The 116,784-nt window shown below is 31.7% G+C and overlaps 17 protein-coding genes across 41 annotated transcripts; 8 read left to right on the forward strand and 9 right to left on the reverse strand.

Annotated features, from left to right (window-relative positions):
• Positions 1-3,426: 3,426 nt before the first annotated feature.
• Positions 3,427-5,657, reverse strand: LOC127250725 (acyl-CoA-binding domain-containing protein 1). The gene is made up of 4 exons (XM_051274145.1): positions 5,505-5,657; positions 4,989-5,106; positions 3,813-3,875; positions 3,427-3,732 (listed from the first exon to the last, which is right to left on the reverse strand). The coding sequence occupies exons 1-4, from the start codon at positions 5,514-5,516 to the stop codon at positions 3,650-3,652; spliced, it is 276 nt and encodes a 91-aa protein (XP_051130102.1). The 5' UTR covers positions 5,517-5,657; the 3' UTR covers positions 3,427-3,649.
• Positions 5,658-7,543: 1,886 nt separating this feature from the next.
• On the reverse strand, positions 7,544-11,522 carry LOC127250592 (anamorsin homolog). Its single transcript, XM_051273955.1, has 8 exons — positions 11,036-11,522; positions 10,259-10,406; positions 9,630-9,787; positions 9,475-9,552; positions 8,920-9,079; positions 8,688-8,821; positions 8,307-8,381; positions 7,544-7,841 (listed from the first exon to the last, which is right to left on the reverse strand). The coding sequence occupies exons 2-8, from the start codon at positions 10,395-10,397 to the stop codon at positions 7,803-7,805; spliced, it is 783 nt and encodes a 260-aa protein (XP_051129912.1). The 5' UTR covers positions 10,398-10,406; positions 11,036-11,522; the 3' UTR covers positions 7,544-7,802.
• Positions 11,523-15,649: 4,127 nt separating this feature from the next.
• On the forward strand, positions 15,650-21,290 carry LOC127250393 (probable methyltransferase PMT20). Of its 2 annotated transcripts, none has more exons than XM_051273670.1 (8): positions 15,650-15,967; positions 17,740-18,035; positions 18,126-18,274; positions 18,376-18,571; positions 18,698-18,908; positions 19,025-19,697; positions 19,787-19,864; positions 20,868-21,290. In XM_051273670.1, exons 2-8 carry the CDS (start codon positions 17,763-17,765, stop codon positions 21,091-21,093), a joined length of 1,806 nt encoding a protein of 601 aa, XP_051129627.1. In that variant the 5' UTR covers positions 15,650-15,967; positions 17,740-17,762; the 3' UTR covers positions 21,094-21,290. The 2 variants fall into 2 exon arrangements, with proteins under 2 accessions (XP_051129627.1, XP_051129628.1); XM_051273671.1 differs by lacking the exon at positions 15,650-15,967 and adding an exon at positions 16,582-16,861.
• A 1,430-nt stretch (positions 21,291-22,720) lies between these two features.
• LOC127250395 (cyclin-dependent kinase F-4-like) lies at positions 22,721-28,946 on the forward strand. Its single transcript, XM_051273673.1, has 19 exons — positions 22,721-23,126; positions 23,678-24,055; positions 24,160-24,211; positions 24,517-24,607; positions 24,700-24,778; positions 24,878-24,946; positions 25,042-25,131; positions 25,214-25,352; positions 25,735-25,837; positions 25,926-25,978; positions 26,056-26,122; positions 26,443-26,551; positions 26,814-26,879; positions 27,001-27,069; positions 27,199-27,262; positions 27,341-27,445; positions 27,604-27,635; positions 27,758-27,842; positions 28,438-28,946. Exons 4-19 carry the CDS (start codon positions 24,600-24,602, stop codon positions 28,662-28,664), a joined length of 1,365 nt encoding a protein of 454 aa, XP_051129630.1. The 5' UTR covers positions 22,721-23,126; positions 23,678-24,055; positions 24,160-24,211; positions 24,517-24,599; the 3' UTR covers positions 28,665-28,946.
• Positions 28,947-29,812: 866 nt separating this feature from the next.
• On the reverse strand, positions 29,813-36,960 carry LOC127250520 (protein Brevis radix-like 1). Of its 2 annotated transcripts, none has more exons than XM_051273849.1 (7): positions 36,709-36,960; positions 36,335-36,405; positions 35,168-35,341; positions 32,440-32,780; positions 31,458-31,590; positions 30,992-31,359; positions 29,813-30,284 (listed from the first exon to the last, which is right to left on the reverse strand). In XM_051273849.1, the coding sequence occupies exons 3-7, from the start codon at positions 35,270-35,272 to the stop codon at positions 30,203-30,205; spliced, it is 1,029 nt and encodes a 342-aa protein (XP_051129806.1). In that variant the 5' UTR covers positions 35,273-35,341; positions 36,335-36,405; positions 36,709-36,960; the 3' UTR covers positions 29,813-30,202. The 2 variants fall into 2 exon arrangements, with proteins under 2 accessions (XP_051129806.1, XP_051129807.1); XM_051273850.1 differs by having other exon boundaries at positions 36,301-36,405.
• A 9,044-nt stretch (positions 36,961-46,004) lies between these two features.
• Positions 46,005-49,587, forward strand: LOC127250107 (cadmium-induced protein AS8-like). Of its 3 annotated transcripts, none has more exons than XM_051273265.1 (4): positions 46,005-46,113; positions 47,393-47,639; positions 48,213-48,491; positions 49,370-49,587. In XM_051273265.1, exons 2-4 carry the CDS (start codon positions 47,399-47,401, stop codon positions 49,378-49,380), a joined length of 531 nt encoding a protein of 176 aa, XP_051129222.1. In that variant the 5' UTR covers positions 46,005-46,113; positions 47,393-47,398; the 3' UTR covers positions 49,381-49,587. The 3 variants fall into 3 exon arrangements, with proteins under 3 accessions (XP_051129222.1, XP_051129223.1, XP_051129221.1); XM_051273266.1 differs by having other exon boundaries at positions 46,017-46,113; positions 47,388-47,639; XM_051273264.1 differs by lacking the exon at positions 46,005-46,113 and adding an exon at positions 46,325-46,462.
• A 138-nt stretch (positions 49,588-49,725) lies between these two features.
• On the forward strand, positions 49,726-53,958 carry LOC127250104 (transcription termination factor MTERF6, chloroplastic/mitochondrial). The gene is made up of 3 exons (XM_051273260.1): positions 49,726-50,334; positions 51,203-52,209; positions 53,593-53,958. The coding sequence occupies exon 2, from the start codon at positions 51,208-51,210 to the stop codon at positions 52,192-52,194; it is 987 nt and encodes a 328-aa protein (XP_051129217.1). The 5' UTR covers positions 49,726-50,334; positions 51,203-51,207; the 3' UTR covers positions 52,195-52,209; positions 53,593-53,958.
• LOC127250106 (MOB kinase activator-like 1A) lies at positions 53,810-57,731 on the forward strand. The gene is made up of 7 exons (XM_051273263.1): positions 53,810-53,957; positions 55,031-55,079; positions 55,256-55,364; positions 55,778-55,871; positions 56,041-56,174; positions 56,343-56,506; positions 57,076-57,731. The coding sequence occupies exons 1-7, from the start codon at positions 53,935-53,937 to the stop codon at positions 57,148-57,150; spliced, it is 648 nt and encodes a 215-aa protein (XP_051129220.1). The 5' UTR covers positions 53,810-53,934; the 3' UTR covers positions 57,151-57,731.
• Positions 57,732-58,288: 557 nt separating this feature from the next.
• LOC127250105 (uncharacterized) lies at positions 58,289-61,632 on the reverse strand. The gene is made up of 3 exons (XM_051273261.1): positions 61,476-61,632; positions 60,314-61,047; positions 58,289-59,276 (listed from the first exon to the last, which is right to left on the reverse strand). The coding sequence occupies exons 2-3, from the start codon at positions 60,658-60,660 to the stop codon at positions 58,802-58,804; spliced, it is 822 nt and encodes a 273-aa protein (XP_051129218.1). The 5' UTR covers positions 60,661-61,047; positions 61,476-61,632; the 3' UTR covers positions 58,289-58,801.
• Positions 61,633-63,618: 1,986 nt separating this feature from the next.
• On the forward strand, positions 63,619-74,443 carry LOC127250231 (protein ENHANCED DISEASE RESISTANCE 2-like). 4 transcript variants are annotated; one of them, XM_051273394.1, is made up of 24 exons: positions 63,619-64,410; positions 64,841-64,915; positions 65,285-65,338; positions 65,972-66,037; positions 66,178-66,284; positions 66,769-66,836; positions 66,919-67,035; positions 67,155-67,195; positions 67,283-67,383; positions 67,937-68,032; positions 68,423-68,487; positions 68,575-68,646; positions 68,792-68,947; positions 69,597-69,826; positions 69,914-69,941; positions 70,048-70,202; positions 70,296-70,397; positions 70,723-70,767; positions 70,849-70,989; positions 72,022-72,117; positions 72,520-72,621; positions 72,870-72,986; positions 73,086-73,231; positions 74,290-74,443. In XM_051273394.1, the coding sequence occupies exons 1-22, from the start codon at positions 64,267-64,269 to the stop codon at positions 72,966-72,968; spliced, it is 2,160 nt and encodes a 719-aa protein (XP_051129351.1). In that variant the 5' UTR covers positions 63,619-64,266; the 3' UTR covers positions 72,969-72,986; positions 73,086-73,231; positions 74,290-74,443. The 4 variants fall into 4 exon arrangements, with proteins under 4 accessions (XP_051129351.1, XP_051129352.1, XP_051129353.1 ...); XM_051273395.1 differs by having other exon boundaries at positions 73,095-73,231; XM_051273396.1 differs by having other exon boundaries at positions 73,123-73,231.
• LOC127250233 (protein LPA3) lies at positions 73,005-78,853 on the reverse strand. Of its 7 annotated transcripts, XR_007838593.1 has the most exons (11): positions 78,634-78,852; positions 78,145-78,315; positions 77,064-77,111; positions 76,894-76,933; positions 76,674-76,774; positions 76,208-76,400; positions 75,370-75,468; positions 75,105-75,222; positions 74,273-74,414; positions 73,278-73,384; positions 73,005-73,143 (listed from the first exon to the last, which is right to left on the reverse strand). XR_007838593.1 is itself a non-coding variant. In XM_051273403.1 (10 exons), the coding sequence occupies exons 1-9, from the start codon at positions 78,754-78,756 to the stop codon at positions 74,282-74,284; spliced, it is 1,026 nt and encodes a 341-aa protein (XP_051129360.1). In that variant the 5' UTR covers positions 78,757-78,852; the 3' UTR covers positions 73,035-73,143; positions 74,273-74,281. The 7 variants fall into 7 exon arrangements, 6 of the variants coding, with proteins under 6 accessions (XP_051129360.1, XP_051129358.1, XP_051129359.1 ...); XM_051273403.1 differs by lacking the exon at positions 73,278-73,384 and having other exon boundaries at positions 73,035-73,143; XM_051273401.1 differs by lacking the exons at positions 73,005-73,143; positions 73,278-73,384 and adding an exon at positions 73,440-73,534.
• A 676-nt stretch (positions 78,854-79,529) lies between these two features.
• Positions 79,530-83,126, reverse strand: LOC127250232 (uncharacterized). Its single transcript, XM_051273398.1, has 10 exons — positions 82,790-83,126; positions 82,566-82,631; positions 82,301-82,481; positions 81,901-82,097; positions 81,745-81,795; positions 81,148-81,239; positions 80,941-81,005; positions 80,361-80,440; positions 80,100-80,204; positions 79,530-80,023 (listed from the first exon to the last, which is right to left on the reverse strand). Exons 1-10 carry the CDS (start codon positions 83,063-83,065, stop codon positions 79,886-79,888), a joined length of 1,251 nt encoding a protein of 416 aa, XP_051129355.1. The 5' UTR covers positions 83,066-83,126; the 3' UTR covers positions 79,530-79,885.
• Positions 83,127-84,248: 1,122 nt separating this feature from the next.
• LOC127250346 (uncharacterized) lies at positions 84,249-87,290 on the forward strand. Of its 2 annotated transcripts, XM_051273584.1 has the most exons (5): positions 84,250-84,612; positions 84,803-84,921; positions 85,403-85,654; positions 86,611-86,835; positions 87,033-87,290. In XM_051273584.1, exons 1-5 carry the CDS (start codon positions 84,437-84,439, stop codon positions 87,071-87,073), a joined length of 813 nt encoding a protein of 270 aa, XP_051129541.1. In that variant the 5' UTR covers positions 84,250-84,436; the 3' UTR covers positions 87,074-87,290. The 2 variants fall into 2 exon arrangements, with proteins under 2 accessions (XP_051129540.1, XP_051129541.1); XM_051273583.1 differs by having other exon boundaries at positions 84,249-84,612; positions 86,611-87,290.
• LOC127250345 (DEAD-box ATP-dependent RNA helicase 5) lies at positions 86,435-93,758 on the reverse strand. 7 transcript variants are annotated; one of them, XM_051273580.1, is made up of 16 exons: positions 93,118-93,758; positions 92,700-92,824; positions 92,137-92,244; positions 91,872-91,952; positions 91,683-91,761; positions 91,347-91,432; positions 91,210-91,266; positions 91,046-91,113; positions 90,729-90,797; positions 90,526-90,619; positions 90,057-90,221; positions 89,868-89,960; positions 88,939-88,993; positions 88,796-88,830; positions 86,733-86,816; positions 86,435-86,643 (listed from the first exon to the last, which is right to left on the reverse strand). In XM_051273580.1, exons 1-15 carry the CDS (start codon positions 93,662-93,664, stop codon positions 86,769-86,771), a joined length of 1,710 nt encoding a protein of 569 aa, XP_051129537.1. In that variant the 5' UTR covers positions 93,665-93,758; the 3' UTR covers positions 86,435-86,643; positions 86,733-86,768. The 7 variants fall into 7 exon arrangements, 5 of the variants coding, with proteins under 5 accessions (XP_051129537.1, XP_051129538.1, XP_051129536.1 ...); XM_051273581.1 differs by lacking the exon at positions 86,435-86,643 and having other exon boundaries at positions 86,680-86,816; positions 88,811-88,830; XM_051273579.1 differs by lacking the exon at positions 86,435-86,643 and having other exon boundaries at positions 86,693-86,816.
• A 1,286-nt stretch (positions 93,759-95,044) lies between these two features.
• On the reverse strand, positions 95,045-98,052 carry LOC127250112 (uncharacterized). Its single transcript, XM_051273271.1, has 4 exons — positions 97,779-98,052; positions 97,002-97,114; positions 96,833-96,917; positions 95,045-95,455 (listed from the first exon to the last, which is right to left on the reverse strand). The coding sequence occupies exons 1-4, from the start codon at positions 98,007-98,009 to the stop codon at positions 95,366-95,368; spliced, it is 519 nt and encodes a 172-aa protein (XP_051129228.1). The 5' UTR covers positions 98,010-98,052; the 3' UTR covers positions 95,045-95,365.
• A 3,543-nt stretch (positions 98,053-101,595) lies between these two features.
• LOC127250367 (U-box domain-containing protein 4) lies at positions 101,596-106,720 on the forward strand. 4 transcript variants are annotated; one of them, XM_051273616.1, is made up of 6 exons: positions 101,596-101,737; positions 101,933-102,020; positions 102,499-102,777; positions 102,941-103,057; positions 103,181-105,190; positions 106,502-106,720. In XM_051273616.1, exons 3-6 carry the CDS (start codon positions 102,502-102,504, stop codon positions 106,559-106,561), a joined length of 2,463 nt encoding a protein of 820 aa, XP_051129573.1. In that variant the 5' UTR covers positions 101,596-101,737; positions 101,933-102,020; positions 102,499-102,501; the 3' UTR covers positions 106,562-106,720. The 4 variants fall into 4 exon arrangements, with proteins under 4 accessions (XP_051129573.1, XP_051129575.1, XP_051129577.1 ...); XM_051273618.1 differs by having other exon boundaries at positions 101,933-102,015; XM_051273617.1 differs by having other exon boundaries at positions 101,640-101,737; positions 101,826-102,020.
• Positions 106,721-109,103: 2,383 nt separating this feature from the next.
• On the reverse strand, positions 109,104-114,141 carry LOC127250612 (phosphatidylinositol/phosphatidylcholine transfer protein SFH9). 2 transcript variants are annotated; one of them, XM_051273979.1, is made up of 8 exons: positions 113,974-114,124; positions 113,119-113,163; positions 112,241-112,818; positions 111,402-111,574; positions 111,149-111,238; positions 110,567-110,820; positions 109,849-110,069; positions 109,104-109,768 (listed from the first exon to the last, which is right to left on the reverse strand). In XM_051273979.1, the coding sequence occupies exons 3-8, from the start codon at positions 112,550-112,552 to the stop codon at positions 109,388-109,390; spliced, it is 1,431 nt and encodes a 476-aa protein (XP_051129936.1). In that variant the 5' UTR covers positions 112,553-112,818; positions 113,119-113,163; positions 113,974-114,124; the 3' UTR covers positions 109,104-109,387. The 2 variants fall into 2 exon arrangements, with proteins under 2 accessions (XP_051129936.1, XP_051129935.1); XM_051273978.1 differs by lacking the exon at positions 113,119-113,163 and having other exon boundaries at positions 113,974-114,141.
• Between the last annotated feature and the right edge of the window lie 2,643 nt (positions 114,142-116,784).

Genomic DNA, 116,784 nt, shown 5'->3' on the forward strand with positions numbered 1-116,784 from the left:
TTTTTAAAAGAACAAAGAAAATCAGTATTTGATATATAGAGTATTTGGTAAATAGCATTTTAAACCGTTTTTAACTTATATCGAATTCATTAAACAATTAATTTAAATGTTTAATAATTTTTTTTCAAATAGCTTATTTAACCAAAAAAAAAAAAAAAGTAATTTGTGAAAAATTATACGTTTTATATTAGAATTTTGATTTTTTTTTCTTTTCTTATTTGTCTTTACACCTTACTATATTATGCAATTTCTTAAATATATATATATATATATTATAATTCACATAACATAAAAATAATATTGTTCGAAACTTCCGTCTGTGGATAAAATTTAATAGTGTTTTTTTTCAAACAGTTTGAGCTTTTACGTAAAACTGTCATTTTGCGCATCCGACATAATATTAGAGCTTGAGATCTCGAGTTCGAGTCTAATAAAAATTAAGTTAATTGAATAAACTATTTATATCAATATATTCATATTCCTTTTCGGATTTTATTTTTTTTAAAAAAAAAAAACCTCTGAAATTAAAAGTGTTTGTCTTAAGTAATTTTAGGATGGGTAATTGGGGAAATCTCCCAATATATGCGCCTAAGTGAGAACAAAACAATTTGTGTCTACGTGATTTATAGGCCGAAATATTACAATTGGTATCAGAGTCGAACCGTGACAACGATTCGAAATGTTAGACTAGTATTGTTAAGTTATACTAATATTTAATTAAAATGTGTCACATTCCACTTCAACTGAACAATATTATATATGTTAGCTAGCCTACATTGAATCTCTTAAAACTGAGCACACGGAAGCTAAAGATTAGTAAATCTAGGAAAGATTCGTGCCATTTTTGCAATATCAATAAATAAATCTTGCTTCAATAAGCATCTTATTGCTTATTTTATATACATAGGCTTTACAACCTATAGTTATATTATATAAAAATTGGGTGTGTTTAGTTGTAAGATTTTAGATTTGAGTTTTTGGTTTTGAATAATAATATTTTGAATTGAAAAAATTATTTGATGCGATATAAATATATATTGATGTGATATTTTGAACGTAAAAGTTAATTTTAATGTAATATAATAAATAAATAATAGATAATTGATTTGATATTTGGAGGAAGTTGGAATAGTAAAATCGAAAATCAAATCTCACAAGTAAACACACCCATAATTTGTTTACATCTTCTATTATACTGTATAAATATGTATACTAAGATTAAACCGGAAATACAATATATTGTATGATATTATATTATGTGCTATCAGAATATATATTGTATTTTATCATGTACTGTCGAAAATATGATATCTTCCTTTTATATGTATATATATACATGCATATGTACATTTCTTGCATATATATACATATACATGTAAAATGAAACTATTTCTAACATAACTAATGTGAACTAATTGTAGCAACCAAACCAACTAAGTTAGTTAAACCAAAATAGCAACTCAAAATCAAACCATTCTAATACTAATAATAATAATAATACACACAAACACAAACATATGCATACCTATATATATACACACAACTTAACTTTTAGAGTATGTTCTTGATACAAAATTCTTCAAAGCTTTTTTTCGACACTTTCGTCCCAAAATGGCGAAAGGGCCGTCGCCCGTAATCCCACTAATCCTCTTGGTAGCATTAAGCCTCGCCCTCCGCGGATACTCTTTTTCCATCGAATTTTCAATGGAAGAAGCAGAAAATGCGATCTTTCTATGTATTTTGTTTGTCCCAATTTTGATACTCATTGCAATGTACTCTACACAACGACAAATTGTTCTACCGGTAGGGTTAGTCCTTGCAATGTATGCGGTCACTACTACGCTTCTCGGCCCGTTAATGGTGATTTTGATGATGTACTTAGGTTGTGTTTGGTTGCCGTCTTTTAAGTGCAACGGGGAAGAGCTATGGTGGGCGGGTGTGCTTGTGTTCGTATTTTTTTTGGGACAGTGGATGTTGTCTGAACAACCGTGGACGGTGTTGGTGGCTTTTGCCGTATTCATTTGCTATAGATGGATAGCGAAAGAGGTTTTCTAATCGATGTTTTGTTTTGTGTTGTTTAAAAGAAATTGTATATTTTGTATTCAATTATCGATTTGTCTTATCACTTTTATCTTTAATCATATTTCTATGATTTATTATAGATATATGTTTTTATTATTATTATGTGTTATTTATTGAATAAAATAGTTGTTGAATATTATTTTTTATGTAAAAGAAAAAATATACTCTCCTTTATTTTCTATTGGATTATTTCAAAATTATTTTATTTTTTCGTTATTATTACAAAAATTTCACTAATTTTTACGGCAAAAAAATCTTTTATTCATACTTTTTACCAACTATACTATAATATTAATATTTCTTAATTTAGTCCTCAACCAAATAAGACCATAATTTTGAAACGGAGTATGAAATTTGTTAAATAATTTGACAAAAAAATAGTAAAGTTAAAAAAAAAAAAAATGGAAATTAATTATTATTTGTTAATATAAGAATAATAAAAATTTTAATGAATAAAATTTTCTGTTATAAATGCATAAGTTGACAGCCAAAAATAGAACAGTGATATAATTATTGGTGTGAGAAAGTGAAAAATGAAAAAGAATGCGATAAGTTCTATTCCACGTAAGAAAATCAAAGAATTCTTACCCTCCTTAACTGATCCCATTTACTATTAAAGAATCAATAGGATTAGATTTGGCTCAAGTAGACTTATATATAATCAAGATTGGAAAAACTCTCAAAAAACAATTCTCCCTTAGTTAATTCAATTTTTGTTCTTCAATTCTTTCGAAACTTCCAAATTTTTTAGTTTGGATTGCCGTTAAATCTTTGATTCTAATCCATTCCTTTTTATCCTAGGAAAAAATAGGTAGCATGTCGAATTACTGCAAGGAGATTGCATGCAACCCAAAACTTGAAATCCAGGCTTATTTAAAATCCGTTATTTGATTTTGATATGAACATCTCGATTTCAATCCATATTCCCCAAACAATAATTTTGACAGACAAGAACATATTTCTTTTTACAAGATATCATATCACATTCAAATTATTATTCAAACCAAACCAAATTTAAATAAATAATAAAAAATAAAATAAAAGATTGCCAAATTAAACCATCAACAATCTTTCTCTCGACATAACCACTCCATTAAAACCATCTTTTAGTTAATTGGTTGTCTCTTCCTAATCAATTCACCCTCTTTCTTTCGATGGGTTCACTTGTACCAAATATATATCACTCTCATTTTCTATAATTCTATTTTTTAGTATTATTTTTCTGCAATTATATTTCACTCTCATTTTCTATAATTTTATTTCTTACCATTATTTTTCTGCAATTTTATTCTCTATATCAAAAGAAACCTAAAAATATATACGTATAATCACAGCATGAAAAAAGGTCCAAAACGAAGGATACCTTAAAAAGCAGTCATCAGCAGAGTTGGATTTGCAAACAGACTGACAGGAAAAGGGTTGCCTGTTGTCACCACAGGCCACACAAAAACACCATAAGCATAAATATAAAACATAGTACAAATTATTGAAGCATTTCAGAAATGCAATTTTGATTCAATCATGGTAACACATTCCTGTATTTTCTCGATCTCAATAAAAATTAGCTCTAAGCCGCAGCTGAAGAAGCTTCTTCCAGCAACTGCTTCACCTTGGTGATGTAATCACCCATGGCTTCCTCCTTTGACTTTCCTGTGATTATATAAGAACGCCTTTGATTATGTAAACCGTATGGATAAAGGGAAAGCAAGAGTGGATGTAGAAGAGAAGACCTTCAACAGCCTTCCAAGCATCCCACTTTGCTCTGTCCCTCATGTTGAAGATACCGGGACGGCCTGCAATTGCCCAAAGAGTTAATATAATACGAATTTCAGCTAAAGATCACTTGTTTTTTGTTTCCTTTTGTGTTAGATTTGTGTCAAGAATCCGAAGAGGCAATTGAAGTTAGGCCCTTAGGGGTGGCGACAAAATGAGTTGGGAGATCAATTGAAACTCGATTAAGACAGCCCATATTTCTTTATTTCAAATTTTAGTCACTCAACATGTTTTCATTAAGCTAAAAGTATATGGCCTTATAGAGAATCGATCATCATGGAACTAAGTACTATATCAACATTCATACAAATAAATTGTGACAGGATGTGAACAAAAGTTTCCAAATTTTATTCAAGAAATGGGGGAATGATAGATCATAATCAAATTTTATTCAAATTAGTCAAAATTACATGTCTTAGCCGCATCAGTTAGGAACAGTAACTCTACACTAACATAATATTGTCTACTTTGGTCAAACTAACACGGGTTTGCTTTTGAACTTTTCTAAAATAGGCATACTATATGGAGTTTGATGTTAACTTATAACCAATAATTCCTCCCAACATATTCTCCTCTCAAACCAAGGACCCTCTAGCGATACTAATGCCTAACCATAACATCTGTCGGGACATATCGTCCATCTGACCACCACAATGTCAAGAAGACTTACAAAACACCAATTGTAGATTCCCAATCATAAGATCAAGTTTAGTGCTTCCTACAACAAACCCGATTCACCAAACTTTGACTCAGACATCAGTTTGATAGGACTTATTAATTACACACTATACTGTCCGATTTGGATTAAATTCGCACGAATTTGCTTTTGCATTTTTTCATAATGCCTCGTACTATGTGTAGAGTTAGATGTTAAGTTATAACCTATGTTTTTGTACTTTATTTTTTTCGGATGTGAAACTTATAGTTTGTTTTCCCCAACAACAGCCTTCAGAATAAGTTATCTTTAATTACTAGTTTTATTTCATATCATTCAAATTAAGTGTCCTAATTAATCTCTTAGCATTCAAAATCCAACACAGATCTCCCAAAACATTTTACAAGGCAGACATGTATGTATGTATTCAATTGTATTGACATAAATACTGAGTTATAGACAATGAAACTGTACTCACTTGTGTTGCAATCTCCAACTGTGGCTTGCTTGTAAAGTCCATACAGGATGAGTTTGTTCTCGTTGGTGGTCGACTCAGGCAAGGTCTTCGCCTTCTCAGCGTGCTCCTCAAAGTCCTCCTGAACACCCAAATCAAATCCACCGATCCAAATATTAACAACACAATCAATGTTCTTATCACACAAATCTGCAAACAGAGTGAAGGCACAGATCTCAAATCTTACTTCGCGAATCGCACCAATACTGATTCATAAATTTCAACCGATCAGATTATACAATCAGAATTAAGCACGGAAACAGCAAGTAATACGGATCCGAGCAATTTCACTATTCATTCAGCGAACTAGCAAAGAGTTCTGCGCAGATCTAGCGACACAATTTAAACCAAAATCGCTACTAGTAACTCAAAAAATCGGACACAGAGGAAGAATAAAAGCTTCAAGATGTTCAACTAGTAGTAGTGAACAGCGGGAACGGCGAAATGTTAACTCGATTACAGTGGATTGAGGAAGAATACCTTCAAACCCATGGCGAATTGAGAAATCCCTTTTGCAAGTGCAGATGCAGCAGTGAACTGTGAGGAGTATTATCAGTCTGTAACTCCCAAATGCATATAAATATGAAATTGCTTGGCGGAGATTTCAATGCTGATTCGACTTTGCAGTATTGTTATTATTATTATTAATTTATTATTATTATTATTTCGAAATAAAATATCAATATAATTCTTTAGATAGATAAATGATGTTTTGATCGTGTTTACTATGTGATTTATTTATTTATATTTTTTATTATAAAAATTATTATCTCATGATTAATAAAATATACTTCTATATTAAAAAATATTAATATGTTATTGTTAGAAGTATTATAATTTATATATATATATGAATTTATTTTAGTATAGTATAAATTTTTTAATAGTATGGACGAAAAAAATTAAAAAAAAAAATACATTAAGTTAAAATAGAAAAGTATAAAATTATAAAATAAAAAGAAATTTTAATAATATATAAATAATATCCCTTTTGTGTTCAAAATATGAGATTTTTTTTATTATTTTGATTTGAAATTTTTTTTATGAGTATAAAAAATTTTGTTGGTAATATAAAAAATAATATTTTATATTAATATTAACTTGTGTTGAATATATATTTTAAAATTACATAAAAATACAATTATTAAAAGGAAAATAGATTGATTGACAAAGTGAATAAATTGATTTTGATTAAAAAAAGTATTAAATTTCAAATAAAATTGAATATTAATTTAATGATCTCGAGTAAAGATAAATAAGGATAAATAAAAATCTCTCTTAGTTTAATAATTTTTGATAGAGGGCTTAAAAGTGTGGTGGCATAATATAAGTGGAGTTAGGTTAGTTAAGTAGGCCGGCCCGTCACGCTAACCACGTGCATTTATTATCCACGATGTCGTGTATATATTATTGCTATCGCTTCGGATAACGTGGATTGATTATTTATTACTTATAAATTATTCATTTTTTTTCGATTGGTAGTAGCTATTTTATTTTTTAAGAATAATTATATTTTTAAACTTTTAAAATTTAATAAATTAATTATCTTAATTTTAATTTAAAATTATTTACATTATACTCCCTCTATCCCACATAAAATACACTTTACTTATTTTATATTATACAATAATTTACCTAAATTTTTATTTATATACTTCCTCCCTCTATCCTACATAAAATTAGAGCCCCAATACGACAACTCGATACGAAATAATTGAATTTTGGTCAAATATTTAACTTGATTATGTATACGGATTGACACGAACCCTATAATATATTAATATTGATTAATATATTCATTATATATGTAAAATAATCATAATTTAATAATTTTTTCATAAATTAAGTTAAACTAAGTTCAATTTTAAATAATTCAAACCTAATTTACATGCAAACCAATATTAACTAACATAACAACACAACAAATAATTATTTAATTTAAATCAAAAAATTCGACTTAATTATGTATACAGATCAACAAGAGTTAACCCGAACTCGATACGATAATAAACGAGTCAGGTTAAAATTGAGTAATTTAACCCGTTTAAAATATTCAACCCGACACAAATAAACCCATTGCTAGCTCTACATAAAATACTCTCTGTTTTTACACTTTTTTTTTTTAATATTATACAATAATTTACCTAAATTTATGTAAACTAATAAAATATAATAATTATTTTTACTAATATACTTTTTAGTTATTTATTAATATCAACTAAGTGAGCTCAGACAAAGTGCGCTCAGACGTAAGGCAAATACATAACTCCTTGTGCCTACACAAAAACCCCAAAAGGCTAAAACAAAGATAAATGTTTTTTTATTAATAATTATTTTTATTAATATTTTTTTTTAACGTCATAAAAAAAGATAAAAAAAATGGATAAATGCTGGATTATTATCAGTCCACACTTTCGGATTTTCGAATAACGACGACATGTTCCCACATTATTGAAAAAATAAAAAGAATAAAAAAGATAAATGCTAGATTAGCATTCAACTCAAATATAATGCAATCATATGTTCTAAATGTAAAAGCTGAATACCAAATTGGTACCACATGTTATACAAACTATTAAATTTAAATTAAATAGAAGTTATATATATAATATAACAAAGAAGAAACTGATCTGAGATTAAAGATAGCTAGAAGTCTGGGACATAAATTAAGCAATATGGGTAGAAAACTCGAGCCGTGATTATTTATCACCGGATAATTTGGGTACCGAATACACTTCCAAGACTATGATCAGATGGATTTCTTGAAGACGGGCCTGATTATATGTCAGCAGTAAGAAAATTCCCAGATAATGCCACCTGCACAATCAAACCGCAGTTAAAATTACATTACACACTATTTAACGCGAAATAAGTATTGTATCACTATCCACAAATCTTATTTTTCGTTCAAAATATCAAGTTCAAACACATATTTTTTTATTTAAAATACCACAGCCAAAATATATTGTCCATCAAAAAGAATTCCGATTCCAAAATACCAAAAGACACCGTAGAATACAAATAAATTATCCAAAACAAACATGAAATTCAGTTGAAACTCTGGATTTTGAGTGGCTCGAAGGTCAAGCAGCTATTTTGAAATTACAGAAAGAACAGCAGCAAAGATGACATATGGATATATATATATATATAAATATATATGTACACACAAAGCATGTGTATATTCAAGTCAGGAGAAATAAGAAAAACACCCAAGCACACAAGGTGCAGTCGACATGTAACAAGCAAAAGAATAAAAAAGTGCAGAATTGCGGTATATACCTTCTCACCCAACTTAAATGGAGGAAGACCCTTATAAGGGCATGTACCGCATCGAAAAGCATCACCAAGGCCGCACTGCCACACAGCATCAAAGAGTAAGGACTTGTTTACCGTAAAAGATTAGAGTCGGTACAATGATTGCAAAATTAAGCATAATTGATCCTTTTTAGTTTGGTGGGATAAAATTACCTAAAATCAAGATTTGTGACAAAAATCCATTTATGCCTTCTACTAATAATTAATTCAAAATTAATTATATTCAGAAAAAGATTATGATCATTTTCCTAATACATGCAATTCAGGGTATGGTCATAAACTAAACCTGCAATCCCCTCTAGTTCAGACACGTGTTTTAAAACCAAATAGAGTGATTAGACGTACATTTCCACAAGCTGATTGAGGATTATCCAGCTGGTCCATAGTGAGTCCAAGTTTCTCGACTTTCGCCTCGGCTTCTGCTCTCCCACAGACGCAGTTTTTGCAGGCTTTCCTTGTGCTACTGATTTCACAATCACCTGCAGCAGAAGTAAATTTTTATATTTTACCTTGGGAAGACTACCAGCCACCAAGCGTTAACAGTAATTTGATTCAAAATAAAATAGTGAATATAAACCTGTTGGAAGCTGGGGCTTCTTCAAATCTTCCTCGCTCAAAAGGCTGTCCTCATCAATTAGATCCATGTCATCATCTATCTGAACTTTGGGAAGAACTTGTGAGGGTTTTTTAATGGAAAATGAGGACCCAATCTTCCATGAGGGTTTCTTTCCGACTATCTGTCCACATAAGTCCAAAATTCAATGTTCAGATTCCAAGATTACAAAATTAGCATATAATGGCAAAGCATGAAAGCAACCAGCTCAAGCGCCAAATAAATAAACAATAATATCGTGTTAGTTAACTAGATCAAAGCAATCACCCAAAAGCATAACAACAGAGGAAATGTTTTTATGTTTCCGACAAAAGCCTCATCCCCATATTAAAACAGTTTCTGCAGCCTATTTTCATGAAAGGATTTTGATACTAAGAAGAAGCATGTTAAGACATACAGGAGATAGGAATAAGAATACATAATTGATATAATAGGATACTCAAATGTCAAAATAGTTAAACCATTCGTTTTGGTTCTAATGAATAACAAAACAGCCATATATATTGAGAGGAGACATACCCCTAGAGGTGAGCTGCCAGAAGATTGTACATCCAGAAATCCAGTAAGTAACAGCTTACGCTCAAAAGAAGTGTTTTCCTGCAAGAGAATGCACTTACAGATTTGAAACCAAAAGATAATTCACAATTTAAAATATTACACCGATAGTAGATTACCTTTTGCCCCAATGCAGACTGAGAAGTATAGAGAATGATGGTTCCACCAGGCGTTAAAACTCTCGAGACATTTGCCAGTAATTGATCACTTGGAAATTCCGATGAGTTACATATTGTGACAACAACATCTATAGATGAAGGCTCCACAGACAAAAGACCTGCCATAGGATATAGATGAGTGAAAAACACATAAACAAGTATTGCTACATATCACTTCATTGAAAAACAACAAAGAAAGATTAATTTCAAGAGAATAATCTATGGTATAGACAACAATTGCTACATACAACCATTATTAGAAACTTAAATAGCAATAATAAAAGCAAATCCTACAAAAGTACAACATATATAATAAGAGTTATTCACCATTAGGAACACTTACAAATTCCAACTTGTATTATAACTAATAATATGAATAGTTACATCAAATACACCATCAAGAAACATCAACGGTTATAACGATTTCACAAGCTGCTCTAGAATAAGGCAAAACAAAAGGCAATTTATCAAAAGAATTGCAATAAAAACCAACAAGAAAACTGCTATAAATCAGCTCAACAAAACAACAATAGAATAATTCCCAATGCAAACTAAACTGCTCGGATCATAATAGAGAGCCAAGAGCTTACTATCTGATGAAGCTTGAGTGATGATCAGTGGGTCGATCTGCTCAGCACCTTCTTGCCTAACCACCTTAAATGCATCAACAATGGCACTAAGAGACACGGCTACTCGATCCGTGATTGCCAATATTTTATCCTGCCCCATTTCAGCTACCTACACAGTCGATCGGGTAGTGAAAAGTAGTTAAAAGATACCTAATTCCTCAAGAAGCCATGTTAAAAATATTAGGAAAAAAGCATTAAACCTCTCAGACATTCAAAATTGGTTTTCACAAATCAAGTATAAGCAATCAAATAAAATTACAAAACTAATAAATAAATTTGTGAGCCTACTGCAAATCATATCCAAAATAAACCCCAAATTCCCTATTAACACAGCCAAATTGAAAACCCTAAAAAGCATGTTCTGATAAAAACTCTTTGAAAAAAACAAGTTAGAAAATTACTGCCTAGACTCAAAAAGCAATCAAGAATCCACAAGGTATTGGATGAATCAAAGATTCAAAGCTATTGAATCTTCGCGTGTTGGAGTATAGGACGCAGAATCTTCCTCGCAGACTCCGATGTGATGTTTCCTTAAATCTCACTTTCTAGGTTTATCCTAATTAACATATATTACAATCGAAAATCCAAACCTACGACTCTAAACAGAAAATCACGAATAGTGTACGAATCGATGAGGTTCGGCCGAAATCAAACCGTTCACAACGCAAAACATGCCGGTATCGAATTGAAAATAACAAAACTAACAGCAAAGAGGCCAAATTAGAAAGATCCTTAAACCTGAAAACTTATCAAATTCTCTGGCGGTTGGTCTGAAGGAGACGACGATGAACTATTTAGCGGTGCTTGTAGTAGAAGAAACCCTTGTCGTGTAAAAAAAGGATTAAACAGAGGATTGTTTGGCTTTGGTTTCTATATATAATGATTTTATTTTATATATAAAATTAGAATAATTTGTTTTTTTAGCAACGACTTGAATGGTAAATTCAAAACCAAAAACAAGCAAACCCACAGACTAGAGACTAGAGTTGCCCATTCGTCTGGAACCGCCGGTTCGAACCGCCTGTTAGCCGATTTTTGAACCGGATGTACGGTTCGACTCGAACCGGAATCAACCGAACCAAAACCGTCGTGCCGACCGGTCGGGGTTTCGGTTTGTGATTTTTCAAATCGCCGGCGGTTCGACCATTAGAGGTTAGGTGAAGTGAGGAAGAAGAAGAAGCGGGAGGAGAAAGATGGGGGAAAAAAGAAAGAAAGGAAAGAAAAGATCTGGTGCGGGCTGCGGCGGCTGTGGTTTGTGGAGTCTCTGGTAGATTATTGATTTAGGTATCTGTCACCCATGGATTCTATTTATTTAATTTTAATTCTATGTATGCAATTGCTACATTAATTTTATTTTAATCATAATTCAATTTTTTACTATTATTTTTCGGGTGTGTTTGTTTGGAGGTTTAGATTTTGAGTTGAAATTTGAATAATAAAAATTTTGAATTTGAATAGTTGTATGATGTGATATAAATAGGTGTTATGTTTTGAATGTAAATTTGATTTTTAGTATAATATAAAAAATAAAAAATAGGTGTTTGAGTTGATATTTTTGGGGGGAAAAAATAGGATGAATAGTATAAATCCAATCCAATCCCCCAAACAAACACACCCTTCAAATATTCAATTTTTCTCATTATTTTAAAATACTTTTATTTTTATAATTTAAAATATTTTTTGAAAAAAAATTGTAAATTTAATTTTGTAATATAATATAAAAAATAAAAAATAGGTATTTTAATTAGATATTTTTAAAAAAAAATAAAAATTGATAAATAGTTAAAGTCTGTACAAAACCTTCAAACAAACACATTATTTATAGATTAATAATAATAATATATTTAAGGGTGTGTTTATTTGGGGGATTTGATGGGATTTATATTATTCATCCAATTTTTTCCTCCGAAAATATCAAATCAAACACCTATTTTTTATATTATACTAAAAATCAATTTTACGTTCAAAACATCACATCCACACTTATTTATATCACATCATACAACTATTCAAATTCAAAATTTTTACTATTCAAATTCCAACTTAAACTCCAAACTCTCAAACAAACACACCACTTAAATGTATTATATATGATTGGATTTTTATAAAATAAAAATAAATAATTATTAATGATATTGAAAAAATAATAATATCATATTATTTTTATATTTATATTTTAAATTTTATAATTTTTATTATATAATTATATTTAATTTAAATTATTTTTATTTAATATATCAATATTTTACAATTTATTTTTAGTTAATTAATTTAAAATTTAATTTAATTATTTATTAAATTTAATTTTGTTATGCAGTAATAATCTAATTAATTATTATTTATATAATTTTTACCTAATAAATAAATATCTAGATAAAATTAAAATTAATTATCGGTAAATAAAACTAAATTTAAAAAAACTAAAAATAAAAAGGAAAATATAAAAATAATATATACATATAAATCGGAGTTTATAAACCATAACTAAAATTGTCAAATTATTATCAAAACCATTATTCGAAAGTTTCAATTTCAATTTAAAATTTTGACAAATCGTAACCAACAATTTAAATTGTTTAGACAATTCTACCAACTATGAAAAAATGATTAATAAAACCGACATTGTAATAAAATATTGATAATTATATTATAAAAAGGCATGTGGTTAGTCTATTTTATTATTTGAATGATATATTTTGTATATCATATTTACAGAATTAGTGTAATATAAAAACTAAAATTTAAATATTAAATTACTGACTTCTGTACGAGTAAATAAAATCTATTATATATATTTTTTTATATTTTTTTTATTTGTCGGATATAATTTGTTTATTTTTTAACTATTTATATATAATTTTTTTTATTTATATATTTTTTAATTATTTATTAATTATACATTTGTTTACATTCTTTACGGGACTACTCAGATGAGACCGACATGATATTAGTATATTGTAGTATTAATATATATATATTTTTTATATTGTAAATAATATTTATATAAAGTTGTTTCATTCAAAAATCACAAGTAAACAAACTTATTGAATATGATATTACCTCCGTTCAATTTCTATTGTTTTAAAATATATTTGCACGATTTTTTAGTTGATTGTCTTTTTGTTATGAATAGATAAATTTGTCCTTAATTGTATGGTAGAGATTTAAAGTAATAAATGAATTAAGGGTAAAAATGTAAAATTTGTGTTTAAAAAAGAAAATAGGACGATAGTTGTTGAACGTTCAAAATAGGAAAGTAGGATGTTAGTTTGTGGACCGACGGAGTACATTTTATCACCATGGCCCATTGGGCCAATGTGGTTTGTTACGGGCTAAGCCCACTGATTTGTTGTTGGGCCTCAGCCTTATCGAATACTCTACCATGTGACTCTTGCTGTATAAACCATTAAACCCTGGTACGGTGTATTTATTTTATAAAATAGTACGAACAGAAATTTTTTTTAGATAAAATATATTTTCTCCGTCCCACATAATTTGTACTTATTTTTTATTTTCGTTCGTCCCACATAATTTGTCATTTTCTTTTTTGGAAAAATAATTATACGCTTTAATCATATTTTAAAATTTTAAATTTAATTTTTTTAATCTTAATTAAACTATTTAGTTATCTTAATTTTAATTTATAATTATTTTTACTAAATAATAATTATTTTTACTAATACATTTCTTAATTATTTACTAATTATACCTTACTTAAATTCTCGTGTCTACATTATACACCCATATTATATGAGACGGAGGGAGTAAGAAATTGTGTATGTAATATAAAAATATCATAGTGTCTAATATATATATATATATGAAAAAATATATTCCTTCAATACCATAACTAGGTATTCATTTATTTTTTGCATGTAGTTTTAGAAATGACTAAAATAACCTTATTAATATGATGTGATATAAAGGTAATGTCATTTGTGTAATATATTGTAAGTTATAATGGTATTTAATGTTATATAGATAGTATAGTTACTAAAAAAGAAAATAAATAATTTGTATGGATACTTTATTATGGTACGAAGGGAGTATTGACTTAGAAAAAGGGGAATAACAAACTAACTTTTAGGTTGTGTTATTTTGTGAGTTTTACAGCATATTTTTACTATTTAGATTTTTTTTTTCAAAAATATCACATCAAATAATTATTTTTTTTTATATTATACTACAAATTTATTTACATTCAAAATATCACATCAGTCTCTATTTAAATCATATCAAATAACTATTCAAATTCAACAATTATTATTTAGAAATCTAAACTCAAAAATTAAAACCCACAAAACAAACACACCCTTCATTCTCATAAGAGACAGTATATGAATCAAATAAATAAGAATACCATTATGTAAAGGGATGACTTATTTACTTATGATTCATTTAGAGTGTGTTTGTCCGGGGATTGGATTAGATTTTCATTATTCATCCCATTTTTTTTCCTCAAAAATATTAAATTAAATACCTATTTTTTTATTTTTTATATTATACTAAAAATCAATTTTACATTCAAAATATTACATCAACACCTATTTATATCACATCATACAACTATTCAAATTCAAAATTTTTACTATTCAAATCTTAACTCAAAATCCAAATCCCCAACAAACACACCCTAAGTGTGATTTGTTTAATTTTTAAAAAGTTATTTACTTGTCACAATTGAAAATATTTTTTTTTTATTTTTCGTTTATCCTACTGAATAAATAAATAAATAATGGAAACAAATTGTTATACGATATTTATTATTCAATTATTTATTATTTATAATTTATTTTATTTAAAATAATATTTAAAATATTTTTTATTTTTTATTTATATAAAATTTGTATAATTTAGATTTTTTTTAAAAAAAATAATATTTTATGCAAATTTTATATTACACAAACGAATTTTAATCGATAAATAAAATGCATAATATTTTATGCATTTTTTCTACGGAAGAGAGTTATAATTTACAGAATTGAAATTCTAACAATAGACCCTAAAATTATTTAAAATAAAACTCATCATCATTCATGAGTGCCTTTGGGAGCACTTTTCTCGACACAGTCTACACTACCCGACCCGATCCGGTTCCTCGCCGTTGAGCAGAGAGTGTGACGGCTGCAGTCAAAAAGCTCCCTGGACCACGAACACCAGATAAATCCAATCCGTTCATTATCCGGGTCGGCATCAACAACGGCGTAGATCCGTCCGGTGCTGGGAGCTCCAAATTCTTCAAACTATCTCACGATTCTGCGCTATCTCCTCTCCATCTTCATGTCGGCTGACCATCGTTTCCGATAATGCACCGCCGCAAAAATTCTCCCAAATCCGATTTAACATTTCGTGATTCTGCAGCGAAATGGTGATGAATCCATGGAGGAGGAGAGGAGAAGAGAGGAAAAGCGATAAAGAGATATTGATTCATATTCCGTAAAGAAAAGGGAAAAGGAATCCGCACCTGAAAAGCACACGCAAGCTTCTGTATGCGTTTGTGGGGCTGTGATTGGCATTCAATTTCTCCCCTATCGAGAAGGATCGATTTACTTCGATCCTCTTCTGTTTTTGCTGTGTATTGTGTGTTGTTAATCGGCATAGAAGCAGGCAACCAGCTGAATTTCTCCCGATTTTGCGTGCATAGTTACGTACCTGAATTCAGATACTGAGGTACTTCCGATTATTTTAGGTTTTCTCGATTGTTTGATGTCCGCGTGCATTTGGTTGTGGCTACACTTCATGTTCGTCAATTTGTTGTGTTTTTATCAAATTGTGAACTGCATCATCTCGGAATAATGAAACCTTGCTAATTAGGGTTTTCCTTTTCCCCTTTTGGTTTGTAACAATTTAGATTTGGTTCTTCATGTTGGACTGTAAAATGTTCAGAATCATTAATTTGCCACTAAGATGAAACGTGCCAAATTGCAAATCCCAAAGTCTCCCTGTTTTCATTTACACTGTTTTGTTTAATTATGGTTGACGTGTGGATCTTCTTTAGGTCGATTTTCAGCTGACTGCTCATCAATGGCAGCCTACAAGTATTTCTGAATTTATTAATTATTACGCTTTATCTTTTCTGCAACTTTTGGTTGCTTTACTAGCCAGTGTGGGTGAAATCGATTAAGTTGCTTCAATTACCTCTGTCGTTTTCTGCTGAATTAGTGGGGAAAAAAGAGGCCCCTCATCTGAATTTCGCAAAGGTTTGGGGCCCAATGTCGTGTTGATTTCCATTGCCTGATTGATGGGTTTCTATAGCTACATGATTTTGTATATAGACTTTTTATCATTGAAGACGTCCATAGTCGGTTCATAAAAGCTTCACCTGTGATGGTGCTTGTTGAATTTTCTAAACTTCCTATATTTATGATTCTATCTGCCTCTGTAAATTAATAGCATACCTGGCACTGTTTCCTGACGTCTCCATTTACTACTGAATCTGGTTTCTAATGTGAAATAATTTTCGAGATGGCCTGTTTAATCAATTTAAAGTTGCTGTTGGTTGAATACTTTGTATCAAGTGGCTGTTGATATTGCTTCTCCTTTCGGAGTGCTTGTTGTAATCTGGTGAGTTAGATGTTGGATCAGAGTAGAATCATTCCTTTAGATTTTTCAAGTTCTCTCTTTGATTCTCAGTTATGTTGTGGCAATTTGAATTTCTTGTGGTTTGTCTCTGGATTTCGTTTCATCTTGTTTTGATGTTTTGAGTAATAAGCAACAGTTTACATGTTTTCCCCTTGATTTTTAGTGATTAAAATATGGGATACAGTAAGGTTTGATAAGTGTTGTGTGATTACAATTTTGTTGTGGCATTTTGAATTTTTTGTTCTCTCTGGATTTCATTTTATCTTGTTTCGATGTTTCAAGTAATAATCAACATATTTAAGAGTTCTGCCCTTGATTTTTAGTGATTGGGTTATGGAAAATAGTAAGGTTCGATAAGTGTTGTATGATTACAGTTCTGCTGCGGCACTTTGAATTTTTTGTTTTTATCTCTTCTGAATTTCCTTCGATTTTGTTTTGATGTTTCAAGTAATAATCAAGAGATTAAGAGTTTTTGCCTTTGATTTTTAGTGATCGGGTTATGGGATACAGTGAGGTTTGATAAGTGTTGTATGATTACAGTTCTGTTGTGGCAATTTGAATTTTTTGTTCTCTCTAGATTTCATTTGATCTTGTTTCGATGTTTCAAGTAATATTCAACAGATTATGAGTTTTACCCTTGATTTTTAGTGATTGAATTATATGGGATACAGTAAGGCTTGATAACTCTTGTATGATTACATTTCTATTTTGGCAATTTGAATTTTTTGTTCTCTCTAGATTTCATTTAATCTTGTTTCGATGTTTCAAGTAATATTCAACAGATTATGAGTTTTGCCCTTGATTTTTAGTGATCGGGGTATGGGATACAATAAGGTTTGATAAGTGTTGTATGTTTGCAGATTGTAGGGATATTACAGACACCATGAATCCAAAAGATGGAAGATCAAATTCATCACAGCAAGAGAGAAATTTTAGGGCAGCTCCTATGGCAGTGATGTTTATTCTGCTCTGCAGTCTTTCATTCTATCTTGGGGGGATGTTTTGCTCGGAAAAGGATATACTTGTAGCTCGAGACATTAGTAAAGGAATCGGAACTTCCAAGGGAATAACCACGTCGCCTCTCCAAATTAGGGAAGTGACCTTTCCTGAATGTGGTCCAGAATTTCATGACTACACACCGTGCACTGATCCGAAGGTGATTCTTTTTGCTACTTTAGTTGTTCCCGTGATTCTTCGTTTGTTGTTTCAAAAAGTTTACCAAGATGATGTTGTGCTACCTGCTTAGAGGTGGAAGAAATACAGTACCCGTCGACTTTATTTTCTGGAGCGGCATTGCCCTCCCATGTTTGAAAGGAACGAATGCATAATTCCCCCACCTGATGGTTATAAAGAACCAATTAGATGGCCGAAAAGCTGGGATGAATGTTGGTATAGGTATGAACACTTATGTCGATGAACACTACATTGTTGTTAAAGTAGATGAGGGTATTTGCCGGAAATCGTAATGCTTTGATGGTTGGATTGGATTGTCTCAGGAATGTACCATATGATTGGATTAATAAACAAAAATCGAATCAACATTGGCTGAAGAAAGAAGGCGAAAAGTTTCTATTCCCCGGGGGCGGCACAATGTTCCCTAACGGCGTCACACACTACGTCGATTTGATGCAAGATTTGATCCCTGAAATGAAAGACGGCACTGTTCGTACTGCAATCGATACCGGATGTGGGGTGAGTTTGTGACGTTGTATAGACAATAGTATAATATTACACGCATCCTTTATAAGCATCAAAGGTTTGCTGTTCCCGATCTCTTTTCGAAACACGTTGAATATTTTGTTTTCTTGATTTGTCTAGGTTGCTAGCTGGGGAGGTGATTTGCTAGATCGAGGGATTCTTACAGTGTCTCTTGCCCCTAGAGATAACCACCAGGCCCAAGTTCAATTCGCTCTTGAACGCGGGATTCCCGCCATTCTCGGCATCATCTCTGTTCATCGACTACCTTTTCCTTCAAATTCTTTCGATATGGCGCATTGCTCAAGATGCCTTATTCCATGGACTGAACACGGTAAATAAAGTTACATTTGTAATGCCAAAATATTCTTCTTACCGAAAATCTAGCTCCTATGTAAGATTTCGTATTCTATTATCTTGTCTGACTGCTTCTATACTCGTCGTTGCCAGGTGGCGTTTACCTTCTAGAAATACATCGCATTCTCCGGCCGGAGGGTTTCTGGGTACTTTCCGGGCCCCCGATAAACTACAAGAGGCGTTGGAAGGGATGGAACACAACAATAGAAGAGCAGAGATCGAATTACGAAAAGCTGCAAGACTTGCTCACTTCCATGTGCTTCAAATTATACAACAGCAAAGGCGACATCGCCGTATGGCAGAAATTATCCGACAACGACTGCTACAAAAAGCTCGAGGCCCCCGACCATTACCCGTCGCCGTGCAACGACGGTACCGAACCCGATTCTGCGTGGTACACTCCAATGAGGCCTTGTGTCGTTGTCCCAAACAAGTTCTACAAGCGAGTGGCGCTGAACTCCCTGCCTAAATGGCCCGAAAGATTGAATACCGTCCCCGAGCGCGTCTCGGAAATCCGTGGCAAGAACTCGGCTTTCAAGCGCGAGGATAAGAAATGGAAGAAACGATTGATCCATTACAAGAAGGTGCTGCCCGCGTTGGGAACCGACGAGATACGCAACGTCATGGACATGAACACTTTGTTCGGAGGTTTTGCTGCTTCGATGATCGACTATCCGTTGTGGGTCATGAACGTGGTTTCATCCTACTCGACTAATACACTTGCTATTATATATGACAGGGGCCTTGTCGGGACGTATCACGATTGGTAAAGCCGAACTTAAACATGAACTATTGCTTCTATTTTAACATTAATTTGCTAAAACATTTCTTCTTTTTTTTTGTCGATCTTGTTAGGTGTGAGGCCTTCTCTACATATCCTCGGACTTACGACCTTCTTCATCTTGACGGGCTTTTTACTGCTGAAAGTCACCGGTAAGGCAATAGTAGCTTTGTTATGCAAGCAATTATATCCGTACATAAAGGTCGAACTCAAGTGAAAAAATAGTAGGCAAAATTACTCATGATCCACATATAGTTTGAAAAAATAGTGTGACTTTTCCGTCGGGCCTGGTTTGCAGGTTATTAGGTTCGATCGGGGGTTTACCCAGTGCGCACTTTCGAGTAGCGGCTGCGAATTTCCACATTATAAAAAAAATAAAAAATATGCATCATTACATAACTCTTTCTTGTGTTTTAAAATTCATTATACAAATTAAAAAATGCTAGGAAGTCTTGTGCAATTTTTAAGGGATTACAGAATAGACTTTCTAAAGCACAAGTGGGCTATTTGGGTTTACTGGGTGTTAGATTTGAAATTGAGATTTTTTTTATTTTGTTTAAATATTAGTATTTTTTTTAATAACGGATAAATATTACTCTCTCTGTCTATTTTGAAATAGACTTTTGGAATTTTGTAATAGATTTAAAAAAAAAAGCAATATTTTATTGGTTGGCGAAAGTGTATAAGTTATGACATTTTTGCCTAATGTGTTTGTAATTTGAATAAAAGTTAAGGTATTTTAGTATTAGTATATGATTATTTTTATTAAAAAAAAAAAAGAAATAGATACTTTGGAACGAGACGAACGAAGATGATAAAAATGGTATTTTGAATTGGGACAGAGGTAGTAGTATTTTGATAGGATGTTTTGTGACAGAAAATAGTATGATTTTATGGAACCGTGTTAGTTGAAGATTATTGATTAGGGTTTGAAGTAAAAACCTAACACTGTTTTGTCAAAAATAATGAGATTTAGGGTGTGTTTGTATTTTGTATTTAAATAGTGTCGTATGATATAATATTTTGTAAGATTAAATAGTGTGTTTTGTGAAGAATTGGCTGGTAGAAAGAAATTGAAAAAAAATAAAAAATAACATAGCTCTGTTCTTGACATTAATCGTGACTAAGGTAATGGTTTCATATTCGATCGAACAGGTGTGAGATGAAGTATGTTCTATTAGAGATGGACCGGATTCTCCGCCCAAAGGGGTACGCGTTCATCCGGGAATCAAGCTATTTTGCAGACACGATCATTACAATGGCGAAAGGAGTGAGATGGGAATGTCGCCGGGAGAAGACAGAAGAGGGTAGCAGCAAAGATGAAACCATACTAATTTGCCAGAAGAAGCTCTGGTACTCTTCGAACAAAAGTTCGAGATGACACTGCAAGAAAAAGGCCCGATGATTTGTCCGAGGACAAGTTTTTTGTGTGTAAGAAAGAGTCGACGATACAGGACGGAGTTGTATTACGATGACTAGTTTTAGCGCATTGTTCGAATCTAGCACGGCGAACCTATTATTATGTTGCATTGTCGGATTGCTGTATAATATTAAGGACATTTTGCATGTTATCGAGCTTGAGCTCCCCCGTCGTGCGCCGAGTGCCGTCGTTTTCGAGTTTTGTTGATGGGTGTTTTTGGGGAATATGATTTTATCGAATTTTTTTGTAGGAGTAAAGAATATTAGATCAAATTTAAATTTGACGTTTAGTTAAATGATTTGAAGAGATATTTTGTTTCGGAAGACAGAGGAATAATGTAAGTAATATAAACAATAATAACTATCTATAATATATAACCTTTTTATTTTAGAAATGTATTTCTAAGAATTGTTGAAGAAATGAAGAATGCTCTATATATATATTATTAATTAGATTTTATAATCCAACATTGAAAATATGTCAATAATATTATAATCTTACCCCTACGATTTGGATTTTAAACAATATTTTCAATCACGATAATTGGGAGGTAGAAAGTGACTATATTTTAACTAATCTTGGATCTTAACATATTAAAATAAAGTAAGGAAGTTAAAAAAAAAACAATGACATTATTATCGTTAAAATAGAAATGCTCCTTTCCTCCCATAAGAAATGTGGCTTTTGTTTTTTGCACGTAGATTTTAGTATTATATTGGATTGTAGTAAAAAAATAAAAATACCCCTATTAGTACGGTGTAATATAAAAGTAATGACATTTGTGTAATATATTGTAAGTTGAAAGGATATTTATTATGTGAAGTAGGTAGTACAATTATTAAATTATGAAATGGTAACCTTATTTTAGGATAGACGAAAATGAAAAATAGTAACCATGCAATGGGACAGAGGGAATAATAAATTTGTGGTGAATATAAATATTATAAAAAAAATAATATTCATTTATATTAACACTATATATATACATACGACCGTGTTTCAACGCTATTTTTCAATTACAATTCTTTAAAAGAAATAATACAAATATTCTAACATATCTTATACAAAAAAATTAAAAAAATTTAAATACTCGGTAGAAAAGGTTAAATATTTTACCTAAAATAATATATATTATATTTTTGACACAATTAATCATAAAAAAAAAGAAGTATTTTGTCCAATAAAGATGACCGGATAATGTGGAAAGTAAACTTGTGATTGTGAAGATCAAATCCCACGCCTCCAAGTCCACTTGTTACACATGGTTCGTTTTATGTGACTTTTGCCTTATCAGGCTGAATAATTCGACTAGATATTTACCCAATTAACACTCTCGGATAACGATTGCGGATCCCACATTATAAATAATACAATTAAAAAGAATTATACAAATTAAATTAGTCCAACCATGCATTCATTCAATGAATCGTGTCGAAATATTTGATAAATATGAGTGTGAATTGTATTTATATATATAAGGTAAAATTATATATAGTATATATATATAAATAAGGAAATAAAATATTCTAACAAATCCAATTTCAAACGGCAGGCCTGACCGCACTCAAATATCAATATCAATATCAATATCCAAATCAAAATCAAACTGCTCCGAAAATTTCTCTCTCTACTTTCTTAGGGCTTCCCAATTTCTTCCTTCAAAATCGACCCTCCCTCTCTCTCTCTCCTTCTCCCTCCACAACACCGGAAGAACGACAACAGGCATTCCGAAATCCCTTCCCCGCGTGTCGTGGGGGCTAAATCTCCTGATTTCCCAACCTTTTTCTTGCAATCCAATCCAAGATTCGCACACAATTATGCTTCCTTCTAGTTTGCCCTTCGCCACTCGCATATATGCGCCGTTGGTCCCTCACAATTGCCGTCAATTTCATCGCAGTAACGCAAGGGAGGCGCTGGATTCGAGGCCCATAAAGATTTTGATTGTGAATTAGGGTATAGAAATCGAGCGGCGTAATCGGGATTCTTCCCCGCTGGTAATGCGGTTTTCTGTTCATGTAGGAGTCGCGTGCGTTTATTTTCTGTTGATTTCGCACGCTGTTTTTGCTTTTGATTTGTTAATTTCTTGCGTAGTAACCTTGCGGTGCGGTTTGGTTCGATAGTGTTTGAATTTATCGTTAGTTTTTGAATTATTAGGGTTTTTCGGCTTAATTCATATTAGTCTGTGATTTGTTTTTTATTCTTGTTGGATATAATTGAATAATTAGAATTTAATGGATCTTCTAAATTTCTTGGCGAGCAGAATGATTAAACTGGAAATTCTTGTGAAATATTAATCTACTCCTTGAAATTGTTGTCATGCATATTGATTCAGCTCGAAATTCTTTGAAAACCTGTATTGATTATGTTATTTATGATTCTATTGTAATTTGGAAAAAATGTTGAGGAATTGTGTGAGTTTGGTTATTTAAGATTCAATTGGAAATTGGAAAGAATATCAAATAATTTCGTATTTTCTGTTGTTTCCAATTCAATTAGAAAGAATCATACGAACTTTGTTATTGAAGATCTCTGTCTTTGTTGCCAGGTGGCATCGACTTTCGAAGTAAGGAGGTTATTATTGTCTAGGATATGGAGCATCTTTTCATCTGTTCACATTCCTGCCATAGCCAGTTTTTTACATTCCGTGGACTTATCAATCGCCGATTCATCGTTCTTGGAGATTTTCTTCTTGTGTCCTTTGTCAATTATACTTGAGAGCGAATTAATCACCTCAGGAGGCCGAATGCATACATTTCACAGATAGAGTATGGGTCTTCTTTTTGTGCACTTGTGCAAGTGAGTTGCATAGATTATAATATAGTGGACGCTGGTCTTGCTGTCGATCCAGTTACACTGTCGATCATCTTTTGCAATACCATTGTGCTTACGGCCTTTTGTTGTCTTTTCGCGGCACGCATATAAGGTACGAATCATTTCTTCTGTTAATATACTTTGATTTGCATATTTTTACGCTTCTATGATTAGTATACCATATAATGTACTTTTATCTATCCAATTTAACTCCAGGTCTCAAGTTTGCGGGTATTGGAAGATAATTGTTTGCATTACTGAGTACTAGGTAGCTTTCTTGATGACCTCTTGACAGCAGCAATTTTGGACGGATTTAGATCTCCCCATGGATATAGTTTCCTTGAAGCCGATGTCGCTATTTGGTGTCAGTTGCTTTTGACTAGCACCAAAATGCTATACATCTTGTTTTGTCCTCTTCTATGCTTCCAGATTTTTTATTCGTTGAACTTTCTAAATAAGGCTGTGAAGCTCATTGACCATACTCGTAGCAAGTTTTTCAAACTGGGTTCAGCTGAAAAATCTATTCAGTAGTTGCTGAATTAGCCTGGCCTTTTGGTTGTTCTTTTTCACCAGTTGTCGCTACAGTAGCTTTACTGGCTACTTGTCTATTCCCCACCAATAAACAGTTTATCTCACGTGCGGTTGAACTCACTGCAATGGAGAGGTACTTTTATTATTTCATATTTCTATTAGATATTTCTGCTCTTCCTCACCTAAAACTTCAATATTTTTATTTTTTAACAATGGTCCTTGTAGGTACACTGTTCTTGAGGAAGTTGGTCATGGTACATTTGGAAATGTCTGGAAAGCTTTAGTGAAGCATTCTGGTGAAGTGGTATGCGGATTATATTTCTGATAGCTATGTTAATTCTGCTTTTGCGAGTAGAGCTTAATGAATTCGAAACGTATTCATACCTACCTTATTCTTTTGCAGGTTGCTATAAAGAAAATGAAGAAAAAATATTCTTCATGGGAGGAATGTTTAAATCTGAGGGAAGTAAAGGTAAGGTTTTACTGCCTTTTAATTGATTTTAAGCATTACTTTTTGTGGGAGATGTAAAACTGATTATTTTATTATTATTATTATTTTTTTTGCAGTCTCTGACAAAAATAAACCATCCAAACATAATCAAGCTCAGGGAAGTCATCAAGGAAAAGGATGTCCTGTACTTTGTCTTTGATTACATGGTAAAGAGTGATTTTCTGGCCTTATTTGCCCTGGATTTTTTCTTTTTCGTTGATGTAGTCATAATTTTTGTCAAACATTCAGGAATGCAATATGTTTGAGCTTATAATGAGAAGAATAAATGGTTTCTCTGAAGTTGAAGTGAAAAATTGGTGCTTTCAAGTTTTTCAAGGTCTTGCATGCATGCACCAACGGGGATATTTCCACCGTGACCTCAAGCCAGGTACTTAATTCAGTGGTGATTCTTGATATGATTGTATGTCACAAGCCTTAGATTGTTACGAATTCCAACTGTACATGTGTATAACATCAGGTTATTTCTTGGCTAATATACTTCCGATTAACCAAGTAGTTCAAATACTTAAATCTTTTGACTAACAAACCTTATTTGAGTAACTATCACTTTTCGTTTTTGATCGGAAACTATCACTTTCTTTTCTTATATCACATGTTGCAAACTTGGTTGTTCGTATATGTTACACACACACACTAACAATTTTCACAAGCTACTTTTTTTTCATTATGTCTAGATACCATTGGCTAATGATCATGACTATTTTGATTCTTAATGTTTCATGAGTTGATTATTTTGATGTGTTTAACAGAGAACCTGCTGGTATCGAAGGATCACCTAAAAATTGGTGATTTTGGCCTTGCCCGGGAGATCAATTCTCAACCCCCATATACTGATTATGTTTCAACTCGCTGGTCTGTAGTTATCTTTCTGCCGTCTGCAGCCTTTTGGTTTTAGAGTTTTTATTGTTTTGGAGGGTTAAGTTAATTCTTTTAATTTCAGGTACCGAGCCCCTGAAGTTATGCTCCAATCTGTAATATATGGTCCTCCTGTTGGTGAGTGGTGTAATGAGATTGTTGCATTTATTGATTTAATTTTTTTCCTGGAGATTTAAAATATTTTCTTATTTCAGATATGTGGGCAATGGGTGCAATTATGGCTGAATTACTCACTCTTCGCCCGCTATTTCCTGGTACAAGGTATGACTGTTCTCCATTACAATCCCTGCTTGTTTTTCTTACCTTAGGGGGCAATAATATTGATACTTGAACTGGTACCCGTGTGATGTAATGTAAGGATACTTGCTTGAGCTTTTTGTATTCATTTTTTGGATATTTATTTTCAACAATCATATCTATTGTGCATCTATGTAATACAATAATTTTATATTTGGGATGTTGATGATACATTACTAATTATCAGAGGTGAGAAGAAATGCATATAGTTTTTTTTTTTTTTCCGCAAATGTTTCTTGTTTAAACTCCGAACGATTTAACCTATTCTTTATAAATTTGTATAGTGAGGCGGATGAGATATATAAGATATGCTGCATCATTGGAAGTCCAACCAGAGATAATTGGGCTGAAGGGCTTGATCTTGCCAGTGCTATAAATTACCAGTTTCCTCAGGTTATTACATTATCTTTATCTTGCTTCCATTTATGTCTATTGCGAGTTCTAAGGGTACTAATTTGGTTTGTTCTATTGATGGTTCTTCTGATCTACATTTTACGATACCTGGAAATCAATAAAATATCAAGATAATGTCAATGCCTCTTTTTCTTGCTATCATATTGTCATGAACTACGATTTTTGACTACCGCATTTTCATTTTGTGAATTTATCTTTTGAATGAGTTTTTTGAAATAATCTGTGTGTAATGACATTACAGGCTAAAGGAGTGCATCTTTCTCTGCTGATGCCTGGTGTTAGCAAGGATGCGGTTAATCTTATTTCTGTAAGTATGATGGTCTAATATTTTTTATGCTCAACACTCCATTTAAACGATTTCCAAGACATATAGCTCTTAAGATTGACTCCTAGTTTTATGTTCCTTTTCGTATATGCATGATCTATAGTCACTCTGCTCGTGGGATCCGCACAAGAGACCAACTGCAACTGAGGCCCTTCAACATCCTTTCTTCCAGGTTAGAACATCTGCTCATGTTTATTATTGAAACATTTGAAGTTAAATAACTATTAGAAAAGAACCATTGAAAAGTCGATTAAGTCAAAGATATTTGTCCGAGAAAATAATGTCTTCTATAATGCTGCAGAGCTGCTACTACATATCGCCGTCCCTGCACTCTAAACCTGTTCTCGCTAGAACTCCACCTTCTGGTACGTGTTTCATTTTTTCTGGTCCTTCAAATAACTGGTCGATGCTGTGGACGTTCAATAGAATTGTGTACCGTGCAGTTGGATCTATGGAGGAGCTAGAAAGTGGTAGGAAGTATCCGGCAACTGTATTGAACCCAAAGCTAGTGAACAGTTATTCTTCTGCCAAGCTATATGCAACTTCAGGTGTAGTGTTTTTACGTGCCTGTTTTCACCGTCTACTATTTTAATGTGAACCGAGCAACAAGTTCACTTTGTGCATTACTGTGTAAATGTGTTTGTGTGAGTTGTTCGATGTTCGTAGCAGTTAGCTCCTGTGTTAATAATCTTGTTCTGTTCTCCAGGCGCACAAAGAAAGTTGGACATGAATAATCAAGTGAGTTAAATTTCCCGTGTAGCTATTATTACTTTAGTATTGTTTCCACAAATCCAATAATACTTTATACATATATATATTTTCCATACCTGTTTATTTACTCTCAGTCAATCCTATTTAAGGTGCGGAATGTCCCTAAAAATGACAAAAACCAGAACTATGTGAAACAACACTGGAAGTCTCAGCCACCGGGACTAAATGTCTACGGTAAGTATCAATAATTTAATTACTGTTCTCTGCTTGCTTTCTAGTATGTAACTTTTGGACGGTGCTCTGTTAAAAATTACTTCCAGACTAATTATGCCACAATATCTGGGTACAAATTAAAAAATACTAGTATTTTAATGTAAAAGTAAGGTAAGTAAAAAGTAAATGGAGATATTATAGGTAAGTTATTAAGGAGTTAATAATATTAATGTAGTGTGATAAGTAAAAAAAAGGTCATAACAAATTTATTACTATTTGCTTAAGTAGGGGTAATGAAATTATGGGCGAATAAAGTAAGTTTAGCGGACAGTCAAAAAAGAAAATTTAGTCTGTATTTAGTGATTTTGGCTTACATTTCTCTGATTAAATTTACAGAGTACTCACTCCGTCCAAATCTATGTTGTTTTTTTTTTTTTTTTTTTTTTTTTTCTGTGTTGTCATAAACAAATGTTCTCATTTTCTTATTTAGTAAACTAAAATCTCTCAATTAAAACACATTCATAGTATTGTGCATGATGAAAACTTAAAAAAAGAACAAAACCTTATTGGTTGGAAAATTAATCGTAATTTTTTTTTTTTAATGTAATCTTATCAGGTGGGTACATGGGAATAGGAAAGCCGCGGGAGATGTCTGATACTATAGAGCAATTGCAGAAAATGACGGTGGGAGCAGGCAGGCCATCGGCAAAGCCATCACCTTCACCTTCACCTTCACCTTCACCTATGAAGGCCGGAGGATGGAATCAGCAACCTGATTTATTTATGCGGCAACGACAAGAACTTCAGCCGGGAAGATCTTATGTCAAGAAGGCGGTCAGATAAAAATATGAGATCAAGATATGCTTACGCTGTCTATCTCTCTCTATATGTTAGTTATATAGATGATGATGGTGATATAAAAGGGTGTTTTTGTCCGGGACTTGGAGATTTTATGTTTGGGAGGGAGTGTGGTGTGTGGATACATGTTCGTTCTAGCTTTGTGTCTTTTTGAATGTTTGGAGATCAGACTGTTATTTGCTGTTTGGAGACAAATTATTAGACTTCTTTTGATTTGCGTATTGAATTCTGGAAATATAATGGACATGAGTTTTCTTTGATTTTTAATTTTTTTGTTTGAATGGTAGTTTGAATTTTATTTTATTTTTTATTGTAAAAAATAATGTTCTATTCGTCGTCGTTCGAATCTATTTTTATTTTATTTTATTTTTTTTCTGGTTGTCATTTGTTTCATTTTTAGGTAAAAAATATATTCCTTCCGTTTATTTTCATTTTTGTCTGTTTTCGTAATAATTGATATATTTTTATTTTTGATAAAAATTATTAAATCTAAATATATTTAATAAATGATGTAGGATCCACTCAAACTCATTTATTTTTCTCTTTCTAAAAAAATAAATATTTTTATCTATATTTAAAATTAATCATATTTTATAAAATTGATTTATGTTAATTATAAATAAACAAAAATATTTTTTTATTTATTTTGTATTATATATTTTCTACGCAATGATATCCATATTACATATATTTTTTAATTGCTATATAATTTTTAAATATTTAAACATATATTTTGATTTTTTTAATCATATATATTAAATTTACTTTTATCATAACTAATTATTATTAACTAATTAAACATCCTTACTTTTTAATACCCTATAACTATTAGATGAGATAAATGGTATAAAAAATAGTCAGTGTTGATTGGGGCAAGTAATGTATTGTATTTAAAAAAGAAAAAAGAACTCTTATAGAAAATGAGGGTTTTTAAAAAAAGTTAAACTTGAATGTTAGGTTTTAAAAGTAAAAGAATAAAAATAATTTACGGAACATTTAAATAAAAAAGTGTTTATATTTATGATACTTTTTATTGGTTATTTGAAAATTATAAAAGTATCTATTGTTATTATTTTTAGATACTTAGTAAAAAAATGTTAAAAAATGTATTGAAAATCATAAAAGTTGAAAGCAAACCAACCTTCAAATTCTACCAGTGATACTATAAAATCCCAAAATAAATCACTAACTACATTAGCATTTAAAAACATATATGACTCATTTTCCCTGAAAGAACAACATAAAAACCACATTAAAATGCCAACAAATTAACCATCCCTAAAAATATCTCAGAGAAATCATAGTTTCCAAAAGGTATAGTAATAATAATAATCTGTCTCTCTAATAAAAACAAAGCTACACATATTGTCAAACATTCAAACCCACTCCTCTCTCTCTCTCTCTAAAAATCTTATTTATATCATACTACTTTCAAGTTGAGGAATGGAAAGGAGAGAAAATGTACCTTGCCTCAAACATCAGATTTTGTCTGAATGTATAAATATGTATCTTGTCTTAATTAGCTAAGACAGATACTGAGACTGGATCCTGTCCCTGTTTGCTTCCCACCACTGCTTTGCATCCACTTCTCCAAATTTCTCCCGACTAATCAAATAAATAATATTTTTATTGAAAAATAAGTACAATGTAAAAATAACGTAAAGGTACGCAAGTTAGATTTAAAATTGTTAACTAGCGGAATCAATTAAGGGTGTCTACATTTATAAAACTACATCAAGTTTTTATTATTCATTAAAGTTTTTTCTTTATAAAGTATCAAATCAAATATCTATTTTATACATTTTATATTATATTAAAAATTAATTTTACATTCAAAACATCATATCAATACCTATTTATACAATATTATATAACTTTCAAATTCAAAATTTTTACTATTTAAATCCCAGATTAAAATCCAATCTCCAAACAAATACACCCTTACTGCTTATGTTTATTCCTTAAGTTTAACAAACAAATATAGTGTTTGCTCTTAAGCATTCAAGCTCATTTGTAGTATTTGAGCTCAATTCATTAAACAATTTTATTGTTCGACTTCGTGTTTTGATTAAATTCGACCAAACTCATTTATATATGTATTTTTTATTTTATTTTATTTTTTTAATTCATCATTTTATATGTATATATATATTTTGCGAACAAGGTTCGCGCTCATTCATTAATAGAATGAGTCTATTTATGTTGTTCGATTCAGCTGGTTTACGTTTACAAACAAACTCAAACCAAGCCGAAACGAGTTCACAAACAGCTTAATTTATTTAACAGCTTTAGTTAGATCAATGAAACAGTACCTGAAGCGGACGCGGCGGAGCTCCCGAGTTCCATCAGCAAACTGTCGGATAGTAATGAAGACGCCAGGCTGGTCTTCTTCGATCCACTCTACCTCGACCTCGCTCGCATTGCTTATAGAAACCGAGCCCGTCTCGTCGCGAGATGAGGTGGTCGTCCTCGACGCCTCCATCGACGACATTCGGTTGGGGTACCCATTGTAGGGGTAGTGGTAGGGGTAGTTGCTAGGCCCTGCCCCCGCCCCCACCCCGGCCCCGGCCCCCGGATTATTGCAGTAGTACTGGCTGCTGCTGTATCGAGGAGTCATTGCCGGCGCCGCCATCCGGGGACTTCCGAGCGTCGATCCTACCCGAGAATAGCTCGAATCCCTCTGCAAGAAATTGCATTATAAAGAGAGTTATATATATATATATATGTGTGTGTGTGTGGAGAATTGAAAAGGAGAGGATGTAATGGAAGTGTGGTTACTCCTCCATCCTCGGATCTGCCAGGAGTGTTCATGACTTGCTGGTGGAATTTCTGCACGTTGTAGAGCTCCATTATTCGGTCGAAATTCTCTCCCCACCACCTCTGTGCTTGCCATTTGTTGAACATCTCCCGGCTTTGATAAATAGCAGATTAAGAATGTCAAACTATAACTCTCAATTTATAACAAGGTTCAATAGAAATAGTATTCTTGTTTACACCCTATATATTAAGGAGAGAATACAATGCTCTATTCAACTATCTATTATACATACATATCAAATTTATTCGGAACACAATGAGCATGTTTAAATAACTTTAATCTATTTATTGATCATTCACTTAAAAGAACCTATGACATCATGTTCCTATTTTAATAAAAATATTTTATATATATATATATATTTATAAAATATACTTCCTTTTGTCAGTCAATTTACAAAGAAAACGGGCATAAAATTCACGAGACCGAAGAGTACAATATCAAATGCTTATCTATTCTTCAATTTTTTACAACTTTATTCTCTTTTTTTTTTTTTTGTTAACTATTGTGTAAAGAGGTTCAGTTACCTTAATCCAATGTATTGTGTCATCCTATATCAACTAATTACTTTTTGCTACGTGTATTTAATTTTTTTTATTTTATTAATTTTTTTATTTTAAAAATACACATGACAAAAAGTGATTGATCGATATACACAATACATTAGAGCATGTAACTTAACCCTGTTTAAACCATAAAAAAATATATATGTATATATCAACTAAACACAGTTACTATTCCCAAAATTCTTCCAAACTTAAAGACTTGTAAAATTAATCTAAATGCAAGCTATTAATCTCTTAATTAATTAGGTCTAGAATGGTACTAATTATCCTTTAAACATGACTATAATCAAAGTTTATAGAGATAAATAAATATCTATATATATATTTATATACGTATGACTAATTAATAGATGAGTGTAGGCATTAAATTAATTACCTGAAACGGATGCGTTTGAGATCGTTGCCACCGCGAGGGAGGGATATGAACGTAATTTGAACGCCGGGCTCCACCTGTGCCATCCACTCTCTAGGCTCGTCCTCATCATGTATCGTTATTTCTCCGAACTGAGCAGAAACCGACTCAAGCCCGGGCCCGGGCCCGGCCCGGGGGGTTCGGGCCCAAACAGGGGTGGAGCTGGAGCTCCCGCCTTGCAGATAAGGGTGCGGGACTCGCTCCGAAATCGTGTCGAATTCCGGGTATGCTCTTTGTCCTATCTTGAAGTTATCACTCTTCGATTTGGATGCTGATCCTGACACCTTCAATGCAATGTCCTTAATCTGTCCACCGCAACACCATATATATTATTACATCTCCATAAAATAAATTTAATGTATGAATGCCAAAAGTCAACTTCCACGATTAGTTTAAAGCTTCATTTCATTATAATGTCCTTCAGGAACAAATAGTGCTTTGTTCAGTGTTTATCATATATTCTCTACTGCTAATTTAAAATACATTTTTTTTTTACTATTTTTATATTATAAATAATCATTAATTAATAACAAAATACATTTAATTTCTATTTTTTTATATTCTCCCATACTATTTTTGTATATTGTCCCGTAAGGATGACCCGGTGGTTTAGAGGTTGTACTTATGACCGTGAGGTCATGGATTCAAACCTCCGACGACTCAGGTAGCTGCCACACATGATTCGCCTAGTGTTTATTACCCATTGCATTACTGTAGCAATTCTATTTTTAGAGTTATAACAATATACCACATTTATTTCAAGGCCATAAGTTTTTTCTATGGAAATCCTATGTTGAAATAATGTTATATACTACTGGCTTCTGATCAAGAATTATGTTAAAGGTATCCCAGAAAGCAATATGCTTCCTTTTAACCACAAGGCCCTCTTGCAACCCAACCTGGTATATTTAGCAGATGCTGTCTAAGGACCGATGGTCAATGTCTGAATTTAATAAAATAAAAAACTGCCTAGAGTAATGTGTCATATCAATTATCTCTAGTTAAAATCCTGATTGATTCAGAGAGCCTCCACAGCTCCAAATAATGAGAGCTTTGCATTAAAGAAAAGGCTGCCATAGTGGGCATTCAATGTTGTAAAAAACAGAACAACCTATCTAGCATATCTGATAAGGTATATTTGGTTTTGAAGATGCAATAATGTATCTAACTAAGCTATTTTCAGAATCAGAGAGGAGGAAACACATTGGAAGGCAGGAATTCAATGGTGGGCCATTTCTAGTATTAATATTGAATGCATGACAACTATTCTTTTTCTCAAAGCACATAATCTTACTTTTATTGCAAGATCTCCACAAAACAAACATTGCCCAAAGGGCTTTCTTTCTCATATAGTCATAATGCAATAATAAATGAATGTTAGACAGATATTTTTAAAAGTTTCCATATATATATATAACATCTCATAAAATATGTACAGCCTCTATCCCGCAACAAGAACATCATTTGTTTTTTATTTTTTAAGTATTAGTATTATATTGGTTTATAGTAAAAAAGATTAATATTATGTAATATAAAAATAATGATATTTGTATTATATATTGTAAATTATAAAGATATTTATTATGTTTGGTAAATATTACAATTACTAAATTAAAACATAGTACACTTTTATATACGGACAAACAAAAATAGAAAATAATACCGTACTCAAAGAATATATTTTTTCAAATAAAATATCAAATAAAATATTAATTTCAAAACTCAACAAGGAAATCTTGATCCTTTGATTACTGATTCTAATAAATAAGTAGCCACTAGCTTGGAAAAGCTACCAAGTCTATATAGACTGCTGCTGGTTGGTTAATTGGTTTAGTGACTGCATGTAATAACGATGGAAGAGGAGAAAGAAGAGTGAATTATTTCTCCTAAAAAGACTTGAAAGGAAGGTCTAAATAAGAGGTTCTGTCGCTAGAGAATTTTGGCATCATAAGATAGGGCATTCATTACACACACCATAGGTGCAATGTCCTATAAAAAAATAAAAAATAAAAATAGTCAACTCACACAATGAGGGCTTCTTTTAACAAAATCAGACTGATATGGAAATTTGGATGGGAGAGGGACCAGAGTTGTCAATTGGGACCAGAGGTGTCCATTTGGACACATGATCCAAATTGAGACTAGGCAATGAATGTCTTCTTACAAAGTGTGATAGGCTCTAAAGAAGGGAGGATAGGAAATAGAATGGACCAAGAAAAGTCTTTTCCATAGTTGACAAGAAAAGACTATTCGGCCCAAACATTATTATCCTCTGCAACCGAACGAACAAAAAAGCAAATCGAAATCCACATTCTTGAAGTGGACCCCACCATCGGTTGTCGGAAAAGGAACAGAACCGTCAGCAGTGAGTCGAGAGATGCTTTTAATTTTTTGTTCAAGAAGAAGGCAAAAGAGAAAACTGACAGATAAAAAGCAAAGGGAGAATTACCATATACCACACTGCGCATTCAGGCTGCAATTAATATATATATATATATATGTAGATGGTAATAATAAATGCTGAATATGAATTATGATTCTTTGGGAGCTCCATGGACTATGATTCCAGACGGATCCATACCTAAGGGAGCAGCGGTATGGAGCCATGGAGGTCAGAAGGTCCAAAGAGCTCCCAAGAATCACTCAGACAAATGCAAAAGAAAGAATTGCTAGGGTATGACAGGAGAAGAACCTGAGAAGTCAGGCTTTTGACGGCGTCTTTTGTATTAGAAGCCCCACGCGGGGCATCTTCTCCATCTTCGATTCTTTGCTTTGAGCAAGTAATACATGTCAACATCTTTGTCTACGTCTCTTACACACTTGTCTTTTTCTTCTTTCTGAATGCAAACACTTGTGTTTAATTCACCTGCAAAGCAAAAAGGCACACTTAAATGGACGATCTGAGCTGAGCTGCAAGCCTTTGAACGAGGCGGCAAGCTATCCCTTCATTAATATGGGATCATCATCATTTCCACAACTTTGAATTTTGCATTTCCACATTAAGGTTTACAACAGACATAAAATATCAGAAACAAAGGGGCTATGACAAACTTTGCTTTATAGGTACTTTGGATTGCTTTTGTTGCCATTTTCTAATAAGAAGAGCAGTTTCAGAAACTATACAACCAAGATGGAAATATCTTTCAGATTTATCACCAAAATAATAGTAAGAGAGAGAAGCATTCGTTATTCTTTTCACATATCGTCCTAATTTTGGATGGCATGTGAAGAAATTAATTTATGTATACTGGCTGCAATTGCATAATCTCCAGCAGTCTCTCTTAAATTTTAAAAATCTTGTAAAGAAGGAATGTCAAATTTCAAAAACACAGGCAGAAAATTAAAATGATTTGCCAACCTAAGAAAGGAAAGACATAACAGGAAAGAAGCAATCAGTAAAGAAGAAAAGGAGAGAAGAAAATAGAACCGTATTGAAAGAATAAAAGCGCCATGATAGACGTAGCATATAGCAAAGGAGTCTGGCCCTGGTTAAGCAATCTGCTTTAATCCAGACAAAGAATAAAGAAATGGGGATTTTGTGCCTATTTTTCTGAAAACATTTTCAAAACCCTTCGGTCGTAACCGAAACACTTTAAATTTTTGAAGAAATATTATATAATCTGTCGTGTGTGTATCTATATACATATATACATATTTATGCATAAATGTATATTCCATTTCTATGCGTACGTATTAATGGTGGAGGAGAAAAAGCTGGGATTCAAGGAGAGAAAATGTATGTGAACGAGTACAGGATTTTGTCCATTTGTGTAAACGTTGGCTGAGTGCACATTCAAACAAAATAGTGGAAAAGGGAATCCTTACTGTTCCATAACCATAACCACTGACTCTGACTCACCTAAGCCTCCACCACCACCGTCGTTAACTTCTCCTCTATTTCTCTCTCTCTCACAATCTCTTCGCCAAAACCTGAACGACGAAACAAAATCCAGAAAAAAAAAAAAAAAAAAAAAAAGGCAAAGTTCACAGTCAGAAAAAAAAAAAGCAACAGAAAATCTAAAACGAAAAACACTGAACAGTCAATCGATCTTCTATGCATTAATCGATATAAATCAGTAACCGTCGATTACAGATTCCATACCTGAACAAGCAACCGAACGTAAAACCCTAGCGATGATTTAGGATCTTTGTTTTTTTTTACAAAATCAAAGCTCGCGCGTGGATCCAGAGAAAAAACAAAAATAAAAAACCACAGCAACAGTACTACTATACCTGACGAAAACGATCAAAACCAAACAGCTCTGAAAATGAGCAGTTCGCACGCATTCACTGCATGCAGCTTTGAACAAATCTGAATATTCTCCGCCGCGGCGCCGGCGGCTGCCTCGGAACTGAAATCTCTCTCTTCCAAACAGGGAAAGCTTCTGATCCTTCGGCTGCTGCTTCGATTAACTTCGCATCTATATATAGAATTGCTGTATGTATAAAGCCATTTTCGATGTCTGAGAGGAAGAAAGAGAGAAAAAAAAATATACAGTGAGGAATGGCGACAAGGAAAGGGGTGTCGTCTGAGGCAGTGCTGTGGTATTTATAGAAGGATGTGACGCCGTCATCTCACGTCGTTATCTAACGGAAATTATACACGTTGTACTACCGCATTGTGGGTTGTACTCTGTGTTTTGGAGGATTGTACCTTGCTGCAACAGGTATTCTTTTGGTGAGGACAGTCACAGTTAAGGGTCAATTTTTTATTGCAAATATGAGGAACAAGTAGGCCCCAGCTGTCTTCGTTTATACGGGCAGGTGCATGGTAAGTGACACGTGTAATATTTTGATTGGATTGTATCTGAAACGTATAGGGATTCACAGATTTGAAGTTTATTTTATTTTGTTTGTTTGTTTATTTTATTTTATTGTAGTTTGAATGGTTTCATTTTATTTTTTTTTATATGGTATATTTTGTGTTGTGAAATAGTTTGAAGGTATATTTATATATTTTTATATGGGATATAAAAAAACTATGTAGATAATATAATAAATAAAAAGTAATGAATATATATAATATATTAATTTTTTTGACAAAATTTATGTAAAAAGAAAAAACACATTAATAATACTACCTCCGTTGTCTGTTACACTGTAGACACTGTATTTTAGTAGGGGTGTAATTAATAGATAATTAAGAATGTATTAGTGAAATAATTATCCTATAATATAAATAATTATAAATTAAGATTAAGATAAGTAATTAGTTTAATTAAAAAATTTTAAAAAAATAAAATTAAAAATTTTAAAATGAGATTAAAGTGTATAATCATTTTCCAAAAAAAGAAAGTGACATGTACGTGACGGACAGAACTGGACATGATATGTGGAATGGAGGAAGTAAAATTTTAACCTCAATGCTACATATGATTAAAATAATAAATATAATTTATATTAAAACTTATATTCAACAAATTTTGCTTTTAAATCAATAATGTATTCACTTGATTTTTGCAATGCATTTTTAGATGATATAATTTTGATACATTTAATGAACAACTAAATTTGTTCGGAATCGATTAGAATTATATTTTGTCGGTATTAATGAGCGAATGAATATTTAACTAAATTTGTCGACTTCAAGGAAATTACATCATCCATAATCAAACTAAACTTGATCAACAACCGCTATTCGTTATAACATCTTATTAGTTAAAACTTTCAATTTTATTTAGATTCGACATGATTAAAATTCTAAGTTTTCATGGCACGTGTAGATATCGCTTTTGTTATATTTATTATGCCGTCAACATTAATTTCATATGGTAATTAAATAAATTGTACCAATGCCGTTTAAGTTATCACATTTTCGCTTTATCCTAAAAAATTTCGTAAGTTTTACTTGTTTTAATTTATATATATATATATAAAAAGGTAATAATAATAATACTAATGAAAGTTTTTCTATAATTAAATAAATCGAATATAACATAAAATTTAATTCACTCTTTCTCTCTCTCTCTTTTTTTTTTCTCAAATGAATATTAAATGTTTTTTTAATTTTAAATAAAGTTAATCAATTTATTATTATTATTTTGTAATATCTAATTTAATATTCCCTTGTCCATTTCTATTTGGAACGTCCAATACTATTGCTCTATTTTTTTTTAAATACAAATTTTATATTTTTACCGTTCATTCATTTATTATTTTTAATCTCTACCATACAATTAAGGACAAATTTGTCAATTCATAACAAAAAGACAATCACCTAAAAACCCTTGCAAATATACTTTAGGACAATAGAAATTGGACGGAAGGAGTAAGATATTTCATTTATATTATATCATAACGTGTATATATAATAACATGTAGAGTATTGATTTTTATAGCTTCAAATTCTACAACAAATATTAGTAAGTTTATGTATGAATGTATTAACATTTAACTTACTATATATAATTATAATTAATAAATGCATATAATTAATTATTAAAATTTAAATTAAAAAACTTGTATACAAGGTATTAAAAAAAGTCATATTTTAAATTAACATTTTTTTTCTATTCAAATATTTCATTGTTCCATCAAATGTATTCTCAATTTTCTTTTTAATAAATTTAATTAATTATTAATTTTGACAAAATTATTTTTTTAATATTTAATTATTACATTTTATTTAATATTTATTTACTACAATTTTCACTGTATTTACTGTATTATCTTTCTTCACAATAATTAATTACTAATTAAATTTTCAAATACACTATTTTATCGAGGAGTACAATTTTTGCCTCTATTTTTATTTTAAATAAATTGTTTTACTTTTTTTTTTTTTAACTATGTAACGTTGATAATTTTCTGTAAAAATGTATAATATTTCCAACCCAAAATTTCACATTTAAATAAAAAATATATATAACAAAAATCAAAATCAAAATCAAACCCAAAACACACACTTTTTATTTTTTTTTATATTACCATTTACCAAAATTTTCCTTAAATATACTATATATAATATTTATTTTCTATAAACTTAAATAAAAACAAATATATTTTTTATTTCAAATATTGAATTATACTTTCTTTTATATTACATCATCTAATATATATATATATATACACATATGTTTATCTATATTGTTATTATTTTCAAAGAATATCAAAGATATATGCACACCTGAAAGGATAGGCAAAGTAATTTTTTAATAAAATAATCAAATAAAAATTAATGCAGGGTCGGAGGTTGTTTGTCTCCCAACAGTAGAGCACTATTATTGCATAAAAATTAATTTTTATTTAACAAATAAAAAATATACAGACAATCTTTGTTCTCTCCTCATAGTATTTGTACTTTTTTTTATATATATAATAATAATAATAATTTAATATGGTATTTCATTAAAAAAAAAAAAATATTAAAATTACAGATAATAAACCAATAATAAAAAATATATAAAACAGTTGTCAAAGATTAAACCTATAAATTACCAAAGAAAGTAGTATATATATTTAGTTACTTAAGCTGTAAGACCTTCATAGCTAAGTAAAGCATAGTTAAGGTTCAAGCCATCTCCCTATTATGAGTTTGTTTAATTAATTTATTATACTCCTCCATGCTTAAAAAGCTTTTGACACAGAATTTTTTATAAAATTTATTTTAATAGTCCCTCCTCCTATATCTATATATATCTATTTACTTTTTGTACGGAGTTTTAAAAATATTAGTATTATATTGGGGTAAAATAAAAATAAAGGTAAAATGACTAAATTAATCATATTAGTATTGTATGATAAATACGTAATAACATTTGTGTAATATATTTTAAATTAAAAGGGTATTTGTAATGTTAGGTAGATAGTACAGTAAAAAAAAAAAAAAAAAAAAAAAAAAAAAAAAATAGATACTTTGTTATCAACAGACCAAAATAAAAAAAATAGATAGATTGTTAAGGTACAGATGGAGTATTATGTTTGTATTTTTCATAAGAATAAAATTACAATTTTTATAGAGTTAGTAATACTTTCTTTGGCCAACCTATATGGTTCACATCTCATATATTTTATCCATCATATTGAAAAGTTGTCATTTTTTATTTTCATCCCTTCCAAAATAAAGGTAATTATTTTTTAATTTAGTAATTGTATTACCTACTTAAAATAATAAATATCCTTCCAACTTACACTATATTACACAAATGTCGTTACTTTTATATTATACAATACTAATAAAGGTATTTTTGTCTTTTTCACTACCATTCAATATAATACTAATATACAAAATCTATGTACAAAATGTAAACGACAATCTTTCTACGGGACGGACATAGTATATTTTTTTTTTTTGCAAAAGTAATTATATGCTTTAATTTATTTTTTATTTTTATTTTTATTTTAACTATATAAGTTAATTATCTTAATTTTAATATATAAATATCTATATTATAAGATAATTACTTTACTAATATATTACTCTTATTAATTATTTACTAATTTTTATAGGCTCGGTTCACCCAACATGTTTAATGAAATAATTTTTGTTGTGTGGTATAAAAAATTGTGTTAAAAATATAAAATATATTATTTTAAATTAAATATTTAATTTTTTGTAATGACTTTTTTAGAATAAATATTTGAAATTTTTTTATTTTTATTTTATTTGTTGACTTTTATATAAAATATTTTGTATTATTAATATTATTTATTAGGAATCCTAATTGAAAAATGATATTAGAAGAATATAGCAATAGTCAAATTAAATTTTGAAGTATCATCACTCAGGAAAGAATGATATTGTTGCATATAATGAGATTATAAGTGCGTAATATCTTCAAATAAAATTAAAAAAATAATTAAGATGAAATATATGTAAATTTACATATAATATTAGCTTGTGGTCAAACCGTGAAACAAAAACAATTTTATTATATTCATAAAATATATATATGTGTTTGTGTGTGAGTAATTAATAAATGTGATTAAGTACATAAATGGGGCCATAGTGCAGCCTTCACCAGAGGCAACCTTTAATTCAAATCCCATTCGTAATTACTGAATTTATTATTATTATTATTATTATTATTATTATTTAAAATGAAACGAGAGACACAATTATCAAAATAAATACAATTTGATTTTTTTTATTTGATTTTTTATTTAAATTTTGATTTAAATATTTTCTTGTCTACTCGAAAGATATATATTTCTTTTTGGCACAAAATTTAAAATAATTACATTTAAGAAAAAAATTATTTTTGGTCCAAATATAATCAAAATTCATCAATTTTGATCTAAATATAAAAATCTTATCAATTTTGGTCTCAATATAACAAAAACTCATCATTTTTTGTCCCAATATAACAAAAACTCATCATTTTTTGTCTCAAAATAACCAAAACTCATTATTTTTTGTCCAAATATAATTAAATTTTATCTTTTTTTGTCCCACCGTTACAAACCAACGGAAAATGCTGACGTGGACTTGCAAGATTGTACAATTTATTCGAATATAAATATAATGTTTGATTTCTTTTCACGTCAATATTTTCCGTCGGTTTGTTGACGGTGGGACAAAAAAAGATACGGTTTGATTATATTAAGACAAAAAAAATGATGAGTTTTAGTTATATTGAGACTAAAATTGATAAAAATTTTATATTGGGATCAAGAAGGATAAGTTTTGGTTATATTGTGACAAAAAATGATGAGTTTTGGTTATATTGAGACCAAAATTGATAAGATTTTTATATTAGGACTACAATTAATGAATTTTGGTTATATTTAGACTAAAAATGATTTTTTCCGTTATATTTAAATAGTCGTGTATCAAGACTTTTTTTTATAATTTAATTTGATATAATAATATTAATATAATAAGTGTAAAATTGAAAGTATTTATAATATGTATCACCATATTTAATAAGAAAAGAACTATAAATAACTGTGTTTTGACAGATTAAATGACAAATTATATGCTCCTTAGTGAATAGATAAAAAAGTAGTATTCGAACATGATATTTTGTAATAAAAATACATTATTTTATTAAAGATAATAAAAAATACTCCCTCCATCCCACCTATTATGTTTACATTGTTGTTTCTGTCCGTTCCACGTCTCATATCACTTTCTTTTTTTTAAATGATTATACACTTTAATCTCATTTTAAATTTTCTATTTTAATTTTTTTTAGTTTTAATTAAACTAATTAGTTATCTTAACCTTAATTTATAATTATTTATATTACAAGATAATTATTTTCACTAATACATTATTAATTATCTTCTAATTATACTTATCCTAAATTTTTGTATCTACCGTCACCCAGACATACAACGTGAGACAGATAAAATAATAAATATTTGAAATTAAAACCAACCAAACAAACATACACACACGCACAAAAAAAAAGTCCCACAAAATCTAATCAAAGTGTACAAATTAAGGGCATGTAACGTAAGTAAAGATCAAATAATAATAATAATAATAATAATAAAAAAGAAGAAAGTGATGACATCACTTAATGTTAGGCTTTATTCCAACGTTTGGAATATTGCTCGATTAAATATTCATCGAGGGGATTATGTATTTATATATTGTGTATTATTTCATGTTTTTATTTTTATTTTTGTAAATTTAAAAATAAAATAATAATTTAATATAATATCTTATACGAAAAATAAAATTAAATATGATATAAAAATATATATAATATTTTCTACGAAAAAGATATATATCTTTTTAATGCAAATAAAATAATTTATTTTTATGACTACAATTAAGGTGCTTAGCATGTTAACTTTCAACGTCAAGCCAATATAATATTTTTACAATATGATTATTTACGTAGGAAAGTTAATAGTTTAGATTTCATAATAGTAATTTAATAATTTTCATATAATCATTTTTTTTTTTTCGATACATATAATCACTTTTTAGTTTGCTTAATTATGATGTCGTTATAAATATTGTTTGTTAAATATTTATGAATGTGTTGCATATATATATATATATATACAGATGTATAAATTTATCTAAATATTCAAGTTATTTATCAAATACTGTCAGAATTAAGTTAATAATGTGTCGTGTGTATTTATATTTATATATATATATATACACACACATTTTTTACTATAATGTTTGTATCTAGATTTTATTTGTTATTTGATCAAATAATGCTGAATGGATGTTAATTGTATATTGTTAATTATATATTAACGATTTGTTTATATATATATATATGTATAGGAATGACTGATAGCAGGAGAAGGGTGAGCAACTACTTAGAGCTTTAATTAATAGAAGGCTTATATTTTAAATATTATCTATTATTATTATTAAAATTAAATTTTAACTTTTAATTTATATTTTTTTCTCTTTATAATTATCCTATTTAATTTTAAAATTAAATTTTGATTTCTAATCATATATATATATATTTTTATTTATTTCTAATCGTCTACACTTTTTTACCTTACAATCTATCGCATTGTCCCCAGCAACTCGATCAAACCTGCCTCACATTTTCTCTTGTATCTTTCACCCTCCTTCAGTCCTTCTTACTCTTCAAACTTTTAGACATACCGTTTTTTATCTTCTTTTCTCAAATTGATATTGTCTAGACGGTCACGTTCAACTTCTTGTCCGATCAACGCCAATCAGTAATATTATTAGAAATACATTTTAATCATGTATTTGTAGGGCCTATAATTTATTTTCGCTCAGAGCCTTAAAAAAAGTCTGAGACGACCCTGTGTATATATATATATATATAACTATGTGAATTTAGTATTATATTTGTCATTATAAGTACAAATGAAAGAAATATTTTTGTAAAAATTAAAAATATTTTGATATATATACATGAATTATTTTATTCTAATAAAAAATGAATATTTTTTAATGCATAAAAACAACAAAAACAATAAAAATAGTACATTGAATTATGACATAGTAATATCTAATATTTTTATATATTTTTTACTATAAAGATAAAAAAAAAATATCAATTATTAATTATTTATATTAAAATCGGTAGAGAATGAGTTTTTTTTTTTTTTCCATATATTTTTCTATAAACCAAACTTGAAAGGTGGAATAGCAAAAAGAGAAACATTTAGTGAAGATGATCAATGTGTAAAGTTGTATAATAATAATTAGTTTATTATTGTGCTTTTCTCATTCCCAATGAGTTTTGAGTCCCAATTTATTCATTGCTTTGATTATATGTTTCCCTTTGCCCTTTTCATCTCAATTCTTTTCCCTTTTCCTCCCAACTAAGACTCCTTAATTGCTCGAATCCAATCGATTTGAATCTTTTATGGGTAAAATAGTCTATAATTCTATTGTAGTTTCGAAATTTTTATGTATTTTAAAAATTTCATACTAGTGGAGTTCACCTGGGACTTAGGGGTGGGACCCATAAGACACATTCGCAGGTCAACTTCCGCTTCACCATCTGGGCTCTGATACCACTGTTGTGATATTGTCCGCTTTGAGCTAGCCCACACGGATTTGTTTTTGGATATTCTCTAAAATGTCTCGTACTACTGGAGTTCACTTGAGACTTATAAAGTATGAAATTTTCTTCATAACTTCCGACGTGGGACTTAGGTTTGCGCTCCAACAGGACGTTATGTTAATTTTAAAGTACAAAAAAAATTTACGTTATATTTTGAAACTTAGTGCTGATTAATAGAATCAGTATAATGTTATTTAATCTTAATCATGGATTGTGTATTACTATTAATGGTTGAGATTTGATATAGAAATTAAAGTATAATTAGAAATAATTTAGTATTTATGACAATAATTAATTTAAGCAATTTCCCCGATTATGCAGATTTAGTAGTAATTTTATATCAATTTATATATGGAATTTTAAATAAGTATATACATTTCAAATTAATTATATCGATTATATGTAATAAATTTTTTAGAAAATTTATATATTACATTTCAAATAGTACATTACTATATTTTATGTAACATATTATTAAATATCCTAAAGCATATATAAAGTCTATCCAAAGTACAATCTAAAAAATGGTTTTTTAAGTTGGATTTATTGTGAAATTTTAGTTTTTATGTAGTTATGATCTTTAAAATTGCATTTCAATAGATATATATTTTCTTGACGATAAAAAATTATATATGTTTCTTTTATTTAATTTTATATCACAATCAATTAATATAATATTATATTCATTAAACTTATATTCAATTCAACTGTCTATACATTTGATGGACAAATGTAGTAAAAAATATATCTATTCTGGTGTGACAAATAAAATATACAATTTTCTTTTCTTTATATATATAGTTTTCTTTTACTTTAATGTTTTTTTTTTTTTTTTTGAAAAAAATATTTATCTCTGTATACTTTAAATATAGATATTTATAGGCTTGAAATGATATAATAGTCATTCATATGGGCCTCGTGCTATGTATTTGGGCCCACAGAATAGGTTCATTTGAGGCTCAAACAGTGTGACCATTAATATTTTATTTTATTATTTTATTTTAATTTTATGATTTAATTTTGTTTTTTTAAAGAAATAAAAAAGAGATAAAAGGAAGCAGAGAGAGTTATCCATTTCCAAAGGAAGATTTCTGCAGTGACATTTGAAAACTTTCGCTTTACGAGGTTCGGATCAAGCGCCACGCCAGAATGCCTGCTCCTTAATTGCAAGGTTTTCCTCAGATAATTTTTGTTTTTCTTGCTGTATTTTCTCTGGTTTTAAATATGTTTCCTGCATGCGCAGATATTGCTGCGAGATCTGTTTGTTTTTTGCGTTTTTTTTTTATGCGGAAGGGGAACATTTTTATATTTTTTTGGGGGGGGGGGGGGGCGGGGCGGGGGGTGTCGAATTTTGGATTGAATTTGATTAAGTTTTCGCCAGGAGGTGATATTTGATTGTTCAATCAATTTATGTTCTTTGATGAAGTCTGCCTGCATGTGTGCCTGAAATTGTGTATTAGCTTTATTTGCAATGGATGGATAACTGCTATTCGAGACTAAAATGGCGTGCTGTGCTTGAGGTAACTTTGTCCATTAACGAGTGATGTTTTTCGAAGTTATCGAATTTTATCATAGTTATAACCGAAAAACCGAAGTCATGTTTGATTTTTATGCGTAAGGTAAGGGTTTAAACATTTCAGCTGAAGAGTTCTAACATGTTAATGAACAATGATGAATAATTGTTTTGTAATTGTATCTGAATTGTAGTATTGACCTTTTAATTATTATTTGATAGAGTTTTTAATCTTTGGAATGGAGATTGGTTGCAGTATTTCAATCATGAATCTGGAGTTGTGTTTGATAGTGAAGAGATTTTAACTTTCTAATAATGGGGAAAATTTGCAGCAACTATTTTGAGATGTGTCCTTTTTTTGGTTCATCATAAAAAATGGAAATTTCACTTTAGAACTCTGTTGAAAAGCTTCATCATAATGCACATGCTTAAAGTTTAATGTGTATAACAAACTTGCGATGAGTGCTAAATTATTATGAAATTTAGATTCATATATTTGTTCATGTGTTCTCTGTAGATTCTCAATTTATTGGTTCGATTCTTTTTCTATCTGCGTTTCTAGAGTTTTCACAATGTCTTGTCCTATTACAAACTTGCCGTTGCCATATTATGTACTGTGCTAAATTCTATGAAGGTAATTTTTATAAGAATCTTAAGGATGGATTTAAAAAATTCATTGATATGGATCGAATTTATATTTTGGATGATTATGCTTAGCAATGGATTCAAATCAACCTTACTCTTAACATTGAATCATATATCTTAATCAGTTTAGTTGGGTAGTGGGGAATATCCCTACTCTCATGTAAGACAACAAGTCAGCTTGAAATGATTCATTCGATCCATCACTTAAGGTCAAAAGATGAAATCTATACTAAGTTCAACTCTCTTGTTCTTCCATATCTCATTCAACCAAGCTATTCTTTTTGAAGTTCAGGCACAAATGATTATAAAGACTATTTTCAGAAGATATGAGAGGTGGAATCCAGTACATCCCACGTATGGTGCCTTTTGGGGCATGGGACTAGGCATCGGTTGTGGCATAGGATGGGGCCCCGGCTTTGGCCCTGAAGTAATCAGTTATGTTGGTGCAGGCTGCGGTGTTGGATTTAGCGTCGGGATTACTTTTCTTGGTGTTGGAATTGGCCTCCCTTGTAATTACCTTTGGCAAGTCCCTCACAACGGTATACTCTCAAATTTTATGTCCATTTCCTTTTTTTTTTTCCCAATTTATAGGTAAATATTATTTTTAGTGTGGAGTTTAAAAAATAATAGTATTTTAATTGTAGTGGATAGTTAAAAACAATATAAAGACAATTTTACTCATGCTTTTTAGGGTGTGTTTGTTTGGGAGTTTGGATTTTGAGTTGGAATTTGAATAGTAAAAATTTTGAATTAGAATAGTCGTATGATGTGATATAAATATGTGATTATGCGATGTTTGAATATAAAATTAATTCTTAATAAAATACAAAAATTAAAAAATAGGTATTTGATTTGATGTTTTTCAAGAAAAAAATTTGGTGAATAGTTAAAATCTTTTAAAATCTTATAAACAAACACACCCTTAGTGTAAAAGTAATTGCGGACAAAATGGGGCATTTAATGAAATAATTATTCTGTAATTCGACAATCCAAAATAGAAATATATATACTTTGTGAGTGGACGGATGAAAGTATAAAAAATGAAATTTAGGAGTTATTTTTGGTTCGGAATTGTTGGAACAAATGGCTTATATGCAATATTTTTGTGTTAGCATTGACAAAGACAAGCAGAGGTGTATTAGACATTGCTCGGGCTAAAGATATGATTGGGAAAGGAAGTCTTGTCGAAGATCACTGGGCTGACCTTAGGACTCACTTCCCTGATGTTGTAAGAAATCCCTCTGCATCATTTTCTGGCTTTAACATTGACAATATTACAGGAAACCTAATAGATTGTTCCGGCACCAAAAGAATGTTGGCTGACAATGCCAAACATATTGCGGATCGTTTACATAGGGTCAGCCGGCGTTGCTTTCCTTGGGGCGACAAAGGTATGCCATGTGCCTGAATAATTGTGTATTTATTTTTTGCACTTAGAAAAGAACATCAACAATCATTTCATTGTTATCTACATGCTCTTTTATTATGTGGCATTGTTTGATAAATTTGTGTGCACGTTTGTGTGTATATATATATAACAATTCATTGCTCGTGTTTGTTTGGTTTTAATTTGAAATCGATTTAAATAAGATGTTGATTTGAAATTTTGCTTAAATATAATATCTTGATGTGATGTTTTGTGAGAAAAAATAATGTATTTTATTGAAAACTGTTCAGATTGAATATTGATTTTGATTTAAAATCACAACCAAACATTACTCTACACCATTTGAATGAAATTTTGAAAAAATTTTATTTCTTATAGTGGAAGGCATTCTGCGTTCCATGTATCTTCTTTCTTTCTTTCTTCTTTTTTTTTTTTTCTTGAATTCAAATAGTGATTTTATTGTTATTGCCTCTATATAGGGTGTATTTACTTTGAATTATTAAAGTGGATACTATTATTTTATTAGACTTATTATTTGTTTAGGATAATTTTTTAGATGAAGTACAGAAATAATATAAAAATAAGGAATGTATGTGTATAATATATTGATTTTTTTTTTAAAAAAAATATGTATTGGGTTTTTATTACAAAAAGAACATGTTCTTATTCTTTCATATGACAATTTTTATTAATTTATCCTAAATAATATTTGTAACGAAAATTCATGTTATCCTTTATTTTAGTAAATACGATATTAGTTAATTTTATGATTATAATACTAGAGATTATAATCATTTTTACAACGTTAAATACATTTGTAGTGTATTTTTTTTTCTAAAAAAAATCAATAGACAAACTTGCATTGTAAATTGTCTCTTATAGGTTCAAATTGAAAAGAATCCGAAGCGGAAGCCGGTGCCAGAGCCTGAGTGACCTTTCTTACGTAGAGGAGGCTCTTGATGTTGTATTTTGTTTAACTCATGAAAAAATATACATTTTTTTTTTAAAATTTATTTTATTTTTTATTTTGTAAGCAGATTATGTTACTGTTATATATGCATGTAGTGCAATAAAGAGATTAATGTAGGGTATTAGGTTCAGTCGGGTTTATTCAGTATGCACTTTCGAATAACTAGGAGAAGAAAATTAGGAAGAACAAAGCTAATATTGATGACATTATTGTAATAATTGATCAAATATAACTATTTTTAAAAATATTAGTGGAGACTACACTTATTTAAAAAACTAAATAGATTAATTTTGGACAAATTATAAATTGAATATAGCAGTGACGATTGTCTGTATTTTTTTTGAGGGATTCAAACTTGTATATATCTGGCTGGATACAATGACCTTCATTTCGACTTGATGAAAAAAATAATAATTTCTAGACTACTTTGTATTTTTCATTTTTATTTTTGAGTGAGTCATTGCTAAAGATTTGAGATTCAAGAGTATTATTAGAATTTTTTTTTTAACCCGACCGTTGTCTTTGCTCTAAAAAAAAATAACAATTTTTTTTAACCCGACCGTGACTATGTAAAATTTAGTCCTGCATTTTTGCTGCTTAAAATGACCGTGTTCAGTCAAAATTTCAACTATCAAAATTAATTAATTTTAGTTTACACGAAAATTTTGATAAGTATATTTTAATAATAGCATTATTTACCCTAATTTTTATTTTTATATTTTGTATTTTCATTGTTGCTAGTTTATTTCTTATCTCTTAAATCTTACGTCAATTCAAGAGTGACGAAGAACAGCACTCAGCTCTGGGTCTGATCCTGCCGGCAACTCATCTCCGCCGTCCGCCATCCACAATCGCCGGCCTCCTTCCTCCACTACAGGTCAGCCATTTCCTCTCTATTTTCTTCTTCCCAACTGTATTTCACGGAACTGTTGTCAAGCTTTGAAAATCTTAGGGTAATGTGGCAGTGCGAAGTGGCGTAATCCAATCGGATAATGTTTTCTAAATTAACCGAAGAAATCACGCTATTTTCCACAGTTCGTTTTGATAATCTGATGGAAATTGCTTTTAATCCGCCTACAGTTCGTGAGAGGCGCTGGATTTGGCGAGAACATATCTTAATTTTCATCTATCGTGTTTGTTTCGTTTCCAATTTTCATTCTCTGCGTTTCCGATATCAGTCTAGGGTTTAGGTGAATTAATTTGAAATTCATTGTTAGAGATGCCGAAATGCAAAACCCTAGAAAAGTGGATTGACACTCACAAATTCACGACGCACTATTTTGACATCCCTTTCACTGCAAAATTTTCTTCACCAGAATTCCATAACCAATTTTTGCGCACTAAGAGTACATCTTGTTTATTTTATCTGTATAAGATACTCTGCTGCCATAGAACTTCCCATTCATTAATTTGTTTATGAAATAATTTCCAGCATTAGTTACCAAAATTACACTAATTTTGTCTTTGTAGAGTATGATTACACCATTTTTTCACAATTCCAACTTTTTTCGCACCAAATTTCGACAATTGGACTAAAATGGTATCTTGCATTCAATTGGACATGCTCTGAAAGTAGTAGATGTGTATATGTATGTCCTTCGAATGTAAGGTAGCAAGAAAACTAATGCTCGAGTCGCTTGTCCCTAGGGCTCATTCTACGTATTGATTTGCAGTATGTAATTTTTCAGCGTTCGATTAGTCTCATTACTAATGCCAATTTTAAAATTCTCACCACAATCTTTCAGGAGGCATGGAAACGACGAGCATCCAGGGGAGTAGTAGCATCATGTGGTTCTTCAAAGACAGAGGTTTCAATGACAGAAACATTCAAGAAATGTCTCAAAAGTGCAAGCACCTTGAGAGCTTGCACCGCGAGAAAGCCTCTGAAACTTGGGATTACCTGAAAAGCATCGGCATCCACGAGCGTAAGCTCCCTTACATCATCGGAAAGTGTCCCAAAATCCTCACCCTCGACTTGCAAGGCAAACTTATTCCCATGGTTCAGTGCCTCGGATCCTTAGGAACGAAACCAAACGAGGTAGCTTCCGCCATAACCAAATTCCCGCACATTCTCCTGCATAGATTGGAAGAGAAGCTTTGCCCGCTACTCGCCTTTTTCGAATCCCTCGGAGCCCCCGAAAAACTCCTAGGAAAGATGATTCTACTGAACCCCAGAATCGTGAGCTACAGCATCGAGTTCAAACTTTCCCGGACAGTCGATTTTCTCGCCAGCCTCGGCCTGTCCAAAGACGGGGTGATCGGAAAAGTCCTGGTCAAGCATCCCTTCATTATGGGCTATAATGTCGACAAACGCCTCTACCCGACTTCCCAATTTCTCAAATCTCTAGGCCTAACCGAGCCGCAACTCCAGAAGGTAGCCATGAATTTTCCGGAAGTTCTTTGCCGGGACGCGGACAAGTCCCTAAGACCTAACGTTATGTACCTAAGATCTTGCGGATTGGATTCGGGACAGATTGCGGAAATAGTTTCGGGTTTTCCTCCGGTTTTGATCAAGAGCGTGGGGAATTCGTTGAAACCGAGAGTCAAGTTCTTGGAGGAGGTGATGGGGAGACGAATCGACGAGGTTGTCGAGTATCCGGAGTTCTTCAGACATGGGCTGAAGAAGAGGTTGGAGTTGAGGCAGAAATTGTTGGGACAGAAGAGCATTCGATGTGGTCTGAGTGAAATGTTGGAGTGTAATCACAACAAGTTTCTATTGAAATTTGGACTTCACTGAGAAACTTCTTTTCAGGTAATTTTTTATCATGAGTTTTTGGTGATTCTTTCATGCAATGTTTTCTGGAAATTTTAGGGTTGTTTAGATATGGTCTTTAGATGTCTTGGAAATTTTGTGGAATAGTTAAGATTATTTTATATGATATTTAGGAAATAAATATTCGATGTGATTTTTTTTTATTTTTTTATTTTTTTATTATTTTTTTATATTTTTATAATAGAACGGTAATGTTGCTGACCTAATCCGCACATATAAAACAATGAGATAGCACTTGCTTTTATTTAACATAGCACAATAACTCTAGTTAAAAAAAGATTGCATTTTTCTTGTGTCTCTAGATCGTGCGTTATTTTTCTCTATTATTATGTATTGTGTGACAATATATTGATTTTACTATAGTCTTTACATTGTGTGTTGTCAATGCTATGTTATATGTCAGCACACTAATGGCCTATATTTTTTAAAAAAATTTAATTACTCTCCCAGTGCCAGTGGTATTTAAGGTAACGAGGCTTTATGGTCATAAATCAAAATTATTTTATACATTGAATAGAAATACATATAATTTTTTAACAAAACATTATATAAAAAGAAAACTTAAAAATTAAATCGAAATTAAGGATGACAATGTGTAGGGTATAAATGGATCTGAAACTCTACTATATGTATATTATTGGACTCAAGACTTATCCAGACCTTAATATGTATTCGGATCCTATCTATAATGTGCTTGCCAGACCACTAAACTCGTCAAATTCAAAAAATTTCTAACATAAGTTTGATTCGACTCGACTTATCTAAAAAAAATTATTTATTTCTTAAAAAAAGGATATATATATATACTACAAATATAATAATATATATCGATATATTATGTAGTCATACAGCTTTAAAAAAAATAGTATTTTTGTTCTTTTATTCAAAATTTTTCAATACATTTTTTAAAAAAAATAATATATATTATTTATACCTATTTTTATATTATCTAATAAATTAAATAAAAAATATTCTTCGAATAAAAAACACAAAACAAACACACTCCTCAAAGAAATATTTAATTTAGGCTCTTCCCAACTTTTTGGGAATTAAAAGTTTGAAATTATTTTAAAAATAAAAAAAAATAGTATTTTTAATGTGAATTCTGTAAAATAAAATAAAATTTATTATAATAATTTTAAAAATAATACTAAAATTACAAAAATATTGTATAAATAAAATTTTAATATTCTCTCCATCAACTGAACTTATCTGTATTTCCTTATTCCTATTTCCTTTTGTAGGTTATAAAGAAAATATCCCATAAATTTTGCCATATAGAAAATATTTTAAAAATATTTAAATTAGATAATAAACAGAAAAAAAAAAAAAACCCACGCTGTCACTGTCATTTTGTTCCAGCTATAACTTTCTGGCGGAGGGTATAAATGTCATTTCAGGGCAGCCATGCCCACCAACAGAGCACAAATACAATACGAAGAAAGTCAAATACAGAGTTAGTCGGCCATTTGTCATGGAATCGCGTCAACTTCGTACGCTCCCCATCAACGGAATCGCCCAATTTTTCTGATTTTCAATCCTCCGTTCCACCCAGGAGATAATTCGAGGACGAATTGTTCGTTGTTGGATGCCAATTCAGTGATTGGCAGCCGTTCCCGACGATCTGAATCATCTTATTTATGCATTTTTCACCGACCAGGATCGTCTTCCTCTTCCCGAAGAATTGATTACTAATAAAGCGCCATGAGTCTCTTCGGCCTCGGAAGGTAATTTTTAAAACTCAATTTCGATTTGTTCGCGATTCCTTGTTTCTGTGATTGCGGTGTTTAGATCTGCCCTATACCTGGTTTTGATTTTAGTCTCTGGATTAATCTGTCACCGCTGTTATTCTCGTTGATTATTGCCGTCTTATTTATGTGAATTTTGGTTGGGATGTCGAAATGTGTGTACGATTCAATGGGAAATAAGCTATAGCAGGAAACAAGTTTCGATGGAGATCACGAAGAAAGGTGAAAGTGTAATACCTACATGGATTGTTGTATATATGTGCAAATCTGAAATCTGTGAGGAGTAGCATTGAAGCCTTTGGTTTGGATGAATTTGGGATTATCTGATATATGTTTGAACAGTGAAGAGAGGAATTGAAATATTCTTAGTTACTGGAATTAGCAACTTAGGGCAGTGATTCATTGAAACTTTCGTTAACATCCTGATTGAAATTGATTATTATCCAATAAAACTAACTATCTGTATGCAGTTCTTTAAGTTCTTGCATTGGTTTCATTATGAATTTGACATTGATGTGGAACTTTTTCTCACTGATGGGGCGTAGCATGACTTGATACGAGGTGAGGTTAACGTCGTGGCTTGAATAATGTGAAAATTATTTGAGATTGAAGATTCGATTACGACATTAGGAACTTAGGGCAGTGATTCAATGAATCTTTCATTAACATCCTGATTGAAATGGATTCTTTACCAATAAAACTTAATATCTGTATGTAGTTATTTAAGTTCTTGCATTGGTTTCATTATTTTTGGCATTGATGTAGCTGTTACACAACTTTTTCTCACTGTTGGGGCATAGCATGACTTGATATGAGGCATGGGTTAATGTCGTGGTTGAATAATGTGAAAAGTATTTGAGATTGAAGATTTAATTACACTAATAAGCTAAGGACGAATTGTTCATATTAGAGAACTGTTAGTTTGTTGTTCTAAATGTGATTACAAGTCTATACTTAATCAATCAGACGTTTCTGTATAGTAGAAGCTATAGGTTGGCCAGAATTGTTTAGAGTTTATCTGCTTATTTCGTGATGTTTGTATTCTCGTGCAGGAACCAAAAAACTTTCCGCCCCAAGAAAAGTGCTCCATCAGGGAGTAAGGTAGATTTATTTGTTCGACAAACATGTGTGGCTCTGTATGTCATCTATTTTGGTTTTACAAAATATCATAAATGATATACGGAGCCACACGTGTAGCTTTATCCTTTTCAATTTTATTTATTTCTGTTTTGTAAGACTTCCTAACATTGTTGAATTGCTCATGATGACTTCATCAGGGGGCTCAGCTGAAAAAGCATATCGATGCCACTTTAGGGAGTGGAAACCTGAGAGAGGCCGTAAGGTTACCTCCTGGGGAAGATATGAATGAATGGCTTGCTGTCAATAGTACATCTATCTCTCTCTCTCTCTCTCTCTCTCTATATATATATATATATATATACACATATCTCTGTGCTTATTTGCAGCGCGATGAAGAAAAGTTTCCTTATTTATGTTTTCGGCAAGGCTTCGTGATTAGATACACAAGATGATAAACAGCATTTATTGCATGACGTAGTGAATAATATTGACAACATAACAAACTATTAGACAACTCATGCTCTTCTCATTGAAAAACCTCGACTGTACAGTTTCCTTGCTATATATATGATATTAACTTTTTAACTATTTTATTTCTTTACATATGTTTATATGACATTAACATTTGCTCGCTTTGCACTATTCGCATACCACCCACTACTATAAAAATCACTCGGAGGATCTAACTCAACAAAATTGCTCGTTTTTTAAATTTCCAGCTGTAGATTTCTTCAACCAAGTGAACCTGCTTTATGGCACCCTCACAGAGTTCTGCACACCTGAGACATGCCCCATGATGTCAGCTGGCCCCAAGTATGTCGACTTTATCATTCGGAAGCAGTGTCGTATATAATTATTTTTTTAAAACATAAATAAATGTAACAACTAACAAGCAAATGAGATGATATCACCAACTGTTCATTATCATCAAGGATTCTCTTATCTTTGATACATGCATCTGACTTGCATAACTATTTTACAGGTACGAATACAGATGGGCGGACGGTGTGCAGATTAAAAAGCCGATAGAAGTCTCAGCTCCTAAATATGTTGAATATTTAATGGACTGGATTGAATCACAGTTAGACGACGAGTCCATATTTCCGCAAAAGCTAGGTAATAAATAAATTTATCCATACATACATATATACATATATGTATGTATAGATATATTCTACTCTCTCTCTCAAATTTATCTTATGCTAACTTATTCTCCGTTTACAATGTTCCGCGCCTTATATAAGCAAGATTTGTTTTATTTTATTTTATTTTATGTCTTTTTAGGTGCACCATTTCCTCCAAATTTCAAGGATGTTGTGAAAACCATATTCAAACGTCTCTTCCGTGTCTATGCACATATATATCACTCCCATTTTCAGAAAATCGTGAGCCTTCAATCGGAAGCCCATCTCAACACCTGTTTCAAGCATTTTATACTGTTTACTCATGTAAGTTTTCTAATTGTCTGGATGCATTTTTACATACATACATACATACACACTAGGCTGCTATTAGTATGCCGAATGAATATTATTCACCATAGTGCTGATAACACTTCAAATACAAATAAACAACACATGAAATACAAATTGACTACACATACGGGTGTGTTTGTTTGGGGGTTTGGATTTTGAGTTGGGATTTGAATGTAAAAAATTTGAATTTAAATAGTTGTATGATGCGATATAAATAGGTGTTGATGTGATGTTTTGAAGGTAAAATTAATTTTTAGTACATTATAAAAAATAAAAATAGGTGTTTGATTTAATGTTTTTGGAGAAAAAAAAATTTGATGAATAGTAATTTTTGGGGAAAATCCCCCAAACAAACACATCCGTAACGTATAAACTTAAAGCACATGACTATTACACACAACATATACTACCATTGATTTAAACCATGTATTGTTAATCTATTTTTCATGTATTGATTTAATTATTACTCTAATCATTCCCTGTGCATTACTTACAAAATATGCTTCTTACGCCGCTAACATTCATTCACATTGATCGTACAGGAATTCAACTTGATCGACAAAAAGGAACTTGCCCCACTTCAAGAGCTCATAGAATCGATCATCCCTTCTTACTAAACAAAGCACCTTTCTTGGTAACGCCATATTTGATCAACTGACCGTATATGTAGAGTAGACAGAATAAATTCGTGCTTTTCGATTTTATTTTTTTTTGTGCCTGCCCGGTTACAGTTTCCTTTTGCTATTAGAATTCCTGCCATTATCCTCCTCCACCTATATTGTGCTTTAATTGTTTTTACATGAGCTTTTAATGATGAGAGGTTTCTTGAGTTAATATTTTCGCCGAGGATGAATAGAAAAAAAAAGCTCTGCCTGGTTTGCCTTTGAGTCGAACAATCGATTCTGGGCAGTAAGAGTCGATCGATGGACGAGGGGTTTCGGGTGTTTCAGGATTGAAGGTAATCCTTGCAATGCCTGTGTGTTTGTTTTGGCCTGATTTCTGCTGAGATGAGATGTTTGCCAATCTTTTAGGATTTGTATGTTGTCTAGTATTTAAACGATGTTTTTTTCTGAATTTGTGCACCTTCTATTCTCTTCCTTTTGGTGATTCTTATGTCTTTTTAAAAATGTAATTTATTTTTAGTGTATATTTAATTATTATCTTTATTACAGTATATATTATTTATTTTAGATTTGAATTTTCCGGAATAGAATCTGGTGATTGGATGTTATGGTATGGTAGATGAGGGTGTATTTATTTGGTAAATTTTGTTTGAGTTTTGGTTTTGATTTAACTAATAGGATATGTTAAATGTTTTGTAAAAGAATATTTAGCCGGTTCAAATCTTTATAGTAAATAATTTTATTATTTCTACTTTAACAAATAATAATTAATTTATTTTTATTTTCTGCAAATATTAAAACGAAAGTAATTAGTGTTATTATTTTTCAAATATTAAAATACGAGTATTATTTTTAATTCGGATGAAAAGAATAATATATTTATTTATAAAAATCATGGCTCTATTTATTAAATACTTTTAAAAAATTTAGCATTATTTTAAGATACTGTTTTTTACATCAAGCATTTAATTTTTTATTATATATATTTTTTAAAATTTCTAAAATTTCTATTCAAATGAAGCTGTAAGAATGGTATAGTAACAAATTAGTGTATTCTCCCCACCAGATGGTTACATACTATAAACAAAAATTATGTGAAATTTAAGCAATAAAATCTTAAAGTGCACTAAAATGAAGTGATCAAAATTTGATTATTTGGTGCGACATTACAAAAATCCAATCACCATAGTGATACACACATTAACAGCTTTTTGTGTAGTCATAGTATTGACTCTGATTCTTACCTATGGAAAACTACATAAAGCTCTCTTAACACTGCAAAAATGGAGATTTTACCTTCACCTCTTCACTTTCTACTTCATCGCCTCAGCACATTATGTTCTCAATCTTCAATATATTTATATCTATATATATATATATATATGTATATATCCAAAAAATTGCAAAAAATATTCCCTATGTATACCCCATTATCACTTTTGTCATGTATTTATCTCGTTGACAAAATATATTCTATTTGCAAAAGTCATTATTTCTGTCATTTAGGCACGTTCAACGAGATAAATACAAGATAAAAATATAATGAGGTATACATATATGAGATAATTTTTGCAATTTTCCATATATATATATATATCTAGAGAGAGAGAGAGCGCATAGTCATGGCAGTCGAGCCTCGTCTCGGCTAACCATCCAGCTCGCGCGAACTCACACGATCAAATCGACCAAACTTACCATCCGCAAGAACATACAAACCGGCAACAGCACCAAGAACGCCGAACACCAAACCAAACAGCTGGAGATTCGCCAGAAGTTCGCCCCGAACTTCATGCTGATTCGAGCTACACGCGATTTCATTCTCATGGAGCCGGCAGCCATCGGGCATCATCCCGCCATACAAAGTGAATGCAGTTTGCCAGAACCAAAGCCCCTGAAGAGTTATAGCAATCCCGCTGCACAAATCGATCGGGAAACTCGTCGGCACCACAGCTCCGGCTATGGCTGATAATATGCATAGGCCTATGAGGAGGACGAGGATGTAATGGTAGTAGCCCTCGAGCCCTGTGTGCGTCGTTGAGTGGAATTCGAATAAGAGATACTCGGCGGTGAATGCTGCCGAGGCGATGCAGCATAGAGCGCCTTCTGGTAAGGGAAGGAAGCTGAGAAAGAGCAACAGCTTTGTTAGTGTTTTTAATAAGAAAATTGTATGAGAGACTGATATATAGAGTGCAAGGTTTTATTTTGGAAAATCACATTTGTTACTTATCTCCGCCTTATAAGTTTTGGAAATATAAAATAAATCAAGATATTGAAATGAAATCAAAACATAAAGTATGTTCGCTTTAGATTATTATGATCTACGACTAAATTAGACTATATGTAAACCAATGCAATTTGCTACGATAAATTACCCTTAAAAAACCAATTTTTTTTAAAGAAAGAGACTAGTAAATATATTTATGTATTGTTTGTTTATTTTATCAAACATTATTTTAATACCGAACCAAATCAATTTCTCCCTTACTCACCCAAAAGAAGCACAGCGAATTAAAATCCATCGTTTGATTGCTATAAGTATTTGAAATGAGATGATATAAAACATTATTCGAAATAGTGAAGGGAATAGATTTGAAATTAATAAATTTGATAGGAGTATTTGAAATACTATTAATCCGAATCCCTCAAAGCCTAAATGTTAGCCTAAAGTCTTCTTAGTCATTCTTTCCTAAATAGAAGTTCAAGTTAGAGCACAATCTATACCTTATCCTAATCATGGTGGCAATTCAAATAAATAGGGGAAAACTTACTAACATATAAGGTATATTGACGATATTATTAACACAATTTTTCCATAAACTAGAAAAGGACCTATTGCAAGTGATGCAATTCTTCTGAAATCTTTCATGGACTAATTCAACTGTTTAAGAACACATTAATCAGACAAAGGAGACAAAACAAAGCCATGAAATTTCAATAAATAGATACTGCAAAAGTTGCAACAAGTTTATTTCGATTAATCAAATGATAATAAAGAATTCGAAGTAGACTCAGCTTAGGATATAGAATAATGAAACTAACAATTATCACTTTTTGAACCAGAATACTTCACCATCAATGGAGTTTTAATGCCATAATCACATTAAAATACGAAATGAAAATGTCGCATTCTTTAAATGAACCGACGCGAAAAACTGACCGTGTCTTTTCTGAGAGCAGCGCAATAAGACCAAAAAGGAAGAACATAAGCAGCATTCCAGAGTGCTCGAAGTTGTTCATGTGTGATGGATTCAATTCTCCATTAACAATAAACTTGAGATGTGTTGAATACAGAAACTCTATGCATAAATCAATGAAACCGCCTACCACAATCACATAGAGCTCCAAGTACCTAAGCCTCCCATCAAAACCAGGAACTGGATTCCATATCCGCACACGAAAAGATTTTGGATCCGATACATACCTCATTATCGAGCACCAAACATGCCATATTCCTACCACAAGAAACAATGTCCCTGGCAAAACATGCCCTTTGAATGAACCCATATTCTTCTTTAACCACAGCCCACCCCTGCCCAAGGTTTCTAACTTTCGATACTTAGTATTAATACAAGGTATTCAATTTTCACCAGATCACTACTCTATCTAACTAATGAACTTAGAAATACCAATCATGGCGAGGAACTACCTTTTTCTCACAATCAATAGATATCTTGAGAATTAGTTTTGAAAAAACTAGTCTAACTCAATTTCTTTCTCTACTTTACACCCAATTGCACTTTCCAAATAGGAATTCCAAAAAGCGAGAACTGACAATAATCAATAAAAATTCACCGACATAGCTAACCCTTTAGCTTTTTCCCTGAAAGAAAATCAAACTTTTCATACCACAGGTCTCACCGGAAAAACGCCTTAACGCCGCCGCCGTGAAATCTGAAGAAATAGAAACATGAAAAAACAATGAACAAGAGGCTGAGCTCCGATGAATCGACAATTGAATTACCAAAATCGAAGTCAAAATTGAACAAACTTCGAGAAAAGTAAGCCTCGAGAAACACTGTCAATAACGCACGCCATTGAAAAAAAACTTATACACAGCTCATCAGAAAAGAAGCGGTCAAAACCACAAACCCTCGAATTCACACCATTGCTGTTTCATCCTAACCTCGAGCAGCTAAGAAACAATTCCATAACCACAACTACTGAAGAAATAAAAATTACATTAACCGAATCAAAACAACACAAATAACTCAAAGCTCTTCGCATACATACATACGCATTTGTTCCAAACAGCAACTGTGCTATTGCGTTATTCCACTAAATTTTCAAGCAAAACGAAAGAAATGATGAGAGAACAATACCGACGGCAGACGATTCTTTCTCCAATCTCTTCTCGTCGGAAAAAAATCGAAACCGATCGGAAGAAGAACACAGTATAGATTGAGATCGGAGTAGGTCAGGGCGCCGGCGGTGGGTCAACTGAGGCGGCAATTATATAGTCATGATTGTGTGAATAGATTATCGCCTTTTATACGGTTGCATCAACGTGATGTTCTTTCCGGAGTCCAGCACTGGGCGAATCTAGACCGTCCGTAGTGAAATCGACATTATGGACGGTTTTGGATTGATTGAGGAGCTCGAGTCCAGGAACTTGCTATAAATACCACTACTGCTACGGCCTTATTCGCTCGTTGCATGGAAATGATTCGATCGTTCATTTATTGTGATTTTCCAAATTCCAGCTGTCTTTTGTTTCATTTGCCTATTTTTTTAAATTTTTTTAGTAAATTATAGTAGTATAATATTTGTATTTTAATAAAAAAAAGCCTTGGGATCAAGTGCTGATGTTGTATAAAATTCAGCACAAATTGAAATAAATCTCTACCCTTAATTTAAATTTAATTATTTTAATTAAATAAGTAATCTAATTAATCAATGATGTAGATAAAATTCAGCACACCTGAATTCATTAATTCAGCAGCTAATTCAACCTGATAAAAAAATATACAAAATATTTTATATTTAGTTTATTACTTGTATTAAACTAAAGTTTACATAAAATACTTTGATATTATTTGAACATAAATACAAACTTTATTATAAAAATTTTATACTAATAAAATAGGTAAAAATATTAAATAATCTTTTTAATAAATAAATAAATAATTGAGATATTTGTTTTATAGTGGTAGTTTTTTAAAATATGATTTTTATAAAAACTATAAAAAAAATAAATTATTTATTTATTTTATTAAAAAATATTATTTAATATATTTTCTTTTGTTTGTATAAATATGTATAATGGAAGTCTATATTCATAGTCAAACATCATCTTTGGATGAGAAGAGAGTATTTTGCGTCTATATATTTTTTTTTATGACATGAAAATTCGCAGCCGCTTATTTTCACTAAAACACAATAAAATATATTTTTTCTTTTTTTTTGAATAAATTGTATAATACCTATATATATTTAATTTTTAAGATTTTATTTATGTATATAATTATTCAAGTATTATGCAAACTAAAGAGATGAAAAGTCTTAAGTAGACTTATTCGAAGAAAATAATTAATTAAAAAATTAATCAATAGTTGATTCTACCTCTCGAAAAAAATTAATATAAACTATGAAACAAATGATTAATAAACTTTTTTATTTATTTAATTTATTTTTAAAAAATATGTATGACGTTTCAGCAATTTTTTTCATAATATTTATATAATTATATATAAATTTTTACAAGCAATGCCAAATTTATTGCCGTAAATAAAATCAATAATATTTTATACGTTTATAATAAAATACAATAAATTATTATGCCATTTATCCTATTTCTTAAAGGGCGATTACCCTACAATAGTGATTTATCTTAATTAGTATCAAATACATGGATCGTATATTAGTACTGTTATTATTACTATTATTAATTAATTAAATATTATTATATTTTTTAAAATATTATATTTTAAATTAAATGTATCTTTTAAAAGAAAATGAAGAAAATATATACTCTTTTTGGTTTGAAATCTCCTTTACCTTTTAAATATTATATTTAACATTAAAATATTTATATATTTTTTTATTATTTTATTTTAATTTGTACTATATTTTTATATAATAATTAATATTAAAAATTCAAACAAAAAATAAACAAAAATAGCTCATTTGACTTCAATATGAAAATAAAATTGTAGTTGAAAATATTTTAAAAATTAAATTAATAATGAATAATAACAATAATATGTAATAAATATAGTGTCAATCATAATAGATAAATATTGAACGAAAATTAATTGTTAAATATTAGAATTTTAATTTTTCTAAAATAAATAGCAAGCTATATTTAATGGAAAAAATAATAATAATAAATTTATAAAAAGGAAAGAGTGATAAAAAAAAACAAAACAAAACAAAATCTTGAAAGAAAGGTCGGTTGATGGCGTCCACAAAATAATAAAAGAAAATTTGTGATCATATGCTTTCAAATTTATTAAAAGAATTCACTTCCGCAACGGACAATTCTGATCCTATGCTTTCAAATTCGCAGTGAACTCGCCGGCGTCTCTTCCACGCACGCGACAGCGGCCGCGCGTTCACTGCACGCGCATACAGTTATAAAAATAAATTAAAAGATTTTTGCTCTCTAGTACGCGCGGCTCCGTGAAAGGTTGTGAGTCATTCTAGTCAACGGATATCGTTGATGGACTACTGTACAAACGCTACACGTCTGCATATGCAGGTGGATAGTTCCGAGAATTGATGAAATTTCGCTACAAAGGATTCCGAGGAAGAAGAAGATCGCTGGTGTTGGAATCGATCTTTGATCGCGCTGCGATACGCGGAAGGTTTTGGCGGAGTTTGTGATTGTGTGGGTGTGATTTGATTTTTTTAGTTTTTGAGAGGTTTTTGATATTCAGGAGCTTCTTCCGTTTCTTTTATGTGGATTTTGAAAATTTTGCTTTAATTAGATTTTCGAATTCAAGTGGAATAAGTTCCGTTGAATTCAAAGTAGAGAAGAACTCTTTTCTTGAGGTTTTTGCGATTTTCTTTTGGGATATTTCGCGTAGTAACGTGTAGCAAGATATATTGCTTTAAAGGCTGCGGTACTACGCGCGGCAATTCATTGAATATTGCGGAATTAGAGCAGTGGAGATGTCGAGTTCGAAGGTGGTGTGCGAGGGATGGATGGTTAGGTATGGGCGTAGAAAGATTGGGAGATCATTCATTCATAAACGGTATTTTGTGCTGGATTCTCGACTGTTAGCCTACTACAAGAAAAAGCCTACAGACAACGTGGTAATATTCAGTGGATACATATATATATATATATATATTTCATTTGTTGTATGTTTTCCGATCTATATTTCACCTAAAAATTAAGTGATGAAGTTCAATATGTAAACTGGTTTTGTAGAAGAAAAAACATCAATGTTTTACATGATCAATTATTCTCTCTGTGTTCATCATAATGGTGTGTATGGTGTTAAGTGTTGAATATAAGTTTAAGCTGTTACGGCTTCAAATGCAAAAAGGAGTTTAAGATTCTGCTTGGTATGCAAATTTTAATGAAATAAAGCAGAAATTGTTACCACTTGAAATGCAAAAGTAGGTTATATTTTCTGCATATTGTGCTCAAAAGTTGTATTGATGCATGCTGTCATGATTAATTACAATTCACAGTTACATCTTACTCACAAGTTTATCTTGTAATTTCTTCTGTGGTAAGGTGCCAATCAAGAGTCTAGCAATAGATGGAAACTGTAGGCTGGAGGATCGGGGGCTGAAGACTCACCATGGACATGTGAGCTATATTGACGTTCTTTTACTTTAGTTCTAAACCCTGAATTATAACTTATGGGATAGGAATTTGGGTGGAGAAGTACCCTAATCTCTTTATGAAAATAGAGCTCTTGTATACCTTTTTTTTGAGTTCTTGTATAAGTATGGTGTGAAACTTTCATTCCTGCTGCTCTGGTTTATCCTCGAGATTTTTCTGTATGAGTATGCATAGGCTATGTTTTGTTGTAGGATGAAGACTCCTTTTAACTGAACTAGACTTTTGTAGCTTTATTGTTGTTATCTTTTGCCCCAAAAACTTCTTTCTCAGATCCAAACTGTTTCAGCAAGTTTCCTCTTAACCAATCAAAATTTCTCTGTTTTGATTTTGCAGATGATTTATGTTCTGTCGGTTTATAACAAGAAAGAGAAGTACAATCGGATGACGGTATGTAGCTCTTGAACTTTGATGGTATTGCTTCTGCAGATGAGAGCTTGGTTATGATTTATTTCAATCCAGGCTAGCATGCAAATGAGAGTTAATTTTTGGATTTTACTTTTAAGATGAGCTTATATTTAGTATCAGGAAAATGAGATCTCATTTGGGGTATATTCTCAGCTGTTTACACTGTTTGTTACATGTTCCTTGCCTGTTAGGGATGCTTAACATGTACATTTGGAGGATGGCATTGAAATTAATAAACTTATGGACATTCTGTATACTGAAATGTTTTGCATTAGTGCACTGGGTATACTTGAATGGGTTTATGCTTAAGCTTAAAATTGATATGGCCCCGTGTGGGGTAGGGTAACTTGTGACCGTAAGGTCACAGGTTCAAACCAAACTCTGCCGATGCCTTCTTGATTGAGCCTATCACATAGAGCTTGCTAGCATCGCTTATCCGACAAGCATAGTTTGTAGGCTACTATTGCACTCAGTTTGCCAAATCATTTGCAGTTCTTTTGTATGCAAAAATAGCAGTTTTTTATTCAAGTGTCCCATATCATTACAGAAGATCTTTGGTTTCACAACTTTAATTATAGAACTCATACCTGTTGAAAATTCATATTCCTTCTTCAGATGGCAGCCTTCAATATTCAGGACGCACTCATGTGGAAAGAAAAGATTGAATCTGTTATTGATCAGGTTTATAATCTTGTAGACACCTCTTCCACGTTTTACTATTTTGGTGGTTGACATTCATCTTGTCTTCCATGAAAAATTCTTTTGCTTAATTTTTTGTGTTTAAGTGAGACAAATAACTAACAACTATTGATGGTGTGTAGCAGCACCAAGAATCTCGAGCTACTGATGGTAATAAGTATCATTCTTTTGAGTACAAATCTGGCATGGATAATGAAAGAAGTGCTGAATCATCAGATCATGAAAGCCTGTAAGTTTCTTATTTGGCACAATGAATAAAGATTGTATGTGTTTTTTGTAAGATTCTTAAAATGTTTCAACAAATGTCATTATAATAATTTCTTCAAGGTAGATTGAAGCATTGCCTTGCAGCATAAAGTGTATGGTACTTAAATGGCTTTGCTAACACAATATGCTACAAATATGTGTGTATGTAAAATAAGAGAATGTTGTAAATTCTAAATATGTGTCATGTTTAATTGCTTCTTCAGTGTTGTTTTCCCTTTTGCTATAATCATACTTCACCTGTTATTTTAGTTCTTTCTCAAGATGGAATTATTTTTTCTTTTAAAATCAGTTTACAAGGAGTACAAGCATTTCTAATCACTTCAACATGCTTTCAAGTGTAGTTATCCTGGTATTTAACCAACCAAATTCACTGTTGAACACTTCGTGCATGCGGTCATCAATGAAGTTAAATCTGATTGACTTTTCTCGGACTAATATTACTGCAGATTTAGTGCTGAAGAGGATGAAGACAGTTCTCGTCCAAGTTTGCAACGAAGAATGACAATGGGGAGAGGTCCGTCAAGATTACTTCTCTGTATTGACTTAAGTAGATTTTTAAAAACTACTCAATTCTGTTGCTTATGTTAATGCGGCAGGTCCTCCTGAGTCTGTTGTTGATTGGACAAAGGAATTGGATTCTGACTTGGCTCATCAGAGTTCTAGTAATCATGCATTTTCTAGAAAGTATTGGCGCCTTCTTCAGTGCCAAAATGGTATGTTGAACGTTCCTGTTTAGTTTAATCAATGAATAGAGCATATTTTCACAAACATTTCAGCATTAACTAGGGGCTTGTACAATTAGTCTTGATTAATCCTTGGTGCAAATCTTTAGGGCTTCGGATTTTTGAGGAGCTTCTTGAAGTGGATTTTCTTGTGAGAAATTTTTAAGCTTTCTCCATCACATATATACCTACATACAGAGTTTGTTTAGGTTTTACTCCCCACATTTTCTTGATGTAGCCTAAGAGCTGCAGTAGAGCAATGAAAGCTGTGGGTGTAGTGGAGGCTACCTGCGAAGAAATATTTGAGCTTGTGATGAGCATGGATGCAACTCGATTTGAGTAAGTTTTCTTAAGTATACTCTCTTAACATTTATTTTGAAGATTCACCTTTATGCGTTTTTATAAGGTTGAGGACAATTATAAGAGGTGGATCTTATATATAGCCCATGTCTTAAATCAACTATATTGCCACATTGTGTATTAAAAACACATTAAATAGCAACAGATAGCTGCTTATTGATAGAATGACACACACTGCAATCCATAATTACTGCGGAGGGCTCGCAGATAGCGACACAATAGAAGTAATAATTTGAGGTTACTAGTTATAGGCATTACATTGATTTACTGAGGTCATTTCATAGCTGTGTCCCTTTGATGAGGATTGCATTTCCTCTGTTTGTATGTCTTTGTTAATTGATCCAAGAATTCCTTACCTTTTTCTAACGTATATATGAAAACTGATTGTTGCTCGGTTCCTCCTGAGAGTTGAATCATAATTGGCTTGGTATTAAACAGACAAAAAAAATAAAATAAAGTAAAAAATTCACGCTTGTTATATTCAGGGCGCATTAATTTTCAGCCTTTTTTATACTAAGCCTTAACTGTGCAGGTGGGATTGCAGTTTCCAGTATGGTAGCTTAGTTGAAGAAGTAGACGGACATACTGCTATATTATATCATGCTCTTCAGTTAGACTGGTTTCCTACGTATGTATCATTTACATCATGAATCTATCATCTGACCCTTTTCGTTAATTTCCTTTGTTCAGAAACATTTTTATATATGCTTTAGTTACAAGTATGTTAGCTGCAAAAAGTCAAGTATGATGCAACCATTTCTTGCACTGAGTTCAAACTGAAACTATCATTGAAGATGCCACTAACTATATTTAACTTTGTTTTCTGATGTACTGATTTCTCTATGGGTTCCCTTTTATTGTTGCCAAGAACTCGTGCATTAGTGAACTTAAGTAGATTCAGAATGGTTTAATTTTAATTGAATTGTGCAGAATCAAAATGAAACAGAAAGTGCATTATCTGTTTAGCTGCCAAATTAGTGATACATAAGTTTTTTTTTCTTTTTTTCTAACATTACAGGTTTGTTTGGCCTCGTGATCTCTGCTATGTACGCTACTGGCGTCGAAATGATGATGGGAGTTATGGTATTTTTTTTGGGATTCTGCAAGTTGGTTTCATTCTTGGTTTCTGACATAAGACTTCCTCATTTTTCACCACATGATATGGTGCAGTTGTTCTGTTTCGTTCGAGGGAGCATGAGAATTGTGGCCCGCAACCTGGATATGTGCGAGCTCATATTGAGAGTAAACTAACTGGCTATTGAATAATTTCTTGACTAGTATATTATAAGTTCTGCTGTGGAGATGCGTGCTTTCATTATTATCTTTTTTTTGTTTTTTTTTTACCCTTGTCCTCTCAATTTAAAAAAATAAAGATACTGTCTTTCAGGTGGAGGGTTTAATATATCTCCTCTAAAACCTCGTAATGGAAGGCCCAGAACACAGGTCCAACATCTTATGCAGATTGATCTGAAGGGATGGGGAGCTGGTTATGTTTCATCTTTTCAGCAACACTGTCTTCTTCAGATGCTAAATTGTGTTTCTGGTGAGATCTTCTAGTTTGTTTTATATTTCCTACAGTAGTTTGCAGTTATAGGTTTCATTTTTGGATTTATTCAGTTGTTAATATCATATTCAGATTGATATGGTTTATTGCTTCCCTAGTTTTCTCCCACACCCAGCTTTAGTTTAATAGTTATAACAAAATGGTGTTTACCTGAATTATAATGTTTGGTTTTCCAGTCTTAAGACTATCGATTTGGCTACTAGGGTTACTACATCCATCATAGTTGTACAGTCCATTTTCTTTTGAACACGCCTGCAAAAGTATCTTAGAAAGTTTTTCTGATTTTATGTTTATTGACAAAGAGTCATGTTATTATTTTCAATAATATATCATTTCTATTAATTGATTGTTCCTCTTCTATTTGTAATTTTTTATCCTATACAAAACATAGTATAGTCATTATTCTTGCTTAATGAAATAAATATAATATCAAAATACTATTTATTTTTTCATTCATTCATATGTTTGAGATTTGAGTGTACCTTTTGTCTCTATTTATACAGGTGGGCACAGATAGAAAATTGTTTTCACCTCTATTAAATATTATCTATTCTTTTATGCAACAATTACCCTCTTTTGTTTCGTGTTGATGCCGGGGAATGATGTTTTTAGGTATATATTACTGCAGGATTGCGGGAATATTTTTCTCAAACTGATGAAAGGACTGCTGCCCCTAGAATACCTGTTATGGTTAATATGACATCAATGTCCAGTTCCTCAAAAAGGAGTCAGAAACTCAAGTTAACTTCTATTTCTCACCGGAGTCCTTCTCTTGATCAAATACATGCAGCAAATCAGCATGCTGTTTTGATGGATGAATACTCTGATGAGGATGAGGATTTTCAGACTGATCAGGAGGTTTGTTATACTTTATATATATGTGTGTATATATATATATATTTGACGTTTATATTGAGGATTGCTTTCTGTTTCTGTAAATTACAGGCCACAGATGTAGAGGAGAAAAGAATTGGTGAGTACTAACTATCATGATATTCCTGATTATCTATGTAGATGTTTTTATTGACTTAAAATAAAATAAAATTAATCTACTTGAATTTGTCTGGGGGCATTTTCAGCCTCTGAAGAAGATCCTCAAGACCAAATAGATTTGTCCATTTTCTCGGGTAACCTCCGCCGTGATGACCATGATAAGGCTCGTGACTGTTGGACAGTGTCTGACGGGAGCAACTTCAGAGTTCGTAGCAAGAGTTTCTGTTATGATAAATCGAAGGTATGGCTTCTATAGACCAAATATTTAGTTGCATACCTTTAATAATCTGCCTGCATATGTTTAACTCATAGTTGAAAATGCTTGCATATGAAGTCTCCTGCTGGTAAACATCTTATGGATCTTGTTGCTGTTGACTGGTTTAAAGACACAAAACGGATGGATCATGTTGCCAAGCGCAGCGGTTGTGCAGCACAAGTACGTTTGGCTACCGATCATTGCATTTCCTTAATTTCCCTTGCTTGTGCAATCTTGCTAGATTATGCTGTTTCTTCATTATCCCCCGTTTGTTTGGTTGGGTTTGGCTTAAAGATATTTAAATGACTCCATAAAATCCATTAGTTTCGTTTGGCAACGAGTTGTGAATTTGAAATCCATCCCTTTTAATATTATCAAGTATTTTAAAGTCCACTCTCAAATCCGAATCCATCAAAACAAACGGGGCCTTATGCCCCCTTCCCCCCCCCCCCCCCCCCCCCCTTTGTGTAGCATACAAATGACCTTTTATGTGATCTTTTTGTAGGTTGCATCAGCTAAAGGATATTTCTCAATTGTCTTTAATCTGCAAGTGAGTTGGCTATGTCTTACTCTGAATTTTATTTTTATTATGTGTTTGACTTTAACGATTTACTAATTAAGATTCGTTTAGGTACCTGGATCGACGCACTATAGCATGGTATTTTACTTTGTCACAAAGAAATTAGCACCACGATCGCTCTTGCATCGGTTTGTTGATGGGGATGATGAGTTTCGTAATAGTAGACTGAAGCTTATTCCATCTGTACCGAAGGTACCTTTCCTCTAGCTCATTATTATCAATTTTTGTATCTTATATTAATAAATTGAGTGCATAATATCCATCTGTGGTAAGATGCCAGTCCGATTGCAATAAATTGAATGTTTTTCTCCTGTAGTTCAAGGTTTGATAAATTTACCAATCAAAGTTATGGTGTATTTGTTTTGTGAAATAGTTTAAAGGGATATATATATTTACGTGAGGTATAAAGAATTATTTAGGTAATATAAAAATAATAAATGTGTAATATATTAATTTTTTGGAAACATGTTGGGTTTTTTTCACAAAAAAAAAAAAAAAAGAACACACCATTAGTGTTTTTCATTCAAATGATGACTGAGCTGATCTCTTTTAAGTATCAAAGCCTATGGGAAAGAAAGTTATCTCCACACTCCATTGATGTGCGTTTCCAATTTTCACGTCGAGTATATTAATCCACTTCCTTTAATGTACCCGGTATGGTGCAATTTGTGTAAATTTGTCTTTTTGCATCTTTGATCGAAATTGGAAGAAATTTATATGACTTATCTGAAACGGTCCAATGAACAAATCCATCGCACCTTTAGTGCAATTATTTCTGACACTTTTGGTCATTCATGGTTGTTTATGGTCTTATAATAGCACTTTTTTACTTCAATTTTTTCGAGCTTTTTTTGCAAATCTTCTTATTTTAGGTTTATTTCTTGTGGGCTTTAGAGTTTGTGAACTTATTTAGTATTTAGTTGTTTTTTCTTCATATTCATTTTTGGTTTTTATTAATAAAATTACATTCAACATTTGATTGGAAAATTCTTTTTGTTCGACCATCTCAACTTGTGCAATCGGCCTCACAGTAGTTGTTGTTCAGTCATAATGTTTATTTCAGTGTATTTGACTATTTCTACTATAAGTCTATAATATAATGTCAAAATTATGATCCGCTTGATTTGCCTCTAGACATGAACGTGCTTTTTCTCATGTCATTTTCACCTTCTCCTAATTATCATTCGTAAGTTGATTGTGGATTACATGCGATGAATCAAATAGGGCTCTTGGATTGTGCGTCAGAGCGTTGGGAGCACCCCTTGTTTGCTAGGAAAAGCAGTTGATTGCAACTATTTCCGCGGCGCTAACTACTTGGAAGTAAGACTTGTGCTTTATTTTATAAAATAAATTTGATGAATCAATTAAGTTGTGTTTAGATATGTTTTTTTAAGTGTTTTGGAGTTTTGGTTGTTTGGTGATAGTTAAAACAATAAATAGAAAATAGGTTTTTAATATCATAGTTTAAATGAAAATAGTTATTTAATGTGATAGTTTTTTTGAAATATTACTGTATGAATAGTGCAAAAGCAAATATGAAAACGGAAATAAAGAAGGTGATTTTGGTACTTAGACGAAAACAACTATTTAATCTGATCGTCTTTTTAAGATCGTGTAAACAAGTTTGAAAACATAAATAAATAAAATGATTTTTCTCTAGTAGTTTAAAAGCCATGTTAGATTTTCTCTCCTCTCCGGTCTTGTTTTGATTGTATTCCATAGGTTGATGTCGACATTGGTTCTTCAACCGTGGCCAACGGTGTTTTGGGGCTTGTAATCGGCGTGATCACTACACTCGTTGTTGATATGGCTTTTCTAGTACAGGTATTGATTGCACCTTAACTGCTGATACTTTCCCCTAAAATCCTTCTCAAAGTTCTATTTATAAATAGGAGTTTTGAAGTTTTGAAAAATTGTTTTGTGAGAAAAAAAAAAGTATTTTTTGATGTTATATTTTTGTAAATAAAGTTACCGTGGATGAATAGTATCGAAAATTCCTAAAATGACTACGCAAATCGAGCCTCGATTATAGAAAGTAGTAGTTGATCTTGAATTTTTTTTTAACTTCACAGGCCAATACCCCGGAAGAGTTGCCGGAACGGCTAATCGGCGCTGTCCGAATCTCCCATCTACAGCTCTCATCAGCAGTAGTCCCTGCACTGGACTCATGACCACATCCAACCACACAGGCAAAATATAGTATACATATATCTGTATATACATATACATAAATATATTTTGTATTTGTGTGAAAAATCAATCATATGCTGCATTTCATTCTTCATAAGGGTCCACAGGCCTGTGAAACTTCATGTTTCGACGCAGGCCGATAAAAAGGCCTGAAACCTACGAAGAGGGAAGATTTCAATGAGTTCGAGCTAGGCGGTCAGAGTAAGAAATAAGAGTTAGGATATCGATCCAAGCGGGAGTTCAGGTTAGTTAAGTTTATGAAAGCTTTAAATACATAGAGGATAGGATACCATGGCTGTCGACCACGAACCTCCTCGTTCTCCATCACCTTCTCGATTCCTCCCATTACTGTCGCCCTTCTTCACCATCTCATCTCAGTCAAAACTATTCATCCTGCCTACAAATACTAACTTGGCATTGTAATCCTGAACCAATCTCCTTATAGGCCTCTCTTCTTCTTCCTATCTCTTAGGGTGATAGTATTAGGCCTGTCAACGGGTCGAATTCGGTCCGGATCCTGGAGTTCAGATCCGTATCTGACCTCTCACTATAGTTTTCGGATCCAGAACCGGATCCCCCGGAATTTAAAAGTTATTTATCGGATCTGCTGGATTGGATTCAGTTTCTGTTTCTGGTCAAATATCCTGATACCTATTAGGTTCAGATCTTAGTTAATACATACTAGAAATACCGGATCTGGATACATTTCTGGTATCCATATAAGATTCCAGATCCTGGAAAAATACATCAGATCCAGTCCGGAACAGGTCCAATTGACATGCCTAGATAGTATTATTCTCTATCTATTCAAAAGTTCAAAAGTTGTCTGGCGGGCCGGTCTTACGTTGCCCCCGGCAGGATCATTCATACAAACGATACAGTCGACTCATTGCCAAACGACACAGTGCGAGCTTCTATAATAATGTATTTTGAAATAACTACTAATTTTTTTCGTTGATAACCAAACCTCAACGTGTCAACAGAACCTGCTTTATGCGTATTATATGTAAACAGTTTAAGAAACGGATGAGGAGTAAAATCATAAACATGTCTTAAGCACGAATTACCAATTGCTATTATATATTATGATATTGTTATATTCAACGCAACAGTTTTTATATAGTAGGGTATGAGAGTGAGAGTTTGCCTAAATCTTTACAATTAATTACCTCTATCAACATTAGTTATTGTGCAAAAGCAAAATTGGATTGATCAATTATCACTTAGCATACAAGATAATTAAATAAATACATGCAAACAGCAGATATGGGATGCCATTTTTTACCTGAATAATTTATTTAGGGGATGCAGATGGAAGAATTTCCAGTGCAACTTCCTTGAGGGATGGCATTGTCTGTTGCTCGTGCACACGTACATATTCGTTGCTTCTAACTTTCCTCAGCACTTTCCACGCCCCCGGGTAGCACCTGTTTTAATTATTTCCCATATTCGTTGATTCTGTTCTTAAAGTTTATTTTCTCTACATATATTACCCATCAAATTAAAAGAATTAAAATGTGCAGCACAATCATAACAAGAATTAAAAGAAATAAATTTGTCACACCTAATCATATATGAATGTAAAAAATCAAGGGTAAGTATCTTATCAAATATTTATTAATTTAATGTATATATCATTTTACTGATCAAATATTTTTCACTCTGAATATTATCAAAAATCTTCTACTTTTAATTGAAAATTAATTTAACATCCACTCTATTCGTCTCTTAACAAATGTCATTGCATTTATATTATATAGCATTAATATAAATATTTTTATTTTTTTTTCTCTTAATTTATAGTATGTATGAATATAATACTAATATTCAAAGTTTATACATCAAAAAACAAATGAATAATTAGTTAAATGATGAAAATAATTTTTTATTAAAAACATTAGATCTAAAAATTAATTTTCATTTAAAACATTAAATCCAACACAATTTTCATTAAAAACCATTATGTTTATGATCCAGTGCATATTTTATTTTTTTATTCAAAATATGATAGTAACTTTTAATTTTTAATCATAACTTCAGCCCTCCATTTCTCCAAATGTAATACGAGGATCAAGTTTAAAAAAGCTTTAAGTTAATTAAGACAATAACATTATTACCTGAAGAGGACTCCTGCATTTCTCCCCTTGAAGTTGTGTATGTAATATATAGTCTCGATCTTAGGCAAAAATGTCTCAGAAAGTGCAGCCAATTTTGGATAGAAAAATGGAGGGTAATCTGACAGCAGTCACCGGAAAACCTCAATAAGATCGATTTAAACACACACATAAAAATTCTACAACAAACAACACTATAGTCTATAAGCAAGAAAAAAACAAAGTCAGTGAAATAAAATTGATAGATTGTGAAAGGAAAAAAGGATACATCCGGATCTTATTCTGTCGAGTTCCCCGTTGAAAATGATCAGTTTGCGCAAAGTATTTTCCACGGCTTCTTTGTAAAGTTCTTCTACCACGAGCATTTCTGGTTGCCGAAAAAGAGTCAAGCCTTTTATTTGGAAGCATAATTACTACTTACGATCCGAACTTAGTTAGAACGGTATCAGAGTTTCGTACAAACACTATAAAGAAATGAAATTCACTTCAAGTCATTGCGAGTATAGAGCTGAAAAGGAAGTATAATTTCTTCTTGCTAAATGAAGAATAAATGCACCATTTCTTACGTAGTATTAGAGTTATTAATCAAATTCAGTAGTTTGTAAGTAAACCAAGTTCGACTCGACTCATTAACAACGACTCAGTCGTTTATAGAAATAATGAATCAAGCTTGAGCTCGGCTCGTGAATAGCTCGATTGAGCTCATTAGTAATGATACATTTATATCATTTTATATATTAATAAAATATATATTTTATATGTCAAAATTTATATTTAATTATGCAAGTTGAATATTTTATTATAATAAATTGTAAATAAAACTATTTATTTAATTTTTATATTAAAAATATATACAATATGTATGTAATCCAAGCTCGAGTTCAAGCTTTGCAAGCCAAGCTTAATCTTGAAATTGATCTTAATGAACCAAGCTTAAACTACCATTTCAGCTCGAATCTTAAACGAACCGAGTCGAGACTATACAGATAGTATACTCGAGCTCACTCGGCTCATTTAACAACTATATGCAATTTAGAAAGAAAAGAAGTATGAAATTAAGTAATCATCAAGTCTATTAAATTGAAAGTTTAAGAGGGAGACAGTACCGTTGACGTTGAAATACGGATAGCCAACGAGGAATAATTCGTCCCCAGGCTTCACTCTTTCAGCCATTTTAACTTTGGTTCCAAAACCAAAATCTTCGAACAATGATGGCTTTGTTAAGTAATCTAGTTTCAAGGAAGATCCCACAAAAGCTGATCTTCTCGCAAACTCCACTTCATTGGCCTCCGGCAAAAACTGAGACAATGACAGAAAATCAATCGAACAAAGATATATTTACTTATAGAATGTCGTAATAATTCTTCAAGACAATTATAACGAACGGGTATATCTTTGTAGTTTCTTGTCCCGATAATTTTGAACTAAAGGAGAATTGCATAGATTACTAATTCATTAATGACAGGAGTAAAGTCAATCAAACATTCTACACTAAAACATGCCCTTAGAATCTTGATCCTGTCAAGTATAATAAAAATGGTTTAATAGTTTATAGAAGCTCAGAAAACGTACTATTCTAGTCTTTGTAGCTTTTTCTTGGGTTATGGCAAGATCACAGAATTCACGAAGCATTTGCATGCTTCCCGTCATTTCTATACCACCTTCACCATCCCCTGTTTTGCATGGATAAATATATACACGTCAAAGAATGCAACAAACAAAAATATAGAAACTGGTTTTTCCATCTAGATATAAGGCGAACATAGCAGCTACCGATGACTGTAAGGATCACCTGGAACAGATTCCAAACCAGCAGTGGGGAATTCAATTTCCTGTGGCAGAAACTTGTTGTGCTCACAAATTCTGAGGATATTTTGGATGTGATATGCATCGAATGTTCATTTCATCTGTCCATAACCAGAATGTAATCTATGAAGTAGAAAAAGAAGAAATAAGATTTACCATTAGCTGCTTGTTGTCCTTGAGTGCTGATTGAGTTGCTTCTCTAGCCTGTTCATGATTTACATGCCGAGCATTAATTTTTTATATATGGTGTGGTAGTAGATGACAATGAACAGGTTTTGTAAAAATTGATAGTGTAATATTTGGCGTCTGCATTCAAAAATTCCAATTTTTCAATTAAATCCAAGGGTTTGTTCTTTTGTAATTTCAAACCACAATCTACGCTATTTATTTTGTACAGTTTTCAATAAAAATACACTTTAATCTCACAAAATATTACATTAAAATATTATTTGAACCAAATATCAAATCAAAATTCCAATTTCAAACCACCACCAGACAAATCTTTGCCATAAACAACCAAAGACATAAACATAAACATAATCATGATCTGGTTTCATGAGATTAAGCATTTTTGAATCGGGATATAATAATAATCATACAAAATGGATTTGATTTCTTTTTTCATAGAGAACTTTCATGATGAAAGTAGGGCTGAATTGAGCAGCTAGTGAGCAAATTTGTGTCAAAGCTCGGTTCAAGCATGGGCAAACTTCAATGCAGTCTAAAAAACAGTTGACAAAAAACAGTTGACATGCTAGCTTGTGAGTCTGGTTTTATTTTGTATATATTTGTAATTAACTTCAATTAGAAAGATAATATAATAAATAATTACAAATTATTTTGAATCATGAGCAGTAGAAGATAATAATAAACCTGAGTTCAACTTTGTATTATGAGCACATAAAACAGGACGTGCTTGAGCTTTAAGATCACCCAATTATTATTCGAGTCTGACTAAATTCAAACAGTTAGGACTTTGTACAATGGATAAACTTATCACTTTTTACTTATTATTGTGAATTTTGTTGTGTTCAATATAACCTTGATAAGTCTCAAACCTCGAACTCAATTTGATGAAGGGTTGAGTCAGATTCATAAATTCAAAATTCAACTGCACTCTCACAAATCTAATATCTAATCCTTTTATTGAGAATAATTAAAGTACTGTATATATATATAATTAGATTCTAAAGTTAATATAACTAAAGGTAAGAAATCAAAACAAACACAGCCTTACCTGCTGAAGAAGTTGAGTATAATCAGTTGGAAATGGCACATCAACTGATCCCCTATTTGCAGCAGCACTAATCACAGGGTTAGGTTTTTTCGAAAACCTTCCAGGAATAGTGCCTTTTTGACTAAAAATACTTTTCTCTTTCACAATCCGAAAGCTTCCATTAGTAAATCCCTACGCATCGTTCAGCCGAAAGTATTAACAAAATCGAACAACAGACCCGAACAAAACAACTCATTCAGCAGTCAAGTTTGCATAATCGTACACAATCAGAAGACATATATATACATACATATCAAGATTTACGAAATCGAACACACATTGTTGTTTTGTTTCCAGAAAAACACCGAACAAAACAAAAATTTAGGGAGAAGCAATGGAGAACTAAATCCACGAATCGAATGCGCTTAATCGAACAATATCAAACGCTATAAATATATAAGAACAGATGATAGCAAAAGCGACGAAATCGAAACACCGAAATAAACAAACCTTGTGGGGAAAAGCAACCAAATCTGGATAAATGTAGAACGGAATTGAGCGCTGCACCAGATGCGATGGAGAGCAGATTTGAGGTGGAAATCTAGAAAGGGATGGAGGATTCAATAACCGCATTTTGAAAATTGAAACCCAACGGAAAAGTTTGTTAGGTGCTTTTGCTTCGGTCGCTGCGCTCCTATTCTATTCTGAAGGATTATTAAAGGGATAAATAAATAAATAAATATATAAACAAATAAAAACTGACTGATGCAAGACCGACTCGGAATGTGTGGTTGTCCCTCACCCCCTTCCATTAATTTATTTTATTTTTTCAATTTATTTATTATTATTTCTTCCGCCAGGAAAAAATTAAAAAAAAAAAATAAAAAATTGCGATCATTTTCTTTGTGTTTTTACTAAAGATATTGGTGCAAATCATCCATTGGTCTATGCAGGTGAGTTTCAGTATTTTAAATAAAATAAAAGAAAACAGGGCCGATGAGCAGAGCAATCCAACAGAAATCAAATTTCCCTTTCTATAAAAATATCTGATCTAATTATATTTATCTTGAAATTTTAATGTTATATAAACTTTAATTTCCTAATAACAAAACAATATGCATATTAATATATTTTTATTTGAATTTACTTATAAAATATATTAAAGTGATATAAATATATACTGGGTTTGAAGAAAGCTATGGAAAGAAGTCAAGAACAAAAAGGCAAATTCTCATGTAAGCAAATTACAAAGGTCCACCTGGTGGTGTAAAGGTTAGACTTGTGACCGTGAGGTCATTGATTCAAACCCAGACACCTCAGGTCCACCTACCACATATGGTTAAGTTCAGTTGATTTATATAGCATCTATTGGCCACCTGTTGATTTTAATTCATGACAAACTGTAATTATAAATAAACAACAAATATCTTTATTACAAAGAGCATGTGCAATATATAATAAAGATTATATGTGTTTCTGTATTTTATCAGTGCTGTGACCTTCCCCATCCATCTATACAATATTGGCAGTATATTAGTATTACTGATATATATATATATATATATGAAATGTTCAAACACTCGAGCAAGTTCGTACAACAATTACTTGTCAGAAACAAGAACCAAATATACCATGACAAGAAAGATGTCAAAATACCTGAGAGGAAGTAGAAACAACTAACCCGATTCCGAAAACCCGGCACCGTTCATTCTCGTAAATAATTCGGAATTTTCCATATAACAACAATGAAGATTCTTTTCGATCATACTAAACAGCCTTTAAAGCCTTTCCTCAGCGCGGTTTCATCCAAGTTCTTTCCGATAAAGACAAGCCTGTTTACCCTCTTCTCGTCTGTCCCCCATTCCTTGCCCGGGCACCCATCGAAGATAGCATGTACAGCCTGAATATGAAGTGGATGAGTTATTGTCTTCAGAAATGGTTCGATTTGTCAGAATACTAAGTGGGAGGATTGTCACCTGGAAGACATAGCGCTGCTCGGAGTCGCTGACCGACAATATTCCCTTGATCCTGTAAAGATCGTCGCCCTTTTCTTCTACGAGCCGTTCAAGCCAATCGTCAAACTAAATTGCCAGAAATAAAAAATGTAGAATTAGAATCCAGTGTTATTTACCCTTCAGTAATACGAAATATAATATCTATTACCAATATTGTAGCATGTCATTGGTTTAAGATATTGAACATCGTTAGACACTAGTGATGTAGAGAAGCAGACTTACGTAATCGAGATCTAAGGTTCCTTCAGAAACAATGCTGACGCTGGAGACAGCGGAATCGTGTTTGTGGTCGTGATGATGACCTTTGTGATGAAAAAGAACATACGGTATGAGAACAGAACTTTTAATGGTATATAGCAAATAGCATAAAATCAAGTTGAGTCGAGCTAGTTTTTTGTCGTAGGTTAATGTAATAATCTCAGCAATTTTAAGATAGCTACATTAATATCGTTCTTCAAACATAAGTCCCGATCTTAGTCGCAGCCAAGCGTTTATTTTTTAGCAATCTCAACTCTAAGGTCGTAACTTAGGTATTGAGATATTCCTAGGAGAGAACTTGGTTTTCCAGACAAAAAATCATAATTAATTTTCCATGTGGATTCACTGACTTGAGTGTTGCTTTTGCAACAAACTATCATCGTCATGGGTCGGCTATATAATCCCAAGTACGGAATTCAGCTACAAATGCCCCTCATTTACTAAACTTTATTTTTTCCTTTAACGTGTTACTACTTGGGAAAAGAAAATAGAAAGGTGAATGGGGATATCAAGAAATGAAATAGCTTAGTTGTAGCATACACACCATGTCTAGTTTCATGATGAGAATGAGAACAATGAGAATCGTCCGAGTTCACTTCGGACTCAACTCTGCAAATTATAATACATAAACATCAGAGAAGTGTACCCAAGAATTAAAAAAACCAAGTTGGGGTCTCATTTATTTTTCACAAAAGTCGATGTTTGAACAAAAGAAATATTTGACAGAGAAGTAAAGACAAATGTAAAATACCTGTCAAGATCGTAACCTCCCACTCCCAAAACAAAGTCCATATCAACCACCCCATACTTAGCTAGTCTTATTTGTGCCATCCCATTGATATGCTAAAGTGAAATCAGAAGAAAAGCATATTAATTGTACAAAATATGTATAAATCACAGCAACAGTATTGTTGGACTTGGAAAACAATATATAAAATAAATTTCATTTTACATACACATATATTATCTCCTCCAACAAAATCAATCACCATTTGCACTTTCACAACTTAAGAACCCAACTAAAGAGAAAGCCAAGGCAAAGAAAATACATCGGCAGACCACACATTGCTTCTTCAAGTGTATAAAACATGATTTTTATCAGGCATATAGAAAGACAATTAAATGGAATGTGTATACAGTTATAATATCATCTAAATATAAAGAATTCACCAAATTTCTTGCTTGTAAACAAACCACCAATCATAACGTCGCCCCATGTCCATGCAGACAATTGATAGTAAACCGATCACAGGTTTTGCGAAAGACATTGATGGTGCATACTGAATTTTAGACAAACAGGTTTGCAAGGAAAAACTGCTTTCGTTCTTTTTGCAGCAAAAGTCCTTACCTTAATCCGTTCGGTTAATGTCTTCACTTCAGGCTCACCAACCAAATCTATCTGCCAAAATTAAATTAAAAAAAAAGCACAAGGTCTTAATTCCTCCATGGCCATTTAAAAATTTCATATAGCAGAATAGTTTAATTAACAGAGGAACCTCCGTACTTTGTTCAATATAATTCGGTCAGCATAAGCAATTTGTTCCACAGCCTCATTCACAACAAACCTTGGTTTTACTTCATCCAAATGTTTTGTAGCATTCACAGAATCTACTAAAGTAACAACTCCGTCAAGTTTCACATGACGTGAAAGTAGTTCATCGCTACAAAATGTTTCAATCACTGGACCAGGCTTCGCAAGACCTGAATAAGAAGACTCATCAATCATCTTGTCAATTGGTCAAATCGAAATAGAACTCAAGTAATGGCTGCCATTTGTGTTGAAACAGTATAATTGCAACAAACAAGCACATGGTATTACACATTGAAATATGAATCAAGAAATTCTTCTAGAGGAAATTTTGTGAAATTTAATCCATGGAAACAAACATGTATGGAGGCCGTACCCGTTGTTTCAATAACAATATGGTCAAATTTGTCTCGCTTCTCCTTCACCAACTCCAAAAGCATTTTGACTAGATCTCCTCGAACAGTACAGCATAGACAGCCATTATTTACCATGATAATTTCCTCATTAGATGAGGCATGACTAGCAACTAACGAACTATCAATATCCACTTCACCAAACTGCATCAATAAACACCAAAAACTGCTAATGCTCGACTTTTAATTGTGCGGCAAAGATATAATTTAATTGTAACCTAACCATACCTCATTTTCGATAACAGCAATTCGCTTGCCATGGTTTGATGTCAGAATATGATTCAGAAGGGTAGTCTGTGATACAGAATCGAACAAGATGGCATATAGAAATGTACAAATAAATTAGCAGAGGCAACAAACAATATTATCGCACTACCTTTGAACGAAGACTAACATAAACTAATCTATTCCGATGAAGCTAATAAAACTCGTGATCGAGAGATCATTCGCACCTTTCCGGAGCCGAGAAATCCTGTGATGACGGTGGCTGGGACACGTTTATCGAGGTTGAGAGCGGCGGAAACAGATGAATTCAGGTCTTGGGTGACGACTTCCGAAGCCTCGGTAGCGAAGCTTCGGGCATGAAAATCCCTTCCGCTGTACGAAAACGATTCCTGACACTGCCAGAGAAATGACTGCAGAGTTCCGAAACGACTGTTGATGGAAGAGGCAAACAGGTTTCTGGACGACGTCGTTTTGGAGTAGAGCAATCGAAGTGCAGTAGCCATTGCAGGGACAAAAGGAACTCTTCGTCACTGGAGCACTTGAGCTTAAACCCTAGACGATGGTTTAGACCCTAATTTAAATATATTTATATATAATCGAAATGTTTTGAATAATTCACATTTAAGTTTCTTTAAATAAATAAAAAAAGAATTATAAAATTATTTTCTTAGTAGATTAAAATGATATATTTATAATTTAAATAACAAATAAAAAAAATTGATATTATTATAAGTTATTTTTATTTAAAAAATTGATACTTTTCGTTATGATACAAAATTAGTTTAAATTACGACTCAAGGAGTATTATTAATGCTCTATTCAACCTATAAAAAGCTTTATTTTTTGTAACGTAGTTTTAGAAATATTAGTATTATATTGGGATATAGCTTATTAGTATGCGTGATATAAAGATAATGATATTTGTGTAATATATTGTAAGTTGTAAGGGTATTTGTAATATTAAGTAGACAATACAGTTACTAAAAATAAAATGGATACTTTTTTTATAGTACGGACTAAAATAGAAAAATAGATACTTTGTTATGGGACGGAGGGAATATTTTTTTTGTAACTTCAAAACATAAAATAACAAAGTTAGTATATATTAATATATACAAATACAACATACAACAATAGTTTCTATAATGTATATTACAATAGAAGACATGCTATATTAATTAGTTATGTATTATCTCATTATGTTACTAAATTTCATATGATATTAGGACAACACATTTTTTTCAAATTTTCAGTTAGTTTTACATATGAATGTTCTTAAATTTTTAATAAGTATAAATTAGTCATACTAGTCGAATTATGTGACATATAAAATAAATTCATTCTATAATCTCATGGTCATAAATTCATTCTATATTACAAATAATTTTTATTTCAATATTTTATTAGCGGACGGATGAAATATTATTTTTAAGTCAATTCTAAGGTTTTGATTTATTTTTTTTAGTTACATATATAGAAGTTTTCTTTTTTATCACTCTAACAATTGATAAAATTATATGGAACAAAACAATTTAAAAAACATATGTGTGAAATGTAAATTAAGCGGAGGGAATGGACGGAACTTGTATAATATTTTAAATAAATAAAAACTAAATAAATCAATATATATATATATATATATATACCAATATTTTAAGTTAAACTTGTACAAATATATGCCAATTTATTTTAGCTAGAGTCACTGAGAGAAGGAAATGGAAAATCTATACATAGAAAAAGAGTAATGTAAAGCGTGAAAGGATAAAGACAAAAAACCGTTCGTACATCAGAAGGAGACAGGTAGCAATCCGCCATTGGAGAGGGTTCTTAACGGATTCTGAATCACCCAAATCCTCTCACTCAATGCGTTCTGCATGTTCGTAAGAGCTGGAGGAGGAAAGAAGGAAGGAAGGAAGGAGCACACAGATATGGCAGAGTGTGGGGAAGAAACATTGGTTTATATGCCGGACAGAACTGTTGCAACAGCTCCTCTTTCAGCTTCCCTAACCTCCAGCTTGAAACGACCTCGTTCCAGAGAGGATTCCTCCGAGTATGCAATATACATACATACATTGCGTGTTCCTTATTTTTGTGTCGATTTAATCTCTGTTGCTGCTGTTGCCACTAGGATTTGATTTTGTTTTTTTGTTTCTAATTCATTTGGAATCTATTATTTCTAGGGATTTTGCAGCCTAATTGAATCTGAATTTGCTTGTATTTGTGAACTTTTTGGTTTACAGATTGTGTAAATCCGATTGTTATCCTACGGAAATCTTAAAGCATAGACAAGAGGAAAACGGAATCAGTAATTCCTTCGAGTTTGAAATACCACTGCAAAATGGAGAAATTCAGAATTCAGGTATATTCATATCCTGCTTCTTTATGTATTTACTCACTTTAGTCTTCAACTGTCCAATTATTAGGAGACGCACAGAATTGATATTATTCTGTCAAAGACTCTGATGTAAAATTATGCGTATTTTGTGGAATCAAAGAAAGAATCATGAAGAAAATTCAACATATTCGCATGATTTCTCAGTTTCTGCATCTTACATAAATGAAATATGACAATAAATAACTGCAGAGATCTGTATAAGAAAAACAAAAGTTTAGATTAGATACTGTGTTCATGTGAGAAGTACTACGAGTTATTTTCATCCTGAAGTTGTTTTCAGGCAATTTTTGGGGCAGAAAACAACAATTTGAAGCATTTTCAGTATATGATTAACAACCATTAGCATCATGCATCAATCTGTTTCTAGAGTTCATAAATGTAGATATGATTATATGCATAGATCTTCATTTCCAGCAAATGAAAATGCTCCTGTATTTGCTATTAGATGTACCAAAAAGAACTCCTGGAAGAGCAAAGAGAACCAAATGTGTATACGTACTGGGAAATGCATGTAACTCCATGAATTCATCTGCGGATCTAAGATCATTGGATATCCCGTTGTTCCCATCTACAGTGGATGAAGATTCTTTGAATGTCGCAATGCCGGTTTCTTCGAAATCGATCGAATATGGTGCTGCTTCTTCTTCTGATTCTCATTTAGAGGATTCAGAGGCTGATGGAGTGTCCAAGCCTTCAGGTAAACAGATTCAACTCTTCTTCTTGTCGTTGTGCTTCACATATTAATATCTGCTGCTGGTTTATGACTTATATCATGTGGTTGTATATTAATGAGTTAATTAGGATATGTGTGTTTCTTTCTGAATTTCTTTTCCTAACCGTTGTTATAATTTTGATAGTTTTATTATGTTGTCCTAACTTTTTGTTTAAATTTTTTATAAATTATATTTTGAAGGATTAAATGAGAAAGACCGTATGTAAAAATTTTTGAAAGTTTCGGACATCCTAATTTAGAAATAATGATAGAAGAAAATGAGTATAAAACAAATATGAACTTAATGTTCTCAATGAAAAATAATAGTAGACTATAGTAAAGTATTGATTGTAAAATTAACTTTATAGGGAACATTATGATTCTAATTAGAGCTAATTATCATCATGTTGATAAGTCATTATCATCACATGAATTATAGTTTGTTGCATATTATTTGAATTAATATAGCATTTGTCATAGTAGATTGCTAGTAAGTGCTATCAGTTTTATTTTATATATATATTTTGCGTGTTAGTAATAAATTGTAATATGTATTGTGTGAAATATTATTATGTACTATTAATTTTTATATTGTATTTGCATATGTTGATATATATATATATGTCTTCTATTGTCGATTTATATCTCGTGTACTATTAGCATTGTATTTGTACTGACTAATTAGAGTCAACACGGTAACTAACTTCAAATTTGTATGCTTGAAGATTGAAGATACCAAAACAAAGTGATTGCATAACTAAAAATGTACGGTAACATTCGGATCTTCTCCTTGGAAGAGAAGCATTTAGTATAAGATGTTGGGAATATGTGTAAACATACATATTTTTTGGGTGGATCGAAGTTTGTAGTACATTCATTTTTTCAAAGAGACTCCTAACAATCGACACGCCATGATGCGTTCGCTCTCTCGACATTTGCAGGTGTTTCCAAGCAAAAACCATCGAAGCGAAAACCTCATACATTCGAACAATCTTCGATTCAGACAACAACTCGGAACGGAGACGAAACAGTTAACAAAAAAAAGGTCGAATCGCTGGATTACAATGGTTCACAGGAAGCGACGCTTGTGGATGTCCAGTTAACCGTCGAAGCAAATAACCGAGCAGAGGATGTCCCATTCGTCTCTCTGAAAAGTAAATTAACAGGTAAAACAATACTGGGATACCCTCTAGAAATTGGAGTATTGCACGATCATGTCGCGGACATGACTCCGAGAAATGAAAACATTCGACGCAACAACGAAGGAGGAAGTAGTGGATACCATCGACGACTTGTTTGGAGAACTTCTAGAAGAACCCCTGTGTGCTATGTTACTAACTCACTGTTTTTTAAGAATCCACAGGGCGGGAAAAGAATAGGAAGTGTCGAAGACTCGGTTTCTAAATTTAGAAAGATCGGAGGTGGTGGTTCGGAGGGAACTTGTGTCCCCGTCGAACTTGTGTTCAGAAAAGTGCTGGCGGCCATAGGTAAGGTAAGATCTTGAAACTTATGAATGTTTAAATCTCATTTTTGGATAAAAGCTAGGAAAGCATGAGTTTTAAGGGTTGCACAAAATTATGGTATAGTTTTACGTGAATTGCTTGTGTTTTCTGCCCTTGCTTTTTTGCAGCTATTCAATCTTATACCCAATATTTCTTTTAGAATATATTACTTCTGCTCACCCAAATATATACTACATTTATTCATTTTATTTGATTATAAAATAACATTCTATCTGTCCCGGATAAATAATTGTTTTGTTTTGTGATATAAAGATAAATTTATTTTCCTTATTTTTTCTTAAGAAAATAAAAAAAATAAGCTTTTTTTTTTAAAGTAAAAAATCATACCATTGTACATTTTTAATCACTTTATTTTCTTGTTTATATAAAAAAAATTACGCATTACATTTAAACTTGTTATTTCAAACAAAGAAAGTTATATTTTATTAAAACAATTTGGTATTTTAAGATGGAGACTTAATTTAATAATAGAAAATATATTTTATTTGTGCTAGATAAACAAAAATAGCAAATGCGCATAAGTTAAAAGAGTATAATAATCTGTTTATTTTCATTTAAAATATCATATTTTGATTCAATAATTTGTGTTTAATTACATTTTAATCCAGGGGTGCATCGATGTTAATCCTATTTGTCAAATAGACCTGATGCCCAATAATACTATTTTGTCTAAATAAACAAATTCACTATTTAAACAAAAATTTAAATTTAATACTTAATTTTAGGCATGCTTCCAACAGGAATCCCAACTAATATAATAACTGTACACACATTTTTGTTGCTACAGTCCTATGCGTTTTTATTTTCCTTATAAAATTATTAAAGAATTGATGTAATATTTTAAATGTAAAATTAATTTTTAATATAATATAAAAAATAAAAAATAAATATTTGATTTGATATTTTTGGAAAAAAAAATTGTGAGAATAGTAAAAATCCCACCCTCAGAACAAAACTAGTTCAAGTAAAAAAACAAAAGAAAAAGTAACAAAAGTTACATTATGTACATATGCTAACAATTTAATTACTTACTATATATATTACTATCTCATCTCAAATCACAAGTTGTCTGCAACTTTCTTTTATACCAAGTTAGTTTCCTTTTACTTGTTTAAATACAATTTATAAAATAATTCATAATAATAATAATAATAGCAAAAAATATAATTGTTTGATCACCCAACAAATTTTAAATGGGACAATTCACTATGAATATTACTATAAACACATTACCACTATATATATAATATACATACACAAGAAGTAACACTTCAAAACAAAATATTAATTTTTATATTACGGATTAATTATCATAGCTAACATATAAAACAGATCCATCGTACACACGCTAGAATATACAAGCTAAAAACCCATGACACAAAAATATTGGAACAGAGAGAGTATTGTTTAATACAGTGCCAACACTGTCCAATTTTCTAACGGAAAATTTTCAATAATTTCACGTAATTAATTAAAAATGCTGCTTATAAATATGAAAAGAGAAGAAATTTTGGAAATTTCCGTAGCTAACACAAATTTGGCAGAATTCTTAAAAGAATGTCAATAACATATATATATATATATATCCATGAAAATAGATTACCAGAAAAGTGAATACCCGATGCTTTCCCGATGCCTCTGGCAAATGTTTTCAACATTGGGAAAAAAATTGTCCTCAGAACCGTTCCTACTCAAAATCGGAGAATCAATCCTCATCATCAGAGTTGTCAAATGTTATTTTTGTACCTTTAGGAGCGTTGGCACCGATTTCTCTGAAATGGGCACCGTATAATTTAGATTCCTGCAAGGATTTGACAACCAAAGGCGTTTCGGATCAGTACAGACCACATTAAACTTGATAACTATCGAAGGAAATTTCATGTGTATATATATATATATGCATTGCAGTGATTACAATTACCAGTAACTAAAATTCATACATGCACAATAGATATGTTTTTCAAAAGCAAAATTACATAGAAGCTCCGTTTCCATGGCGACTTTTTTGAGTTTCTTTGCAGTGTAATCCTTACAATTCACTATGAAAATAGCCTATTTTTTTCTCTCACTAAACATAGTATCAAACATACTATTGGAATAAAAACTAAAACCAAAACCCAAAATTAATCACTAAGTAAAATAAACCCTTTCATACTCTTAATGCTTTTTACACATTGTTCTAATTTCTAACTGTAAAGAAATCCTGGGCTAACATTTAGATGTGAATAGGAGATTAACAAATATATAAAAGATTACATTAAAGGTCTATTTTGAGATTAGTTCCATTGCAATACTTGTTTTCTTACAAAATTTGATAACTCTAATGACAAAATAAATCAACTTGGCATAAAATTGTGACATTTTCAGCCCTACAAATTCACGAGCTCTGACAAAAACCTTACGTGACTAAAATTACGCGCGAAACCAAATATAGATGTGTTATAGTGGGAGTAAAATTAAGGGTGGGTTTGTTTGTCGGTTTGAGTTTTTGGATTTGGATTTTTTAATAGTAAAAATTTGAATTTGAATAGTTGTTTGATGTGATATAAATAGAGGTTGATTGATATTTTGAATGTAAAATAAATTTGTAGTATAATATATATAAAAAAGGTAAACATCAAAGAACCTTGAAACAAATTTCACCAGAGAAAAAAAAAAAAACTGGTACGGCTAACCTTTTTCTTGACGTGAGTCCCAAATTTTAGCAGGGATTCGGGAACGACCTGCTTGGCTTCCCTGAGAACATTTATCAACTCCCCGGAAAGTGCCTAAAAAGAATTCATCAAGAGTATGGTCAGGTACAATGACTAAAATAAATAATGAGAAACACAAATGTATAAGCTAAGCATAAGATCGAATTATACCTTGTTTTCCTTCATAAAGAATGTGTGAGCCACCCCCTTTTTACCTGCTCTTCCAGTTCGACCAATTCGGTGAACATAATCCTCCGTAGTCAGAGGGAAACTGTAATTTATTACAACCTCAACATCAGGAATATCCAATCCTCGGGCAGCAACATCAGTTGCTATCTGTGGAAAATAAACAAGAACAGAGGCTTTATGAAATTGCCTAAAGATCACATTAGCTATCGAGATGCCAATTGCAGAACTAAGAAATCCTCTAATGAATATCCTACCGAAAACTTTCACTAACTTTATTGTTACTAGAAAATTAATGGTGTGGCCAATCATTATATAGGATGGAATAAGAAACAGTGACGTCGGTGGTAATCTTATCTGGATATCTCCAGAAAAGATTCAGTAGGGACAAGTGGAGTATTTTATTGTTTTTGGTCATAATATACAGCTTAAAAAAAAAATAGAAGAAACCTACCAATAGAGGACTTTTTCCATCCTTAAATTGAGACAATGCTTGTGTTCTTGCGTTCTGTGCTTTATCACCGCTAATAGAAACAGCTTTCCAACCCCTAGTGACGAAAGTGGAACATAAAGGATCAAAATTTTATCCATCAAATAGATCGCAGCGTGTGACGAAAGTAACCCAAACAATCAAATGAAAGGGTAAACAGAAAGGACCTTTTCTGAAGCATATTCTCCACCCGAGATGCTTCTTTCTTGTATAGTACAAAAACTAGCACTCTATTTCTGCAGAGATTACAACCGCTTATCACAAAACCTTCGAGGAAAATTTAACATATAATTTCACATATGCTTAGCGGGCTACAAAAATACAAAGGTTTGCGATCAAATTTACAAGAACCACAAGCAATTCCATATAGAGCAAAGAAAATATTTTGCCAGCTAAAGGTTAGTATGTTGGACAGAGAAAACTCGAGGCTTAATTTCTACAACTCTCAAAGTCTGTGTACACAACTTACACCAGCTACACTTACTTTCTTGACTTGTGGTACTTTTCCAACAATTCCTGCAATCGCTGATCACGTGCTCGATCATCCAATACCTTCAACGCCCAGAGAATAATAATAAAAAAAAAAGAATATTCACAAATATTTAGGAACAAGAACACATGCATAAACAGCTAAAAGTAAAAACATACCTCAACTATTTGCAGAACATCGTGATTGGCAGCTAAATCTTCAGAGCCAACAACTACCTGAGACGCATTTTAATTCCAAATAAACAGTGACAAAAAGCAACCAGTAATTAGAAGTGGTTATCACAGAGAACACGCACCTTGACAGGGTTGGGATCCATGAATTCTTGAGCTAATTGGTGTACTGGCAGTGGCCATGTTGCACTAAACATCACCATTTGCCGAACTGATACATAATAATTCATGTCAACAGATCACATTTAAACAAATAGAATATAATAATAGTAATAATAATAACAATAATAATTATTATACTATTTGCTATGAAAAACGAAGGATTCAGATATCTTCCATATGTGCCATGTCAAAGCAAACATACTGAGTAGAGAGAGATTTCCAAGATTTATACAAACATTTCCATGAGACAACAAACTAAACATCTTTAAATTAATATATAATCAAGTTGCAAGTCATACCAGGGCATGTTTGACGTAAGATAGATCGGACCTCAGGTTCAAATCCCATGTCAAGCATTCTATCAGCTTCATCTAGAACCTAAAGCATCAATTGCAATCGGAATCGTTCATCAGACAAAGCCGAAATATATTGAGATGCATGCTATCAGTCCCAAAAAAAACCAGTCACACACTACTTATACTACTTACCACAAAAGATACATCCTTTAGTTGGCACACACCCATTTCAATCAGGTCCTTAAGGCGGCCCGGAGTCCCAATAACAATATCCTGCAAAATGCAACAACAAATAAGGCATGTGTCATACATGCAAATCTATGGAATCTGATGGAGGATCAGATTGCTTACGTCCTTTCATCATCCAGGCCGTTGATGGAATATTTTCTTACCATCATATCACATACGAAAATACAACGAAACCATGTTTATACTGTTAAGACAATGGAGAACTCACCACACCAGACTTTAAAGAAGATATCTGCGGTCCTTTAGAGGTCCCTCCATAGACGCAAACTGAACTCACTCCGCTAGGCTTCCCAGCATCGCAGAGAACATCTGAAATCTAAGATAATTACATATTACTCCCTCCGTCCACCAAATATAAGATTGTTTTACTTTTTTATTTGTCTATAAATATATACACTTTCCACTTATAGCAATAAAAAAGAAAGATCTTAAACACTCTTTAATTTATACCTTTCAATATTACAACAATTTACAAATATACAACAATCATTTGCACACTCAATTTATTCAAAGTTTTCTCTAACCTAGTCAGGCCACTCTTATATTTTCCAAAATGCCCTACTCTATGTCACAATGAATCAATATAATATTATATTCATTAATTTCCAAAGTACACTTACTCTATGTAACAATCAACCAATATAACAATATAATATTATAGTATTTATTAAAACTCATGTCCAGCTCAAACCAGCATGAGATAGTTCCGAATATTTTCAAATTAGAAATATGAAATTGATGAATCTTCAACCAATAAATGGACTAACATACTTGCTGAGCCAGCTCCCTCGTGGGCGAAAGAACAAGACAACTTGGATTCATTTTCTTAGTAGCCTTGCTTTTCCGCTTGTTCAAAACGTGCACAATGGCAGGCACTCCAAATGCAATTGTTTTACCTGAGAAACATACAAATTGGAAATTATCACAGATTATTTACACACAGTTGTCAGGATGAAAAACAAATAGTGACAAAAATCCGCGGTAAGGATGGTGCGAGTATACCAAAAACGCTGGACCATAACGTATATTGTATCAAACTTTTAAACATACTGACCAGGGTATACAGAAAAAGCGATATACTCAGAATCCATGTTTTCAGTATTTTTTTCAGTACCATATGTAATTTGGTATTTTTTCCATCTATAATCCATGGTGTAGCAACAAATACGTAGAAACAAGGAATACTCACCGGATCCAGTGGCTGCAATTCCGATAAAATCGCGACCGTCGAGGAGATAGGGCCAGGAATTCGACTGAATAGGCGATGGCTTGTCGAAGGTCTTACAGCAATCCAATATCTCGCCAGGAAGCGCAGACTCAGAAAACGAATCCAACGCTCTGTACTTCGAATCATTCACATTCTTCCCGGATACGACGACGCCGTTTCCTTCTCGCACTTGATCGGCGCCTTCAACACCGTTCGCTTCCTTCTGAGTCACAGCTTCTTCCTCGTCTTTTTTGGTCTTCTTCTTCTTCTTTCGAGGTGTTTCTTCCGATGCATCGTCGTTTGAGATCGCGTCGTTCTTCTGTTTGTTCTTCTTCTTCTTCTTAGCGGAAAGCTCGGGTGGAGCGTCGATAATTGGATTCCCGTTTTCCTCTACATTCCGGCCCTTGCCTTGCTCCGAATCGAATTCAGAATCGGTCGCTCCTCCGTGCTTTCTTTTCTGCTTGTTCTTGTGCTTCTTCTGGAGCTTGGCATCGCCGTTTTCCATGGCGGTTATCGTTTGGCCGGCCATGATAATGAATAGGGATTTTGGGAGAAACGCAAACCCCCCAAAAAAACCCTAGAAAGAAAGAATGCTGCAGTGTGGCGACAGTCGCGCAACTCCCCCGATAACTGCTTATATAGTTTTTTCTTTTTCTTTTTTTTTTAATATATTATTCGAGTTATAATTTTGATTTCTAATTTCTTTTCAATTTTAGTATTATATATTTTTCTTTATTTTAAATATAGAGATAGTTTGTTTATCATTTCAAGATAGTTTTTTTTTTTTTTTTTTGGTAAATATATCTGATCAATTTAATATAATATTAATATCTTATATCGAATTAATAATTTTTTTTAAGACAATATAATATAAATATTACTTTTTAAGTCATCAAAATTTATAATTATTTGATTGGAGACAGAAATTTGGTAAAATATGTATCAATTTATTAGAAATGTATATCATTTAAATATCTATTATAGTCAATTAAATATATTCTGCCTGATGATTGAAATATGTATTATATAAATTTTTTATATAAAAATAAAATAATTCATAAAACTCAATAGCTTTTTTTCAACTAAAGAACTTGGAAAATTAAAAAAGACAGGCATTAAATCCAATTAAATTTAGATTTTTTTTTTAAAAAAAAATCATGTAACTGTACATTCATATTTTAACAAATTATGATAATATTCATATACGTAATATTTATGAATTATTAATAGAGTTTTAATAGACCATAAATTTATTAAGGAATTTTTCAAAAAATTATTATTTTATTATCTTATTAAATTAGATGATTTTTTAACAAATGCCAAAATCCGGACTGAAAAATTTTATTATTTCAAAGAATTTATTAATTTATAGAAATTTAACCATACTCTATATTGTACTTTTTTTAATAATACGAGAACTTGTGCCCCCAACAAACCATATATTTTGCTTAGGCACGGTCCAAAACATATAATAAAAAAATTATATTGTTTAAATATAAAAGATAAAAAATATATATTATTTTCATTAATCAGGCACAAATCCTTTAAAAAGTGGGTAAAAATATAAAAAACCAAAATACTTTTTTTATTACAACAAAAAAAAAATTGAATATAAATTTAAATAGTGAAAAGAGTGTCTCCAGGACCGGGTCCAGGGCGAGGATCCCACACGGTGCCAAGTTTGTTTGTTTGTGAGCTCTTGTCCCTATTAAGGGACCATATTCTTGGTCCAAAATATAACATCAAGTCTCTGTTTATATCACATCAAGAACTTATTTAAATTCAAATTTATAATATTTCCATAACCGCCAAACGAAGTTCAAATAAAAGATTCGTAGGGCTTAACATCAGGATAAATCCCGGCCAAGATCCAAGCTTTCGTAACACTATTCTAGCACAAGGAAGAAAATGCCCAAAATCACAGCATATTATAGAAACCACCTTAACAAGTCTCATAGATGATTTATTCAGAGCCTATTCAGGGCTCAGAAATTAGGAGAGTACAATCATATTTTGTAGCCCAATTAGACTAACAAGAACAAGAAAATGAAATAAATTGCAAGAAGTGTTGTGTTTTTACCTGGAGTGCCGATGCAGGATCTTGCAAGATGCCTACAAGAGCATCTGCAAGAGAATCTACAGCGATTCGACCGGAAATTTTGGACCAAATGAACAGGTAACATGATGTCCTAAAGTGAACTGCATTCTGCTGCCAATTTCAAGTTCGGATTCAGTTACAAAAGTTGAGCTTCTTCATTACTTTTGCGTACGCCAATGGGACAACACTGGGTTGTCTAAGACGTCGCTTTGACTTCTTAGACTGAGAATAGACAATCATTTTAGTTAATATTAATTCAGGAGTGTTCGATAGATTAGAAACATCAAATTTACAAGGTGACGTTGCGATAATGAAAAACAAAATATGGATGAAATGGTGCGCTCAAAAGTGACAAGCATCATGGAAGAGCCAGATTTTCTTGATTTTTTGGCTAAGATCGTTGTTGGTTTATAACTATCATAGTTCCCAAGACATATTGTTCTAATAAAAATACATTATTTTATTTCACAAAACATCTAAAATACAATAAAACAAAAATTTTAATAACACTTTTACAGTTTCAAATAATTAACAAGAACCCCCAAATTCCTAATAAAGTGTGTGTTTGGTTGGGGTTCAGTGAGGTTTTTACTATTAGCTTTTTTTTTTCCCAAAAAAATCAAAGCAAACACTTATCTTTTATTTTTTATATTACACTAAAAATCAAATTTACATTCATAACACCAATATCCATTAAAATCACATCAAATAATTGTTCAAATTAAAAAAATTTATTGTTCTAAACTCACAACAAAGAACTTTTTAAGCTAAAGAGAATTTCAGTGATGGGATTCAATTCCATCAAAACACCTTTTTCAGCCAAATTATTTCATTTTTAACCCCTAGATCTTTTTCCATCAGAATTACTATAATCAATTTTCACATAATGTTGAATTATTTGGCGTGGAACAACACATTTTTATGACATTATTCAACACCCATGAAACTAAATTCTAACTTATGATGGGAAAAAATGGTGGGAATAAAATTGCTACAATTTGATGAAAATTTGAAATATATATAAGCAGTGGGATCCGTATTAAACAATATCTTATAGTGGGACTAACATAGAAATGATTTGGTCTAATAGAACCATTTACGTTATTTTCCTTCACCTTGGTAGTGTTCAAAATATATGACTAAAATACAGTTAAAAGAGTTAAGATGTGTAAGGCAATAAAAGCCAATCTTGGCGAAGTGAATATCAAGTGATCTTTTCATGAAAGTCAGCAAGAACTTCGGGTGTGTTCTTACAAACAAAAATACCCAACACATTTTTCCATAAAAATTAATATATTAGACACTCATTAATTTTATAATAACTACACAATTCTCTATATCTCACGTCAAAAAAAATTCCTTCAAATAAAAACACAAAACAAACAAACCCTTACATTCGTTTTATTATTTAAACAAAGAAAATCCGCAGGTCAAACATGTATACAGCAGTTAATGTAAGGCATCAAAACAATGCAACAAATCATTACCACAGCATTCCGATTTGCAAGTATAAAAACTTTGCATAAACCTGCTCTGTTGCACAGGGTCTTGTCACAATATAGTAGTATAAATTAATATAGCATGAGACAGATGGCTAACCTTTGAATGTGCATTATGTCTCTTGCCCTCCTTCCATCGTCTGATTTGCCCGTTGCTCATTACCCTAAACCTGCCCTTATAAGACCTGTCAAGTACAATTATAATAAAATCATGAGGCCCGAAAATCTTAGGTACTCAAATGTAGATTTATAACGCGTCATATTCATACGAATAGTATTTCATCTTGATTTTTTTGACTTTGGAAGTTATTGGTGTCATTGGCTTCCTACTCTTCAACTTCCTTTCCTTCTGCTTCGCAGTGATGTGCCGCACTTGTGTCAACTAAAAGAATCATTTCAAAATGAAAAATGAATTTCAACAACCGACAACATTTGTGAAAAACCCTGAATTAACTTCAATTAGGAGTGATGTGCTCCGGAAAATCATACCAGCAATAAAGAAAACAAGCAACAAGAGATTAAAAAATATATATATTCATGGATTCAATATAAACAAATTCTTTGCATATGACTAGAGGTCACGAATTGAACTTTAACAAGTGGTCTTGTGTTAATTGATAAACAAATTATGCAGATATATGCAAGCTGGATTGAATAAGGAATCATTAGGTTTGTGATAGCAAAGCCTCGTGAGATGAATGAAACCAGACATGGCTGTCCATGGAATGGGCCAAATGACCCTAAATTTTTAGGAATTTCATTTCCCAATAATTGATGCTAAGAATAAACCTACAGAGAATTCCCCCAATCAATAAGCTAAAACTAAGATAGAAGAAATTCAATTCGCATCCAAACCTCAAAGCATATATATTTTCCAATTTATATCCAATTTCTACAACATTCATCGGAAGAGATTGCAGGTCGCACGCAGAATCAAATAATTTACGATTCAAAATGCCATTGATTCACTATAGAAAGCTTAACATACAAGATCAACACAACTTTGCCAAAAAAATTGTCACAGGAAGGTGAAATTTCATACTTACTTGGAGCGGAGAGTATGAGATGGGAGGAAAAGGAGCGCCGAGGGGTGAATCAAAATTGGGGGAAAAAAAGGAACGACTGATAGTTTGGGTATTGTGGGTAAAATGCGGACGAATGTGAAGGAAGTGACTGGAGATAGATGAGTGGCGGCGGAGGAGGAGGAGGTAGGTTTCCGGCATAGAGCGGCGCGCCGCCGCCAACGGCCGGAGCTTCGAGCACCATCTCTGCAGCATCTCTCCGCGCCTCGCTAACACAGCGATTATGAATTTTAGGGCGCAGAAACTATAAACTAACAACAAGGGTTCGAAAATAAATAAATAAATATATAGGGGTTTGTTTGTAGTTTTCATAATCCAAAAAATAAAATAAAAATACTGCTTTATCTTCATTTATATGAAGTATTTTTTATTTTTTTTCATTATTTATTTATAATGTTTTTTAATATGAATAAAATATACTTTTTTTTTCGTTTCATTTTATATGTTCAATTTTTTTTTGTAGATATGAAAGGTAGATAAAATCTAATTAGTTAATAATTAAAATAATATACTGATAAAATTAATTATTATGTAAAATAAATCATCATAAATTAAAATTTAAAAAATTAATTAATTTAACTAAAATAAAAAAACTTTAATGATTATATAATTTAAAATATATAACTATTTCTTCTAAAAATAAAATAAAAAGACAAATAAGGTGGTAAAAAAAACTAATTTTTTTATAAAATATTATATCACATAATAATTCTCTCCCGATTGCACGATTAGGTTACTTACTGTATCCAATGTAGAGCTTAATAAATTTATGATTATATGATATGATACTACATTTGTTTTTTCATGGGATTTTAAAAATATTAGTATTATATTATAATATAGTAGGAATAAAATAGAAATAATTAAAATAATTTTATTATTAGTATTATATGATATAAATGTAATGATTAAAATGTAATATATTATAAGTTGTAAGGGTATTTGTAATGTTAGGTAAACAATATAATTACGATTTACATAAAAATGAAAAAATTGATATTTTATTATAAAACAAATTAAAATGAAAAAATAAATATTTTGTTATAGGACGGGGGAATATTATTTTTTTTATTATGAAAAATTTTGTTGGTATTTTTAAAATAAAAATTAATATTTATTATTATTTTTAATGTATATTTAAAAATTTAAATATTATATTATAATATAATAGTACAATAAATGAAAAATATGAATTTAATTTAATATTTTATGAACAATATATATATTGAAATAGTAGATCAAAATTGAAATCTCACAGAATAAATATATTAAGTATTTTAATATATATTCTAATTTTTTAATTATATATATTCAATTTATTTTAAAATTATAAATATTATTAATTATATTAAAAAAAATAATAATAATAACATAATTTATTATTATTAATTAATTAAATATGAAATAAGTCATTTATCTTCAACATATAAAATATTATGTACTCATTTTGTCACCTATAAAAAAATAAAATACTCCCCTACTTATTTGACATACTTTTTTGGACTTGTATTTATATTTAAAATTTATATAATACATAATTAAATAAATATTTATAGTATTTATGATATAATACTAACAAATAATATTTGGTATTTTAGTTTAAGTATATTTTTCATATGAGATATAAAAAAAGAATACTCCCCCCGTCAGCTTATAATATCATATTTATCTTTTGCGTTGTCATTGTACTTAATATTAAAAATATTTATATATTTGTATAGATTTTTTATGCAAATATTTTTTAATTAGTATTATAATACACTAATTGAAATATGTTTGCAATTTTTTCTTAATAAGTATTATATTTTAATATAATAATTAATATTAAAATATCAACCCAAAAAAAGTAAATGAGACTGTTAAACGAAAGAAAAGTAATGTTTTATTTTAAATATTGATTTTTCGTAAGAAATGATAGAATATAAGTATATTATATATATAGAAATAGTACGACTTACATAAAAATCGGGGGAGTTTATATTTTTCAAGGAAGTGAGTATGAATTTATTTATTTACTTTTCATAAAGACCGAATAAAGTCAAATGGCGTTCAACCCAATTAATAAAGGCATATATATACAAGTCTTTGCCATTACAATATATTCCATTTTCTTAAAAACAGGTTCCAAAATTGACCAATCAGAAAATACGTTCAACTTCATTAAATACATATTTAAGCAGAAAAGGGTAAGAAAAAAAAAAAAAAAAAAAAACTTCCTATAACCCCAAAAAAGTGTTTGTATTTTTATTTATCTTGTTTGTTTCAATCAGAAAAATAGAACTTGATAAATAAATTATTTTTATTTTTAATTATATTTATTTTATTATTTAAATATTTAATTTTTACTATTATTAAAATATAATCTTACAAACACATCGCATTTAATTTATAATTTTTTAAAAAATCAACAAAGATATTTCTTTATAAATTCTTATTCGATAAAACTTTTTTTATATGATTAATAATTTTTTTTGTTCGATCCATTCAAATAGCTGCATATTTTTTTTAATATAAATTTCTCAATTGAATTATATATTTTACGGAACAGAATAATTAATTCATATTTCTTACTCAGTTTCTTTTCTCTGCAATTCAATTTTTTACTATCATTTCTCTATAATTTTATTCTCAGTAGCAAACTCCTCATAAAAGTTGATTAAACTAAAGTCATAATAGAAATTGGTTAACAATTGTTTTTTTTCACAACTTATTCACCTGATTTGAGCTACCTTGTTAATGAGTAATTAGTATTATATCTATTTTTTTTTTGTTAATTTTTGCATGAATTAGTCTCAATTGAATAATAACCTTTAAAGTAAATACTAATGATCTAATAGTTAATGAATATTGTGTCTAAACCAAGAGTCCGATTACCAATTGAATTGAGAAATAAACATCATTCTGATTTTTCCATTCATGCGAACAAATTTATGTATTATGATTTTCTTATTCAGTACATTTGAAATAAAAAAATTGACACAAAATTATATTTGTTAAATAAAAAGGAAATAATTTGGTCGTATTCAGTACATTTGAAATAAAAAAAATTGACATAAAATTATATTTGTTAAATAAAAAGGAAATAATTTGGTCGTATGAATGTACTTGTTGGGACTCCCGTTTGCGAATATATGACCGATAACTGCATTTTCCTAATAATTCGAACTTTTAGGTGAGACAGTCATTAAACATCCGATATAATATCAAAGTCTTGGATAGGTCTCGAGTTTGAGCCCCACCTGTTTGAACCGCCCAATATCTGTTTTTTTTTTTTCGAAAACTGCATAATTTGAATAATATAAACCCGAATTTTGTGTCAAATAGAACAAACCCTAAATATCATGATAGAATATAATATAATCTATAATTGAGTTCAACATTTTGTGTACTATTTGTAGTTATTGTGTGTATTTACTTTGGAGAATTAAAGAAAATAATATTATTTTATCCCATACAATTATAAATTATTCCCTTATAAATGATATTAAATAATATATTAATTATTATTATTATTTTCTCATATAATTAAAAGTATTTTAAATCAAATTAATAATCTTATACAATAATTAATTATTTTATCAGTATAATTATATAATTTATTAAAATAATACATATATTATAATTTTATCGTACAAAATGAACACATGAATAGTGTATTTATAGTCACTACTAATTTTTCCATTCAGCACAATAAATACGGTCATAAATTACAAAACAACCCCAAAGGATATATAAGCAATAAATAATTAATTACTAGTTTAGAAAAATATGAATGAAAATATAAATGCCGCGTAGAGACGGGAGCAGGTGATCCAAACCCGGACGTACTTGCAGAAAAAGAACACACACAAAACCCGAGTTCATAGACCCGCGACGCGTCCGAGTTCCAGACTTCCAGTTGGGGTTGTCGCCGTCGTCGTCGGGTAAGTCGTCCAATCCCTAATTCCTCTCTGATTCTGCCCAGACGCTTCAATTTCAGTTCATATGGTTCGATTTCATCTACTATTTCAGTCATTTCGCTCGTAATTTTGTCTCAATTTTGTTGTGCGTGCGGCCGTCGATTGAGAGGTCGGGTGGAGTTGTGGCGTCTGATTAGTGGTTTTTTCTTATTGGATCAGCCGTGAATGAGCGGAGCTGATTTGGATTTCGGAAGCTGAGTTGATTGTTTGATGATCCTGTTGTCTCTCAAGGCTGACTGATTGTAGGGTAAAAAAACTTTGATGTTGTTCTTAGGGTTTTGAGGTTTTAGGGATTGCGTTTGGATAGAATTTTTATTTATTTTTGGAATTTTGGTTATGAAGATAGTTTAATTGTGATATGGTATTTGATGTTTAATAGCTGGAATTCTGATTAGTTCTTTGAATGTTATTGCTTGGCAAGGGCTTGTACTGTTAATGCAGTTTTTGAGTGTTTTGGATTTCGATTTGAAAAGTATGTGGGATTGTGATAATTTGTTTGGGAAAATAGAATAAATTTTATGGGGAAATGTAAAGATTGGGTAGTAAATAAATCGAAAAAACAAATAGCTAATTTAATATAGCCTTGTATTTTTGCTTCCAATTACGCCACTTTTTGAATCCGAACATCATTGCGCTGACGGAAAATAGGCTTAGAATGGTTTCCCTTGTAGGGGAGTTTTTGAGAGATTTGGTAATGATATTTAATGGATGTATTTATGTGACAGGTGATGGGGATCTCATTGTCGAATACACTTGTAAAAAGTATCACCAGTCTTCTACAATTATCGTCGTGTGAAGGCATAACTTATGATCCAGCCTGGAAATATTATGAGAAGGTTGAAGAGATGCTTAAGTTTTTGAAGCAGATTCTGGATGCCATTGTTCACTATGAATTTTCTTCGAATGAAAGCCTTGAGAAAGAATTCAAGGGGCTCTGCCAATCAGTTGATGAATTGAGGGAAATATTTGAAAACTGGCAACCTCTAATGAGTAAAGTTTACTTTGTAAGTTTTTCGATTTTTTTTTTTTAATTTAGAAGTAGAGAAAAAGTAAACGAGATTCAATATCAGATCGGAAGGATCATTATAACTTTATTCTTTGTTCTTTAGCATTACTTACTAGATTCTTTTAGCTTTACAAAGATTGATAAATTTTGCTCGAAATTAGGTTTTACAAGTTGAATCACTTACGGAGAAGGTTCAAGCTCAAGCTTTGCAAATTATTGAGCTAATTAGCTCCTCAGATGACTGCATCCCGGCAGAAATGGACAATTCATCACTGGAGGTAATAGCTAACGAGTTATTTCCTTACCCCTTTTGTACAAAGATATGAATAGGAATTATTGTTGTTACGGTGACGGGGCTTATTGTAACATTAAATACCCTTTTGCGTAACCGTTGACTGCAGCAATGTGCAGCGAAGATTAAGCATATGGGATTGGAAGAAACATCATCTATTATTATGGAAGCTGTGAAGGACCATACAGAGGGTTCTGGAGCCAGCTCAGAGAGCTTGGCTAAGATTGCCGATAGACTGAGCTTGAAATCAAATCAGGAACTTTTGATCGAAGCTGTTGCACTTGAGAAGCTTAAAGAAAATGCCGAACAGGCTGAAAAGATTGCCGAGATCGAGTTCTTAGAACAAATGATTTCTCTAGTCACACATATGCATGATCTCCTTGTTATAATGAAGCAGTCCCAAGCCTGCAATCCCGTCCCGATTCCTCCGGATTTTTGCTGTCCTCTTTCGCTCGAGCTCATGACAGATCCTGTTATTGTGGCATCCGGGCAAACGTATGAACGGGCCTTCATAAAGGAGTGGATAGATCTTGGCTACACTGTTTGTCCGAAGACACGGCAACCTCTGGCTCACACGAATCTTATTCCAAACTACACTGTCAAGGCTCTGATTGCGAACTGGTGTGAATCGAACAATGTGAAGCTGCCCGATCCTACAAGATCTACCAACTCAAATCAGCCTTCGTCTCTACTTGCCAATGCCGAGTCTGTTGGAATTCGAAGGGTTAATAGTTCCGGAACACCAGAACGGTCTTTAGGCTCCCCATTAAGAAGCTCAATTCCATCTGTGGCAGCACAGAGGCAGAGAACATCTCCGTCCCATCCTCGTTCATTGTCGGAAGAATCTTTGACACAGGCTGCCATGAACGGAAATGTTATGGACACAGAAAGGGTGTCACCGAGAAGTTCTGAAGACAGGTCGGATCACTCAGGAGAGAGAAATTTGAGACTCAGTGGTTCACTCTTGACTTCCCCATCCCGAAACGGTGTTGTCGGTTCTGATGAACGGTTATCACAAAGCCACAACCGAACCAATTCTGCCTCCAGCACTCATTCGAATCTGTCGCAAGGAACAGCAGCAGACAGCCATGAACGGGCATCTCAAGCCGATCCCTATGTCAGCGATGCCTCGGGGGAGCTTGCCCCTGAGCCGCAACCCCCTGCCAATCCCGGCGTCACACATAGAGAGCCTGATTTCCCGTATAGGCTCGATCCAAGAGCTCGGGGAAATTCATTTTGGCGGAGGTCGTCGGGATTTGCTCCAAGAATAGTTTCTTCTCCTACTGTCGAAATGAGGGCTGAGCTTCTAGAAGTTGAAAGCCAAGTTAAACAGCTGGTCGAGGACCTTAAGAGCAATTCGTTCGAAGTGCAGAGAAAGGCTGCATATGAAATCAGGCTGCTAGCGAAGCATAACATGGACAACCGCATAATAATTGCGAATTGTGGGGCTGTTAGCCTGTTGGTTAATCTTCTCCGCTCGACAGATCCGATAGTACAGGAGAATTCCGTTACTGGACTTCTCAACCTATCGATCAACGACAACAACAAAAACGCCATTGCGAATGCCGAGGCTATCGATCCTTTGATTCATGTGCTCGAGACGGGAAGCCCTGAAGCACGGGAGAATGCTGCAGCTACTCTATTCAGTCTTTCGGTGATCGAAGAGAATAAAATCAAGATCGGCAGGTCGGGCGCAATTAAGCCTTTGGTCGATTTATTGGGGAACGGAACTCCTAGAGGCAAAAAAGACGCTGCTACGGCTTTATTCAATCTGTCAATTAATCACGAGAATAAGGCACGGATTGTGCAGGCAGGTGCTGTGAAGCACCTGGTTGAGTTAATGGACCCTGCTTTTGGTATGGTCGACAAGGCAGTTGCCGTATTATCGAATCTTTCCACTATTCATGAGGGCCGTGTGGCGATTGGACAAGAAGGAGGAATCCCTGTCCTGGTTGAGGTTGTGGAACTCGGGTCGGGAAGGGGTAAGGAGAACGCTGCGGCTGCCCTTCTGCAGCTGTGTACTAATAGCAATCGATATTGCCATATAGTCCTTCAGGAAGGTGCAGTTCCTCCTCTAGTGGCATTGTCCCAGTCAGGCACCCCAAGAGCCCGAGAAAAGGTAAATTTTCTTTAGATTTATTCTTTAAGCAATCTGAGCCTGTGGTTTGTGTTTTTATTTAAAATTTTGATATGGCTTGTTTGTGAGATGAAATAGAATCTTATGGGCTAACTAGTAGAAAAAATGGCTTCGAATCAAAGCCAAACAAACCCTATGCTGTTTTTTTTTTTTTTTTTTGAATAGTAGAGAATAGTGAAATTATTTGAAATATTCCCTCCGTCCCACTTATCGTATCCACTTTTTCATTTCCGCTTGTCACTTTTCTTTTTTGGAAAAGAATTATACACTTGAATCTCATTTTAAATTTCTAAATTTGTAATTTTTTTAATTTTAATTAGACTAATTATTTATTTTAATCTAAAATTATTTTTATTATACAATAATTATTTTTACTAATACATTTTTAATTATTTACTAATTATATTCTTCTTAAATTCCCGTGTTTACAGTAAAGGGACACGATAGCCGGGACGGAGGGAGTATATAATATACTACGTCCATCCCACCTGAATTGTTTCTAAAAGAATTTTGTAGTAGAGTAAGGAAATTAAGTACTTATATTGGTGAGTGAGTTTATACAAGATGAAAAAGTCTAAAATACCCTTGGATTTAGTGGGGTAGAGTGTGAAGCGTGGATGAAATTTGGGTAAATAGAGGTAAGAGTGAGGATGAATTGATAGTTGGGTGGAGACTTATAGGGTGTGTCATGGGAGAATTTGTTTTTTTATGGTAAGTATGGAGAATTTTGTTAATAATATAAAAGTAATATTTTGTTGAATTATTGACTTTTTATGAGTTGATAAACTGTATATTTTATATATATTGTGTTAATGTAAGTATATAATATATTTTTTCTTGATAGTAATGTTTATGGGGGAATTGTGCCGTTGAAAAAACACAAAGCGATCAAATTGTATATAAACTATGGATGGAAAAGAGCTATTTAAGTGATATAATTTTGAATAGAAAGTGAGGCTATTTAGGTGCGACGGAGGTAACAAATGATTTGATAGAAAGTACTTTTTAACGATTAAAATGCTGTGCTTCCATAAGTTGGATGATTAGTTTTGTGATGTTGGGGTATTTGGTTAAAGGGCATGACTAAGTATAAATATGAATTTAAATAGACGGCAATGAATGCTTAATAGTATTATCTGGATTGTTGAAATTTCTATGTACATGCAAGAAAGTGAATTATATTCGGTAGATTATCTGTTTCAAAAATGTGTTTGTTACCAAACACGACGTGCATTATTCTCCATTGCACATCATTTGTTCGTCGTAGTAAATATGGATCTACTGATCTTGCAGGCTCAGCAATTGCTTGGATACTTCAGAAACCAACGCCACGGAAATAATGGTAGGGGTTGATATGTGTTTCTTGCTTGCTTGCTTTCTTTCTTTCAACTTTTATTTATGTCTTCGTATACTGAGTTATTTGTTGAGCTCTACTTTCTTTGTTCCTCGTGTGTAAATTATGTGTTGTGCCAATATTTGGTTTTTATATAATTTGCTTCTTCATCAGTTTCACCGCTCAACTGTTTTTATTTAATCTCCAGTTTTTGGCTTTTTGATTTGTTCCATATATTGGAAGAACAGCTTGGAATTATTGCCCATTTGTATGCCAAAAAAACAAGAGAAAAAAACAGGACATTGTAAGCTTTTCTCCAGTGGAAAGCCACTGTAAATTTGATTCTGGATTTCTTTTTTATTTTTTTTGTGTGATTATGTTATGTTAATTGTTGGTGGCGAATAATATACAGTACAACCGCACAGCACATGTTAGATTTGATTCTAGCACAATATAGTACTGTTAATATAGGAAAATTACAAATAATATATTGCACATGTTACTTTTAATTTTGGTATACATCACTTGTTAATACAATATAATATATAATATCAAATCACAGCACATTGTAATAGTATATACAATACATGCTCATAATGGTATGTACAAGTAACACAATACTTGTTAGTTTAATGTCAATATTGTGTATATCGATTATAATGTGTATTTTAGCTGCAATTAACGTTCTTTCAGAAAATTTTACTAATTTTTTACTATTTATTATTTTTATTTTCAAAAACATTAAATTATATATATATATTTTCATATAAATTAAAAATTAATTTTATATTCAAATATCAAGTTAATACATATTTATCACATTATATAATTATTTTAATTCAATTTTTTTTTACTATTCAAATCTAAAATCTAAATCCAAACAAAAGTAACTTAATAAACCCTACCAAATGCCTTTTTGTAATCGGAGTAGTGGTGCTGAAAATTTTCATTCAGCACTTAGCACTTGATCAATATGCTTGGTAATTTTTTAACTTTTCGTGTCTGAAATAATTGCAGTCGAAATGTAATGACAGTGAGAATCGTGATGATAATTTTGTGTCAACTGTGAAATCCCTTGTGTATTTTTATGTAATGTTACATAAAAATACTATTTGATCCTATCGACCCCATATTTGAGTCCAATAAATGGATATTTAATATTTATTCTCTGACAACAATGAACTACTTTATCCAGTTGTTCGTTTGGGTGGGAAGTTAGTTGGCCTGCTCCAATAACTGTCATTAGTCATTGGAAGCATTAACTAAAAATTTCACAAATTATTGTCCTCCACTCCACGAGTATAATAGTATTATTGTTATGCTGATGGAGGGGAGGGAGGACTATCATGTATTTGTCTCATTTTTATTTTCCTTTTTAGAGCTTCTATTTGTATGTGTACGTGTAGTGTAAGTTTTCTTTTGTGCATCATTGATGATTTTTCAACTCTTTCTCGAGAGACTTACTCTAGTCTAGGGAGTTTCTTTGACCAGAGTGATTTGGTGAAGAATTTTTGAATGACCAGAGTGACCGAACCCTTGCATTTGCCAGATTGATAAGATTTTGGGTCAAGTTTCCATCTTCTAGATGACATTCTAAATATGTTCATGAATGGTCTTTTGGTAGATTTGGTAAACTTACTCCTCCTCTTTAATATTATTTATAAGAAAGTTCTACTTCCAAGTAATGCTGACATGAGATTTTTCAAAGGCTGATAATTGTCAACAATTCAACTTTGTTGGCTCGGGCCAATGTTTGACGAGTCCAATTCTCATTTAGATTCAAGGTTTGATTTGGGCTTGGGAACCCTAAACCCTAAAACCCAATTCATATCCTTAATATGCTCTATTATATTTATTTATTATTATTACTCAAATAAAATTTCATAACTACTCTACAACTGTATACTAGGTAAAATCTTCGATAGGAATAATAGTGAGTAAGGTATCGGTCGAATATAGCTTGATCCGAAATCCTATCCTAATGTATATTATTGAATAAATAGGGTATTGTGGACATAAATATACTCAAACCTAAATGTATTTGGATCCTACCCGCAATGTATTTGCCTAAAGCGCCAGATCCGACCAAATTTTAAAAAATATATATAACAAATATAAGTCTTCCGATATACCACGCCAACCTATAACAAATATAAATTTGCAAGAAGTCCTGAAAGATGTTGGACTTATGACCGTGAGAGATGAACAGGCAAATGAATGAGCCATCGCCTAACCAAAATTCTGTTGGGCTGACTCAATGGGGTTGGGTTGAGTGGACTTAGTTCACAAATATATATTGTTCTCACTAAACATCACATTAATTAATTAATTAATTAATTATTATTATTTTCAAATTATTTTATGAAACTTGAGTACACATTTTTTGAAGTACCCCCAACGCAAAAACGTAATGAAGAATGTTGATCTATCATCTATAAGCATAACCTAACCCTAAAATATAAATATACACAACCTAAGGTGCAAAAAACATAAAAGAAAATTTGAAAAGAGCAAATTGCAAAGAATATTATAACAACAAATGCACGTTTCACACAGAAAGCGAAAGCATAAACATAAATGCATATATATATAATCTAACCTCAAACCAGATATATAAAAGCTATTAAGCTTAAGTGTTGCATGCCTGTTTATATACTAACACGAATTTCACCATTTAAACACCACAAACACAGGCAGTATAAACACACACACACATATATATATATATATATCCAAGTAAACACCAATTACCAGGACATAAAACTCTACTCACGATAAACTACAAAAGGAATTTTTATGACTACGGATAAGTAATTACCTCGATGGGCGCCTCCGAGCATCAGACATCACCGAAGTAAAGTTGGCCGGGTTTCAGGATCCCATAGTCCCGCGGCAAGAGCAATCAGTGCCCCGAAAATGAGAATCACAATTACTGCAGCCCGTAATTTTTGGTCCCAATAATTGTCTGTCATGCCGTAGTATTGTTGATAAGTTTCCGGCCCCAATGGGAAACCGTCGCGACTGGCAATGTCTGAACCAGGGTCCTGAGTACTGGTTTGTTTTTGCAAGATTGGGTCCTGAATACCTGTGATGATAAGTTTAGTGCACCCTGTGCAAGTGCATTGCCCGCCGAGATATGACGGGACTGCTTGAAAAAACTCCGACAGAAACTTTTTGTATGTCACGCCTTCGATCCTCAGTTTTCGCTTGGTGGTTGGTTTGAGAACCTGCGTTAATGAAAACACAGGTTATATATATGTATGTATGTGTATGTGTGTGTGTGTGTGTGTGTGTGTGGGATGCTTACTTGTATAAATGTTTGGGCAATAACACGGACGACTGAGGGAAGCCGTATGATAATCAAACAGCCCAAAACATTAGGAAAGTGATCTTGGAAAATATTACAGCAGTATCGCAGCGATTGCATTGGAAATCTCAAGGGGGACACGCCATGGCAATCCACCAAAACTGTAATTTGAGGATTTTCGCCACTCACCAAATGAAGAACACCGTATTCCACCTGAGATACTTCACTTATAAATGCTCGTTAGTTGAGAATCCCATTTTAGGTTTAGCATCTATGTTGATGATCTCAACAACCAAAAGAGCTAAACTTGAGCAAAGAAACGGCATGTTGTCTCAAGTATTTATGAAACATACATCTTTGATACCCACCAGCCGAGACCAAATACAAATTGAAAGAGGTAAAAGTTTATATATGAAACTATGCTATTAGATTTAAGTTATACCACTAAATTACATAGTTTAATATGAAAGAGGGTCAGTAGCCACACAGTAATGCCAGATGGGTTCAAAGTGAATCAAGAACTCGAGCTAAGTGCCAAGTAACATATCTAAGTTGTTTTGATTTTCCATTTCCTGAGAAAAAAAAAGGACAAGATGCACACTGGTGCAGACACTACATCATATCACATGTAAAATCGCTAACACTGAAGACACTTCTGAAAAATCATATATAAGAAATTGAAAATATATCATGGAATAATCAGAGGAGTTGAGCTTACCAATTGCCTGAACAAACTGTGGCCTATTACAAGATGGCAGGCGGCAACCCATGCCAAGACGGATAATGAGACAGGGTCGATGCTTCACATCCAACCCATGCCAGAAGACCACATTCGACCAAATTTCAAGTTCTTCTTCAGAGAGAATTCGGTATGTCTCCCTCCAGCTGATTGTTTTTTTCACAGATGATAGAAAATTAGACATATCACCATTGGCAGCTCCATAGAATCTCTGAAGTTCCTCTCTGTTAAGTCTGTACAATATTAATTCCGTCATACTCCATGAAAGAAGGGGCACCAAAAAATACACCTATGCATACACTTCAGTTGGAAAGAAAGCAGATGTTTGTGATATTGGAAAACCTATTCATATGGATGATCAAACTGAGCAAAAAGGTTAAGTCCCTAACAATTGACAAGGTGGGATAGATTACTAGGGAATTAGTTCGAAGAAATGCCGAAAATGACATAATGCACAAGCGGAGCAGCAATAATGACCCACATTGAATTTAATAAATGTCTCTCTAATTTTTACATCATTATATATATATATATCTTATAATACAAGTGCAAAATATTTACCTTTCTGGCAACGAGATCCCCTGAATTTCCAGTTCTTTATGAAGCTGGTCCAACCAGTCAATTGACAAAAGGCCTTCTGGATGATCATTCCTGTACAGTGAAAGAAAAAAATGATAGAGAAGAAATATTAGAAGAGGATGAAAATTAGAGATTTCCAATGTTCTGAAAATTCTAAAATGCAATTCAAATAAGCATGGTTTAGTCTTTCTTTCTGAAAATGACTGGAAAATAAATAAAGTTCAACTCTGCATACACAGTGCTCGGATTAGGATGGAGAATTAGGGAACTCGAGGGAGATAAGGAGCCCAATTGCGGTTCATCATCACTTGGTGAATTTTCAGTATGATTCGAGGGCAATTTGCTGCAGTCTGAATGATCAGATAAAGCATCCACAACGGAGAGAACCAATAATGGGCGAGATATCAACTGAAAACGAAATTCTTCAAAATGTAAGCCAAGAAAAGACAGAAATGTTCAACCTGCACTAAAATGAAATGAACAACAAAAGGGAGCAACAGACATGTTTGCTGATATTTAAAATATTCATAGAAGAAAGAAATTAACAAATATCTGACGTTAAATAAAAAAAACTTCCAACTACTCTCTAATATGTGATTCCAGATAAAAAGAGATTGTGGGCAGTGGGCACAAGAAACAAGGAACACCAAATCTTATAGCTGGTGGAAACTGAACAGCCTCATTCATTATAGACAGGCTTTCCAAAACAAAAGAAGCAACACTGACATGCAACAAAGTATTAGAAAAGTTTTGAAACTATCCAGGTAATTATATTGGATGGGAAAATGCCTGGAAAGAAGGAATGAAACAAATTGGATAGAATTGAGAATAAAATAAGTATTTAAAGCATCTACAATAGACATGTGATTCTAAAGAAACTCTCGTCTCAAACAGGAGAAACAAGAGCTAATTGTTTTAATTGTGCTACTATGCACTCAAGAGGGTTTCTGCATACCCCCCACACAATATGCATATATGTATAAAAACAAAATACAAAAGTTGAACACCAAGCCCATGAATAGCATGTCAAGTTCAATTGTGCAAAATGAATCGAATCTTGAATTGAATAACTACCTGCATTCTTTTAATCAAGAATCCAAATGGTTTCCAGCACTGAAGCCAATTGAGTGGTGGATAACAAAGTACTTGCAAACCTTGCAACCCACTCCAGAGCAAGGGACATTTTGATCGTGAGAATCTTCTAATGCTCTCCAATGCTATAGTTTTAATAAGAAATGATGCCACCTGGCTGCCAGCACCTTTACCAATTTCCCACTTATGTGATGTTGTTGGTCTTAAAGGTTGAGACCGGTTCACAAAAGATTTAAGGCCAGATGAACTTGAAAGGCTTTTAGGTACATTTTTTTTGTTGGCAGAACTGGCCATGTGACCACCTTAAGAGCCAAATGTTGGCCACTAAAAGCTTTATAAGGCAAGCTGAACTAATTCGAGGATCAAGCAAGATTAAAAATAGAAATCATAAGAAAGAGTAAGCAATCATATCTCTTCAGTTAATGGCAGTAGTTAAATGATTAGGGAAAGTTCGACGGATTCAAGTTCAGAAAACCAAGATGGAGCTTCTCAATTTCTGTGAAGGAACAGGAACCTGTTGCCAGAATCATCTTAAAATAAGAAAAAGATATTCTCTGAACCTGCAAGAATATGCAGATTCAATATAAGTAGTTTTCATATGTGACAGATAATGCATTTTCATCTCAGACAAACAATATACCATTGAAAGAATGTTTCAAACTAAATAAATTTGGATTTTCAGCATTGGAAGGCAGGGGTGTTTGCGGCATCAAGAACCAAGTATAAATCATAAAGATTCATTCATATAAAACCTAACAAGTATTCCATTTTAATGAATTGGTAATAGCTACAAGGTGAACAGGTGATATTTAGTTTCTGGACAAAGAAAATGAAATCACAAAAGTGATAAAATACTTAACCGAGAGTCTAGGCTCTTTTGGGTGAAACATGCTGTCTCCATTACACTGAATAAGCAAAAATTTTATATTCATTAAATCTCGTATAGTTAAATCTACCAGAAGAACTAGCTAGCATGAATGCAAACATTAAATAAACATAATCAAAATCTAATAACCTGCAAACATATTAAACATCAAAGTTTAAAAGCTATTGTGCACTCTTTCCAGTAATTTCAAGGTATGATAATATGCAAACTACTGACTATAAATAAATCTGAAAATTGCAAATATTACAACAAGAAGAAAAATGCAGAAATTATCACAAAGAAATCAAATAAGCGTAACAGTGAAATGATAACCTAGCTCATTTTTAGAATATTTAGCTGATTTTCATGGATTGATCCTCCATTTGAACATCACCTTCTGTGAACCATAGTATCTGCATCTCATCATTATGACATCCTTTGGAATCAATTAACTCAATATTGCATATTCCCTCACAAACTAATTCAATCAATGATCAGGAAATAATATCTATTTTAACTATCTCTTTAACACCATGAAAGTTAAAAACAACAATTGAACACAACCCGATCCAAAACAAACAGCACGAACAATTCACGAAAGAAAAAGAATAACACAAACAATCACGCAGTCTCAGCAACCAATAAATAAATAAATAAAATGAAATTATTTGTATTCTGTACAATTCATCGATCCAACAGTTCCATAATTTCCAGTAACTCTTCTAAAACATCCACCAGTCACAATCAATCAATCACATAAAGCATCAATCAGAAAAAGCAAAACCACTCGAATCACAAAAAACACAACCTCTGAAAACAATAAAATTCGAGAAGAAGAAAGAAAACTTACTTCGTCGGTGTTCCTGAAAGCAAAATCGAGAAAAATGGCAGAGAAATGCGCTTTCGGTAAGAAGAAATGAGACTGTGAAGCCTTTGGGGCCCTTCCTTCCTTCCGGTTTGGTAGCGTAGCTTACATTTTGGAATATGCTGCCCCAATAGTAATAAAGAGAGAGTTTAAAATAGGTGACACGTGATACCGACCACGCGGTGCTCAATATATGCACTTAGGCTCACACGTGCCCCAATTACATCGTAAAGCAATGCTCACACGCGCCAATACTTTAGGTTGATTTGATTGTCCTTTTTTTTTTTTTTTTTTTTTTTTTTTAATTATTAAAATTGTGTCCAATTGGATTTTTTAAACTGATGAAATAATTAATTATAATCCAATATATTTATTATTAAATTCGTAAATCAAATTATTGATCCAAATTCGCATCCGTCCAATTAACCTCAAATTATATATATATATATGTTTAAGTAAAATCACTTTTTACATAATTATCATAAAATAACAAAAAAAAAACACTTCGCATTAAAACTTCTATCCAAAATGAACATATATTTTTTTTAAAAATACATAGTATTATTTAATTCAGAGTGTGCCATTTTTGTCAAATTATCCTATTCATATTCCGAAAAAAAATTAATATAGTATTACGTTTATTATTTATATATTACCTACAATCATTTTATACAAAGTACAAAAATTTTTTTTGTACCAAAACTCTCGTACCAAACACAAAACAAACCAACTCTAATAAACTTTTATATTAACTTTTCTTACATTATAGTATCATAAAAAATACTGTTCTCTCCATCCAAATTGCAAGTATACAAACGTCCTATTACAAAGTAAAGTAAATATTTCATCGTATCGTTACTTTTTACACAAAAAAAAATATCATTATACTATTTTTAACTATTTACTATAATTAAAATAATATTATTTTTTAAATCAAAAGTAAACATTTACTTTGTGCATGATAGTATTATTTAAATAAAATTCAAATAAAAAAAATTTAAGTAGAAACCTACCATGCCCATGATTTAAAAAAAATAAAAAAACCCAAAAACCATACAATTATGTTCTAAAAACCCCACAAACAACCCACCAAAGCCAAAACTCTTCACAATAAAATTTAGGGAAACTTGGATTAAAATCCCTCTCAGACAAATATAAAATTCAGTCCTATTAGAAATTAGTTACTCTGCAGTCCCTACTTTATGAATTAGGTTTGTTCTGCAGTCCCTACTTTATGAATTAGGTTTGTTCTGCAGTCCATACTTTATGAATTAGGTTTGTTATAGCTCCCCAATGTGTATTTTTCCCTCAATCACCATTATATACGCAACATGTATTCGAAATAGGTTGATCAATATTTCAAATTTTGTAATATATACCTATATTACTTCCCACTCTACCTCTATTGTAACCTTATATACTTTTAGTTAAAAATCGCATACATTTTCTTTTTGTGAATTAAAAAAAAAAAAACAATTAATTCACGATTTAATAAGGGTAAAGGCAAGAAACCTCTCATAACTCCCCTCACACCGATTTTAAACCCTTTTTCTTCAATCTCTAGGCAAACCGATGCTCTCGAACCTCCGGCAATTAAGTAACAACCGATTCGGTGCAAAAATGTGAAGAAAACAGTTGACCGCTCCCATCCCCCAAGACAAGCTCGAAGAAGTAAGATCTGTAGAGAAGTTTTGATTTGTTGACCTTGATATTATACCTTAGTTTGTTCGATTATTTGAGGTGTAAGTCTTGGTCCTGTGTTTGTATGCATTGGTTTGGTGTTGAGAAGCCCTAAGTGATCGATGTAGTTTTATTTGTTAATCGGATTTGAAATCGTTCATATATTTGCCCAGATACACCGAGTTGAGTGTTTTATTTTGGCACCAATTTTGGATTATTTTATTTATTTAATTTGTGATTTTGTTAATTTTGTAGATGTACATTTTCTTTAGTTACCCGAAAGTTGCATATTTTAGTTTTTTTTTATTGTTCGAGTAATGTGAACTGGTGGTATTTATTTACAAATCGGGGAAAGAATACAAATAGGTTATCATCTGATTTGCAGTACTATGTTTTCATAACGAGGTGGAGAAAATGAAGAAATGCATATTGGATGAACATATTAGAGCCATCAAAATGACTCAATTCGGCCATTTTCTGGACTGCCCAAAGATAAGGTTGTAGTGGCACCGCCTGCTTGCCTTGATTAATAACTTTAGCCCGGAGCCCACGTCATTCAACATCGGAGCTGACATTATGGAAACAACATGATATTATTTTTACCATTTGTTCCCACATGTTAGCATCACCAGATAACTTATTCCATTACCAACATGCTTGCAGAATACATATATATATATATATGTAATATTAATGTATATGACTTTATAATAGCAATGTAGTTGTGTGGGATGTGAAAATTTGGTGTTTAGTTGTGCTATATAGGTAATGGTTGTACTTAGCAAAAACAACGGGTTTTAATCAGCTATTAGAATTCCAAATGATTACCCAATAATAGAATTCAAATACCATAGAAATAACATGATATTATATTTATCATTCGTTCTTACAGAGTTGCATCATCAAATACCTCAGTACATTATTAATATACATGTAAAATATATTTACAAACCTCTACTATTTCATTATATACTTGTGTAATAGAGTTACATACCACTTACTACAATCAAATATACCAGCAGATCCAACCGGTTATATCCTATTGATGCATAAAGTAATTATATTACACCCATTGAATAACGTTACATGTTTTTTAATCACGCTATTGAAAAATAT

Source organism: Andrographis paniculata, unplaced genomic scaffold (genome assembly GCF_009805555.1).
Source record: "Andrographis paniculata isolate CXL003 unplaced genomic scaffold, ASM980555v1 Contig37END, whole genome shotgun sequence".
In the NCBI taxonomy this organism is placed as follows: Eukaryota; Viridiplantae; Streptophyta; class Magnoliopsida; order Lamiales; family Acanthaceae; genus Andrographis; species Andrographis paniculata.

What these genes read in the sequence shown, in the direction of transcription:
- LOC127250725 (XM_051274145.1), bottom strand. An exon ending in AGTTGGAGATTGCAACACAA is followed by an intron (nt 3,876 to 4,988) that starts GTGAGTACAGTT and finishes GGGCAATTGCAG; the next exon opens with GCCGTCCCGGTATCTTCAAC. An exon ending in TGCTTGGAAGGCTGTTGAAG is followed by an intron (nt 3,733 to 3,812) that starts GTCTTCTCTTCT and finishes ATATAATCACAG; the next exon opens with GAAAGTCAAAGGAGGAAGCC.
- LOC127250592 (XM_051273955.1), bottom strand. Translation starts at nt 10,397, where the DNA reads ATGGGGCAGGATAAAATATTGGCAATCACGGATCGAGTAGCCGTGTCT. An exon ending in CTGGCAGCTCACCTCTAGGG is followed by an intron (nt 9,080 to 9,474) that starts GTATGTCTCCTC and finishes TTATGTGGACAG; the next exon opens with ATAGTCGGAAAGAAACCCTC. An exon ending in CATTTAAGTTGGGTGAGAAG is followed by an intron (nt 7,842 to 8,306) that starts GTATATACCGCA and finishes TTGATTGTGCAG; the next exon opens with GTGGCATTATCTGGGAATTT.
- LOC127250393 (XM_051273670.1), top strand. Translation starts at nt 17,763, where the DNA reads ATGAATCCAAAAGATGGAAGATCAAATTCATCACAGCAAGAGAGAAAT. An exon ending in TGGGATGAATGTTGGTATAG is followed by an intron (nt 18,275 to 18,375) that starts GTATGAACACTT and finishes GGATTGTCTCAG; the next exon opens with GAATGTACCATATGATTGGA. An exon ending in GTCGGGACGTATCACGATTG is followed by an intron (nt 19,698 to 19,786) that starts GTAAAGCCGAAC and finishes CGATCTTGTTAG; the next exon opens with GTGTGAGGCCTTCTCTACAT.
- LOC127250395 (XM_051273673.1), top strand. An exon ending in AATATATGGTCCTCCTGTTG is followed by an intron (nt 25,979 to 26,055) that starts GTGAGTGGTGTA and finishes TTCTTATTTCAG; the next exon opens with ATATGTGGGCAATGGGTGCA. An exon ending in AGTTGGACATGAATAATCAA is followed by an intron (nt 27,636 to 27,757) that starts GTGAGTTAAATT and finishes ATCCTATTTAAG; the next exon opens with GTGCGGAATGTCCCTAAAAA.
- LOC127250520 (XM_051273849.1), bottom strand. Translation starts at nt 35,272, where the DNA reads ATGTTGACATGTATTACTTGCTCAAAGCAAAGAATCGAAGATGGAGAA. An exon ending in TCAAAAGCCTGACTTCTCAG is followed by an intron (nt 32,781 to 35,167) that starts GTTCTTCTCCTG and finishes TGCGGTGGACAG; the next exon opens with ATTAAGGACATTGCATTGAA. An exon ending in GCAGATCCGAGGATGGAGGA is followed by an intron (nt 31,360 to 31,457) that starts GTAACCACACTT and finishes AATTTCTTGCAG; the next exon opens with AGGGATTCGAGCTATTCTCG.
- LOC127250107 (XM_051273264.1), top strand. Translation starts at nt 46,418, where the DNA reads ATGGATAACTGCTATTCGAGACTAAAATGGCGTGCTGTGCTTGAG. An exon ending in AATGGCGTGCTGTGCTTGAG is followed by an intron (nt 46,463 to 47,392) that starts GTAACTTTGTCC and finishes TTTGAAGTTCAG; the next exon opens with GCACAAATGATTATAAAGAC. An exon ending in TTGGCAAGTCCCTCACAACG is followed by an intron (nt 47,640 to 48,212) that starts GTATACTCTCAA and finishes TTTTTGTGTTAG; the next exon opens with CATTGACAAAGACAAGCAGA.
- LOC127250104 (XM_051273260.1), top strand. Translation starts at nt 51,208, where the DNA reads ATGGAAACGACGAGCATCCAGGGGAGTAGTAGCATCATGTGGTTCTTC.
- LOC127250106 (XM_051273263.1), top strand. Translation starts at nt 53,935, where the DNA reads ATGAGTCTCTTCGGCCTCGGAAG. An exon ending in AGTCTCTTCGGCCTCGGAAG is followed by an intron (nt 53,958 to 55,030) that starts GTAATTTTTAAA and finishes ATTCTCGTGCAG; the next exon opens with GAACCAAAAAACTTTCCGCC. An exon ending in TGAATGGCTTGCTGTCAATA is followed by an intron (nt 55,365 to 55,777) that starts GTACATCTATCT and finishes TTAAATTTCCAG; the next exon opens with CTGTAGATTTCTTCAACCAA.
- LOC127250105 (XM_051273261.1), bottom strand. Translation starts at nt 60,660, where the DNA reads ATGGGTTCATTCAAAGGGCATGTTTTGCCAGGGACATTGTTTCTTGTG. An exon ending in CTGCTCTCAGAAAAGACACG is followed by an intron (nt 59,277 to 60,313) that starts GTCAGTTTTTCG and finishes GCTCTTTCTCAG; the next exon opens with CTTCCTTCCCTTACCAGAAG.
- LOC127250231 (XM_051273394.1), top strand. Translation starts at nt 64,267, where the DNA reads ATGTCGAGTTCGAAGGTGGTGTGCGAGGGATGGATGGTTAGGTATGGG. An exon ending in TTGAATCTGTTATTGATCAG is followed by an intron (nt 66,038 to 66,177) that starts GTTTATAATCTT and finishes GATGGTGTGTAG; the next exon opens with CAGCACCAAGAATCTCGAGC. An exon ending in CCTTCTTCAGTGCCAAAATG is followed by an intron (nt 67,036 to 67,154) that starts GTATGTTGAACG and finishes GCAAATCTTTAG; the next exon opens with GGCTTCGGATTTTTGAGGAG.
- LOC127250233 (XM_051273403.1), bottom strand. Translation starts at nt 78,756, where the DNA reads ATGCGGTTATTGAATCCTCCATCCCTTTCTAGATTTCCACCTCAAATC. An exon ending in ATACTCAACTTCTTCAGCAG is followed by an intron (nt 77,112 to 78,144) that starts GTAAGGCTGTGT and finishes AATCATGAACAG; the next exon opens with GCTAGAGAAGCAACTCAATC. An exon ending in TGGTTTGGAATCTGTTCCAG is followed by an intron (nt 76,775 to 76,893) that starts GTGATCCTTACA and finishes CATGCAAAACAG; the next exon opens with GGGATGGTGAAGGTGGTATA.
- LOC127250232 (XM_051273398.1), bottom strand. Translation starts at nt 83,065, where the DNA reads ATGGCTACTGCACTTCGATTGCTCTACTCCAAAACGACGTCGTCCAGA. An exon ending in GGAGGTTACGATCTTGACAG is followed by an intron (nt 81,006 to 81,147) that starts GTATTTTACATT and finishes TATAATTTGCAG; the next exon opens with AGTTGAGTCCGAAGTGAACT. An exon ending in AGCAGCGCTATGTCTTCCAG is followed by an intron (nt 80,024 to 80,099) that starts GTGACAATCCTC and finishes CTTCATATTCAG; the next exon opens with GCTGTACATGCTATCTTCGA.
- LOC127250346 (XM_051273583.1), top strand. Translation starts at nt 84,437, where the DNA reads ATGTTCGTAAGAGCTGGAGGAGGAAAGAAGGAAGGAAGGAAGGAGCAC. An exon ending in TCCAGAGAGGATTCCTCCGA is followed by an intron (nt 84,613 to 84,802) that starts GTATGCAATATA and finishes TTTGGTTTACAG; the next exon opens with ATTGTGTAAATCCGATTGTT. An exon ending in TGGAGAAATTCAGAATTCAG is followed by an intron (nt 84,922 to 85,402) that starts GTATATTCATAT and finishes ATTTGCTATTAG; the next exon opens with ATGTACCAAAAAGAACTCCT.
- LOC127250345 (XM_051273578.1), bottom strand. Translation starts at nt 93,664, where the DNA reads ATGGCCGGCCAAACGATAACCGCCATGGAAAACGGCGATGCCAAGCTC. An exon ending in CTTACGTCAAACATGCCCTG is followed by an intron (nt 91,433 to 91,682) that starts GTATGACTTGCA and finishes ATTATGTATCAG; the next exon opens with TTCGGCAAATGGTGATGTTT. An exon ending in ATGTTCTGCAAATAGTTGAG is followed by an intron (nt 91,114 to 91,209) that starts GTATGTTTTTAC and finishes TGGGCGTTGAAG; the next exon opens with GTATTGGATGATCGAGCACG.
- LOC127250112 (XM_051273271.1), bottom strand. Translation starts at nt 98,009, where the DNA reads ATGCTGCAGAGATGGTGCTCGAAGCTCCGGCCGTTGGCGGCGGCGCGC. An exon ending in ATCAAGATGAAATACTATTC is followed by an intron (nt 96,918 to 97,001) that starts GTATGAATATGA and finishes TGTACTTGACAG; the next exon opens with GTCTTATAAGGGCAGGTTTA. An exon ending in GACATAATGCACATTCAAAG is followed by an intron (nt 95,456 to 96,832) that starts GTTAGCCATCTG and finishes GTCTATTCTCAG; the next exon opens with TCTAAGAAGTCAAAGCGACG.
- LOC127250367 (XM_051273616.1), top strand. Translation starts at nt 102,502, where the DNA reads ATGGGGATCTCATTGTCGAATACACTTGTAAAAAGTATCACCAGTCTT. An exon ending in TAATGAGTAAAGTTTACTTT is followed by an intron (nt 102,778 to 102,940) that starts GTAAGTTTTTCG and finishes GCTCGAAATTAG; the next exon opens with GTTTTACAAGTTGAATCACT. An exon ending in TGGACAATTCATCACTGGAG is followed by an intron (nt 103,058 to 103,180) that starts GTAATAGCTAAC and finishes CGTTGACTGCAG; the next exon opens with CAATGTGCAGCGAAGATTAA.
- LOC127250612 (XM_051273978.1), bottom strand. Translation starts at nt 112,552, where the DNA reads ATGGCCAGTTCTGCCAACAAAAAAAATGTACCTAAAAGCCTTTCAAGT. An exon ending in TCTTGATTAAAAGAATGCAG is followed by an intron (nt 111,575 to 112,240) that starts GTAGTTATTCAA and finishes TTTCGTTTTCAG; the next exon opens with TTGATATCTCGCCCATTATT. An exon ending in GGGATCTCGTTGCCAGAAAG is followed by an intron (nt 110,821 to 111,148) that starts GTAAATATTTTG and finishes AATATTGTACAG; the next exon opens with ACTTAACAGAGAGGAACTTC.